This window comes from Syngnathus leptorhynchus, chromosome 9 (assembly GCF_054491065.1).
Source record: "Syngnathus leptorhynchus isolate UIUO chromosome 9, UIUO_Slep, whole genome shotgun sequence".
Taxonomy (NCBI): domain Eukaryota; kingdom Metazoa; phylum Chordata; class Actinopteri; order Syngnathiformes; family Syngnathidae; genus Syngnathus; species Syngnathus leptorhynchus.
In genome coordinates this window covers 2,945,993-3,067,888 of record NC_141203.1, presented here as the reverse complement: position 1 = coordinate 3,067,888, position 121,896 = coordinate 2,945,993, and the positions used below count along the sequence as shown (strand labels likewise).

General features: G+C 41.5%; 4 protein-coding genes across 7 annotated transcripts in view; 1 reads left to right on the top strand and 3 right to left on the bottom strand.

Annotated features, from left to right (window-relative positions):
- Window positions 1–2,422: 2,422 nt before the first annotated feature.
- On the top strand, window positions 2,423–34,676 carry tmtops2b (teleost multiple tissue opsin 2b). Its single transcript, XM_085920171.1, has 4 exons — window positions 2,423–3,028; window positions 21,005–21,330; window positions 27,233–27,466; window positions 34,464–34,676. Exons 1-4 carry the CDS (start codon window positions 2,656–2,658, stop codon window positions 34,674–34,676), a joined length of 1,146 nt encoding a protein of 381 aa, XP_085776297.1. The 5' UTR covers window positions 2,423–2,655.
- Window positions 30,137–77,551, bottom strand: st6gal2a (ST6 beta-galactosamide alpha-2,6-sialyltranferase 2a). The gene is made up of 6 exons (XM_085920170.1): window positions 77,339–77,551; window positions 53,275–54,346; window positions 48,540–48,637; window positions 47,593–47,694; window positions 41,633–41,807; window positions 30,137–31,815 (listed from the first exon to the last, which is right to left on the bottom strand). The coding sequence occupies exons 2-6, from the start codon at window positions 54,266–54,268 to the stop codon at window positions 31,568–31,570; spliced, it is 1,617 nt and encodes a 538-aa protein (XP_085776296.1). The 5' UTR covers window positions 54,269–54,346; window positions 77,339–77,551; the 3' UTR covers window positions 30,137–31,567.
- Window positions 77,552–109,581: 32,030 nt separating this feature from the next.
- Window positions 109,582–114,506, bottom strand: jam2b (junctional adhesion molecule 2b). 4 transcript variants are annotated; one of them, XM_085920466.1, is made up of 10 exons: window positions 114,369–114,506; window positions 112,696–112,761; window positions 112,224–112,334; window positions 111,988–112,137; window positions 111,395–111,576; window positions 111,156–111,264; window positions 110,962–111,069; window positions 110,297–110,315; window positions 110,185–110,236; window positions 109,582–110,089 (listed from the first exon to the last, which is right to left on the bottom strand). In XM_085920466.1, exons 1-10 carry the CDS (start codon window positions 114,412–114,414, stop codon window positions 110,051–110,053), a joined length of 882 nt encoding a protein of 293 aa, XP_085776592.1. In that variant the 5' UTR covers window positions 114,415–114,506; the 3' UTR covers window positions 109,582–110,050. The 4 variants fall into 4 exon arrangements, with proteins under 4 accessions (XP_085776592.1, XP_085776594.1, XP_085776593.1 ...); XM_085920468.1 differs by having other exon boundaries at window positions 110,185–110,224; XM_085920467.1 differs by having other exon boundaries at window positions 110,297–110,312.
- Window positions 114,507–120,616: 6,110 nt separating this feature from the next.
- Window positions 120,617–121,896, bottom strand: part of grk1a (G protein-coupled receptor kinase 1 a) — a 6,988-nt gene continuing 5,708 nt past the window's right edge. The window contains exon 7 of the mRNA XM_085920168.1: window positions 120,617–121,271. Within this exon, the coding sequence (XP_085776294.1) occupies window positions 120,982–121,271 (290 nt within the window). The 3' untranslated portion in view covers window positions 120,617–120,981. The remainder of the gene's footprint in view (window positions 121,272–121,896) is intronic.

Here is a 121,896-nt window from a genome sequence, read left to right as displayed (position 1 = left end):
TGGACTGGATGGATAGACAGAAAAATCCCAGTGGGTTTAGCTGGATATTGAAACACAGAGGCACAATATTTGCAGCTTTAAGGGAAGACATGATGGGGAATGCAGGACCTGTGGTTACTAAGCATACACTACTGCAGGGGTGGCCAACCGGCGGCTCGCGAGTCGCATGCGGCTCTTTGCCTGGTTTCATGCGGCTCTTTTAAGTTCATATCAACATTTGTGTTTGTGGGTTTTTTTGTGCGTGTTACTTCGCTTGAGTTCAATATGGTATTTCCGTCAATTGTGATGCGCATGAAGTGAAATCCCGCAAAGGAGGAGGGGCAAACCCATTCAAGGAAACAAATAGTGTCAATTTCGCTCTCAAAATGGCAGGGAGAAAATACACAGCTAAACGAAAATGTGAAGATGAACACAGGACGTTTTTAACAGAGTGGGAAAGTTTATAGTTTTTTGTTGAACGCAATGCGAAGCCATTCTGCCTGATATGTCAGACGTCATTAGTGCATTTTAAAGCTTCAAATCTTCAATACCACTTCAGCTCACTTTCTGCTAATATCGATAAGGACTTTCCATAAGGGACTGAATTTCGCAAGCGCAAGTTGGACACTTTGAAAAGTCAGGCAGAAAAACAAGTACAGTTTTTGCAAAAAGTTACAAAGCACTCAGAGACTGTCACGCTTGCATCGCATCAACTGGCTTGGAACATTGCACGGGCTAAAAAGCCATACAATTGCGTGTCCCAAGAACAAGAACCAAGCAAGGAGAAGCAGCATTCAGTTATTATGCTCCTCACCTGTGGAACAAACTTCCCATAGATCTGAGGTCTGCTCAAACTGTTAGCTCCTTTTAAATCAGGGCTAAAAACGTTACTGTTTACCGTAGCGTATTTTTAAATTAAAATCCATCCATCCATCCATTTTCTGAAACCGCTTTGTCCCCACGGGGGTCGCGGGCGTGCTGGAACCTATCCCAGCCATCATCGGGCAGCAGGCGGGGGACACCCTGAACCGGTTGCCAGCCATTCGCAGGGCACACAGAGACGAACAACAATCCGCACTCGCACTCATACCTAGAAACAATCTAGAGTCTTCCGTCGGCCTACCAAACATGTTTTTGGGATGTGGGAGGAAACCGGAGTTCCCGGAGAAAACTCACTCCACACAGGGAGGGCCGGAGGTGGAATCGGACCCGCATCCTCCTAACTGTGAGGCGAACGTGCTATCCAGTGCGCCACCGAGCCGCCTTAAATTAAAATCCTCTCTTTTAATTATTTTTTATGCTCTATGTTCTTTGTTTTTTTAATCCATTTTATGTAAAGCGCATTGAGTTGCCTTGTGTGTGAAATGCGCTATATAAATAAATCTGCCTTGCCTTGCCTACAATGAAGGGGATTTCGTAAAAAAATGCCTCATTGACGGTGTTGAAATCTTGTCTCCTGAAAACGACAAACTAAAACGAATGGTATCAGATATCCGATAAAAAGAATTGCTTCGAGTAGCAACAACGGAATACAAGCCAGATTTGATTGTTCAAGGCAAGGAATAAACTAAGCAACATGCATAGTAAGTGAAAAAACGTGATTGTAAATTATTGTGTTTTTGTTTGTGGACTTTGTTGAACTGAGAGTTTGTGAGTGTGAGACAATGCACACAATGTTCATTGTTGAAAATGACTGGTGACTTACTTAGTACTGTAGGAGTCAATTTCTGTCATTATCATGTTGGCGCATGACATATGATAATGTCACACAATAAAACCGACCAAAAACTTCCCCTCCGATACCCTGACAAAGTCTCTGTTGTGCCAATGCTGAGCACTACATCAAGCAGACGGCGCACAATACCAAACCACCTTCCAAGTAATTATTGTACTAGTAATATATCTATTAAGGCTATAAGACTAAAATATGCAGTACACATTGCAATACGTCACAAACGTACTGTATGTATAATAGCTGTAGAAACTGGGATGTTTTGTGTGATAAATAAAAACTCATCTTTATTCATAAGGAAGAAGAAATACAATGGAGTAATTTGGAATGTTGTAAGCGGCGGTGTGAGCTTAGCACAGTAATACAATGTGGAAAAAGTGAATTGTTGCAAATATGTGCCCGATTTTTTGTTGCTTATCTATGGTGTTTTTTGGTGTTAATTTGGCTATTGAGGGACAGAAATAGTCATGACGATGTCTCCGTCTTGCTGACAGTATGAGTAATCGACATTACTGAAAATAGATTTTTTTTTACAGCACCTCCTCATGAAGGATGAAGGGAGGAGTAAAGAACTTAAGTAAAAATGAGGGACTCGTTAAAAGAAGGTCGCCCCTACTCCGCCCACCCCTTTCTTGCAGCTCACGACGCGCAGATGACGTCAAAGGCGCCTTTAAAAAAGATACTGGACCTCGCGGTGAGGCGCACTTTCACGCAAAACCGCACGCGTGGATTACATTGCAGCGCGGAGGAAATGGGGAAAAAACGAGATCGTGGGCACAAGCAGTAAGTGCTAGCGGTCCTTTCAGATACAAATGGAGGAGCTGGATGGGAAGTAACAGGTGGGACTGTGGGGCATCACCCTCATCATCACGAGCAGTGGAATTTTAAAGGAATGCGCGCAAAGATCTTGTAAACTCACGAAAAGTGCAGCCAAGCTCTCATGCATGGACGCCAGAATGTTCTCCGGCCAGGTGGCTCTCAACTTGAGCGGCTCCAACCTGAGCGACGACCCGGAGCTGGCGGAGCCGTCAGTCGAGGTCGAGGCGCGCCTGTCTCCCACCGGCTTCGCGGTGCTCTCCGTGGTGCTGGGCTTCATCATGATTTTCGGTTTCCTCAACAACCTGGTGGTGCTCCTGCTCTTCTGTAAGTTCAAGAAGCTCCGCACGCCCGTCAACATGCTGCTGCTCAACATCAGCGTGAGCGACATGCTGGTGTGCGTGTTCGGCACCACGCTCAGCTTCGTCTCCAGCATCCACGGACGCTGGCTACTCGGCTCCAGCGGCTGCAGCTGGTACGGCTTCATCAATTCCTGCTTCGGTAAGTTTTCAGTCACGGTCTGTGGACACTTCATTACACCTCGCTCCGTCCAAAGTCTTTTTTTATGTTCAGAGAAGGTTGTCCCTATATTTGATCCTCTTAAACAAACAAACAAACAAATAAACAAACAAACAAACAAACAAACAAACGAATAAATGAATGAAAACTAAACAAATATTCAAATAAATATTTAAATAAATATTTAGATATATGTATATATATTTGAATAACTAAATATTTAAATCCATATTTAAATAAATATTTAAGTAAATATTTAAATAAACGGCCTATAGCGAGCGGTCAAACTCACATTTTGAAAGTCTGTCTTTTGGGCTCGACTAATAAGGCTTGTCTTTGTCTCAGAATTTTGTCAATTTAAAATACTAATTGAAAATGTTAGTTAGTTAGTTAGTTAGTTAGTTAGTTAGTTAGTTAGTTAGTTAGTTCCTCCCATTCCTATTGGAACATTGGGTGACAAGTTTTCTCCATTTGCAGAGGCACCTTTGTATAGCCTACCTATTATAATGACATGATGATTTATTTATTTTCTCATATGTATATTGGCCCCAGGGCGGCTTGGTGGGGCAGTGGGTAGCACGGCCGCCTCACAGTTAGGAGGGTGCGGGTTCGATTCCACCTCCGGCCCTCCCTGTGTGGAGTTTGCATGTTCTCCCCGGGCCCGCGTGGGTTTTCTCCGGGCACTCCGGTTTCCTCCCACATCCCAAAAACATGCTTGATAGGCCGATTGACCACTCCAAATTGTCCCTAGGTGTGAGTGCGAGTGCGAATGGTTGTTCGTCTCTGTGTGCCCTGCGATTGGTTGGCAACCAGTTCAGGGTGTCCCCCGCCTACTGCCCGATGACGGCTGGGATAGGCTCCAGCACGCCCGTGACCCCCGTGGTTCAGAAAATGAATGAATGAATGAATGAATATATTGGCCCCTTGAGGGAAACTACTGCATAACCGTTATGTGAGTTTGCTACCCTAATCATTGAACATAGGGTTGAATCTGAATTTTAGGAGTTCTCAGTACCCTATCAGAATATAAATAATGACACCTTGACAACTATATATTATCAAAATAATAAAACAACACAACAAACACTGATGGTGAAGTGCAAAGATGAGCAAAGTGTGGCCCAATCCATTCTTTGATCCCACCCTTCTTGCATTTACTTGATCAGGAGTCCTGTAAAATTTTGTGCATTGATTTGGCATTATTTTTTACCCCTAAAAAAGGTTGCGTAAAATGTCTCATAATTTTAAACATTTGTCAAAGAATTGGTTTCTTTATTATTATTATTTTTTATTTATTTATAATACACTGGCATCTTTTTGATTAATTTCATTAAGTCATTGGTTAATTACCATATTGGCCCGAAAATAAGACAACCCGATTATAAGATGACCCCCTCTTTTTCAAGACTCAAGTTTGAAAAAAGACTTTTTGAACACCAAAATTTAATTTCTATACAGAAAATGATTACATCTGAAACAAATGATGATAATATATTCAAGAGAAAAAACATGTTATTTTGCCTCATTCAAATCATGCAAAAACTGTCTATCACATCTTAATATTTGAACCTTTAAATATGTAAACTAAAGTGCAATCACATTTGTAAATGAATGGCTTCTGGTTTTTGAAATATAAATAAACCAATCTACTGTGATAAAACAAAAAAAATGCAATAACTGCATTAACCATCAAAGTGAAGTGTAACTGTAACTAGTCTTGAAACAAATCTGAATAAGGAAAACCATAGCAATAAAATAATGCAAACTGCTACCACTATTGTTGGGGAGCCTGAGAACTGTATTGGGGGTTGGCTCGGATGGTTATGGTGTTTTCGCCCCTGGTGTTGGTCAGAACACAGGAGGGAAGACGTGGTTGAGTTTTGATTGCCTTACTGAATTATTGGCAAAAAAGTAAAAGGCACTGTGGCTCACAGGGGCTAACATAGGCACACGTTTGGTCGTAAGGATGTGAGAGCAGGTGTGTGTAGTGTTCATGGGTGAGTCTTTGGGTGTGTGAATATGAATCTTGTGTGTGATTATTGTATGAAGCGTGTGTGTGTGTGTGTGTGTGTGTGTGTGTGTGTGTGTGTGTGTGTGTGTGTGTGTGTGTGTGTGTGTGTGTGTGTGTGTGTGTGTGTGTGTGTGTGTGTGTGTGTGTGTGTGTGTGTGTGTGTGTGTGTGTGTGCGGTTCTGCAACAGACAAATACAGCACGTAAGTCAACGCTCAACCTCTGACGTCACACAACAGTAGACGGCACACATTACATAACTAACTGCGCGTAACGGTTCCGCGATACTAAATAACCAGAAAAGAAATACTCTCGGCAACACACCAAACATAAGTCATCGAGACAACAAAATACATTTGCTGGAGACTATTAGTCGCCGTGCCGCTGCGTAACGGCTACTCGTACGATGCGAGGCAAACTTAAAGGAGCGCGCCGAAGCTATCAATCAAACGATGCACACACGAAACAAACCGCGATCAGACAAACGGCACAACAGTAGACAGTAGTAGTAAGAATGAAACGTATATACTATGTATTGCGCACAAGTCAATGGACATTGTCACGTCTCGTCCCCAGCCGTTCCACTATGAGTCTGTTGTCATGGTTTCTGTCTGTGTGCTCGTTAGTTTGATTATTCTCACCTGCCTCTTGTTACCTGTCGTGTATATAAGTCCTGTCTGCCCCTCACGTCGGATTATTGTTGTCGAAATGTCTTGTTGTCTTCATATCTTTTTGGTTCCTGTCGTTTTCAAGTCTGTTTCAGTTAGTCAGTCATGTTATCGTTTTGTCAAGTCATGTCAGTTTGCCGAGTCTGTTTTGAGTTCCTCAAATAAACCCTGGTCCAAGCTGCACTTGGTCGCCCTGCTCCATTCCAATCGTGACAGAATGATCCGACCACTTCAGCGACCAGCACATGGACCAACCTCCTCCACCAGCTCCCGTCAGCGACGCCCGATCCACGTCCGTCATCCGAGCTTGTTCCAGCGCGATCGGCTCTGCTGTCGCCGTCGGACTTCGCTCCAGCGACACCAGTTCCGCGGCCGCCATCGGAGTTCCTTCCGGCCGCCATCGGGCATCGGCACCACGGCATCAGCTCTACGGCCGCTGTCGGACCTCGTTCTAGCGACGCCGGAGCCGCGGCCGTCGCCGGAGCTCCTCCTAGCGGCGCCACACCCGTCGCCACCATCGGGCTCCACTGCGGCTGTCGCTGGACCTGCGACCGTCACCGGACTTAGAGCTAGCTGCGCCGGAGTCGCGATCGTCACTGGCCCCACTCCCACAGCTGGGGCGCGTGATGGCTCTTGCGGCTGCGCACATTCTCCCCTTCCGAATGCCGCTGATCGCGGTATGGACTTCCAGAGTTGCCGCCGATTGGCGTACGGACTTCCAGAGTTGCCGCCGATTGCGGTTCATTCCCCAGAGTTGCCGCCGATTGTAGATCATGCCCCAGAGTTTCCGCCGAGCGCGGTCCATGTCCCAGAGTTGCCGCCGAGCGCGGTCCATGTCCCAGAGTTGCCGCCGAGCGCGGTCCATGTCCCCGAGTTTCCGCCGAGCGCGGTCCATGTCCCCGAGTTGCCGCCGAGCGCGGTTCATGTCCCCGAGTTGCCGCCGATTGCGGTTCAGGTCTCCAAAGTTGCTGCGATTGCGGTCATGGCTCCCTGAATGCCGCCGATTGTGGTCCTGACTCCCTTGAACACTGCCGATGGCGGTTCATGTCCCCGAGTTGCGGCCGATTGCAGTTCAGGTCACCAGAGTTGCTGCGATTGTGGTCCTGGCTCCCTGAATGCCGCCGATTGCGGTCCTGGCTCCCTGAATGCCGCTGATTGCGGTCCTGACTCCCCTGAACGCCGCCCATTGCGGTTCATGTCCCCGAGTTGCCGCCATTTGTGATTCAGGTCCCCAGAGTTGCCACGATTGTGGTCCTGGCTCATTGAATGCCACCAGTGCGGTCCTGACTCCCCTGAACGCCTCCGATTGTGGTTCATGTCCCTGAGTTGCCGCCATTAGCGGTTAGTTCCCCAGAGTTGCCGTGATTGTGGTCCTGGCTCACTGAACGCCGCTGATTGCTGTCCTGACTCCCCTGAACTGCGCTGATTGCGGTTCATGTCCCAGAGTTGCTGCCGATTGTGGTTCATGCCCCCCCGAGTAGCCGCCAACTGCGGTTCATGTCCCCTGAGAAGCCGCCGATTGCGGTGTATACTCCCCGAATATCGCTGATTGCGTTTTAGACTCTCCAAATGCCGCCGATTGCTGTGTAGACTCCCCTGAATGTCGCCGATTGTGGTTTACTCCCCTGAATGCCGCAGAGTGCGGTTAGGACTTTGCCATGGCCAGTGAGGTCATCTGGATTGGTGCGCTTCCTCCCCGCCCCCCGCTCGCCACGTGGGGGTTTTGGGGTTTTTTGGGGACGTCGGGAGCTGTCCCTTGTGGGGGGAGGGGTGTGCTGTCACGTCTCGTCCCCAGCCATTCCACTATGTGTCTGTTGTCATGGTTTCTGTCTGTGTGCTCACCCCTCCTGTCCTGTGTGCCCATGAGTAGTTTGATTATTCTCACCTGCCTATTGTTACCTGTCATGTATATGTCCTGTCTGCCCCCCCGTCGGAACATTGTTGTCAAAATGTCTTGTTGTCTTCATGTCTGTGTCGGTCAGTTAGTCAGTCATGTTATCGTTATGTTACGTCATGTCAGTTTGCCGAATCCGTCTTTCGAGTTCGTCCAATAAACCTTGGTCCAAGCTGCACTTGGTCGCCCTGCTCCATTCCAACCGTGACAGGGCATAATGTCTAGACCCCGAATGTAAGACGACCCCCACTTTTTCAGTCATGTTTCAATGCAAAAAACGTCGTCTTTTATTTGGGCCAATATGGTACTGAAATATATGTAAAATGGAATTCTGAATTATTATAAAGTCAAGACAACTATTTTAAGTTTTTTTTATAAACCTTGTCTACAAATAACCTTGATCATTTATCCATTTTAGAAATGAAAACTTGCTTTGAAATATAAGTTTGTCCATGGTTGTTTGAGTGTTACAAGTGCCACTTCAGTTGCCACTCAATGACATGAATGGTTGTTTGTCTCTCAAAAAAATGTGGTTGCGAGGAAACCATTCACGGGTGTTGCTGAACTTTTGGCCAAAGTCAGCCAGCGTAGGCTCCATCCCCATCATCCGGAACAGCATAGATATAATAGAAAATGGATGGCTGAAAAACATTAACCTGAGATTACAGGATATTTACATGTTCATAAACAGAGCAAACTGTTCTGCCTGTAAATATATCACACCTCAGCTTGATGATATGCACAATGCAGTATTAGGACTATTGCAGTATTATAGTCGGCCTATCGTATTGTTGAAAAATAAATTGCACACTTTCTTGTTGCCACAAGTTGCTTATTTATGAGCGGTTGCACTCGTGTTTTGAATGGGCACCCTGTGTGAGTTGGAAATGCTAAAAAATATTTTTTGTGATCTGGTTCACTATGAGGTGTTCAACACGATATACAGTTAAATGATTACAAGTTGTCATCCACTGCTGATTCTGCTGGTATGTTGATCATAAATTTATGTCACGTTTCATCACTTCATCTGTCGGCTTTGCCCAAAAGCTTTTTTGACTTCAATGGTTTTCAGGCATATATTGGAGGGATCATAATCTTGAGCGCGTTAGCAACAGAATTGTAGTGATGTGCTATCATCGTTGTCATGCTGAAAGACCCAGCCACATTTCATCTTCAATGCCCTTGCTGATGGAAGTTGGTTTTCACTCAAAAATCTCACAATACATGGCCCCATTCATTCTTTCCTTTAGACGGATCAGTCGTCCTGGTCCCCTTGCAGTAAAACAGCCCCAAAGCATGATGTTTTCACCCCCATGCTTCACAGTTGGTATGGTGTTCTCTGGATGCAACTCTGCATTTTTTCTCCTCCAAACTCGAGTGGAGTTGTTACCAAAGAGTTCTATTTTGGTTTCATCAGACCATATGACATTCTTCCAATCCTCTTCTGGATCATCCAAATGCTGTCTAGCAAACTTCAGACGGGCCTGGACATGTACTGGCTTAAGCAGGTGGACACACGTCTGGCACTGCAGGATTTGAGTCCCTGGCGGCGTGATGTGTTACTTTGGTCCCAGCTCTCTGCACGTCATTCACGAGGTCTCCCCGTGTGGTTCTGGGATTTTTGTTCACCGTTCTTGTGATCATTTTGACCCCACAGGGTGAGATATTGCATGGAGCGCCAGATCGAGGGAGATAATTAGTGGTCTTGTATGTCTTCCATTTTCTAATAATTGCTCCCACAGTTGATTTCTTCACACTAAGCTGCTGACCTATTGCAGATTCAGTCTTCCCACCCTGGTGCAGGTCTACAATTTTGTTTCTGGTGTCCTTTGACAGCGCTTTGGTCTTGGCCGTAGTGGCCCAGCGAATGGGTCAAAATACCAGCAACGCTGTGTGAAATCCTTGTGAAGACTTACAGGAAACATTTGACCTCTGTCATTGCCAACAAAGAGTATATAACAAAGTATTAATATGAACCTTTGTTATTATTGACCAAATACTTGTTTTCCGCCATAATTCACAAATAAATTCCTTAAAAATCAGACAATGTGATTTTCCGGATTTTGCTTCTTTTGTCTCTCATGGTTGAAGTGTACCTATGATGAAAATTACAGGCATCTCTCATCATGTAAGTGGGAGAACTTGCACAATCGGTGGCTGACTAGATACTTTTTTGCCCCACTTTGTGGCCCACTTGCCAATTCACAGTTCCCCAGTGTGCCATTTTACATCCAATGGATATGCTGAGCTCATTCACAGAAATTTGAAATATTTATTTGCCGAACTAATCCTTCACCTTTTCCTTGAGGGAGAGAGAAATGAGGAGCTTTAACAACCTTACAACAAAAAAACAACACAAATGCTTTTTGTCAAAAAATTTACTGATTTCACACTCCTAGAAGCACAAGAAGCATTTCAATAGATGAAAAAAGTGTTTGCACATTAAGTCGAAGCCTGGAATGTATTGCACAAATAGAAGTGAAGGACATCTCTAGATTGGATGTGGATTCATGCATTAAGAAAAAAACACATTTTATCTGCTTGTGTTGATGTTCTGAATTCCCATTCTTGTATCTTGACATGGTGTTCATATAAGATTCACCAATCACACTCAACAATGATTTCTTGGAACTGTCTGAAGACAATTGACATTAACATCTCTGATGTAAGTTACCGTTGTGTCCCGTGTGAAAACAAGAGTCGCTGGAGCCTATCCCAGCTCCCTTTGGGCAGATTGCATACTGGACTGGTCACCAGTCAATTAAAGGGTATATAAGAAGACAGATAACTGTTCACACTAACATTCAAAAAAGCATTGAAGTGGGAATAGAACCCACAATGTCTGCATAGAGGCAATCATGTGAACCACTACATCAGTGATTTACCTTTTTTTGTATCTCTCTGAATGTGTTTCTCAGGGGAAAATAGATTAACAACTGTTAGAAGTCCACCAAATATTGAATTTTGACACAGCACCATTAAAAAAAAGTCACCTGGAAGAGAGCAAACCCAATTTCCATTTTATTCCTGGGTAATGAAAGACATGATGATGGTTTTTCCTTGCCATCAATCATTCTCAGCCACTCCCGTGCAGTAGAGCTGATCACCTGCATCCCGCTTGTTAAACAGCCTACTTAAACTTCGGACTCCCGTTTACACACTGTCAGTCCGTCCTCTTGTCCTCCCCTGTGATGCCACTCGTGTGCTCACTGTGCGCCGCCCGACTGATACCCGTTGCCGACCTTGCCCGTGGACTGACCCGACTTGCCTTGCTCGCCGCCCGTCCTGACCACTTGCCTGTCTTTGACCACGTCGTGATCACCGCCCGTCCTGACCTCCCGCTTGACCCTGACCACGTGCTGCCCTCCGCTGCCCTGCGTGCTCTCTCCGTCAGGTTGGTTCATGTTCCCTGCCAGGTTTCCTCTCCACGGTCAGTAACCAGCTTCTGCTTCAAGTCTGTCCTCCGCTGGTCCCTTTCAGCCGCCCTGCAACACCAGCCAAGCCAGCAATCCAGCTTTCCACTTCCCCTTTCCCCTAATTTAATAAAGCCAATGCAGCACATGGTCGTTCTGTCTCTGCTTGTGGCAAAAGGATACTTAATTGGCGGTGTGTTCAGATAAAATTCAAATTGCTTTGAGGCCAGATGGAATTCTGATAACCTTGAGGCTCTGAAGCTAAGAGCACAGAATTTGTTTTAAGATAAGATATTCCATTATTTGTTCCACACAGGGAAATTGCAGTATGCAGCGGTCATACTTATTATGACTATTATATTCAGAATTATTAAATGAAAATTTGAAAAAAAGTGGAAGTTTAGAAGATGTAAATATTAAAAAATAGAATACATGTACATGAGTCTTGTGAGTCATCTCTAAGATTGTCAGATTGATGAATCTCATTTACAGTTATGTGCTGGTAGTCATTTGACTAGTTGAATACAGAGAAATACGATTTAAAAATACAATTTTGCAATCCTTGTTTCTTGGTAGGTTATTTGGAATGCTCTAAGCCTGGGGTGTCAGACTCCGGCCCGCGGGCCAGATTTACATCTTTTTAAAGAAATGAAGTTTTACCTTGTCTCTGATTTTAAAACTACTTTGTCATCAGTTTGTTGTGCAGCCCATTCTGTATATAATATGAGACATACATTTATTTGGGTCGACAGTCACAATGACCCTCTGAAAGAAACTTTGACTACGACAAAAATGAGTTTGACAACCCTGCGTGGTTATGCATGAGTGTGCAATGCCCTGCAGGAACCAGCAGTTGGCATGAAAAATGCATACTATATTTTATGGACTGTTGTTAAACTGTTACTTTTTTATCACACACTCACACAAATATATATATATATATATATATATATATATATATATATATATATATATATATATATATATATATATATATATATATATGTATATATATATATATATATATATATATATATATATATATATATATATATATATATATATTTGCAATATGAAAATGCAATTTTTTCTTATCAAATTAAATAAAATGTAGAAAAAAAAAGCCATTTTTTTTAATCAAATGAAATAAAATGTAGAGCTACAATGACACATTCCTAAAGGACTAGAAATCTGGACTGCATTGAGTGGTGAACATCAAAATACGTTGTCCCCCCTCCCATTGACATTATTGCCATGGCACAACATATGGTACACAATCTGAAAAGCGACAGTGGTGGGCTTGCTGGCTCTCCTATGGTGCTAATTAAGAAGGCTTTTCACTGATTATTGAAGCCTTGCTTGTGTGTGTTCTGTCTGTATAAAACGTGTGTCCATAGAAAAAAATACAGAAACTGCAAACCAATTTACTAGGGTGAGAAAAAAAAGCATGTAGACCGACAAGATTAGGAGGCCGTGTAAAGAATGTCAATATACTACGAAAGTCAGTAACACACAGGAATGTAATTTCCCCCCACAGTAATTGATATAAAATTGTATATATATATATATATATATATATATATATATATATATATATATATATATATATATATATATATATATATATATATATATATATATATATATATATATATATAATGTTAGTTAGGTATAATCGTGTTAGTCCATTGTACTACAATGCATTGGACATACTTTACAATGCATTGTACACACTTTACAATGCGCATTAAGACCACACTTTCATCCATCTCAGAGACTGATTGGGCTTCACTGCTGCTATTTGGCTCTCAAAAGAGATCAAATCTCATTATCTTTTTGTCTGGAACAATAGCAATGAACTGATGATACCTTGCTATTCATGTTTACTTTTGATGCTGATTCATTTTTTCGATGGAGGAATTTCAGACCTGCATCTGGTGTACCCTGCCTGTCGTCAGCTGTGGTTAGGCCCAGGTAAACTCGTGATCCTAATGAAGATAAGCAGTATGGAAAAAAGATGGATGAATTTTACAGACCTGCTCTTTCATACAACCAAATGGTGCAGCTCGGACACATCCTCGGTAAAGAACCCAGGATCTTTGGGTGTTTCATCAGTCACTGTCACCCGGGCGAACCAACCGTGGATGATCGGTCCCCGACTTGTGTCCGAACAGCGCAACACCATGGATCTGCCCTTAGATCCACAGCCACATTGAGGCTTTCTCTGCCGTCTCACTCATGCTTTGGGTAGCTTTTCTCCCTTGCCACCCTCTGATCCCAAGGAGCCTGAGTTCTAGGCAGCAGGTACTTCCCCGCGAACCCCCTACAGCCCACCTCAAAAGGCTCACACAAGGCCTCCCAGCCATTCGCCCTGAAGGCCTTTAGCAACCCCAGGTACTGGGCCTTCTTACGTTCGTAGGCCTCACACATCCGGTCTTCCCAGGGGACTCTAAGTGACGTCTCGGCGATGTTCACTGGAAACTCCAGCTTTGTCCCCAGGTCCACCTTGAATTGCAAAGTAAAGTAGCCCAGTTGATGACTGTAACACTAAGTCATTCAAGGCATACAGCTGTAAAATTGGATTGCCCTTGGAACTCATCAATGTATAGATTTTACGAGTTCCCAATCGTCATGAAAACTTTAGACATTTTTATCACAAGTTTTTTTTTTTTTTTAAATGCGCGCAAGGGTTTCAGTGGGTTTTGGCAGTGTTGTGTGTTTGTGTGGTAGCCCTAAATGAAGAACAGAATTCTTAAAAAGAAAACTTGGAGTTCCACTTTTCAAATGATTGAAGTTCCAGGCTCCAAAACATCATAGAAAGCATTTTACTAGTTTTAGTCAAATTACTGGTGTACAGCATAGTCATGATATTTTGCTAACCCTTACAAAATTATCATGATAAAGCCCTTTTTGTCATTTATATCTCCCCCAAATAGTTTCCTAATTCACTTTACTGTGATATTTTGTCACTGGCATCAAATAGCATTTGAGTGGCAATCGCTATTCAGTGATTAAAAAGAACTGAGATTAAGTGAAGAAGGTAAACTTCAACCACTAACTGTCATTTTCTGGCTCTCAAACCACAGTCAAGTAAACACAAGAACAAAGCGACCACGATTTTTAATCAGTTTTAAGTTGAATGAGTCAATACAAGTTTGTGCAACTCATCCTTGAAAGTACTACAACTCATCCTTGAAAGTCCACTTCTTCCTCTGACTTTTTCATTTACTTTTAAGAGATTTGGCAGTCAGTGCAGAGAAGCAGAGGCAATGATAAGAAGTTGGATGTGATTCATCAAACAAAAGTTCATCTCAGTGGGTATCTCACCACAGTCTGAATCTTATTATTTATGCCCATTTCTCATTTGAGGTGAAGGGGGTATCTTTTATATTTTAATTAATAACAATTTGTTTCATCCAATGCCAGTCTCTCACAAGCCTCAATATTAAGGTCAATTTGGTGTGGGGCAGTGGGGATTAAATGTGAGGCACCAACCACTGAGGCAGGCCCCCTTCCAAGAAAATGACTCTCGAATAGTCTAATGTGCTTTTTTCCCCCACTTGTAACTTTGCTTCCACCATCAGAGTTGTAAATCACACAAAGAACACAAACCATTCACAACAATTTTAGAGCGGCGTAGATCATTGCGTGATTCAGTTGCCTTTTCACGTGAGACCAAGGGACATGTTGCTAGGCGGAATGCACGGGGGTTCAATAATAACTGTCCCATAAACCAAGGGGGAAAATATAATATTCAAAGTTTTCTCCCAGAGGCTGATTGACAACCAAGGAGCTGAAATAAACAGGCACACTGAAATTTCATTCGTGAAGTATGAATACAGTCATAGATGGTTCATGGTCTGTGTTTCATTTGCATTTGTGAAGAATTTGTGACATTCCATAATGAATATTATAAATACTTTGTGTGATTATGCTTTTATCACAAAAAACATCTTAGAACTAAAACAGTGACACATGGTAGGCCATTACCACCCCAACGTGACTATATATATATATATATATATATATATATATATATATATATATATATATATATATATATATATATATATATATATATATATATATATACACACGTTTTCTTTTGCGAAGGGTATCTAGAATAACTACAAGAGTTGAACAATGTCTAAAGGTTTTCTCTGTGGGCTTTGCTTGTGTTCCTGGGGTTCCTGTAACTGCTTCTGATTGTTTGCTCCTGCTGTTTTGTTCTGCTCGCCCCCATCCTGAAGAGACACATCGCTATCCAACCCGACGGGTGATTGCGGACACCGTCTGGCTTTACTTTTTGTGCTGTTTACTTGAATGTTTTGTTTGTTCGTGGACCAATATAATATAATATGATATATATAATTTGTCTTGTCACTGTGGGATAGTAGGAAACGAAATTTCGATCTCTTTGTGTGTCTTGAAATTGACAATAAAGCAAACTTTGACTTTTGACTTTGACTTTTTAATCGAAACGACCAATTTGGGATTCCGACCATCACAGTTAGTTGTTTGGAGCATTCACTGAGCCCACACAATTTCAACACCACTTTTTTTTTTTTGGCACCAATGAAAGTTTGCTTTAAATTACTCTCTGAAGAGAACGCATTGTTTATTTATAATTTTATCTTGAAAGGATGCTAAAGCACATGGCCTGTGGCAGTGGCTCCATCACGCAATGAGACAACAGCTGGCTTTGGTGTATTTCTTGGCATCATGTCACACGGCTGCATGTAAAGTCACTAAATCTTAAAAAGTAGTGAAGAAGAAAATGTCACATGAAAACAATCAATGTATGTTGATGTTCATTAGGGGGTAAGGTTTGTTATGCCAAAGCTACTTATTGTGTTTCCGTAATGATTAATACACTGAATTGAAGAAGCTCTTTAACCCAGTTGATGTTTGTCATAAAAAATATCAACATTGTTGTGATCCAGGAATTTTCAAATAAATTGTTTGTCCCCGCCCTCCCAAAATGTTGCTGAATTTGAGAAGTTTGCATCACAGAACTTGATGATGTTGAATATCCCTTCTCGTTTTTAAGGCAGGATTTTAGAAACTGAATCAGGCAACTTGTTGTTTGGCATGGCGCAGGTGTGCTCTGTTTACTTGGTTTATACAGTCCGTCTGTTGTTGTTTTTTTATGCTCACCAACTATGATGCTTTGTGAATGCCACAGAAAATGTGATCGTTTGACATCCGATCAACCCTTCCTGTGTCATGATTGCAAGTGTTTATTATACCCTGATAGTATGAAATTGGAGAACACAGACTTAGCCAACAGCTACATTTAATATACAATAAAGCAGCAGCAGCAAAAAAAAAAACCACACAAAAAACAAACCCAGAGCCTTGGCACTTTGATTCAGATGAGGTGATATGTTCAGGGCACATTCATTCAAACTGTGTGGTCATGGAATGAGAAAACAACCATTCGCAGACGTTGAACATAAGGTCAAACAAGAGCGCAGTCAAACAAAGGGCAAATTGTACAGGTCGTTTCCTCCTTGACGTCATCAAACTCCATTACATTAATGACGTAGGAGGATCACTGGTAACATTTGTTGTTCCTTTTCAGATGTTACTAAGAGAACAATAAGTTTAATGAAAAATTCAATTTCACGCTTCCGACATTGTGCATTCTTAAATTATTTAGGTTGTGAATGTATGTTATTGTACCGTAGGCTACCTATTTGGGGGGGGGATAAGTGCAGTCAAGTAAGCCCTTAGTAATATACTCGAAGTAAAATGCATTTTAATCTTGTGATGATCCGATTTTAATTTTTTGTGATCTGTATAAAACGCTTCCCTTTTGGATTTGGATTACAGCAGGAGTGCAGCTTGGTTGAATGTCACTCAAACATAAGCCTTGGCATTAGTGTTACTCTTATTTTTAATTTAAGACCAGAACAAATCAGTGACGATGTTTTATTTTAATGTGTGGCTGCAAAAAAAGTAAATTTTTGATTTTGTATAAAAGGTTTACTCCAGAAAACATAAAATAAAAAAGTAGACGACTAAAGACTTGGAGGATCATGATTAATTTATTATGATTCCTTTTGGCATTCGTGAGTTGGCCAGTATATAAAACAGTCATGAAGACAATAATGAAAAAGACTTCCAAGGCAACGTTTAGTGAAGCGTTTCTACGAGAAAATGTACATGCATATGCTATGCTAATGCAAGAGTGTGTGGAATTCTATTGTGTATACATAACAGGCGGCATGCATATAATCTCTCTACTCTCCCATCTGTGTTCGACGTCAGCGATCTGCACTGTGAAAACCTAAATGGGGACGAGAAAAAAAAAAAAATTGGACAGATGAAGTTGAGTTACTACAAAGTAAACAAAACCTAAAATGAAATAGGGTGCGAGTCTTGCCAAACAAAATATGATGATCATTGAACAATACCCGGCTCCTGCACATCACGAACCACAGCTTTTAAACATCAGCTAATGAATGTCCTCGCTGCTCCTTTTCAAGGCAAGGCTCAATAGCCACAGAAGTGAAAGGCTTCTGAATTTTTTTTTTGTGTGTGGCCCCAGTGCAGGCATAGAAACGAAGATTGTAGATATATTGGAGAAGTCTGAGAGGAGCAACAGTGCGCGGCTGGACGCAATTGCAGAGGCCCAATTTAGATTGAGCACATCTTGATCTCCTTGTGAGACACTTGTGCCAACCTCAAGGAAACCATGATGAATCTTTCCAGCGCAACACAGCACCAGCATATTCACTTTCAACCCCACTGACCTTGGCACGAGAACATTCAAACACATCCAGCCACACTACCTTTCACCCATTATGTGTATGACTGTTTTGCAAGTTTGCCCTGAAGTAAAAAATAATTGGAGAGTCCATACTTTGGTTCGTGTTGCACTTCATTATTCATTGCCTTTTTTTTTTTAACACATCAGAGTACAAATGTTGACATTAACAAAGGTACAATGTAATAGCTAAAAATGAACTGATATAAATTATGCCATGCTGCATGTGAGCAAGCAGTCGGTGAATTGATTCATGCATAGTGAAAGTATGGCAAAATGTAAAATGTCCTTGCAGGTGTAGGATTCCACTCCACCTTGATGTGAGTACTGTACCTGCAAGAATATTTTTTTCTTTGTCATGCTTTCACTGTGAATTCCTGTCACATTATATGGCCTTCTGTTCGACATATTAATCAACAGAGTCATTCACAGTAATTATGTCGGATAAAGAAAGCATAAATGACATTTGGTAGATCTGTGAGATTTACTATGTCCATGGGCTGAAAGCTTGGCCTTGAGCCATTCAAAGGAACATTCAATAACCATACGGGCCCTAAACAAGCAAGATCCAAAGTACTCCTCTGATGGGTTAGAGCAGGGGTGTCAAACCCATTTTTTGGTGAGGGCCACATCGTAGTTATGGTTTCCCTTGTGGGGCCATTAATGACTATTTTACATTATCACACACAACAGAATCCAACATAAAAGAAAGTTTAACAATTGTTTAATTTATTCTCAAAGTGGGGTTTAAAAACAAAGTTGCATTGGAACATAATTTACAATTTTGGTATTTTAACAAGAAACACTGAGTTGACACACGAGTTGCCTTTGGGAGCCACATAAAATGATGTGGCGGGCCTTGAGTTTGACAACTATGGGTTAGAGCCTCCATTAGAGAATATCTTTATGTGGTAAGGGAGTAGGAAGCTGTGTGATTTTGATATAAATCCCATCTATTCCTCCAAACGTCAGTGCAGTCAGTTATCCTTCAGGATTCCGGAAACGACCTGTACAGCTTCTGGTGCAGTAAATGCCAACTGGATGTGACAAGCCAAAGGCGTTTGCGATTTTCCTGAGTCGTCCCTCGTTGCTTAGATAATACAAGGTGCGGGGCTACCTTTTTCAGAATTCACTCCAACAGCTTTGCTTGCATGTTTGTTGTTGAACCTTCAATATAAGGTTAAAGTCTTAAAAAAGTATTAAAGTCTTGCAAATGTTATCATGCCAAGCGCTGTGTTCCGCTACTCCTTCAAAAACCTTGTCCCACCAGTGACTGGTTCTACCAGGTCTTATCCAAACCTGCCAGGCTTACCTCCTCTTTTGATTTGTTGCATCCAAAATCCCATGGAGGTAGTTGCATACTGTTCAGTAATCCATAGTTGATGAACAGAGTCTATAAAAATGTAGGAAGGACTCCTTGATTACAAAACCAGGCAGAGCAGCTTGAGTCGGCCGAACGTAGACACGTATTTGTTTCCGTCTGTGCACCATCACATGTATGAGATGTAAATTCGTTGACGTCAGCAGATCAGCAGAATTTTGAGTTTTGCGTCCTGTCTGAGAACGCAATGACGGAGCGTATTTAAATTTTGCACTCTGTAGGGTAGTTTCACATTTATTCAAGCTTCTTTAATATAAAACGAAAGGCACTTCTGATGAAATATTGTGGTATCCTCTCTTTTGGATTCTTTTTTCCCGCATAGAATAAAGAATATATACAACACCTGATAAGTTTTAAAATGCAATAACATCGTTGACCTTTCAATGGGAGACATCACTTTGCAATACTTCAACCTGTTCATTTCCATAACTAAAGTAGAATTTACAAATGTTATAAGCCACGGTTGATTTTGTGGCTTAAGTTAGGGGACCGTTTTTAAACAGAGTCGAAGGAGGTACTGCACAGACCTAACCGGGATGTTAATATTTTGTAAATAAGTCACTCACAGTTTCATGTTATGCACGCCAGAGACTCAACTACATACATTTATTATATGGGCCCTTTAGAAATTGTGAAATTAAGAAACTCAATGACTTACAGTAACAACATTAACTTGGTGCAAGAGTGGAATTTCATATGGTTGAAGGCTTCCGGTGGCCTTGCTACGGAACAGCAGGTAATGAATGAAACAATTTATTCTGTTGCGAGAAAAGATCCATGTGGGTAGATGAGTCAATAAATGTTGACGCTTAATTTATTTCCTGTGGTCCAAGGTTGTTTTTTTTTTTTTTTTAAAATAGGAGCATTTGCTTCCCTCCAAATGTTTTCTTTCCTCTTTAGCTCTTTAATCTTTGAAGACTGTGTTTGTTAGCTAACAACACGACACAAAATGACAAATTATATAACTGTGGAGCCAAATGCCAATTAGCATAATCCCGCAATTAGTTGCCAGAGGCATCGGGAACCCAACTGTAAATAGTTGACTATTTTTAAAGAACAACATTAAATGTGATTATTGTTTTTATTTTTCCTTCTATACTGTGGCAGGAGGTCAAATGTGCTCAACTAATATCTAATGTCAGAATGATAGTATTTGCTAATATGTACACTGCATGCACCACAAGGATCTGCTGGACAAATTGAAAGTAATTTGGCACCTTGGTAATGAAGTTCTGCTTTGCCGAGCATAAGTACAATTCATTCTTATATTGTCTTAAAAGTGGATCACCTTTTATTTTAAAAGACAAGATGAAGTGTTCTTAAGACATATTGTGAACTGAGCTCAAAACAAGAATAATAAAACTGCTTTGTGTGTGCACCTTTTGCACAAGTGGTTGCTTGCTAACAAGTAGCTGAATGGCTACATTTGCAAGCGGAGTTTGGTCCATGAATCTTGAAATACATTTTCTGCTTAATTCATATTTAGTATATAAACAGTCCTCTTCATCATGCTATGCACATTGTGATATAATGAGACTGAGAAAACATTTTCACAGACGTACCACACCATTGCAAGGATTCAAACCGGATGATTTTAGAGGCTGCTGAGTTCACAGTGTCTCAGTTTCATCATCAGGTTGCAACAGATATTATGAGTCACGCAATGGTATCGAAGCGGATTTCCACGGAAACGTATTGATCGATTCTGGGATCAAACAGTTTGACCAAGGACGTCAAAATCACTGGCAAATGAGCACATATTGCACTTGTTAACGCTTGAGCACATTCTACTTTCTAACGTGTCCTTCTGTGCATTTCCAGGTATCGTGTCGCTGATTTCTCTGGTGATCCTCTCTTACGACCGCTACAGCACTCTGACTGTGTACAACAAGCGGGGGCCCAACTACCGCAAGCCCCTGTTGGCCGTCGGAGGCTCATGGCTCTACTCTTTGTTCTGGACGGTGCCGCCGCTGTTGGGCTGGAGCAGCTACGGCGTGGAGGGAGCCGGAACCAGCTGCTCAGTGTCCTGGACAGTCCAGACAACCCAGTCGCACGCCTACGTCATCTGTCTCTTCATCTTCTGCCTAGGGCTGCCTGTGCTGGTCATGATCTACTGCTATGGCAGGCTGCTCTGGGCTGTCAAACAGGTAGACATTTTGTGCATGTCGTCTAACTGGCTGTTCGTCTCGACAATTCAGGGTGTAGTCTACCTTTCGCCCCATGTCAGCTTGGATAGGCTCCAGCACCCCTTGCGACCCTGAACAGGATAAGCAGTGTTGAAAATGGATGGATTATTTGTCATAATGATAAGGCTATGAACATGATTGCTGCCAAATGAGTGCTCAGTCAGGATTTAACAAAGATGAAACCTGGTTTGACATATTTTGATCCTTACAAAACATGCACAACTTTTGTTCCAGTCAGATTTTTTCACAACGAATCAGTCAAAACATGGAAATTAGAAGTAACAACAGCAACCATAATATCTTGATTTGGTCATTTAAAACGTTTGAAGTACTTCTGTATCACGCCCTATTCAGTTAGGGACACTTCCTATTAAAATCAGGGCACTTCTGGACACCTTCCGGTTCATTTTGGGGTACTTCTGGTCAACTTGTTCATTTTAGGGAACTTCCTGTTTGGTTTGGGGCATTTCCACATCACTTCCAGTCAGTGATGTGCGGTGAGGTTCATGACTGACATCACCTCCCGGTAGAATTTGTCCGACACCTAACCGTGTCACAAAAAAGGTTGGGGAACTCTGCTCGAGAGTATCTTATTCATTATTTAATTTAAACTATTAAAAATTAAATTCCCATATCAGCAGTCTTCACACATAAAAATAGTCAATAAAGCACATGGGATCAAAAACTTGTTTTCGATCATGCGTACCAACCACTCCGTTTGAAAAGACATGCTCCGAAGTCCCGTTGTCCGAATCAAACCTTTTAACTCTGGAGATGGTCTTCCTTTACTGATGACCTCCTGCTTCGACCGAAAATTCATAATTGAAAATCGTTTGAGTTTGCATATGTAATCCTCCATTGTAAAACGAAATGTAAAAAAAAAAAAAAAAAAAAACGAATGTAAAATGAAATAAATGGACGACTGCTCCTCAGTTGTTCATTGTAAATTTGAACTGGAGATCACTTATTCTGCATGAAGCATCCCAGGATCACTAGCGGTCCCTGTCATAAGACTGGAGAACTTTTTTTCGTTGCCTCCGTTGGGTCTCTTTTCAAACCCGTTTAAATCATCTAAAAAAACACGACGTTACAGACAGGTGACAAAAAACACTAGCTATTGTATACATCAGCTTAACTACGGAAATGTGTTAATATAGCCACAGTGTTTGAACACTTATACGGCGACATAGAGACAGACAGCAGTTCAGTCTAACTGCATAGCCTGTCAGCATAGGCAGCCGTGTGATTACGCAATCCTCAGAGGAGGCAAGGCAGGAAGTTGCCTCCTACGAGCGACTCGTCTTTTAACATACTGTATTTTCCGGACTATAAGGCGCACCTAAAAACCTAAAAAAAAATTCAAAAGCCGACAGTGCGCCTTATAGTCCGGTGCACCTTATATATAGATCAATTTATGAATTTGTTGATCCATACTGGTTGTACACAGTGCTCTGCCAAAATGTTTCAGTACGTTTTAGTACGACTAAATTACAGAGTCGCATCGCTTCCCAGCATTACGGCAACCGTGGTCAGGGGGCGTCACTGAATAGCTGTTGTACCTGTGAGGCTATTTCATTTCAAAATAGGCTGCTCCGTTAATGTTTCAAGTAAATTTACGGATCGATATGGAAGGGAAACATAGGTAAGCAGTACCAATGTGTTAGGTCGAACTTTAGTCACTTCCAATCATTTTATAGGTGCTCGTTTGAGAAACGCGATTGTTTACAGAGGGCTCATTGGTTACTGGCTAGTGGATGCATACCGCAACCCTAGTCAACCTCAGTTTGTTGCAGTATAGCTTCTATTTTATGCGTCTGCTATATGGACACATTTTTAAAATGGGCCATTCATTGAAGGTGCGCCTTATAATCCGGTGCACTTTTTAGTTAGAAAAATACGGTAACTATAAAAATTCTGCAATTTTGGTTCAAAATGATACGAAACTACTGAAATTTAAAGGAAAATGACTTTATAATAAAAACAATTGAATTTGTTTTTGTCATGTCTCGTCCCCAGCTGTTCCACGATGTGTCTGTTGTCATGGTTTCTGTCTGTATGCTCGCCCCTCCCCTCCTGTGTGCCCATGATTAGTTTGATTATTCTCACCTGCCTCTTGTTACCTGTTGTGTATATAAGTCCTGTCCCGTCGGATCATTGTTGTCTTGATGTTTGCTTGAAAATGAATTGCAATTATCTAACATTTCAATGACCATCAAAGAACTGATTCTAACTTCTAATGGAAATCAGGCTAATAAAGGAAAAACAAATGCGTAGAGGCACAAACAGGAAGTTATATTGGCTTCACCTGGATTGTTAAGTTGGTTCCGTTTTTAACCCATATTGGGTTGTTTTTAACCCAGTGAACACTTGAACACATTTCTTAAGGGTATAGGTTCAAGTAATGGGCAAATGTCTCACTGCCAAGAAACACTCGCCCTAGTGAGCTGTACATCCATCTTCCAAATGTCACCGACAGCTCCAGCTCCATTTGTCAGCCGCTAACAAATGAGATAACGTGATAGCGTAATATCAATGTAATATCCACCGCTGACTACATTGATTGACAGTCCATAAATCAAGTGGCAATCAAGTGGAATGCCCTGTGATCATCCTTTGTATTCCAAATACCAGTTTATTGCTGGCTTCCCTTCTAACACTGTGACATCACCGTGACGTAGGTTATAGTCAGATAAATCCCAATTTAAGGCTTGTGTACCAAATGCACAGCTTGCCCCCTGGGTGGAGAGGTGTCGTTTTCCGAGGTTGTAATCAATCTTATTCTATTCCTGGAATGATTCACTGTGCATAAGCCGCTCTTAATGCAAGAAGAATCAGCCTTCACTTACTATAATTACTCAGGGTGTATTCAGACCTGACTGTTTGGACCACTTAACTTAAACGGACCAGGGTTCAATTGTAACGCTGATCCGGACCTTTTGTGCAGGTGTGAATACACGCAAACAAATCCTGATGCGAATGAAAGAAATGGACCGAGACCCACTTTTTAAAGCGTGGGTGTGTTTACAAAATATACTTCGCTTGCAAAATGTACAGTCTGAATAGAAACCGCACCAAACGAAAGAAATTCAGTACGCTTTTAGTCCGGACTTTTCTGGTCTAAATACACTCTTAGTGTCATTTCTTTAATGCCATGCAGTTGAACCTTAAGGCCATTCAGTTGTGCGAAAGCAATTACTAGTTGCTGAGAATGCGTTCTGCAGATTTGTCCCTCCTGAATGGCTTGAAAGTGTTATTTGTAAGCCCAATTGAAACTTCTCATGTCCTTTCAAAACATGTCATTCTGCCATTAGAATTTGGCCAGATGTGATTCTGATCCCAAACATGAAGGTGTCAAGCCCCTCACAAAACAAATATGATTGACTTGATTACGTTCAATACTTACGTAACAATAGTCTCAAAGCAGAGCTATTCTTTTACTAACTCTAACCTGCAGTGAAATTTAGTTGATTAAGTGCACAGTGATGAGAGTTTTGTAAACCGGTAATAAAATCCTTGTTATCATATAATTTCACTAGATATTAACAATGTTATTAAGCCCAAAAGTACACAATCAATACGTGCCCTTACCCTTCAGCACATGAATAATATTGGTTTAAAATCTCACTTTTTCATCTTAACAGCCTATGCAAAGAACACTTTTCAAGGTGAAGTCAAGTCAAAATAAATATTTGCAATATGGTCTGTGTCCGGGATGGACAACTAATTTAAAAAATATATATCATAAATAATACAATAAACGTCAATCACTTTGAATGTCTCACATATGTGTGGACCAGTGTCCTGTAAAACCAAAAAACATAAAAAATAAATAAATGTAAAGGTCAACATGAACAATAAGATGATTCATTATATGCAAGTGCATGCTTCAAAGACATTTCCTGCTTCACGGTCCAATCCCTTTTAAACCGTGAGAGTATTACGCAGGATTTATTCACCTGAGTGCCCACTAGGCCGCTTAAGATCATTATCAGATGTATTTGTGTTATAAAAGTCCTAAATCTTGACTACTTTATATGTTTGTCTTTGTTTCAAAAAGATGCCTCTGCATGAAGTGTTTTCCAGAGTAAGATTATCCTGGTTTAAGCTCTAATTTTGACATTCATGCGCGATGTTTGCCTGTTCATCCAAGTAATTTCATTTTGATGGTTGTAGTTTTTAATGGCAAAGAACTTGACTGTATCATACTGAAAGGCAAGCGACAACCTGTAATCTGTAATCTACAACCTGTGTATTTTCCGTAACCAATCAAAAATAAATATGATCATTTCGGCATATTGATTGATGTTAAGATCCTGTATTTATATGTGGTTAAGGGTCCGTGAAGCTTCCTTTCAGTAGCTGGAAAGTCAAAGTCAATTTGAGTTTATGAGAGATGGTGCCTTGCTAGCAGTCAAATAAAAGGCGTTCTGCCCTCATTGCCACTGACTCATTGGACGTAGAAACATTTCATGACCTCTATACTGCATGGAATAGTACCAATACCAAATCGTGACGTTTGCCTAAGTTGGCGTTCCAGCCTGAAGTTTGAAGCAGAAAGAAGCAAGGCTCACGCCAGGAGTGCCAAAGACAGAAAGAGTGGGCAGCAGGACAAACACAGCCTATCGGACTTTTCGGCCACCAGAGGGCTTGTAGAAAATAAACTTTGGCCTTCCGACTATCCTCGCAAGCAAGGAGACTGCCAGAATACATTTGTGGCACCAAGTAAAAAATAAAGGTTGGAAAGTGGTCCCAGACCTAGTGAGGTTTTTTTTTTTCCAATAGTGAATGACACTAATTAAACTAGCTAATTTGCAGACATTATATCATAAAAATGAAATGGGTTCATTGTCCATTTCAACACTAACTTTTCCGCCAGAAAAAACAAAATGTTGTAAGTGGTTATTACCTGACTATTTGTCGTAGTATTATGTGTGACACTGCAGTTTACGGTGGAGGTGCAGCCGTATTCAGCAGGATAAAAATGCTAAACGTTCCATAGTACATATCCCATTTTGATCAATAAAATTTATTTTGATAATTGATGCGATCTGGGTTGTCTGTTCCGGTTGTGCCTTCTAATCTTAAACTCAACAAAATTCAACTTTCTTTTGTGTTATGTTGTAATTAATGCTGTAATCCTGATAGAGTGAATGTTCCTTCTGTTCCAGCAATTTCTATTGAACAGAAACAGAATTAACTTTCATAAACAATCAACCCTATTGCCTATTATAAAGTAATACTGTGTGAGTTGATATGAGTCATGAGCAGGTATTTGTGTGTCTTTGAATGTGGACAACAATTACAGTTTGAGACAAACGCATTAAGAGGAGGAAAATATGTAATTTAGGCTTTTGTCCACTGAAACACAATCAAAAAGGGTCTTGCCCTCTTAGGCAAAATGTCCCGAGAGTCAGCTATGGTTTATGGCTGTTACTCTTATCTGATTCTCCAGATGTTGAAAATTCACTTCTTCCAAGGAAAAAGGAGGGTGTACTTCTTCCAGCTCGTTTGGGGGGAGCCTTTTGGTTCACAAGGACAAATAGGGAAAAACAATGTTTATAGCATGACCAGGTCCGTGTTGACTTTTCGTAAACCTAACATGGAAATAATCTGTTACGTAGGGTCTGGTGCTGGCATCATGCTACACATATATTCTTTATCCTCTGTGAAGAATGACATTTACCAGAAAGAGGAGCCATCGATTTCCCATTGAACTGAATCAAAAACATTCTATTTAATCATGCCGTCAGTAGTAATGACAAGACCCACAAATCTAATGAGAATAAACGGGGTAATCAATGGAATTAGAGAGGGTAAGAAACAGTACAAAATGAATTCATCCTTGAACTATTTTTTGCCGCAGGTGGGTAAGATCCGCAAGACAGCAGCTCGAAGACGAGAGTACCACATTCTGTTCATGGTCCTGACTACGGCTGCGTGCTACCTGCTGTGCTGGATGCCGTATGGCGTGGTGGCCATGATGGCGACGTTCGGCCCACCTGACATCATCAGCCCCGTGGCCAGCGTGGTGCCGTCCTTGCTTGCCAAGAGCAGCACTGTCATCAATCCACTTATCTACATCCTCATGAACAAGCAGGTCAGTCAACATTTTGACATGAAGAATGTTTATTTACATTGTTAGAAAAGGAACCGTTTAAATCATACAAATTGCAAATATTGATTCAAGTGTAATAAGAAGAAAATGTGCAAACCAGTCAACAAGAACACCCTGTAAGGCTGTCAGGGGTGAAAGTGGTGTTGCTTCATTTCTTCTGCATCAAAAAAGATGTTGTCACAGGCAGTGAGGTGCACAGTCCCTCAAATTTTACCACAGGTCATATAAATCGTTAACTCGCTGAGATGTGATTTGAAAAAACAAGAAGAAATTGGCACAATCGTAAGAGCTTTGGATGAAATACTTGCGTTTGATGAGTGCTACCAGGGACTTATTCCGAGCTACCCTGCAGCCAGGCTAAATTGGCCTCTCCACGAGCATGCAAATAGACCCCTCCGAAGCGGAAGATCCAGATAATACATCTCATAGCCTCTCACGACATGTATGACATTAGTGGTTTCTATTTGGAGCACAGTACACAGCACATAGTTTTAAGACTTTTAGTCCCTCATCCTGGTTTGCATGCCGTGCGCTTCTATGGAAACGTATGTACAGTATACTCAATGGTTGTTGCACCTTCAGTGTCACAGACACAAGAAATCCCCTGCAGCAGCAATAGCAGCGGCACTTATTTCACCTTTACTAATTTACCTGGAAAAAAATCTCAATTTTAAGAAGATATTACAAAACACTTACGTTCTGATTTAAAATAAAATAAAAAAAAGTTTGAGCTTTTATTTCCGCTCTTTCTTACATGACTTTTTTTAATTGGTTGCTTAGGAGTCTAAAGAGTCTCAGATAGGTTACATACAGGAAAGTAGTTATTTCTATATATTTTGTTGTTGTTATCAAAGTGGTTACATCACCCCAAGGGCACTCATTTCCTTATTACAACCACAAGTCTCTATATGAATTAAATTTCCGGTCCAGAATTCAAGGCCTATGTAGAATATTACTTTGGCCTTCTTTAGACAGTAATTAGCATGTAATCAATCAAAAACCAAATTAGAACCACAAATTAATCCATTCATCAGTTATTATGCCCATCCCTTGACAGAATGGCCTAAATCCAAGAAAAGATTCACTTTTGTGTGTTGTAGTACCTGATTCAAGTATCCATAAAACAGGTCCCTAAAAGTAATATCGCACTATACAGTACCACAGCACAAGATTTGATCCACACAGAGCAGCAGTACTGTAAAGTAGTCAAAAGAACAGCCATCAAATATTTTACTATTTTTACGGAGCTCATACTTTATTTTCTCATATAGTGGCCTGGGGATGTGTACACGTGGCAATATATGATAATATTCAATCTCTATTTGGAATGATCCATGCATCCATCCATTTTCTGAGCCGCTTATCTTCACTAAAGACGCAGGTGTGCTGACTGGCAAGACCAAGCAAGATTTCATAAATAAATAAATAAATAATACGACAGAAATTATTTTTGCTCGCGAACAAAAGGAGTATTCTAGAAAACAAACTGAGAAACAAGGCAGGTTGGGTGGCGCTTGCTCTCCAGGACAAAATCATAGATGCACACAACATCGAAGTGAGAGCAAAAGTGCAACGATAATCGTGAGGCGTCGCTAAAACCAACTCACCCTGAAAATTGTTTACAGCAACTGAGTGACATCAAGCGAGAAACATTTCCATTTGTCAAATTCAAATATATTAATCTGAGAAACTGCAAATGTACTGCTGTTTTGGTTAGCAATAAACAACTGAAATTATTACAGTAGCCAGGCCACTATTTGAGGAAATAGAGTATTTTATACAGCCAGCAGTGAGAAACTCCGGATTTATTTATTTCCAGAGCCATCATCTTCCATTTAATATAAAACTCACTTTACTTTTTATACCAAACAATTGACAAACAACCGGTTCAGGAACATTTCAGAACAACATGATCCGTCTTAAAAAAATCTTATTGTGAAATGTAATATTGCCCAATGGAAACCTAACCGGTAGAAAACCATAATGAATCAAATCTGCTCAGGTAAAGACGGGAGCAAAGCTTCTGATTTTATCAGGTAACATTCCTCGCTGATGATAGCTCGACCTAACCAATAATAGAAGATTTGTGTGCGCAGAAATAAAGGAGCTTGCTATAGCTCAATGGCAGCGGAATATAAGACCCCGACCCCCATTGCTTGTGAGCTGCATTGTGTGTTTCAATGTGAAAACACGGTGAAAACACGCGTCCATCAAAGGTTACATTCACTTATGAGAGAAAGCCGACCTGGATCCCAAGTTACTGAAGTCAGAATTTAGTGTCAGTCAAGATCATCTTTTGGACGCATTCAGATCAATTCAGAAGAGATTGAGGGAATATTGCTCAAATTTGGTCTGATTGTCAGTATGTGTGTGTATTTCACCTTACCATCCTTACATGTTCACAGATTTCTTGATTTTACCACCCTACTTCTCTAATCTATCTATCTATCTATCTATCTATCTATCTATCTATCTATCTATCTATCTATCTATCTATCTATCTATCTATCTATCTATCTATCTATCTATCTATCTATCTATCTATCTATCTATCTATCTATCTATCTATCTATCTATCTATCTATCTATCTATCTATCTATCTATCTATCTATCTATCTATCTATCTATCTATCTATCTATCTATCTATCTATCTATCTATCTATCTATCTATCTATCTATCTATCTATCTATCTATCTATCTATCTATCTATCTATCTTTCTGTCTGTCTGTCTGTCTGTCTGTCTGTCTGTCTGTCTGTCTGTCTGTCTGTCTGTCTGTCTGTCTGTCTGTCTGTCTGTCTGTCTGTTGATCTATCTATCTATCTATCTAATCTATCTGTCCTAATCTAGGATAAGATTAACAATGATTTGATATTTTTGTTTAACAGATTAATAATCATTCAGGGACAGCAGTACAGTGATTCCTCGCCACTTCGCACTTCACCTTTCGTGAATGCGCTACTTTCCAGATTTATAAGTGACGGGAGAACAGCGTTGTTCAAGTGCAGGTACATTGGTATTGAAATTTCAAAATAATGCATTTTCTACTTTGCGGATTTTCGTTTTTGCGGGTGGTTCTGGAACGCATCTCCTGTGATAAACGAGGGATAACTGTACATACAGTTACTTTTCCAAGTTTACTTCCCAGAGCTTTTCATATGTCCGAGACACATTACCTTCACTAAACATGGAATATGCGGACTCCCACTCTTCTTGCGTCCCAGCTGATTCCGTTTCACTTTGTCCACCTCCAATTCAAACAGGTTTTATGCCCCCGACCTATTCAGCAGTCAATAGTTATCATGAAACAAGTGTAAGACATACATTTACATAATAAGAATGCACGAATGTATCCATAATCGACTATATTTTCCTACCCACTAACCTACAACAATTCTTTTGCTTTTCGTCACTACTTTGACACCTATCCACCACATCAACAAAACCTGGGAGGCACCTGCACGTTCTGGATGTACTGTAAGTGTAGGTAAGCTAGTGGGGGAAACCTGCAAGGCTTTTAACATTGTGCATTCAGTTGCTTCATCAGGCAAATGGAGCATTGAAGGGGAGTGAACATTTCCCCAAAGCCAAATAACAACAATGGCATCTCGAATGATTTCAGATGAGTAGAAAACATGTTGGACCACTCTCATCAGAGCGTTTAAGTGGATAACCACACGGACATATTAAAAATGGAGTTTTTACACCAATGAAAACATTGTTGAAAATTCCCTAAAAACTCTTTAAAATCTGTGGCTACGCTAAATCAGCTCCACAGCGAACGTGGCTCAGCTAAAGCAGAAAGATATGTCTTTTTCAGAGCGGTCACAAGGTTCCCCGGCAGCGTATATTCTCAAAGAAGATCTTGATGAAAACAAGCTCTCCTCAAATCCTCTGTTGATCCCATACCAGCCTGAAAGGCTATGGCTTTTGTTTTTCGTCAATCTAATCCAAAACTGTAAATTCTAGGTCTCCAGCGCAGCCTCCTTGTCTCCAGAGGCTTTATTGCACCTCACCCAAAGTGGGCCCAGAAAAGATCAAAGTTACATAACATGGGCTCAGTGAGTCAGCTCGCATATGTTCAGATGTCACAGTCAAAGGTACGAAAGCCGGGGAGTGTGACCCGTCCCTTTCTGCGAAGGTCACCCGCTGTACCCATGTTGATACGCAGGATGAGACTCTTCTCGAACAAGAGGGGGTGGTAGGCGCCTAGAGTGCAGGCCGTGTCGAACTGTCGCTCGTAGTAATGACACAGGTCGGTCTTTCTCATGGAAGGGATGTACTCATACACGTGCACCTGCTCACACAGCGCCATCATCACGAGGATCCCTGCAGGAAAAGAATTCAGGATTCAAATTCGCACAGCTTTGGTTCATGTCAAAGAAAATAAATGCATTGTTAAGTTGACACTGGAGAGAAAAGCGTTGTGAAAATACAGTTGAAAAATCTATCAATTTCTCGCCTCTCAAATGCTATGGATGTGTCCTCTGAATATGCTAAAACCATGAGCCGCTCCACTGTAAAATGTCAATCAAATACCACACATATTTCATATAGGCCTACACATTCCAACATTTAAGATTCACAAAAAGATTTCCGCTTAAAGATGACGTTGGAAAATATTCCAAAAGGTTGTCTCAAGAATTTCCATATGACATATGACGGCGCTGACTAACAGCTAACTTGCTAGATGCTAAAATAATAATGTGTTCAATGATTTGGTTTCTACAGTGATTCAGAGGGATTGACACACTTCTGAATAAAATACGACATCCAACCACACAAGTCCATGGAGCTCAGGATCAAAACTCAAATCAGACAATTGTGTTGCGTTACATCACCCCCACCACAACGTAGACCTGCTTTTAGCTGGTCTAATCTTTTTTTTGTTTTGTTTAAATTAGGTACGTCTATGGTGTATGATCGGCGCAAATCGGTCTGCCAAATTCCCAACCACGGTAAATTAAACCTGGCACCGTTTTTATGCCGAGCCTGTCTGTGAAATTAGGGCCCTATGACTGACTTCTTTCTCTTTATAACAAAAATGTATTGTGATAATAAAAATCCTTAGTTTGTTGGTAAAGCGATAAGAGATGGTTTGTTGACAAGAAGTCATGCACATTTAAAATCATTATCGATTGCTGGGCAAGCTCCAAATGAGAGCAACAGGGTGTGCACGGATTTTCAATCTGATTAGCAGATCATGAAATCAAAGCTGACAAAGGCAATTCTGGTGCAACTGCATTTGCTACATGGTGTTTGACCTATTCCAAGTCTAGTTTTTCTATTTTCTTGCCCCAAGAAACATGTTGTCCCCAGTGTATTTATGGGATCTCCTTATGGATAGATACTCTCAGTCACAACAGAAATCTGATTAGAGAACACATCAAAACCTTCCATTTGGATGTGCAGCAGATGCAGCTTTGTCGATGGTGGTCCGCAGTTAAAACAGGGGCCTTTACAGATACAAATGTGTTTTGCGTGAGATTTGGAGGGGAGGACGGGTGGGCCAAAATAGTGTGCATAGTTAACAAAGCCTTCTTTGAGTGACAGAATACATAAAACATGAAGCCCAGGCGGCCTCGGCATGTTACTGTCCATGCTGTGTTATCTGCCTAACACAAACACCGCCAGCTGAATCTGACGCTCATTTCTTTCTCGCAAGATGACTCATAGGATGAAGGGCCACGCCATTATGTTGAATGTGATGATGTGGAAGCTCATCGACTAATCGGGTCTGCCAAAATGCAAAATTGTTGCATGTTTTGTGCATTGTGTGAGGAATGGATGCATTTAGTGTAGCATGCAGTGGATTTATCGGTCTTTAAATAGCGTACCTGAAAGAAAGGTGAAAACAGCACAACATGAGTGGCGACAGGGACAACTTTTCCGCTCGTGTTAAACACATTTGAGATACTCAACTCAGTCCTTTCCACAATTTTGGAGCTTCTGAATGGACTGACTTAGAACAAGTCACAAGGACGAGTCCTGCCATATCAACAATGACAATACTTCCTCAATTCTGCATTCATCCGCTAGGTCATTTCAAAGCAGTTTTTCAGGTGTGCGTTGCCAAGTATTTAACACAAAGTTACCCAGGATTGGCACTGTGGATACATCCAGTTGCAACACACTAGTGGTGCGCAAAATCAGACAAACGATGGCTTTTATGCGTTACTGATTCCCAAGGATTTTTTAGTGATCTGTTTGCAGTATGTTTGTAATATGTTTGTTTGTGTCCTGTAGTAACACTTTTAATATCTTAAACCAAATGTTATTTTGTGCTTGCCGGGCTTTCCCAAATGTTCCATGGTATGAATCATCAAAGCTACCTAAAGCGAAGTATCGTCTTTTAAATACGGGCGTTCTCCACCACTTTTACACCCGATACTAACATCAGTAGCCTCCAAACCTTGGTCCCAGGGCAATAAAATATTTCAAATATACATTTATTTTCTGTAATTTCATACCTCTAATCACTGGAGCTAAAGTCAAATGCTAAACATCAGAACTGCAAGGTGCCGACCAATGTTTCAACCGGAGACAATTTTCTATGTAATCCTCATTGCATATGCCCTCCATTTAGTTTATGCCACCACGACTGGTGTGAAACAAGATCATAAAAGTAACATATGTAGTGGTGGGTTTTGCACAGTACTGTACCTGCACTTGTGTCAAATGGGATAAGCCATAATTGGCTTTATGTGCAGGAATAAACGCTGCTCGTTGGTATCCAGGAAACCCTCTGCAAGACCTCTCAGATGTTCCCAAATCAGGCATTGGAGCAAACCACTCAGACTGACTGAGGCCACTCCATGACATGCAACAGGTCATTAGGAGACCATTTTCCCTACTCCCACTGCAATGAAAGCGCTTTAAGCAATGATTTATGCTCCATTAACCCACAGCTCCTGCTTGTGAGAACAGGGTCACTATACTTACACTGACATTAACCCACATCCCATCTGCCCTCTTAGTTCTACAGATGCTTCCTGATCCTGTTCCACTGCGACCACTGGTCGGCAAAGAGCGGCAACACCTCCATGCCGTCCAAGACCACCGTCATTCAGCTCCACCGACGGATCTCCAGCAACACTGTGGCCTGCGCTGCCCACGTCTCCAGCGAAACGCTCAAAACCAGCGCTGCGCCGGCAGTCAAGTTGACCACGCCCCCCGAGGTTGTGACCTGAAATCGACAGGCTCGAAGAAGCGCAAGCAGACATGACGAGAAGAGAGAATGCTTCAGCTGGTTGCGCTTATCTGAAACAAGTGGACTCCAGAGGAATGTGGACGAACGGGCATTGGAGGGTTATTGTAGTTTACATGTGATTTTTATGTATGTACAGAAAAAAAATCACTTAGTGTTTCATGACTTATGCATTTTTCCAATTGTGCTTAATGTGTTAAATGATAAATATTCACAATATGATCTGATGCTCAGTATGTGGACACTGGAGTGTTATTCCCAAAGAGACACATTACCTTCAGTGAGAAAAAAAACACAAACCCATCATCAACAACAGTATCCTGTGTCAGTACTTAAGGAGTCACACTTTCTCCAAGAAGAGACTGAGGGTCATGGCAGCAAAGTGGAAACTGTGGAGTATAGTACTAAGGCGTCCAGAGGCTACAGTGACATCGGCCTCGGTGGGCCACGTGGTGCTGGTGTCGGCCGAGCGCTACGTGGCCATCTGCCGCCCGCTGCGGTACAACCTCACAGTGACGGTCAAGTGAATTCAACTTTGTGTTTGTGTGTGCTGGTTCTGCTCTCTTCTGGTGAGCGGCGTGTTAATGAGGGAGGACCTGGCGCTAACATTAGCATGTGCATGATTTGTTTGAAAGATTAATCAGTTTGACCAATGAGAGACCAGACGTCACTGTATGTACTGTGTTGGATTCTATTACCTTGCCTGAAAATCTTCTACTCGTTAATATCTGTATGGATGTCATGTACTAAACATTAGTCTCGAATCCCCTTAAGTTCAATTCACTGAGTTGTCTTGCTACAAATAAAAAAGTCACAAAATAAATCCTAATTTTCAGAAACAAGACTATCACAACAGGTCAGAGGTACTGCAATTGCCATCATATCATGACTTGACTAAAAAAGCCCATTTCTGTGACATCAAGCCACTACTCTGTCTTATTGTAAGAAATATGCAATCTTGCGCAAACCTTACCGAGCTCACTTGCCAGATACACTTCAAACCAGAATGGTCTAAAAAAGTAGTTAATTGAATGAAATGGTCTCCCAGGATTCTGCATCTACTAGAATGACCATAGCAGTCACTGCTCCAATATTATTTGTATAAAATTTTAATTTTTATGAAAAAGATATAAGAATAAATTGGTGGAGTAGGTAAAAACGCACCAGGCCAGCAAATGAAAACTATAATTATGTTAATTATTTATTTAATTGGTGCAACCTAACTCTTCCGCAAATACAAATACAGTGTTGCAAACTTGAACTGCAAACATTTTATCTGTGTAAAATACAAAAAAACAAATGTAGTATCTCACATTTAATAAAGATTTGTATTGGACCTTGACAATGAAATATATTAAATTATATGAACATTCCAAAATGCGGTGATGGCTGAGAGCCAGCCCAAGACACTGCTCTTATAACGCCAATCTGTTTTGCGTATGGTTCACAGTCACCTTAGGTAACCTGCACCTTTCACATGCATCTCCAATATCTCAGGACCGAAGCATTTATGGCAGCCAGGTCAAGAATATTATAAAAGATGCATGCCAATGGCATAAAGCACATCTACTCCAAATTTGATTCTGTTGAAATATGAAACGGTCTCCGGTTTAGCCTTGTGATCACTTCTGATGTTGACGGTGTGTGGACAGTGCTTAAAATGGAGATTAACTTGGCTTGCCTTGATAGACAATAAGGTTTACACTGCCACGCCACCAACCAGGCTGTTTTTTGGGGCCGTTTGTGCTCAAGGGAAGTTCAAGGGAAGTAAAGACGTTATCAATGGTGATATTTCTCCCCTTCCTAACAAAAAGTAGAAACAATTTCAACACCATACCTAGTTGCTGTCCTGACCTCCGCATCTCATCATTGCCTAGGTATGGCTCAGGATTTACCATGTATTTAGTATCAACACCAGCAGCAAGTTGTCCTATATGCTGCATACCTTGAAAATTATCTGATGGATAGTTGGAAAGTGTGCAATTTGATGCTTCTACTGGTATTTTTTTCAAACGGGCACTTCTGATATCATTTTTGAACCATTTTCAAAGCTTCACGTCGGTGAGTTAAACAGCCAAGACTCTCTGAAGATGCTCCTCCATAAGATTTTTCCTCTTCAAGTCTCAGAAGTAAGGCTAAATCCTCCCTAGCTGTCATTTTTGCCATCCCAAAGTATAAAAAACAAACAAACAATAGAGTAGGTGAAAAAAAATGAAATTATAGCAAATTAAAGGGAAAGTGAATTATGATACCACCTGTAAAAAGCATGCAGTCAATTTGATCGCAATGGTCATTCAAGGTACAAACACTCAGATATCTTTTGTATTTTTAAATTTTAATTATGGAACAATCTTAGAATAAAATATACACACATCTAGGAAAAGTCAGGGTCCTATTGGTTCATGGGTTGATTTTTAAACAAGTTATGATGTTGTGAAATTTGAAGACGGTCAAAATGACTGCCATGGTAGTTCTAGTGGGAAATGACCGATGACTCGGCCAGGTTGTTGTTGTCTTTCAAAAGATGTCAGCTGGAATAGGCACAAGCCTGAACAGGACAAGCAGTATAGCAAATGGAAGGATGGTACCTTTATTGTACATTGAGAATACCGTATTGGCCTGAATATAAGATGACCCTGATTATAAGACGACCCCCTCTTTTTCAAGACTCAAGTTTAAAAAAAGACTTTTTGAACACAAAATTAATTTTTTAATTATCATCTGAAACAAATGATTATAACAATATATTTGAGAGAAAAAGCATGTTATTTTGCCTCATTCAAATCATGCAAAAACTGTCTATCACATCTTAATATCTGAACATTTAAATATGTAAACTAAAGTGCAATCACATTTGTAAATGAATGGCTTTTGGTTTTTCCGTTTTCTGTTATCTTATTTTCTTCTCTTTTCTTTCTTACCGGTATTTTTTATTGTTCTTCTTCGTGCAGAAAGACCCACTACACTGTTTTTATATTTCTTCTTCGTGACAGGGGTTCTCTTTGGCCTGGGAAGTTAAGTTCAGCATTCACTTTAAAGATATCTGGCGCCATCTAGTGTTGTGAATGGGTATAATGTCTAGACCCCGAATGTAAGACGACCCCCACATTTTCAGTCTTATTTCAATGCAAAAAACACCATCTTATATTCGGGCCAATACAGTAACAACTACAAAAAAGACTATTAGAATTGTCAACTGATTCTACAAAATGATTTTTTGCTAACCATCAAATATCAACTTTAAATTAACATTTAACAATTGTTAGGTGTCGTGGTCTCATGATGTCTCATGATCTCAAAGTTTGGACAGCACAAAGAAGTGCTTAAATTACATTTGAAACAGGACTTTAATTTTCTTGTCCCTACGTCAGCGTTAGTCAGTGAAGTTTTATAGCTGTCTCAGTGCTTTCAATGCGTGCTACGATTTGCTAGAACCTTAAGATATGAACAGTATGGACAACATTTTCTTGATATTCATGCCAGATACCTCAATGTTAATATGATACGCCTGTGTTTTTTTTACTACATATTTTTCTGAAAAATAAAAACATCATAGTGTAAAAGGATGTGGTATGTGCAGGTTTATTGATAAGACCTCATCGTCAATCATCAACATTAACCTTAATGGGCCAATTGGTCGTTATGATTGTCTGGAAGGGGTCACTTAAACCCATGTAACCACATACTATACAAGTGTCATTATGGTATGACGAAAATCACAGTTCGGTACATAGCTTGGTTTTAAGTTTATGGTTGGTTCAGCCTTGGTACAATAAGCAGCAGATGCGTAGGTGGTGGAGGAGCTCAGAGAGGTAAGCTGAGTCACACAAGCAACAAACGAGCAACAAGCAAGCTCATCATAATTTTAACGAACATGCGGGTCGCTACACAAAACACGAACTGAGGCAACAACAAAACGATGCGCAGTCAGTAAAACAGAGGGCTACTATTAGTACACTACATGGAAACAAACAACAGCCAACATGAATGATCAAAAAACGTAAAACTATTTGCAATTGCCGCAAGGAATAGTGGGAAGTCAGCATCAATGGATAAATTCAATTTTGCTAACTGCAACCTCCTCAATTCTACCTCCTTTGTTTCCATGTTTAGACCTCCCACCAGAGATCTCATTGAGGAGACAAAGACAAATGCATGTCTTTGAAAAAGATGAGACAAACAAGTAGGGTGTCACCATATGGAGACAGCAATGAAATTTATCTTTGTCTCGTTTTTCACATCACAAAAACCTAGCATTTGAACAAGACATTTTATATACACTGTAGGTCACATTGATTAGATTCTTCCACCTTTGCTCTAAAACACCTGCTCTAAAAATCATTTAAATGTAACATAACTCCTTGTCGTGTGAACTTGACCCAGTAGTTGCAAATATGACAAGGATTTGGCCTATGTCGGATTTCATGGAATTGTTTAACCGGTTAGTGTACATTACTCTCAATCATACAGAATACACGACTGTCGTGATGCTGAAAACTATCTTGTTGCTGGATATCTAAAGTGCATATAATATTAATTCTCGTGAAAAATTGATGAAAGCGGTAAACGTCTCATTCAGTGCCTCCCATCACCATCTCCCTCCATTTCCTTGTCAGGAACAACAAATTTGACATGTTTATTCCTATTACTGGATTGAGATGTAAACGCAAAACAATGTCACAATGAGAGAAATAAACTGAAAGTACCTGTCAAACCAACGGGAACAAGAACAAAAACACGACTTGTTTTCGTGTGTGGTGTCACCAAATAAAACACTGTTATAGTTTAAGTCTTAAACATGATTTTTTTTCAATCAAATTACTTACTGTTACTTTTTTTTTCAAACCGATGAGTCAGTTATTCTTAAGTAATGCATTAAGAGCTTCCATCTATTTATTTAATCCACTCTAACGTTTGAAAAGAGCAGCGTGGATGTTGATGAATGCTCAATTTAAGGATAGCATTAATTAAGTAAAAGCTAAATCAAATGCAAATGACGCTAAACAGACAACAAAGAGGCACTCGCGGCTACAAGCGTGACAGTTATCACAATCGATGGCTTGGTTCTCTGAGAATTACGATAATCATGCAAACAAGCTGGTTTAAAAGCACACATTTAATTGGAATGTAGCACTGATTTGGATATTTTAGTCAAACAACAGAAAAAATGCGGTCTTTTCGTGAACCTTGTCAGTTACAAAATGTTAGAGTGGTGCTCACTCTAACTGTGTCTGCCCCCCACCCCCCAAAAATAATTCTGGGCTCTAACTGGTATTATTACAGTTCCTTGATTACTCACAAGAGGACATTCGAACTGCAGTGACGTCATATGTAATTGCAGCTTCATTCGCATCCTGTTTGATCATTGCAAAGATTGGTGTGAAATCTGAACCAGAAAACACAGCCATTCAGCATCGATAATGTACTTACGACTATAACAAACATCACATCGCCGCTCTGTAGGTGTGAATGCTAGCTATTAGGCTATCGCAGAGAGTGAGCAACACTGTTCAGAAAATCACAGGCTGCCCTCTTTCCTCTGTGGAAGACATCGCCAACACCCACTACCTCAGCAGAACAGCACACCCCGGACATTTTTCTTTGAAATACTGCCTTCATTACAACGCTATAGAGCTCACAAAACCCGCACAAACAGACTCGAGGACAGCTTTTTCCCCAGAGTCATAAGCGCGCTGAACAACAGCAAAAAACAAATAAACCGAAAATAATCACTGCCGACACACCTGTTACCATCCATTCTGCACTTTATTAAACCTTGTACACCAAACTTGCTAAAAGCCACTTATTCCATATGCACTACTTAATATATATATATATATATATATATATATATATATATATATATATATATATATATATATATATATATATATATATATATATATATATATATATATACACACACACACCATGTAGCCCTATATGAAATGTTAATAACATGTACAATAGAATATTCAATGAGCATAACACTGAATATGTACAATATCTTGAATATGTATAATACGTTGAGCAATTTCAAATACAAAGTCAGTCTCCCGCCTGTTGCTGCTACTACTGGGAATACAACCTTGTGTGGTCGACTCCAGATGCAAAGCAACTCACCAAATACTCCAATCCTGCACCAGCGGATAAAGTTACATTCTATACTGTCCCCCTTATATGTATATGCCTATTCTCTATTCTATATACTATGCCACTCTATGTTTGACACGCCCATTCCTTCCTACGAAACACCAGCAGAGCAGCACTCCCAATTTCATTGTATACCTGCTGTACAATATTATTGACAATAAAGGCAATAATAATAAATATCTAATAACAATAATAATGACAATAAAATATTCTATTCTATTCTATTTCATTGAGAAATATAACACCAGTATGGGGCAATCTCGAATTATTAATTGGATTATAATCCTCGTAAAAAAAAACAAAAAAAAGTTTTTTTGCAATATAAGGCGAGGAGTGAGATGGAAGATGTCTAATTGCTACGATGTGGGAGTGCTTGTGAGATTAGTCCACAGTCCAACTGGGCTCAGATGTTAGATTGAACACAGAGTGGTCACATTACACACACGCACATATATAGTATGTGCGTGTGTGTGTCTGTTTTATGGAAATTGAAAGATAAGAAAACAGAGGACTCAACAATATGAAACATTTGCAGCTGGAGACATAAACACCACACAATCTGGCAAATGCGGGTGACGTGTTGCACAGCTCCTTCTATTTGACAGAAAAAATGAGATGAATCTCAATTCATTTTGTATTCCTATCTTGTAATAAATAGTTGAATTGTTTATCTGTTGCTGTGGCTCCCCTTTACCCCATGTGAAGTCATTAAATAAAGTATTCTGTTTGAAAGACCGTGCGGAGTCTGCATGTGCTTATTAGTGTCCAGTGATGAGATGTGCTCACCCAGGAAGCCTGATGAGGGAGGGTTGGGCTGAATGTTTGCCTGACTGTTGCCTTGAATCACATCCCAGAGGCCCCAAATATATCTGGGATGGAGGATGTAGAAGGGCAGGTCGGGGTGCAACTTGCGGTGTTCCACATACGGTCCAAACAGGTCATAGTCTGGACTGGCGTACCACTGACAAAAAAGTGGGGAGTAAAAACATTGCATCAGACCACAGAAAGGTACACATTACAATGCTTAAATCTAAAATATTTTTGGACAACTCAAAAAAAGAAAAATGTTCCACACTGTCTTGGCTTTTAGCACAATACATAAGCAATATGAACACCATTACATACATATCACTCCAAATTTGTGTCACATGCACTTGGGATACAACAATCACGATCAATATATACTATTATGTTAGCTTCAAGTTAATTCTCTGAACACTGTGGGTTTTTCTTTCAATAACATAGGGGTACTTACAATTTTATATTTATCCACGTCTGTACAATTTTCATGGTGGAAAGGCAATTTTGTCCATGATTTGAGATGTACGTGCAGAAGTGCATGAATGGTATTGTTCACAGATAGTCCATTGTATTGCTGAAGCAGCCTCTAAGGAATTAAACGTGCCTCGAAATCAGTCAAAAATGTTCATTGTGGTGTCTCTGGCAATAATTAATAACAACTGCCAACGACTGACAAGGTTCCACGACACCTCCTCTATTTTGTGCAAATGAAAAATGTCGTTGAGGAAGTATGCCTTGGACAAATGGATTCTTCCCACACACATGTATTGAAGGAAGTCAAGGTCATTTTTAGAGAGTATTATAATTATCATTATTATAAGTGTTATCTTATACTGTAGCGCAGTGGTGTCCAAACTATGGGCCGTGGGCCAATTGTGACCCACAGTCCATTTTTAATTGGCCCACAAGAAATTTTAGAATAAAATATGGCCCGCACTTCAACTTTTGCCTGATTGTATTGCATTTGCAGCTGATACGCACCAGAATAATTTACTAAAATGATAAATACTTCCTTTAGTAAATCCAATTCAGTCTGTTAATGTTATAACCATTTTAAACAAACATTAATAGGTGTGATGCTAAACCTAATAACTTAAATAACAAGCTTGAAATTTATCCGTCCCATTTTCCCCTTTTTTTTGGACAGTAAGTCTTATGTCTAAAATGAAATCTGAGGCTACTGTTCTGAGAATGAGCTACCAAAGCTTTTTATGAATAAAACAATCAACATCCATTTATGGAACACTGTGGTGAATGCAGTGTTGTCTTTATTCAACAATATAACATACATATTTGACCACTTTTAATTGTTTTTTTTTCTTCTAATTTTAATACACTGAAATTAAGGTCATATATCTATGGATGAATGAATTGAGCAAGTGCCCCCCCATCCTATATGTTTATGTATGTAGCCCTTATTGAAAAACATTTGGATAACCCTGCTGTACCCATTCAATTTCCCCCTTTCTACTCAATTAGTATATATAGTAAATTCTGTACGGGCATTGAGAATGACGTGACGTAATCCAAAGTCTCTGATATACTGACGGTTTGCATTTTAATTAATGTTAATTGTTAAAGCTGTCCAACTAACTGGGTGCAACTGGGATTGTTCTGCAAAACACGCTAAATTGCTGTGCAATTCGTTTTATGCATTCTAGAAGAGACATATTTAACGAGATGAATTAAGTAAGCATACATAATGTGATTTGTCAAACTGGAGAAAAAATAATTAAATGGCTGAATTTGCATTTTTAAATAGATATACAGTATGCTTTATGCTATTTAAAGAGAAAGTGCTCCTTCTACTTAACATTATAACATAGACCTGGATAGGAAAGAAAGATCTGATATTTGCTAAAATATCATGTTGAAATATAATTGCATGACAATGTCAATATAGTGGAGCCTCGGTTTTCGAACGTCCCGGTTCTCGAACAAATCAGTATCCATCCATCCATTTGCTGAACCGCTTTGTCCCCACGGGGGTCGCAGGCGTGCTGGAGCCTATCCCAGCCGTCATCGGACAGCAGGCGGGGGACACCCTGAACTGGTTGCCAGCCAATCGCAGGGCACACAGAGACGAACAACCATCAGCACTCGCACTCACTCCTAGGGGCAATTTGGAGTGCTCAATCGGCCTACCAAGCATGTTTTTGGGATGTGGGAGGAAACCGGAGTGCCCGGAGAAAACCCACGTGGGCTCGGGGAGAACATGCAAACTCCACACAGGGAGGGCCGGAGGTGGAATCGAACCTGCACCCTCCTAACTGTGAGGCGGACGTGCTACCCAGGGCGCCACCGAGCCGCCCTGAACAAATCAGTATTTGAACAAAAAATTCGAGATTTTTTTGCTTCGAATGTCACATGAAATTCGGTTGTCGAACCTCGCGAGGTGAGCCGAGAGGACCCGCATGCCAACTGACTCCGTTCATTATTACATTCCCGTTACTCTGAGGATTGCATCAACTCTAATCATGACTCCAAAGGAAGCAGGTGGGAGCACTAAAGCCATCCTAAAACACAAAGATGTTCCTAAAGCAATGCGACAGTGAGCGCCCGGTGCGCTGCGGTTGCGCGACCGGACCAAATTAAGCTCCCCGCGCACTGAGGTTCATTTAATATTTGCAAAGTACATCAGGACTTTAAAAATATTTTCTAAATTTTAGCGACCGCTTGGTCACAGTAATGCAACCAGCGCGGTGCAGTTGCACGGTCGGCGGCGTGCTACGGTTGCTCGGATCGGACAAAAATGCGCAAATGAGAAAATGCTTAAAAAAGGCAGGGTTTTTTTTGCTTGGAACGGATTACATTTTTTCCAGTATTTGTAATGGGAAAACATGATTCGGAATTCGAACGATTCACTTCTCAAACAGCCTTCTGGAACGGATTGTGGTCTAAAACCGAGGCTCCACTGTCTTACAAAAATGTATCTCTACAAATAGGCCTTAATGCCTTCACATCTCTTCTACACTAAATCTATATTTCTCCTCTTCCTCGACACTCTGCCTGATATTGTACTCTCCAGAGATGGGTACTTTGCATTTTGCCAATTTGCGGGGCTTGTTGGAGTTGATTTTTTTTTTAAATCTCATAAATTGGATTTCGGAAAATCACTTCACTTCGCTTGAATCTTCTTTTGCCACTTCTTGCATGAAGAAACAAGCTTTTTTTTCTTTTTAACATTTGGTTGCTTTCAGTGTGAACATAAAGATAACATGCAAGAGAAAACAGAAACAACTTTTTTTGTAGATTTCTGTCACACACATGCACACGAATAAACAGATGCAAACGAATAAAGTTAAAAAAAAAAAAAAAGCACGTACACACATGGAGAGATAAAAACAAAACAATGTGGGACAACAACTTTGCGGTTTGTGGGATGGCATCGAGAGCCACTTAACACAGTCAGATTTCTTAATTGTTTACAAATGCTTTGACCAAGATAGCATTCAGCTCCCAACACAACCACCATCGATCACCAGATTGATTGGCGATGTGTAAACATTTGGCGAAGTACTCCTTTGCAGAGTGAAGTCACTCCCTCCAGCATACAAATACCGAGAACACGCTTGAGACAAGCAGTTGAGTCCTGTGATATTTCATTTTTGGTCTATATTGGCGGATTACATACACAAAACAGGCTGGGCGTGTTTCTGTCACTCTGTACTTGACCCGGTTCGGGACATTTACAGGAACAAACGTAATCCCACCTCCGCCTTTGCTTAGTCCGTCAATTTTTAAAAACTTCTAATCCTTCTTCCTCTGTCCGCAAAATGGGTGTTCGTTCGGGATGGACGGACCGTTACATCCCAGGGAAGAAATGGCCAGTCACAACTGGAAGATGATAAAAATTATCTAGCCGGTCTCCTCTTTGAGGGGAGACCTCTAGATCTGTCATTGGCCAGGCCAAACAGTTAACAAAGCCAAAACTAAACAAATTTAATGCAATTTAAATTGACGATTTTAAAAAAAGCAATATAAAAACCGGGACCACAACAGGTTTTGAGGCTCCTCATACAATTTAACGTACTCTCCTTTTTTTTAATTCCCATGCCACAATTTTTTATCTTTTTTATTATACTTTTTATAATACTTGTCAATCTTTGATGTTCGTTTATGGAGTTTGCCAGATTATTTGGTTTGAAAACGAGCAGGATGCCCTGTAACAAGCAATTTTTGTTGGTCAGAAATGCTGTGATTTTCAATGTTTTCAATTACTGGCTCTTTTACTTGTTTCAAAAGGGTCCTCAAACTAGTGAGCCTAGTGGTGGGCTGAGACTTGAATTTATATGTTAACTGCTGCTACTCAGCACAAATTATGGTGTCGTAAAATCAGACTGTCGGTCGAAAATGCCCATTTCAGTCTCTTGGAAGCAAATGTATTCACCGCCTAACAAGTAAAAAATGATGAGCACAGAAAAATTAAAGCAGCAAGGCGGCCATTTTGTGGCCCATTAAACGTGATATTGTGAGAGAAGAACAACGATAGTCTTTTAGGAGAGAAGGTTGGGTATATAGTGAGGAAGAAGGCAGTGGTTATCAAAATGCCATCTGTCGTTTTTATATTAATATTATTAGACTTTCATTAAACTTGGGAGGACGTAGCTGCGTCCAAACAACAATAATGCCATGCTTGTCTGAGTTTGTTATTGTCTAATTAGCTTTCAGTACTTCTGGCACATGGTGTTGTTGGATGATACAACTGGAGCTGTCTAAATAATAATGATAAATCATACACAAGGATTTTCAACAAAAAGTAAACATACAAAAAAGCCATCCTCCTATTATCTAGTATTGAAATGGATCTAAAAGTTGAAAATGTTTTTGTCACAATTTCTCTTTCAATTATGCTGTTTATTGTAGTGCGACACCTTGGCCACCTGGGGACAGCCATATGGACATATTGTATTGCAGGCTCAGCTCTTCTTTCAGGCTTCTCAGTTCGGCAATAGTATTGAAACAGGACAAAAATATAATGCACTGTAGGTATTGTTACATGGTCTGTCTACAGGTGCTGCAGCAGAGTTTGTGTTGTAATGTCCGTCGTTTAAGTGGTAACAACACTGGCTGTAGCAGAGTTTGTGCCTGCGCTGCATGTACTTCCGGCAAAGAAGGGGTGGCAGTGGCAGGTATGTGGAATTTTATAAGAACCTGAATCTTGTAGGCTCGAAAACACATGGAAGATGTGGAACTTGACGAGAACCTGAATCTTGTAGGCTTCAAAAGACGTACGCAAATGGACTCTCGCCTGTAACGTCAAATGGAAAAGAATCCCAGTGGTACGGATGCAGATGATGTATACATTGATCCCTCGTTTATCACGGGAGATGCATTCCAGAATCACCCGCGAAAATCCGCAAAATAGAAACAGTATATGTATTCTTGAGTAATTTAAACACCATTGCATCCAACATGTAGTAATTCTAGTTGGCCGCTAGGGGGCTTTGGCGTAATGGTAGTCAATTAGAAAAGTGGTTGTGGAATGTAAACCTTCCCCCCGCAGAAATCGCACAACACGCTAACCCGGGGAGGGACATTGCGCATGGCGAAACCAAAGTGAGTCATGGTTGCTCATGAATCTCCTGTTGCATTGTGGTCCAGGACACAATATGAAAGCTATTTAAACCCTTCCAATACTTGTACGCTACATAAACATTTCCCATTCCCTTAATAACCATTCCCACACTGTTCTGTGCATGTATTGTCCCTTTACAGTAGATAAAAGAATAAACACTTGACATTGTCATGTGTCCCAACTCCTTCTGCACCGGTTAGTGCTTCTTCCCTCGCGCTTGAACTAACATCTGGAGTGATGCACATTGCTCAGAGGCACCCCTCACGCCATCAGGGTGTATTTAAACACCGTTCTCCCATCATTTATGAACCCGCATTTGCAAAAGGTAAAACGTGATGTGGCGAGGGCTCACTATAGGCCAACCAACCTTGCTCAAGTTGAGACTGTAAGGCGCGGGGTCCCAGGCCAGCAAGGTTACATTTTTGTAAAGAGAACTGGTCTGGAAGCGAAACCTTGGACTTGCCATAACCTGTAGAAGACAGAACACGGATACTTGATAATGCCATTATGCTTTTCCATTGTGATGAACATGTTTTATTCTAACCAAATATGCTTCACTCAAATATAACACTTTTTAGAGCAACAATTTGTCCTTACGGACATTTTTAACACCCAACTGCTTGTTTTTGTTCCTAATTATCGTCAAGATATTTTGAGACTTGCACCACTTGTTCCTTAACTGTCTTGTCACATATCTCATTCTAAGACACTGTAAAATAAACTCAGAGATTTGCTTTGAAATACATCATTACAGCATACATTACATCATACAGCAAAGATTGAGTTACACCTTTGTTCGCAGCTATCAGGCGCAATTGCAATCTGCATTTAGCGAGCTAGCTGTTAGAAAAATCACATATAAGTCGCTCCTGAGTATAAGTCGCTCCCCCACCCAAACTATGACAAAAACCGCGATTTATAGTCCGAAAATTACGGTATACTAAATAACACAAATAGCATCATTTCACAAGAGCACCCCCACAACCCTCGTCAGAATGAAACATTTTGTAAGATGAATGAATAGATGAAACATTAACACAAAAGGGTGAAAACCTTTAAGATCGTAATGTTGGAAGTTGATGATCTTGTCATATAGAATGAAATGTGTTGTGTTATTTTCACTGATCAGCTGCCTGCCTAGCTGGCTTTGGTAGCAGATGTAAATGTTTCCTGTATCTGGAGGCAAGGCCATATTTTTGCAACCAAATTGTGTCTATTTATGGGAATAATTCATTATGTGTTCCACCACAGGATATCAACGTCTTCTAGTATGTTAGCACCTGTCAACTTCATTATTATCATTTGTGTTCTCACCATTGAGTTGATGATGCGTATGGTGGTCTTGCTGCCCACGTCTTTCTCGTAGCCCTCGGTGGGGGCCGCGTTGAACCTAATCACAGCATCATGAGCATCTGAAATCATACACATCATGACGTTAAGTGACATACTGCTACTTTTTGTCACTATTATGTCTGGAAGTTTCACAGAAGCCAGAGATGATAAACACTTTTGCCATGTCGCAGACAAAATTATCATTCATTCACACAGCCACACAAATGCTATGTAGTTTTACAAAACCACTCACTGTGGATTTAGAACAAATAGTCAAGGTTGGGTTTATTGTTTTCGGCCCAGTAGATTGCCTAATATCGGATTTAGGTGGGCTGAGGACATGGTTACCATTTGAGAGTTTGGTTGTGTGCTGAAGTTGAAGTACATTAAATGTAACATTTTGAAAAAAAAAGGTGGATAGGCTTTAAGATGTCAATTCCCAGCCGCTGCCTGTCCCAAGCCTAGATAAAAATGAGTGGGGTGGTTGGGTCATCATAAAAACTCAAAGCAGGGTTTGCTGCAATAAATCACATTCACATTTACATCAGATAAAGTGGAAAAACATCATGACACTTTGCAGAGGCAAATGTGACAATCATGCCACACAATTGCCCTCTAACGGTCAGTCTTGGTAACTGAGGTAGGTATTATTGATTACACTTGAATTACCGGCAGATGCCCAAAAGATGACACTATAGAGGAAAAAGAACCTTTCTTTTCTTGTCCGACAAGCTTCAACTAACTTTGCGTTAATTTGCAAGACCAACAAGAAAATATAGTTAAACATTACCATCTTGTTTAGTGCAAGTACAACACAAATTTTATTATTTGTACATATAAATAAAGGTGCAAATTTTGCATATTATGTATGAAAGCTTATTTCACTGTGTACAGTGTATAGAAACTTCAGCTTAAAAGCTCATTTAAAGGCCTTCCCAAAAAACATAAATATGTATGCACATAAATGTCAGAATGTAAAATACATAATAATAATAACAATGACAATAATAATAATAATAAATACTAATAGTGATAATAAATATTATACTAATGTAAAATATACAGCCATAAAAACTAAAAAATAACGTCTTCCAAAAGTATTTGCGTATTTAAATTGCTTGTATCTAAAGCTGCAGTTCACAGTAGTAACCAGACAGTGGCAGTAATGCATTGCGCAATGCATCATGAATGTTCAGATGAACAAATTGATCATCCCCACAAGTAACGCAACGAAGTATTTTAACGTTTACATTTCAAGACTAAATATTTTTTTCAATACGAGTCCACACCATTGCAAACAACAAGCATATAATGATAAGCACATTGGCAAATGAAAAAGTCTCTGACAAGGGTCATGCTTGGTAGGCTGTTTGAGCACTCCAAATTGCGAGGTGTGAGTGCGAGTGCGGATGGTTGTTTGTTTCTGTGTGCACTGCGATTGGCTGACAACCAGTTCAGGGTGTGCCCCGCCTTCTGCCCGATGACGGGTGAGATAGGCTCCAGCACGCCCGCGACCCCCGTGGGGACAAAGCGGTTCAGAAAATGGATGGATTATTCTAATAGATAGCTAGTTGAAGTGCAATGTTTAATTCTTCAAGTGGACAATGCACAGAGGAATTAATCGGGGTGTGGCATGTTTCAGAGTTTGCGCCATATAAGGAATTAATCGGGGTGCGGCTTGTTTCAGAGTTTGCAGTATCTATTCAGAACAATTAGACAGATTGTGTCATAACCAACTGTGAATGCATGCTGTATTTCACATCACACAACTGTCGCCTCTTTCAAGGACTTTTTTCTATCCACAGCTGCCACAATGAATATCAGGCAGAGGGCATGCTGAAGATATTAACAGAAACGTTTTATGCATTCAGGAATCAAATTTAAAGATGCTCAACGTGATGTAAAGACACCTGATGGATGCCAGAAGAGGGTCTGTTGAGGGTGGGATAACACACACAAACCTTTTATTTCCCTAGTGAGCCATCTGTCAGGGATTTCACACTCTCCACTTTTTCTCCAGCCTGCCAAGCTCCTCCATCTACCAACTAGTGTGCACATAGATTGGAAAGGTGTGCAAACTGCTAACTGCAGGCCTTGCTTGACATATCAGTCACTGCACTGCTGATGGAAAGGAACATGTGATCATACATATTCAACATATAAGGTTATTTGGTGGAACATCTGCAGCCTGTATTTTATTTCTAAATGTATGTATTCCTGGGCGGCACGGTGTGCACTGGTTAGCACATCGATCTCACAGTTCAGAGCTGCAGGTTTCGATCCCGGCTCCGGCCTTCCTCTGTGGAGTTTGCATGTTTTCCCACCGCCGCCCCGGGTACTTCACTTTACTTCCACATTCCAAAAACACGCTTGCTCGGCCAGATTACCAATCCAAATAGTCCAAACATGTATGCTAGGCTGCTTGGCCACTCCAAATTGCCCGTGGGTGTGAGTGCGTGTGGATGGTTGTTCCTCTCTGTGTGCCCTGCGATTGGCTGGCAACCAATTCAGGGTGTCCCCCGCCTACCCAAAGACTATTGGGATAGGCTCCAGCACGCCCACGACCCTCATGAAGAAAAGCAGTTCAGAAGATGGATGGATGAATGTATTTCTTTCAATATATATTGAAAGAAACACAAATATATATTTTTTAAATGTATTAATCGCATAGTGAGTGAGTGAGTGAGTGAGTGAGTGAGTGAGTGAGTGAGTGAGTGAGTGAGTGAGTGAGTGAGTGAGTGAGTGTAGGGAGGGAGGGAGGGAGGGAGGGAGGGAGGGAGGGGAGGGAAAGAAGGAAGGAAATAGGTAGGTAGGTAGGTAGGTAGGTAGGTAGGTAGGTAGGTAGGTAGGTAGGTAGGTAGGTAGGTAGGTAGGTAGGTAGGTAGGTAGGTAGGTAGAATTGCATGAATGGCATGCTTTGTCCTTCTTCCTAAATTTTAATTGTGTACATTCTATGGCGTCTACATGCTTGGTGTTTTGCTGATTATAGTTTGTCTGTGCAGTTATAGATCACAAGAAAAAATACAGTCAGTGGTGCCCTGGGATTCGAGTTTGATTTGTTCCATGACAACACTTGTAGCTCCGAACACTCGCATCGCAAATCATCTTTCCCCATTGAAATGCCATTAATGCCCCCTAAAGAAAAATTCTGGTAAATCCATCAACTCATGGATAGTGGCTATTTTCAGGAGCGCTCAGTTCCCATCCTCTGCAAATAGCAGGGCAATTCACTGCATTTCAATACTGCAGTTTGTGCATCTGCATCATACCGAGAGCTTCTTATAATTTTTCTAAATCATGTAGCTGACTTTGGTACCCAAAATATTCATCCGTGCTTACTTTCACAAATGTGTCAGCAAATCTCCATCACTTCCTGTTAGTGAGCGACCGCAGCCACAGACACAACGACAGCTTTGGTTTCCTCTACTGTATACATCCTCATCTTACATTTTCTCACACCATTTGGACAACAATCTATGCATGCACCAGGTTTTGCACCAGGTTTTGTTGATCTATTAACCGCTATTTACCACTTGCGATTAGTATGTGTGTGTGTGTGTGTGTGTGTGTGTGTGTGTGTGTGTGTGTGTGTGTGTGTGTGTGTGAATACATATATGTATATATATATATATAATAATATAATATATATAATATTATAATAATATAATATGAAAAATAGACTTGCACCTTTCAGAAGTGTTGACGTGTTCATATGTGGAGGACTTAATTAATAGCATATTTAATTCCTCACAACTGAATTGAATTGAATTATAGCTTGAAAATCAAAATGAACCAAATGGTCAATACAGAACCTAAAAAGTATATTTTTGGAGCACTGATAGTACTGTCAACATTTGTGCCAGTATGTGAGTGTATTTGCACAAAGGTTATTTGTGTTTACCTCACCACCAAAGAAGGGATGCTGAACTTTTTTATTTACATTTACGTTTAATGAACGTAAATGTAATGTTCGCAATGGAATATACATCCACATGGATGTTGTCAATCATTATTACAAACTTTTATTTAAGTAACTTTAAATTTATTATATATATATATATATATATATATATATATATATATATATATATATATATATATATATATATATATATATATATATATATATATATATATATATATATATAGGGGGGAGAGAGGGAGGGAGAGAGAGAGAGAGTATATAGATATAGATATGTGCTGTATATAGATAGATATACTGTATATATATGATTGACCAATCGTATGCACTGTTTGTGGGAATTTGTTGAGCTTTTTTTTTTAGCATACATGGACATAGGAGGTTTAGGCCCAATGCCAGTGAATCTCCAATGAGATATTTGGTCTATTTTCAAATTTAAGGAATTATTCAGGAAATGAATCCCTCACGTTTACAATCAACTTAAAATTCTATGTACTGAATCTGAAATCAGGACAATTCTACAATTTCTACAAGAGGTGCAGTTGAAATTATTCTTCCCTGAAGGCATGCCTAATTTAATTCATCCACTCCCATTGACTTCTATAGACATCAAAGCTCCAATTTAACTGGGCTTGCAGTGAAAGAGGTAAAGAGCCTGCTTATTTAACTATGAAGTGAATGTATGAAGTGACACCAATAGACTATGAGCATTCAAATCCGATAATATTTTTTGATCATATTCAAGCAATGATTCAGGAAGTGAGTTCAAATGAAAGCAACGACAAGACCACTCACCAATTTCTTTGCCCAGTCCCGATCGTAAAATGGCACCAGCAGAGGCGACCACGGCACATGTCCCGATGGGACTCCCGCCTTGAGACATGCGCATCTGTTCCAGCTGGAGGGCCGGCACTAGATGGGCCCATCCCAGTGAGGAGAAAGGCTTCTCTGATCCGTCTACTGCGCTCAGCCGGGCCTTGGCCTTCAGCTGACACAGCAGCTCCTTGGCACTTTGAGAGGGTCGGCGGAGCCCCTTGTAGGCCACGTGGTGTTTGTTGCTCTTCACGTATTCATTACGGGCTCGCTGTAGCCTCGGCTCCAGCATCTCAATGGACAAGCGCCCTTGCCACAGGCGCTTCAACAGTGACACTGACTTGGAGTTCTCCTCCAGGTTAGAGAAGGCATCAGCAGTTGTCTTGACACGTTCAGTCCTTATTCTGTTTGTCTTTATTTCATCTGCATTTTCTCTCTCATATTCATCCTCCTCGTCTTCCTCTCCTCCATGAGGTTGGACTCTGTTCACGTGGTTTTGATATTCCGTAGTTTGGGAAGTAATTTCATGACTTTGAAACGCCGGGTCTGAGTGAGAGCCTACATTCTCTGTGCCAAAGGAAGACCAGGCCGCGAGAGTCTGGGGGTCCATGTAGTTTTGGTTACTGAGCTCCTGGCTGCCATTGTTGGCATAGGGCGCGCTGTTGCTGGAGGTCACAGAGTTGTTGTGAGGCTCAGGCTCCAGCACATCTCCCGGTATGGTTGGCGTCGAGCTGGAGACTGCAACGGTGTTCTGATGGGAGGCCTGGATGGAGGCCAGGCGACGGGTGTCGGGGTGCTGGGAGAGGAGGGAGCCAGCAGAGGCCGGCAACTTCTTAACTCGTGCGTCCAGGAAGTATGAGAAAAGGGCGAGAAAGATGAGCATCCAGGCCAGCATTCCCACCAAAACAAGCCGTCTCCACTGCCTCATGCTGGACTTTATTACCAAAGGGAGCTCACCAACAACAAACAAAGCCATGCAGCTGGAGCAGGAGGGGAGTGTGGGCGAGAGGGGCTGGGGGGAGGACGGGGGTCAGCCAAGACGTTACTGCGGGGCCTGGAGGAGAAATAAAGATCATAAGGGTCTGAGCTGGTATGTCCAAATTGTGACTTAAATTAAAAGACAACAAACCTATCCTTAGTTCCTAATAAAAGTAAAATAAAAAATTGAGTATGTCCCGATGTTATGAGTGCAAAACAGGTAATACACCATTTTGTGTGACCAAATTTTCAAAGTTTTTCATTGGTCAATCAAGTTGATAAATTACAAACGACATCATTATTTTCATAGAAAGATCGAAGTCAAGGTCAAAGTCAGCTTTATTGTCAATTTCTTCACATGTTAAGACACACAAAGAGATCGAAATTACGTTTCCCACCGTCCCACGGTGACTAGACACATTCCACAACACATACAATCAAATTCAGTCAGCTTTATTGTCAATTTCTTCACATGTTAAGACACACAAAGAGATCGAAATTACGTTTCCCACCGTCCCACGGTGACTAGACACAGTACACAACACTCACAATCAAATAGCACAAAGAGTAAAAACCAACAGACAAGAGCAACGAATAAGTAATAAGCAAATAACCCAAATAAATAAACAATAAATAAATAAATAGACAAATAAGAGCAGCAAAATGGAGCAAGCGTGCTAATAGCAGACACCCAGATCATAGTGCAAAAGAACAGGACGTCATGCAGCAGAGGGTGGAGGGGGGAGGGAATTCAGGATCCGGACAGCTTGGAGTACGAAGCTGTTTCTGAGTCTGGTGGTGCGGGAGCGCAGGCATCTGTAAAATCAGATGTACTGAAAAAAACTAAAATACCAGTCAACACATTTACTGTTTTTTTTTTGCTGTGGTTCACAAAAGGAGCAAGGCGCCAGCCGGTCCGAAACTCAATCAGACATTTACATTTTTTAGTTCTTCATGCTTCTTGGGTGGGTGACTCCCTGAGCATGGTAACCGAAAAATAATCACCTCTTCGACCGATCGAGAAGCGGGGCGCCCGCACGGAGCTCCGGCTTCGTCATTAGCCCACGCATGGCGCTGTGTAATTTCCTGAGCTGTGTAACCTAAAAATAAGCAGTGCGACCAGGCCACTTTGGCAAAGGCGCGAGCCTCACGCTCGGAGCTGTGTCATTTGCCCACCAAAGATGCTGGGGAGAATCCCTCAGCTGGGTGACCGAATAATAAGCATAGAGAATACCCGCCTCCAGCCTCACCACCGGCAGGCCTCACACCAGCCTCCAGGTGGGCGCTTTTCCGGGCCGCGGTTAGCTCTCAAGAGCCGGGTATGCACCATTCATTGAATTTAAATGCCCTTTAACTGTCCTTAATCCCCCACAAAATCTGTGTTTTTTAGTTGAAAAAAAAACTAACACTATATAATAAAATTTATTAGCTTTTTATTCAAAATAATTCAGCACTACTTATCTCAAGGCAAACTGTATTATTTTGAAGAATCCCTGGAGCACTACTTGTATCTCAAGGCAAACTGTATTATTTTGAAAAGTTCCTGGAGAGGAAATATAGAAATTATGACTATATGGTGTTTTTTTAGTAAAAATATCAATTAGCTTTTTATTCAAAATAATTCAGCACTACTTATATCTCAAGGCAAAATCCCTGGAGAGGAAATATAGAATTTATGACTGTGCCATTTTTACTGTAGAACGATTTATTCCGATGTGATTTGTTTCTAATTGTAAAAAATGTTTTAAATTGTGTTTGTATTAGAGGCTCTACTGTACACAGTAAAGAAAGAAAGTGAGTGAGTGAGTGAGTGAGTGAGTGAGTGAGTGAGTGAGTGAGTGAGTGAGTGAGTGAGTGAGTGAGTGAGTGAGTGAGTGAGTGAGTGAGTGAGTGAGTGAGGCTTTGAATAGACATCACGGCACCACAACCTCCTTAGCCAATCTTAATTAGAAAAAGATGGTCTCTTAATGTGAGACAGGCTTTTCTCAGGGGACAAATGGGGGTCTTGTCAGACGGAAACCTCTCGTCGTAATTACAGCTTCCTGTCGGTCATGCCAGGACTTGCAGAGTGCGGCAGAAAAGCTCCCAGGCACCGCTCACATAAACCGACCCCCTTTAACCCTTTACATCCACATCAGTGCACACACACCCTCCAGCCCTCGGCCACACAGGAGGCCAAAGCTCAAGCGTTGACCTCAAAACAGCAAGGAGCAACTAGGCCAAAGAATATTGCAACTGCATGGAGACACACATACCGAAAGTGACATGCTTTGTGAAAGCCTCGGGGCTATGTCAGGTGGGAGCCGTGATTCATATGCTGCGAGTGCAGCAGTTCCAACACGTCTACAAGAGGTCAAACGTTTCCCAATGGAGAAATATGACTTTCTAACACTGACTCAGTTTTACAAATAAAACAAGCACGCAGCTGGCCAAATGTTTTCAACAAACCAAATGACATATCAAATGTGTATGTAGTTTCCCTAACCAGGCAGAATTCAGGTTGAGTCAGTGAGCGTGAAACAACACAAGCGTACTGCTGGAGAAGCAAGAGCAGAGGACGATGGCAACAGATGGCAATGAAAGTCCCAAAATGATGAGTTAGCCTCCTTGGGAAGATGAACTATTTACTGCATTTGACTTTTAATTCATAAGTCATACTAATGCTCGATGAATGGATGGATGGATGGATGGATGGATGGATGGATGGATGGATGGATGGATGGATGGATGGATGGATGGATGGATGGATGGATGGATGGATGGATGGATGGACGGACGGACGGACAGACGGATGGATGGACAGACGGATGGATGAATGGACAGACAGATGACTTCCTTGAATGTTGAACCACAAACAGATGATTAACTGATGAATAGTCTCACTTTAGCACAGTTGAGCTGACCTTGCAACAAATAATGTTTTCCTTGTGACTACTTGCATATATAGAGTATCAATTTATTGGTCTCTTTGGAGGCATAACAGTGTCTAAAGTTTCAGAACATTTACTGAAAGATTTTTCCTAAAAGGATTTCTGAGTGAGTTAGTGAGCTGGTCTGCCACCTCATCTCTTGTGCGCAACATGTTACTCTGTTTAGTCTGGCAGTGAGGTCATATGTCAATTACCCCTATGTGGTGTTTAAATTTATCTTGTCTTTTTTTAACGACAAATGTTTTCCCCTTCTACAATTCTAAGCGCTCTTAAAGAACCTTTAGATGGAAAGTGTGCGCAAATGCTGCTGTGACGCTTTGTTCATTCCGACACAATTTTTCCAGCATCACAATGATCCCACACTGATATATTCTATTCAGACACAGTTAAGGGAATCCTGAGAGTTGTTTCAAAACACATTGTGCATGTTTGAAGAAGAATACTGAGAACTATGTGGGACACAATCGTGGAGAGCGTTATTGTCTGTCCGTCCATCATCTAGCTATTCATTTCTCTGTTCGTCCGTCTGTCACCTTGCTATCCATCTATCCATCCATGCATTAATTTTCTTCACTGCGTATCCCATGCAGAGCTACCATGGCAACTGAGCCTCTCCCATGCAGTTACACCCTGGACAGATCATCAGTCAATCGCAGAGGCAACTTTACAGCCTAACATGCATGTTGGGAGGATGTTGGACTTCCCAGAAGGAAATTCAGGATTGAAACGTGGAAAGAAGCCATTCCATCACAGTTCTTGATCTCTCAATACAAGGCAGGATCCCTAAGGAAGTGGTCTTTGCTGATGGACTTTCCATGCATGCTCATGAATAGACAGGCAGGTCTCAGAGCAGAGGCAAACCACAAAAAAAAAAACGTCTTCTTTGCAGAGGAAACTTTTCCATTACTTGTTCCGGCAATTTTCTGTGTAATCATCCCTCCCAATACGCAGACATTGACGTCAGAACAGACCGTCTTGTCTGTCCCTACCACCAGATGATTGCAGGCTTGCATAATCATCAAAATGGCACTTACACCTGTAAGACTGTAAAAATGTTACAGGCGTATTTTTGCCGATGGCCTTAAGCACAGGCTTTAACCTGCACTACAGTGCTGCGGACCACATCAGAATGGAGAGAGGGAATGTGAACAAAAACATTTCTATTATTCGTCAGAATTCGGAAGAAGTTTTATTTTCAAAATTTGTTAGCTAGCTGTCACATTTAACGCATGATTTGGACCCAGAAGCAGACAATAAACATGAGTGGGGAACCAAAAAAGTCTTTATGTACAACATTTGAAAGTAACAACAGAGAGCAGAACCGGATGCAGAAGGCATAGAAGACAAAACGTTCTGACAAAGTGTAACTGAGTAACTCTAGTACCGTATTTTTTGGACTAAAAGTCGCTCCGGAGTACAAGTCGCACCAGCCATAAAATGCACAATAAAGTGAAAAAAAACCACATATAAGTCGCTCCGGAGTATGAGTCGCACTTTTGGGGCAAATTTATTTGTCAAAATCCAACACCAAGAACAGACGTGAACCAGCAACAACAGGCTAAACGATACGGTATGCTAACGTGACCTATACACAAACGAGGAGCTGAGAACGGGCCTGAAAAAAAAATTCTAAGCATGGTCATTCTAAACGGAAAAGTTTATTGACAACACTGTAGATATGCTGTGGGAGTCCTTTAAATTATAAATAAGCCAGAAGAAGTTTAAAAAAACAAATTCTGCATTGACTGTTTTAGCTTTAAGTGAACAAAGTCCTCATCAAGTGATCAGAAGCCTCATTGAAATCAACATGTATTTGATCGCTGCAGCAAACTACAGCAATGCCGTAAGCATGGATGAATATTTAAGTAAAAATGAGACTAGCGCAGTTCACTTGTAAAAAATTAAAATCTATCCTCGAGTAGAACAAGCTGGAGTCACTTGTGCTTGCTGTGCACTTTGAATGCCAATCTGAAAAGGCTAACGCTAGCTCCTGAAATCACACATCAGTATATTTACACTCTTGTATCAGAAACAGACAATATGTGATAGCATCTGTTTATACAATCAGAGAGATTAGCACAAGTGAAAATGGATATAATGTCTAGACCCCGAATCTAAGACAACCCCCACTTTTTTATTTCAATGCAAAAAACATCGTCTTATATTTGGGCCAAAACGGTAATTCTATGTGCTTCTACAAAGGGAACGTACTGTACTTTTTGCAGACTGCAGAACCACATAAGTGCGTACACATTCAGTTGACTAAAACACTGACCGATGGCCTTGTTCTTCATTAAATATTGAAGACTCAAAGTGGAGCTTTTTGCCCACATCTCCGAAAAGAATATTCGCCTCTGAGCAGTTGCACCGGGCGACAAACAAGCAAGTACAGTGGAGCCTCGGTTTTCGAATTTCTTGTACGAATACCGAATTGTTCGAGAACCGGGACGTTCAAAAACCGCACATGCTTCATCACTTCACATGCGAAGACACACAAAGAGATCGAAATTGCGTTACCCACTATCCCACGGTGACATATAACAAAACATCTAAAACAACAACACAAAAAGTAAAATCAAGAAGGCACATACAATGAATAAACAAGAGCGACAAATAAATATAAATAAATAAACAAATAAGAGGAGCAAAAACGGAGCAAGTGTGCATACAGCAGACAGTTAGAATACAGCGCAAGAGTAGTGCAAGGCAGCCAACACGGCCCAAAAGGTCAGGACGTTGTGCAGCCAAGGGCGGAGGGGGGAGAGAATTCAGGATCCTAACAGCCTGGAGTATGAAGCTGTTGGTGAGTCTGGTGGTCCGGGAGCGCAGTCTCCTGTACCTCTTCCCAGAGGGCAGCAGATCAAACAAAGCGTGAGCGGGGTGACTCACATCACACACAATCGTGGTCGCCTTGCGGGTGAGACGGGAGGTGTAAATGTTCTTCAGGGAGGGGAGTGAAGCACCGATAATCCTACCAAGTCAAGATCGTGTTGCACTTTAGACATCAAACTTGTTGAGCATGAACAGAACCAGAGCCGCAACCAAGTACCGTATTTCCGGACTATAAGGCGCAAACTTCAGTCAGTTCTGATCATTTTATAGGATAGTTTGAGAAACGCGATTGTTTATAGAGGGCTCATTGGTTATTGGCTAGTGGATGCATACCGCAATTTAGTTTATTGCAGTATAGCATCTATTTTATGCGCCTTATAATCCGGTGCGCCTTATATATGGACAAAATTTTAAAATGGGCCATTCATTGAAGGTGCCCCTTATAATCTGGTGCGCCTTTTAGTCCGGAAAATACGGTCGTGAATCAATCATCAATTCTACACAATTGAATCGAAGCTAGCAATACCAAATATCTCTGCTCTTGAGTAATGTAAGAAAGTTGCACTTAGTATTCTTACAGAAGCTATTGAAAAGGTCGGTCAGAAAAGGTGATCAAATTCTCTGTCACACTTAGGGCAAATGGTGAGATGATGATAACCCTGTTTGCATTTGCTATTGTAACTTGCCTCGATTTTCGCACCTTGCTTCTCATTTCACTCATCACTGCACAAATTTCTGCAAAGTCAAGGAAGGCTCTTGAACAGAATGTCATCTTGATTAATGGTGGGAAACATAATGCGACAATGCAATTTATGACACTAAATATTATTGTTGCTTAATGTTTTGGAGCCTTTTTTGATGGCCCTGTGGACTGTAGAGACTGTATATTCCCTTATCTCGCTTCTTCCACACCTCCATTGATCCAAACTACCGTAATTTTCGGACTATGAGTCGCTTCGGAGTATAAGTCGCACCAGCCATAAAATGCACAATAAAGTGAAAAAAAACATATACTAGTCGCACCGGAGTATAAGTCGCACTTTTGGGGCAAATTTATTTGTCAAAATCCAACACCAAAAACCGACATGAACCAGCAACAACAGGCTAAACGATACGGTATGCTACAAGACATATACACAAACGAGGAGCTGAGAACGGGCCTGACGTAACATTCAGTTATTCAAGTAAGTATTACATAAATAACACGTTTATCAAACCATCTGTGTCACTCCAATTCATTAAATCCATCGATCGTGCTTTATGTAAACAATGCCGCATATGCACCGCATATGCTGACGTCGGACCCGTTGTAAGTTGCATTTCTGATTATTCCACAGACCCTTATAACGATATATAAAGTATATTTCAAATAACTATCATATTACAACAATATTATCAAACCATCTGTGTCACTCCAGATCGTTAAATTCATCGATCAAATTCCTCGTTCTTTGTGTCAACAACGCCGCGCGTGCGCTGCAGAGATCTAGTATATAAATATATTGTAGCGTTAACAAAGTACCAAGAAAGACGTGGGTTTGGTAAACGGCTCTTTATTTAACAAAACAAGAGTTCAACGAGCCAAAGACTACTGAACTTCCAGCCACGGAGGTGTAAGAGAGCTCCATAAATAGGACCGGGCGTGCGTAAAAGCCATGTCCGAGCCCCATCCACCGTTCCCCGACAGCCACCCGGCCGAGCGCCGGCACCCGACTTCCATCCACGGAGGTGGAAGAGAGCTCCATAAATAGGACCGGGCGTACGTAAAAGCCATGTCCGAGCCCCATCCACCGTCCCTGGACAGACACTCGGCCGAGCGCCGGCCCCCGACTTCCATCCACGGAGGTGAAAGAGAGCTCCCGTCGAGAAGGACCGGGCGTGCGTAAAAGCTATAATAGTTTTTCAAACCTTCTCTGTCACTCCAAATCATTAAATCCTTCAAACTCTTCGTCCTCAGTGTCACTTACAAACAAAGCCGCTAATGATGCCGGTAGTACGCGGGGCCCTTCGTCATCCCGTGATCGAATCCTTTGCCCTTTATGTAAATAACCGCCGCGCGGCACGGGTGACGTCACTTGCAGTTCAAATGACGGTAATCCCTTGCTACATCGCGGTTCGTTTATCGCGGTTTCACTACATCGTGGATTTTTTAATTTTGAAAATTTGTGAAAAAAAATCACATATAAGTCGCTCCTGAGTATAAGTGTCCCCCCCACCCAAACTATGACAAAAACCGCGATTTATAGTCCGAAAATTACGGTACTCATCCCAAATGTGCTGATGAGTAAAAAAAAAAAAAAAAGAAAGATCTATTTTCTTTGAACTGTGGAAGGATTAAACACGTAATACACGGTCTACCAAGGTCAGACCGGGGAGCACTAACTCTATTACAAAGTGATCCCTCTGAGGCAGATTAAGCCCGCTTTCCTCCTACAGCACCGATTACACCAACAATGCTATGCAAAAATACATTTCTGCAAACACGTGCCATGAAACCAATTAATCCCACTCTTAAGAGGCCAACTACACCCATTAACGACCTGGAGCGGCGGAGTGTTGCAGGGGAGGCAAGAATTTGCAGAATTCCCATCTGGTCCCAGAAGTATTTGAACAAATTATGTTTTTGAGGTCACAATGGGATTCAGCTTTGATTTAGTGCAGCCTTTTTACTTAAGTGTACCTTCATTTGAAAAGGCTCAGCAGTAACAATAAAAATTTTATTGGTCAGTGGCAGTCCATTCAAATGGTTTCTCTACTGTGGGATAAATAAAGTTCTATCTAATCTAATCGCTCATAACAGAACATGATTGATAACATTTAACAACAGGAAGACCAGTATTATGCATGAATACACATTTTTCTTAGAAGTTGCAGTTTGCGTTTCTACCATTGTAGTTACTCGAGAATCCTAGACTAACAATTGACAAATTATTTTTCAATGATCCAAATACTAGACAAGATACGATATAATTGAAGAAAACGACCGACTATACTTTGATATTTGTAGTCATGTTCATTTAGAGTATAAATATGAGATTACACTCATATTTTTAATGTATCTTCAGATAAATACTATAATTCCACATAAAGTGTCCCAACCGATCGGTGTTTTGTTCATTTAATAAGTGTTTGTCCGGCAGTTTGTCAGGCAGGTTCTGCTCGACATCGGCAAATGCGAGTTTTGCTGCGTTCTGAACTTTGATATGGTGACATTAAAGACACTGGGACTACTCCGGCCTGAATCAACGCCGGACTCGTCTGCTACTCCTTCCACGGATAGACAGCGTCGGAAGCGGTGTGCGATGAGGCAGAAGAGGGGCAAGCGCGGAGGCGTCCGGGCCAGGCTAGCGGCAAACCCAACTCGCCAGGCCGTGCCTTCCATTCTTCTGTCGAACGTTCGGTTGCTGGACAACAAACTGGATTACATTCGACTGCTGAGATCCACGAACCGGACAGTGAGTAACTGTTGTCTGCTCGTGTTCACTGAGACTTGGCTGAATGTCAACATTCCGGACTCAGCTGTGCAACTGGAGCGGCTAGCGTGCTATCGAGCGGACCGGGCCATTGAAAAAGGGGGAAAATCACATGGAGGAGGTATCTGTGTCTACATCCGTGACGAATGGTGCCGGGACTCTGTAGTTGTACGCAGACACTGCTCGCCACTGGCGGAGTTTGTGATCATTAAGTGCCGTCCTTTCTACCTGCCAAGGGAATTTACTGCGATTCTGCTTGTCTTTGTCTACATCCCGCCTTCCAACGTTGGGAGTGACAGGTTCACGGCCCTTAGTGAACTGTATCAGGCTGTCAGTGACGGTTTCACCATCTTCGCTGGTGATTTTAATCATGCTGACCTGAAGTCTGTCTTTCCAAAGTTTCACCATGTTAATTTTCCAACACGTGGTGACAGCTTCCTGGACCTGGTCTACACTGCACATAAAGGAGCTTTCAAGGCCACCCCACTCCCCCACATTGGACTTTCTGACCACGTCACCGTTCTGCTTACGCCCGCGTACAGACAAAGAGTGAGGGCTTCCAGGCCGGTTCGCAAGCGGGTGAGAGTGTGGCCTGAGGGGGCCTCTGATGAATTCGAGCCTGCTTTGGCACTACAGACTGGGAAATGTTTAAGCAGGCAGCCACTTGCAACAATCAGACGGACACTGAGGAGTATACTGACTCTGTGACCTCTTACATCGCAAAGTGCATTGATAATGTGACCCTCACAAAATACATCGTCACTCGGGCTAGCCATGGCTGACAGGGGCTGTCCTCGGGCTGCTGAGGGCCAGAGACAAAGCCTACAGGGCTGGGGATGAAGCGGGCGTGAGATCGGCTAGGGCGAACCTGTCCCGGGGCATCAAGGATGCGAAAAAGGCATTCTCTTCCAAGCTTACTGCCCACGTCAAAGACAGCAGGGATGCTCGGGGCCCGTGGCAAGGCATTCAGACCATCACGGACTACAAGCCCGCTCCGCAGAGCTGTGAAGGCGACGTCCCTCTGCTTAACAAACTGAACCGCTTCTTTGCTCGGTTCAATGCTCAAAACAGCACTTGCCCGCTGAAGACCCCTTCCCCTCCGAACGAGCACCCCCTGTGCCTCTCTCCCGTTAGCGTGAGGAGGACGCTTGCCGCTATCAACACCCGTAAGGCGGCGGGCCCGGACAACATCCCGGGGCGAGCGCTGAAGGACTGCGCTGAGGAGCTGATGGATGTCTTCACGGGCATCTTTAACATTTCCCTGCAGCAGGCCGTCGTCCCGTCATGTTTCAAGGCTGCCACCATCATACCTGTGCCGAAAAATCCTGCTCCTTCCTGCTTCAATGACTACCGCCCTGTGGCACTGACGCCCATCGTCATTAAGTGCTTTGAGTGGCTTGTCATGGCGCACGTCAGATCTGTTCTTCCCCCCACGATAGACCCCTTCCAGTTTGCCTTCCGAGCCAATCAGTCCTCTGAGGATGCCATCTGCTCTGCCCTCCACTCTGCCCTCACCCACCTGGAGAACAGAGACTCGTATGTGAGATTGCTGTTTGTGGACTTCAGTTCTGCATTCAACACCATTGTTCCACAGCCTCTCATCTGCAAACTCAACAAGCTGGGCCTGAGTACCTGCCTTTGCAACTGGCTACTGGACTTCCTCTGTCAGCGGCCTCAGGTAGTACGTGTTGGCGACAATGTCTCCGGCAGCATCACGCTGAGCACGGGCGCCCCTCAAGGCTGCGTGCTCAGTCCGCTGGTCTTCACCCTGCTGACGCATGACTGCACCGCAACCTACAGCAGCAACCGCATGCTGAAATATGCCGACGACACGACTGTGGTGGGTCTCATCACCGGGGGCGACAAGACCCAATACAGGTCGGAGGTCGACCTTCTGGCCACGTGATGCAGGGACAACAACCTCCTGCTGAACGTCAGCAAGACCAAGGAGATTGTTGTTGACTTCCGGAAGGGTCATGCCCAACACCTGCCGCTGACCATCGACGGTGCTGTGGTGGAGAGAGTGAGCAGCACCAGATTCCTGGGGGTGCACATCAGTGAGGACTTCTCCTGGACCACCAACGCTGCGTCGCTGGCGAAGAAAGCTCAGCGCCGCCTGTACTTTCTGCACAAACTCAGGTGAGCAAGTGCTCCTCCTGCCATCATGACCACATTCTACCGTGGCAACATTGAGAGCATCCTCTCCAGTTGTATCGCTGTGTGGGGTGGTGGCTGCACTGAATACAACATCTGCAGCGCATAGTGAACACTGCTAGTATGATCATTGGGGCTCCACTCCCCTCTCTGAAGGACATTTACTCCTCCCGTCTCACCCGCAAGGCGACCGCGATTGTGTGTGATGTGAGTCACCCCGCTCACTCTTTGTTTGATCTTCTGCCCTCTGAGAAGAGGTACAGATGCCTGCGCTCCCGCACCACCAGACTCGCCAACAGCTTCGTACTCCAAGCTGTCAGGATCCTGAATTCTCTCCCCCCTCCACCCTCGGCTGCATGACATCCTGTTCTTTTGCGCTATATTCTGGCTGTCTGCTGTATGCACGCTTGCTCCATTTTGCTCCTCTTATTTATCTATTTATTTATTTATTGTTTATTTATTTGGGTTATTTGCTTATTACTTATTCATTGCGCTTGTCTATTTGTTTTTACTCTTTGTGCTATTTGGTTGTATGTGTTGTGTAAATGTGTCTAGTCACCGTGGGAAGGTGGGAAACGTAATTTCGAGCTCTTTGTGTGTCTTGACGTGAAGAAATTGACAATAAAGCTGACTTTGATTTTGACTTTGACTTTGAAGTGTTTAAACAACTGCATTTCACGGGGGCAATCTTTCACTACGTAATACTTAACTTTGTTACAGGTGTACTGTATTAGTCTAAAATATTGGTGAATACGATTAAGCCAACAATGTGTAACTCAGGGGTCTCTAAACCTTTTGCAAAGTGGGTCAGATTTGGTTAGATGAAAATGTATAGGGGCCGACCATTCACACCGACATTCTTAGAACCATTACCATTGTAAATGAATATGTAAATTTCGGACGTAATTTTCGGAATATAAGTCGTGGTTTTTGTCATAGTTTGGGTGTGGGGGGGGCGATTTATACTCTTGAGCGACTTATATGTGATTTTTTTTCACAAATTTTCAAAATTAAAAAATCTGCGATGTAGTGAAACCGCGCTAAACGAACCGCGATGTAGCAAGGGATTACTGTCATTTGAACTGCAAGTGACGTCCCCTGTGCCGCGCAGCGGTTGTTTACATGAAGGGCAAAGGATTCGATCACGGGATGACGAAGATGATGAAGGGCCCCACGTACTACCGGCATCATTAGCAGCTTTGATTGTAAGTGACACGGAGGACGAAGAGTTTGAAGAATTTAATGATTTGGAGTGACACAGAAGGTTTGAAAAACTATTATGGCTTTTACGCACGCCCGGTCCTTCTCGACGGGAGCTCTCTTTCACCTCCGTGGATGGAAGTTGGGGGCCGGCGCTCGGCCGGGTGGCTGTCCAGGGACGGTGGATGGGGCTCGGACATGGCTTTTACGCACGCCCGGTCATACTCTACGGAGCTTTCTTTCACCTCCGTGGATGGAAGTTTAGTAGTTGTTGGCTCGTTGAACTCTTGTTTTGTTAAATAAAGAGCCGTTTACCAAACCCACGTCTTTCCTGGTACTTTGTTAACGCTACAATATAGTTATATACTTGATCTCTGCAGCGCACGCGCGGCGTTGTTGACATATAGAACGGATGAATGAATTGGAGTGACACAGATGGTTTGATAAGTGTGTTATTTATGTAATACTTACTTGAATAACTCTGAATGTTACGTCAGGCCCGTTCTCAGCTCCTCGTTTGTGTATATGTCACGTGAGCATATTGTATTGTTTAGCCTGTTGTTGCTGGTTCATGTCTGTTTTTGGTGCTGGATTTTGACAAATTTGCCCCAAAAGTGCGACTTATACTGCGGTGCGACTTATATGTTTTTTTTTTCACTTTATTGTGCATTTTATGTCTGGTGCGACTTATACTCCGTAGCAATTTATAGTCCGAAAATTACGGTATATCCTTTGATGTCTGCAGATAGGTTGATATTGCAAATGAGAATCTGTTGTCAATTGCACTACCAGAAAAGTTAAAGATTAAAATAATAATGAATTAAATACAAATGAACAATTTTATGAAAGTACAATTAATTTTTATTAGATGTATTAAATTTGTTTTATTATTGTTATTGTTGTATTAATAAGAAGGGTGATATTGGTGTTTGTGACTGCAGTACACAGGCCAGGTTGCATCATGCCAGATTTTTCATCTAAATTAGAGCATTCTCCAATTTATCATTTTTATTTCAACTTCATTCGTAACAAATTACTTCATAATCACAAAATAATAATCCATAGTCTTTTTGTTACTTGCGCGTAGTAGATTGTAGAGTTAGTACAAAGTAGACAACCTCTCACCAGTAGTCCGTGTTTTTGCCTTTTCCTGTGCAGCGTCACTTGCAATGTCTATGATTTTAGCGTCGCCTTAGTCCTTGGTGTGTGGACATTTGAATGAGGAAGTGTCTTTGTTACTGATTATCTTCCAAACGGACACTTGTGTGCGCGTGAACTGAGAAGGGATGGATACACGCTCGCAACCAATCATGAGCACAGGCTCATGTGCGAGCACGTTCACGTTAGGACGAGTTTCATTGGCTCGCTCAGGGGCACGCAGGTGTACTTACTTTTGTTGCCAGCATTTTACACATTCATTGTTGCATTTTGAGTTACTTTGAAGTCACAATAAACTTACTTTGCTATCCAAGCTCTGCAGTGACTACTTAACACTGGATCAAAGTGTCATTTCTTCAGTGTTGTCCCATGACAAGATATAAATAAAACATTGCAGAAATGAGAGGAGTGTACTCACTTTTGTGAGATATTGTATTGTGTAATGTGCTCTGCAATTGGCTAGTGTATCCTGCCTCCTCAAACCCTTGACCTTCACGAGGAAAAGCACGATAGACAATGAAAAGATTGGATTTGCTGTGTGCAAACCCACATGGTGACATGTGGCAATCTAATCTCAAGGTCACCATGTTAATGAATTGAAACCAAAGAATATTTACCTGCTGTTTATGTACCCACAATAACAGGGAGTGCCAACTTGCACTCTGGGAGGACTTTCTTGCTCACATCAAACACCACCCCGCTGAGAACGTTCCTGTTGCCTTGATGGGATTTATAGGCCACAACGTGATAACGTGAAGCGGAGCACAGATGCACAGCTTGTCTTCTTGGCCAAACTCCTGCCTTGTCTTCTGGGTACAGCGCCTCTTGTGGCTATTAAATAGGTCAATTAACTCTGTCCCTTAACAACGATGTATACATGTGGAAGAAAAGATAAGTGCCTCTGTTTTCAGTATGGTTTTACCCCAAAATAACTTACCTGACAAATTATAACCTATTTAACATTTTAACGAGGGATGTCTCAATCCGATATTCTGCATAGGTATCAGAAATACCTTGCTTGAAGAAATCGCATCAGCTACCATAGCAATATATTATCGAAGCTAGTCGGGCACAATACAACTGCTGCGTAGTACCACTGCGCCAAGAAAATGTCTGTTGTTAGGAGCCAGTGTTCCAGGATACACTCTGCAAAGCCGGCATGATTCGTCTACTACTTGCCTCCTAACTAGAGCTCGTACGAGGGAGCACATAACACAGTACTTTTCAAATCATTAAATAGCCTCTTTTGGCTTTCAACCCAGCAATATCAGGATTTTGTTAATATAATTACTACTACTGTGTATTGATGTCTATTTCAATTTACTGTTTTCACTGTCTTTGTGGTTATAGCATTATATGTAAAGTGCTTTGTTACTGCTGCACCTGGTGTGAAATGTGCTATTTAAATAAAGTTGTATTGTATACTATTGGATTGTAAGTGGTGGCTCGTGGCGCACTGGGTAGCACGTCCGCTTCACAGTTAGGAGGGTGCCGGTTCAATTCCACCTCCGGCCCTCCCGTGTGGAGTTTGCGTGTTCTCCCCGTGTCTGCGTGGGTTTTCTCCGGGCACTCCGGTTTCCTCCCACATCCCAAAAACATGCTTGGTAGGCTGATTGAGCACTCCAAATTGTCCCTCGGTGTGAGTGCAAGTGCGAATGGTTGTTCGTCTCTGTGTGCCCTGCAATTGGCTGGCAACCAGTTCAGGGTGTCCCCCGCCTACTGCCCGATGACGGCTGGGATAGGCTCCAGCGCGCCCGCGACCCCCGTGGGGACTAAGCGGTTCAGAAAATGGATGGATGGATTGTAAGTCTTCTTGTGTCTTGTTACCTGATATTCTCTTTTTAAAAGGATATGTTGAATCAGTGTTGCACTTCTTCTCCTGCTCGATCACTGCACATGGATGGATAAATTGTGTCTGCCGTTTGAAGAAGTGTCTTCTCTCGAGAAGTGAACAAAGCACGCCCTCTGCTCTTGTAATTGCGTTGACTTCATGAGGGGTGCTAAATGGTGGCGCGGTGACCTTGCTGTATTTGTAGGTGCCGCTGTTTCCCAAAAAAATAAAGCCAGTTGCGCAATCTGATGAGCATTGCATCGAAAAAAACATTTATGCAAACATTAAAATACTCAATTTTGATTGACACCCTCAAATGTTAGTTTGGGGAGGAAACTGTTTTTCAAAAAAATTACATTTGTCTAAAAAAATTATCATCCCTCCCTGGCCTCATCTTGTACATCGTATTTGATTTTTAAGAAACTACTAAGCCTGAGGTGACCGTCCAAGTGGGTGCCTCGTGCTGCTTGAGCTTAAGGAGTATTGCTAAAACCGTGGCGGAATATCCACATCTGCTAAGCAACAAAAGTCACAAAGAAGGAAGTGGATACCAAACAAAATAAAGGTGAATATTTAAGTGGCCTTTAAGAAGGGCAGCGGCCACAAACAGCTGAGAGACTTCTGAGAGACCCTAACCCTAACCACTTACATGGGTAAAATTTTGTTCCCGATCATAACTTTAATAAAATATTGCATAACTACCATGTGCACATGTAAATGTTTTTTGTATAGAAAGAAACTTAAGTGAATTGAACTAAATTCAAGATTTAGACAACATGATTATCTAACATGCTGTGCTTCCAATCGTAATATCTCTACACAGGGCTTCCAGAGAGGTGCCAGTATAAAAAAAGCAAAGTTAATGTTTGTTACCAACTTTATTTCGGTGAATATATTCAGAGACTTGCAGTATGAAAGACTGTCTCATGCTAGAGGAGACAGCGTCTTTAAGATCAAGCACTGTTCCAGTAGACACTGACATGTAACAGCACCACAATGTGGAAGCTAGGCAACCAGAGTATGAATGTGTACATGAATGGATGAATGTGAGGCTTTGTAAAGCACTTTGAGCACCATATGATGAACATAAAGCACTATATAAGTGCACGCCATTTACCATTTAACTTTTATGTATATCTTGCTTTTTTGCTTCCTTGCTCCATAAGAGTCCTTTTTATATTTTGTAATACTCTATAAAGTATAAATACTTAAAATGACTGTTTTTGTCAACACCTACAAGTGTGTTTAGCACTCTGGCTATTGTATTTGGAGGAAAAAATAACTGACACAACAAGACTACTAAAAAGGTAAAGCTCTGCATTTGTTTTCAGACATCTTAACCTCTATAATCGACGTGAACCACTGACGCCAAACATGGACTCGTATTAGCAAGCTATTAGGGACTTACTGGACTACTATGATATACAATAAGCTGCTTGTACCAGACCATGTCCCCTGTTTAAGAAGCTCATATGTAAGCAACAGACACAAAAACACTCACTAGCCACAACTTTATGTATAAAGTATCATGAAAATGAACACGAGAAAAGCATTAAAAATAAATTCAGTGTTGAATTAAATTCTCATTCTCAGAATCCTCCTCTAGATACATGCAATATTATATAATACTACATTATTTTTGTAAATGTATTTACTCAAATTTAAAGTTGAGAACATGTGTTGTCATTGTATCAGTAGGTGCTGCTGTTTTGGTTAGCAACTGGTTTTGGCAATGAAACTCAATGTCTGTAAATGAACTGATATATAATGGGCATCCAATCTGGGAAAGGTGTTGACGACGTAGAGTCGCTTTTATTAGTTTTGGGAGTTTAAACCACATCTTCTCCGACGTTACTGTTAGATTTAGTCCCAGCTCTTTATCTTTAATGCTCGCTATGCTAACAGTAATTACCTAGAGGCAGCCTTCACAGTTTAACTATTTAATGTATGCCAGAAAGATCGATACACAGCTGTGGAGCCTTCTCTGCGAGATGCAGAAGAAGGTCTAACTCCCACCACTAAGGTTCCTGCTCTTATACTACTCTGGGCCGCCCTCCTGCAAGGAGGCGACTCTGCCTAGCCTGTGTAATAATGTGTGATCTTGTAGTCTTAACAGAGAGCGACTTCTACATATGTGCGAAGAGTGTCATAGAGAAGAGAAAGCCAATAAAGCAAGAGAAGGGATACAGCGATATAACGGCATAGCTCAAGCTACTTAGCTAATCACATGTGCCAAAGAGGCCTAACATTACTGTGTGTACCTTCTCTGATGGCCATAAAAACGGGCGTAATATGTTCACTGTATTTAAGGAAATACAGGATTACTTATCAAACCGGCAGTTTATCACAATAGACAAGACCATACAATAAAGTTCTAGTTTTCATAGAGTGGGAGCTATTGTAAAATCTGTTGAAATGTGCAGGCCTACCTATGTTTTGGAATTATAAATTAACTGTAAGAAATTCTGACAGTTTATGGTGCTCGTAAAAGGAATCTAATTGGCCTGGAAGTCACCAGCTTTCACGTGGCAAACTCAGATCCCACGGCTGTCCGGGAGTGAGATGCACATCTGGTCCTGATGATTGCGGCGTTGCTGCGGCCACTGCTGCTGCCGCTTTTGAAGATCACATAATTGCTGCTCTGGTCAGTTAGAGAGCATCTGAAATTACACCTCCACCTTCCCACAGAGCCCTGCCCACTCGTCTCTGATGCTTCCGCACGGATGAGGCCTGGAAGTGATGAGAGGAGAAACTTCTCCTGTGGCTACGACTAGCAGTCAAATTACATACCAGCGTTTTTAGGATCCGAATGCTCAGTGGAGCTTTTTCATGTGGACACGCTAACCCGCTGGCATGTTTAACATCCAAAATGTTTGGTGACACCACCACAGAAACGGCTAAAAGTTCACATTCACATTCACTCATTTCCATTCACACTAATGGGCAATTTCATAGCCCGAACTTGTATGTTTTTGGAACCCAAACATTTTTTGATTAAATATCAACTGTATACTTATTCATAAGTAGTTGTTGAGGGGACAATCCAAGTTGGTTTCCATCGTGATGCAGTGGTTGTCATGAACTGTATTTGGACTTTTTATGTCATCCCTTGTGTCTACCAATCAGTCTTGTCCAGGTGTTCTTTGCTGTCTCCTCAGTTTGTTTTTATTTAATTCCCTTTATCCTCTCAGTCTGTGTTGGATCATTACTTTTGATGTACCTGTCGAGCTTTTATTTCTAGTTTGCTACACTATGACTTAGTTTTGGGATTTCTATTTGTTTGATTCTACATTCCTTGTTGCCTTTTTGTTGCATTTTTGCCTTGCCTTCCTGCTTGCCTGCTCTTTGATCCTCAACCCTCACAAATCCTAATTTCTTTACAACTTGGATGTGAACCGCCATAACTGACTTGCACTGGAAAATTCCCTAACCCGAATGCCCTAACTTTTTATGACTTTCAATTTTGGTGATCGTATCCCCACAAAGTAGTTGGAACAGGAAATATTTTTTGTCAGACGATTTTCTAAAACATGCTAATGATTTTAGATATACCCTACAAAAAAGCAAGTTGAGGCATAAATAATAATAATTATTATTATTATCATTATTATTATTATTATTATAATGGATGAAAATAAAAACATTTCTGCCATTGTTGTTCTGGAATCAAATATCCAAGAATCATTTCTGGGCTAAAATAAACAAGCTATTAGGTTTGAGTTTGTCTCATGCAAGAATGACACCATCAGACATGTTTGTGTGAATGATGGTCATCTTTCATTGCATACATGAGTAGACTCCTCCCGGGCTTTCTGTGAGCCACCACAAATGAGGCCGCTCAATCTGTGTTATCAGGTCATCGCGAGTGCAATTATATATTTCATTAGTTACTACTACGCCTTTGTGGCAGCCAGTCAGGCTTCAAAACGTGTTTTTTCAGCCTCTTATTTACAGTGGTAAATGTTTATAGCAGCATTGAATCATTGTATTGTTTTCATCCACAAGACTGGAGGAGAATGACCCAGTTTCAAATTTGAGTAATAAAAAATTCCACTCCAAGATGACAGTTGTATTTTTCAAACTGAATCAAAATTGCCAAACACATGAAGTAGAATGAATTTGGAATCAGATTCAGGAAAGATCACAGTTATTCACACAAGGGAATGGTGAACTCAAAGTTACAATGATAAGGCATGAAAGTCATTTTTCTCATCGTGCACTTTGCCATTAAAGTTGGGTATTGTTGTTTTTGTCACAATCAGCCAAACTTGGTGTTGATCAAACGTAAGAACTTGTGGAGAGAAAAACAGCTTCAACACAATTTACAATTGAGAGCCACAATCATTCTTTACACAGTCCACATAACAGTGTATTATATTTATTTATGCTATTTATGTTGTCAACAGCAAATTATACGTATTCATTGAAATTTCCACACATAATGCTCAACAACTTTACTCAATACCCATCGTTAGTGATACTTTTTTGCCACATCTTTATCAACTTGCTCTCACACTGATTACGAGTCTTAAAGCAAATTGCATTCACTCAGCATTGCACAACACAACAAATTGACTCTGTTACTATGTTAACAAAATAAATCCAACAATACAACCTTTACTCATGACTTGCATCATAAATTCAACCTTAAGGTCATACAGATCATCACGCATTACTTCAACTTTCCGGGTTATTCCTACTGCGCAAGGCTGCAGTTATTAATGTGGCAGTTTCAGAGATTGCATCATAATTATAACAACATGCCTAAGCTACGTATATATACATGTGCTTTCTGTATGCGTGTGCAACCATTCTCAGACTCACCTCTTCAACTGTGCTAGGAAGTGAGCTACAAAAGCTGGGGTACGGCACGGAGGAATCACACAAGCCAAATGAACAAGACTTCAGGGGCCCTATTTTTGTTCTGGGTGCAAGTCTAGCACTAACTGTGCACATCGGTGGTGTTTTCTTTCCTTTGGTATTTTGCTAGATCTTGCACTGGTAAAATTTGGCGTAACAGGGCGTTTGCACCTTTGTGTGACGTTAAGGGATGGAAGTAGACCTTTCCCAGCTAATCCGTGCCGTGCCCCTCATTTGCAATAAAATCAGGGCAGTTGAAGCGCAAAATCAGAAATTATGGAAACAAAAGCATCACTCAACTTTGGGGTCATACCTGTGGTCCCGGCGGCCTCGGCATGGAAGCCAAATGTCCGGGCCGCTGTCCCACCTCATTTCCTTATAACCCCCAATGAAAGGTACAACTGAGGCTGGCATGATTGGCATCTGCTAAATATTTTCATATTCTGAACTTTTTTAAAGCGAGACATAGATGCTTCTAACTTGCCTTTTTATGCTCTCTAATGCAAGACATCTCTATACAAATTGTGCTTGCATAAGCTTGGTGTGGTTGAACATCTCTCAGGGACGAGTTATGATACAAATTCAAATCAGGTTTAGAAATGGACAACAAGAGAAAGAGTCTAAATGTACTGCAATAAAGCAGTACATGCTTCCTCAACAACAAGACCGTTTGATCTGGAGATATGTTTTGACAGAGCAGTGATAAACACGCAGTTTCCTGTAGGTGACAGACGAGCAGGCACTTCAAAGCAAATTCGTACACCTAAAAAAAAAAAAAAAAAAAAGACGCTGTTCACACCAGTGCGTTTAACCTCCCCCAATGCATCAAGAAAATACAGGAAGTAAGATCAGAGTCGGAAAATTGACTTTTGCTTATCGATAAAAGCAGGTCTAATCCTTATTGGTGCTAAGCAGGTACTAGTTGGTATGAACAATATATATAATTTGGGTTCAAAACAGATATGAAATGGTTGCACATGCATGGGTAGAAGTGACAACAAAATTCATGAAAAATGCTAACCACAAACTGCACATTGGCTACGTTGTTGCCTTTAGCCTCCCATTAGCGAAGGTTGTACTAAATACAAGAGACCCCTGTGAAATAGGGAAATTCTGAGTAGTTTCAAATGGATGTAGATGTCGAATTGGAAAAAAGGCATCAATATATTTGGAAAGAATTACAACAGGCAAAGGACACTGATTTTGTGGAATGGCCCACAAAAATAATACCTTGAAATCTGACAATTCACCCATTTCAACAAAAACAGGAGCCTGTAAACAGCTTCAGATTAATTCATGCTGAGTCTTCTTGTAGGGAGCAAAATATGTCACCCCTTTTCATGATCAATTTCTAAACTTTGGCTTACATTCCAGGAATAAATTGCATCATTATTTCTTTAGTGGTACCTCGACATGGTACATTTTAGGCACATACGACATGTACCCCTTTGACCCTATAGAAAAGGTACAAACAACTACCACAAATGTAGTTTGCAATGAAATAACTGAGGGTTTTTTTTTTCTCTGAAAAAAGTGTGGCAAATAATGCATAATAGCAGAGAGGAAAAAACCCAATTTCCTCTAAGAGGTTGCCCCAACTCTATTTGTAGCTATGCCTCAAGGTACAGTGACGTCTTGGACAAATAAACGCTTCTCCCTAAACAGATGCCTTCATTACCGCAGTTAATAAACAGACATTAAACAAAATTGACCACTGAGCCAATTTGAATTCTGGTGCTTACTAAAACAGCAGTGCATTCCATAGCACTTAACCAGCCACTCAGATTAATTGAATGGATGTTGGGTTAGTACAGCTGTACAGGGAAAATAAATTGAATTTGGTGGCAAATGTTGGCCTTTCATTGCAGTATCTCATTAAACAAGTGTCTCCTCACCAAAATGATAGAGGACAGACACTCCCATTATCGTCGTTCACAGGAACATTTAAGTTGATCTCATATGAACTTTGTCGCTAAACAAAACAGCAGTACATTCCAAAGCACACATACCTGAGTTTTACCCGAGTGGCCGCAATTTACAAATAACTGTACACAAAAAGTAAAGCATCCAGATTGATCACCATACGTTATACGGTATAGTTTATTTCTTTAACAAATCACACAGTTTGCCCTTTGATCAAATTTTACGAAACCATATTCATTTCTTTACTGTAAACAAGGTCGTATGTTGTGCCCAAGTTGTGTACAGCAAGGTGTACACACAGGACGCCCACACGACACGGCTCACACGAGGAGGAATCCTTCGTTTCAAAGGTGGTACTGGTGCAGGGGGGGCAGCTTTTTCTAATGATCCAATACGCTGGAATTGACCCACCTTGCACGCTTGCGTGGTGGCATGCACGCGCCCCTCGCGTAGGAATGCAGTTTGGGGCGCGCGACCGGGACAAAGACCTCGTGCACAACGTCCAATTCATTCAATATCAGTTGATGATGTGCGTTGTGTGTGTGCGCGCGCGCGTGCGTACGTGAGTGCGTGTGTGTGTGCGTGTGATTGATGTATATGTGAGTATGCGTACAGCCAGATGCTCTTCACACACGCGCATGCAGCCAATTGAATGGGAAGAAGAGCCGACGGATGTCAGAACATAAATCACACAAAAAAATGCTTACCTAAAAAGCGCTGCGGGGGATGCTGCCACGGTCGTCCGGCGGGAGGTGGTGCTCGTGCTGCTGGTGATCCGGTTCTGCTGACGCGGATACCTGCGAGCAGAACCAAGGGTCAGCGTTGTCTGTCTGTCACATAGTTGCTGTTGGTAATGCTGTGGATCCCTTTTCTTTTCTCTCTTTTCTCTCTCTTTTTTGGAGGGGGAAAGCACATCTGAGTGAAAGGGGCGGAGCCGCCAAGGAGCTTCACAAAGCTACACACGAGGGTGGGGGTAGGGGGGAGTGCTTCGTAATGGTGGGTGTTAAATAAAATATACGAGTTGGAAATTAATATCGTAAAAATTACATTATTAAAAATTCCTTCGAGTGATTTGGAGCAGAAATACAATGACTGGAAAGAATGTGCATGCCACAGACCTCTAGTTGGCAGTGTCACTAAGTAACTATAAGCTGTTTTTGCTCTATAAAAAAAAAGCAAAAACTGTTGCTAGCTGATACTGTATAATTGTATTTTAATTAATTGTTAAATTAATGGCGCACTGGGTAGCACGTCCGCCTCACAGTTAGGAGGGTGCGGGTTCGATTCCACCTCCGACCCTCCCTGTGTGGAGTTTGCATGTTCTCCCCGAGCCCGCGTGGGTTTTCTCCGGGCACTTCGGTTTCCTCCCACATCCCAAAAACATGTTTGGTAGGCCGATTGAGCACTCCAAATTGCCCCTAGGTGTGAGTGCGAGTGCGGATGTTTTTTCGTCTCTGTGTGCCCTGCGATTGGCTGGCAACCGGTTCAGGGTGTCCCCCGCCTGCTGCCCGATGACGACTGGGATAGGCTCCAGCACGCCCGCGACCTCCGTGGGGACTGAGCGGTTCAGAAGATGGATGGATGGATGGATGTTAAATAATACTAATCGCTCACCTTGACCTTGGGTCAATTATCATGATACTCTCTACCAGTTACGCTGCTAGGCATAAAGCTCAAGTGGGCCCCAAGCGACCCAGCCACACCACTGTACTCTTACTAAAACTACTAATTGAGATCTTAATGGATGAATATGTTTATTTTAACAATTAAGAATACTTAAGTACAACCCCTTAAGAATACTTGAGCAAAAAGTCAAATACTCAACATATTCAGTTTTCGACGTAAAATGTCAGAAAATCTTTGCCTCAGTTCTTGGACAAACATACGGAAACCGATGTTAGCTGGCATGCCGCACCCCATCCATCCATCCGTCCATCCATCCATCCATCCATCCATCCATCCATCCATCCATCCATCCATCTTCCGCTTATCCAAGGTCAGGTCGCGGGGGCAGCAGCTTAAGGAGGGACTCCCAGACTTCCTTCTCCCCAGCCACTTCATCCAGGTCATCCCGGGGGATCCCAAGGCGTTCCCAGGCCAGCTGAGAGACATAGTCTCTCCAGCGCATCCTGGGTCATCCCCGGGGTCTCCTACCGGTGGGACATGCCCGGAACACCTCCCCAGGGAGGCGTCCAGGAGGCATCCTGATGAGATGCCCGAGCCACCTCATCTGGCTCCTCTCAAGGTGGAGGAGCAGCAGCTCTACTCCGAGTCTCTCCCAGATGACCGAACTCCTCACCCTATCTCTAACGGAGACCCCGGACACCCTGCGGAGGAAACTCATTTCGGCCGCTTGTATCCTGGATCTCGTTCTTTTGGTCACGACCCATAGCTCGTGAGCATAGGTGAGCGTAGGAGCGTAGATCGACCGGTAAATCGAGAGCTTTGCCTTTTGGTTCATCTCTCTCTTCCCCACGACGGACCGGTACAGGGTCCGCATTACTGCCGACGCTGCACCGATCCGCCTGTCGATCTCGCGCTCCATCCTGCCCTCACTCGTGAACAAGACCCCAAGATATTTGGACTCCTCCACTTTGGGCAGGATCTCATCCCCGATCCGAAGAGAGCATTCCACCCTTTTCCGACCGAGGACCATGGACTTGGATTTGGAGGTGTTGACCCTCATCAAGACCGTTTCACACTCGGCTGCGAACCGCTCCAGTGAGAGCTGGAGATCACGGCCTGAAGAAGCCAACAGCACCACGTCATCTGCAAAAAGCAGAGACGCGATGCTGAGGTCCCCAAACCGGACACCCTCAACACCTCGGCTGCGCCTAGAAATTCTGTTCATAAAAATTATGAACAGAATTGGTGACAAAGGGCAGCCTTGGCGGAGTCCAACCCTCACTGGGAACGAATCCGACTTACTACCGGAAATGCGGACCAAACTCTGGCATCGGTGATACAGGGACCGAACTGCCCTTATCAGTTGGCTCGGCACCCCGTACTCCCAAAGCACCCTCCACAGAACCTCCCAAGGGACACGGTCGAACGCCTTCTCCAAGTCCACAAAACACATGTGGACTGGTTGGGCAAACTCCCATGCACCCTCAAGGATCCTGCCGAGGGTGTAGAGCTGGTTCACTGTTCTACGGCCAGGACGAAAGCCACACTGCTCCTCCTGAATCCGAGGTTCGACCTCCCGACGGACCCTCCTGTCCAGCACCCCTGAATAGACCTTACCAGGGAGGCTGAGGAGTGTGATTCCCCTGTAATTGGAACACACAGGCCTCGACGACCTTACGGCCACAGCTCCGGTCGGCTGCCTCAACAATGGAGGCGCGGAACAAGGTCCACTCGGACTCAATGTCCCCCGCCTCCCCCGGGATGTGGGAAAAGCTCTGCCGGAGGTGGGAGTTGAAGCTCTTCCTGACAGGGGATTCTGCCAGACGTTCCCAGCAGACCCTCACAGAGCGTTTGGGTCTGCCCAGTCGGACCGGCATCTTCCCCCACCATCGGAGCCAACCCACCACCAGGTGGTGATCAGTTGACAGCTCCGCCCCTCTCTTTACCCGAGTGTCGAAAACATGCGGCCGCAAATTCGATGACACGACTACAAGGTCGATCAACGAACTGCGGCCTAGGGTGTCCTGGTGCCAAGTGCACACATGGACACCCTTATGCTTGAACATGGTGTTCATTATAGAAAATCCGTGTCGAGCACAGAAGTCCAATAATAGAAAACCGCTCGGGTTCAGATCAGGGGGCCCGTTCCTCCCAATCACGCCCTTCCAGGTCTCACTGTCATTGCCCACCTGAGCACTGAAGTCACCCAGTAGAACGATGGAGTCCCCAAAAGGAGCGCTCTCCAGCACCTCCTCCAGGGACTCCAAGAAGGGTGGGTACTCTGAGCTGCCGTTCGGTGCATAGACACGAACAACAGTCAGGACCCGTCCCCCCACCCGAAGGCGGAGGGAGGCTACCCTCTTGCTCACCGGGGTGAACCCCAATGTGCAGGCGCCCAGCCGGGGGGCAATAAGTATGCCCACACCTGCTCGACGCCTCTCACCGTGGGCAACTCCAGAGTGGAAGAGAGTCCAGCCCCTCTCGAGAGGGCTTGTATCAGAGCCCAAACTATGTGTGGAGGCAAGTTCAACTATGTTTAGTCTGAACTTTTCTGCCTCACACACCAGCTCGGGCTCATTTCCAGCCAGAGAGGTGACATTCCATGTCCCTAGAGCCAGCCTCTGCAGCCGGGGATCGGACCACCAAGGTTCTTCCCGCCTTTGGCAGCCGCCCAGCTCACTTTGCACCCGACCCCTTTGGCCCCTCCTACAGGTGGTGAGCCCATGTAAAGGGGGACCCACGTTTTCTGTTCAGGCTATGCCCAGCCGGGCCCCATGGGCGAAGGCCCGGCCACCAGGCGCTCGCCTTCGAGCCCCACCTCCAGGCCTGGCTCCAGAGGGGGGCCCCGGTGACCCACGTCCGGGCGAGGGAAAACTAGGTTCATTTGTCTTTTTCGTCATGAGGGGTCTTCTGAGACCTGTATTGGGACCTGTAGACCAAAAGCAAGGACAAGATGTAAAGTAGGTCCTTGGTCGTGACTCGGGCCCGACACTCACTGCACTAAATTAAATGAGTCGATATGCCTTAAGAAGCCGTTGGTTTTTTGGGGCAGCACACATAAATATTAAAATTGCTCATAAATAGGATGTGAGGATATTACTGCATGATTCCGACAAGAAGATTTGAAAAGATGGTCAATGACAGCGCAGAACACAGGTGTATTTATTTGTGTCATCATCATAAAAACTTTATTAACTGTACAGGTAAATATTGAATGAACCGTTTAACATTTTTAAAATACAATAAAAAAAATTCGAGCCATCTATCTGTTCATCCATTTGTCCGCCCGCCCGCCCATACATCATCCATCCATTATCCATCCATCATCCATCCATCATCCATCCATCATCCATCCATCCATCCATCCATCCATCCATCCATCCATCATCCATCCATCAGCAGTAAGATGTTTTTCTAAGTCGCAATACTTTCCTGATCTATGGTCTTCACATTTCATCTGCCATTGTTGCTTCCCTGGTGGCATCACAAAACTACTCACGCACACACGTGCACATGAATAAACACACTAAAATAAACTAGTCGATGTGAAAAAGCCCATTATGTCAACTCGGACCATTTTGAAATAAGCCACGAGTGTGCAATCAGGACAAACAGATGGCACGCAATGGCCAAGATAAGGCCAGAAAGCGCTCGTGCGCATCGGCATCACCGTGGAGACCGTCACACTCTCGAGGGTTACTAATAGCCGTCATTAGCTGAGAGACACAACAAAGCGGCCCCAGTGTGAGAAATAGGCAGATGTTCAGATACGGTTTTGTCTGCGTCAGACGTTAGAACATTTTGACGGTGCTGTCACGCGCCTGGAATGATTACGCAGGTAGACATAATGAAAGCTGGGCTGCTGCTTGAGTGCGATACCAGTGCACAGTGTAATACATGAACCTCTCTGTAGACGAGACATAGACGAGGACAAATTTGGAGTGAGGACAATTTGGAGTGGCATTCATGTACCTGGAGAGAAGGCACAGGGAGAAGGCACCCCACACAGGATGGCCGAAGCCATTGTAGGTACCATATCTACTCGGTTGCTCAGATCCATTCGGGTTCCAATCACTTTTGGTGATGTCACGATTTTTACGAAGAAAACTTCTACAAACAATCGTAGAAAATTTCATATGTTGTGTACGGTCTGGGATTCCTTATTTATTGGACTAAGTTAGTTCATTATGTTTGAAAATCTTTTACCATCCACTCAAAACGTCTGACACTGCCAGCTGTGGTTACAAAGTTGACATTTTCCTTTTAAAATGTCGAAAGCATCAATAAATCAAATAACAACAAACTGTACATTGTTTTTAAAAGTTTTCTTTGCAAATATCACCCATGTATGAACTACTATCTCATTTCCACAAAACAGACCAACCACAATCTTAAACGTCACCGTACTGCCCTTCCAGTCAATCATGTACCGTGACATCGTCAAAAATGTCAGGAAGCGTTAGGACCCCGAACGGATTTGAACACATGTGGTACCTACTGAATGTTACATCACTGAACTGTGAGGCGTCATGCTAACCAGTGCAATACCGTGCCACGGAGGTACAACAGATAAACCCAAATTACGAACTTAATTAAATAAACATAAACAAGCACCAAAGTAAATGTTTGCATTCAAACTATAAAGTACATTCGAAAAAAGAAATACCCTGAAACAACCATTCAATAATTTCATTCTCTGGTCCATTTCTAAGTGACGGTAGGTGCCAAGTCTTTCAGCCTTGCAGTCAGCTTTTTGCAACCGAGTGGTGGTTGTAGCGATATTCACCACACTCTCCAATAAAAGATAATTGGATGCAATAAGATTCTAGGACTGGATTTCAAAGTGTCATAAATAGATTTGGTTCAATGGAGCGGGATCCAGATTGTATTCGGAATGAATTTTCATTTATGAATGATTTTGGGAATACTATAAATGTGAAATGTTTCCTTCAAAAATTTATTTTAGTGATTAAATACATCTCTCAATTTATTTTCAAGTAGTATGATTCGATTCAGGCTGATTTGATGCACCGGCCAAAACCAATTTTCCGTTTCAAATCAGCCTATTGACACATTTCCCAAAAGGGTTAGCAGACCTTGTATTCTTTTATATCACATTTTACATTCAATTAGATGAACAAAAATCGCAGCTTGATGAAACTCTGCATGTCTGATTAAATGTGGAAAATAAGTGAGTAGTAAAAGCACATCAATTCGCATAATTCCTCTATAATGATGACCTTTGTGATGAACTTCTCACAGCTGGTAGCTTCTCTGCATTTTTTGGCACTACAAAGATTGCGACGTAATGAAAAGTACTTGAGTGACAAGCAGCTGGAGAGAGATGATGAGTGCCCAAGTCAGGTGTTTAACAAAGGCTTGAGGGAGCGAGGTTTTGGAGGGTGTTAGCTTTAGATGACTTAACATCATGACCAGATGATTTATTGTTGCAAAACAGAAGAGGCCATGTTTTGTTCGTGTGTTACCAATTTGCAATCAAGTTTATTTGGGGTTTTTTGTTTGTCGTTAGGGCCTGAAGCAACACTAAAGCAAAACATCACAAAAGTCACAATAAAGCACAAGATTGATACTCATTGCAAACTCAAGTGCAAGTTGACTTGCCACATTAGTCTTACGGTTCACAAGTGACGGCTTAAATCTCTTTTGTGAGACGATTTATTGTTGATGGGCGCGCGCGGCCGTGCGGCAGTAATTGCGGCGTGCAGCAGCCCGTGCCTGATGGAGCGCAAACGACGGTATAAATTGAGATAGCGCACTCATTTGAACGTTTGACATTTACTGATGAGGAAATAAAGGGGAGAGAATCAAAAACATACTGACTCCAACTGCAAAGCCCAAGTGGCGGTGGCGGTCCCCTCTCGCTCTCATGCTAAACGGGCGCTCTTGGGTCATGTCCTCAAGGACAGGTGAGAAATTTTAATTGGTTTACACACACATAGTCACAGAAACAAGACGGAACCCTTGCTATCATTTTCCTATTAACTCAATTAAGTTGGTTGCATGCTCTTACATTGCGGTTTTTCATCATATTCCACCTGGGATCTTCCTATTGTTAATGATCTTCAATAGGCTATTGTATACCAGGGTCATCAATCTTTCTGAAAATGAAAGCTATATCTTGGGCGATTATTGCAAAAGGTTATCAGTTTGATATACACTTCTGAAATTAAAAAAGTGTGATCGTAGTATATCTAATAATATTCTCATAGAAAGACACACCTATGGTAACGATTCTTTAATTTACCGTAATTTTCTGACTATACATCGCGGTTTTGTCATGGTTTGATTTATACTCAGGAGCAAGGGATTACTGTCATTTGAACTGCAAGTGATGTCACCCATGCCGCGCGGCGGTTGTTTACATAAAGGACAAAGGATTCGATCACGGGATGACAAAGATGACGAAGGGCCCCACGTACTACCGGCATCATTAGCAGCTTTGTTTGTAAGTGACACGGAGGACGAAGAGTTTGAAGGATTTAATGATTTGGAGTGACATAGAAGGTTTGAAAAACGATTATGGCTTTTACGCACGGCCGGTCCTTCTCGACGGGAGCTCTCTTTCACCTCCGTGGATGGAAGTCGGGGGCCGGCGCTCGGCCGGGTGGCTGTCCAGGGACGGGAATAAAAAATGTACAAAATCAAAATCATTATTTTAGACAGGAAATGAATTATAAAATGGGGTAAATTATACCTAGACCACCTAATACGAGTATCAGAAACAAATATTACTCAGAAATATTGTGTAAAATATACTTACCGTTTGAAAAAAAAAAGTTGCATCCATGAATTGAGTCTACCTCACATTTCTGTTTACATTTGCATTATAAAAATTCCATTTACTTTTGGGTCAAGGCACAGGTGAGCTGGAACCTATTCCAAGGTAAGAGGTGGCGTAATGGAGTAATTGCCAGCCAATCATAAGGCGTTCGTTATGTATCGTATATTATACCGAATAGAAGTCAATCATCAAGGCCATCTTAAATGACACACCATACACTGTATTTGAATGTCTATTCAAACAAATACCATAACAAAATTGACAAGCTCCAATGTCAAATACTGTATTACAATACAATATTGCCAATGTGATGGTAATTTGGGATGATGAAAATAATTAGCCTGTAGTTTGCAATCAGATGCTTCAGTTAAATTCATCCCAGCTTGAAGTAAAAACTGTGCTTGATCATGAGTTGCATGAATCCAATTTGCATATTTTTGGATAATTAATGCCTGCTTTAAAGCCAAATGTCAAATGACGGTGAACATCGGAGCACAAGAAGCCACTACCTGGTTTCATGCGTTAATGGTCAAGGTCAAGCAGTTGACATTTGCTTTGCAACACTTAATTATAGCCCCTACATCTGTGGCATCACTTCATTTGTAACATCAATTAAGCCTGTATTCTCAACAGCTACTGTAGTCACTGTCCCATCATTGTCTTCCTCTAAATATTCTTCAATTGGTGAAGTTCAATGTAAGATAAATTAGGCTTATACATCAAATCCAAACTGGTTTTTAGGTAGTTTTCACAAAGTAATTTTTTTCATACTTCCTTCCACTTTATGTACAGTACACGTACTATGTATCAACTGAAAGTTTGCATTGCAGTTTAAAGTAAAATTAAGAACCTAAATTGTGGAAGAAGGGGAAAGTGGAAGTGAGTGAAAAAAAGAGATGAGCAAAAGTTTTGTGGTGACAAGTGAGTCGTGAGAAAGCAAACAAGAGGCGGTGGGTGGAATGGGGGTGGGGTTTGATGGTTTGGGGATACTTCTTGTGTACGACCCGACTGAAGTGAAGTCAATTCAGAGTTCAATCATGTCTTCCATCTTGTGTGCTGCCAAGTTCTGTTGAGGAAAAGAGGCCAGGACATTTGGGGACTGCTATACATTCATGGCCAGACCTTGTCAGAGCTTACGGACAACAAAACAACCTTCTTTTGACCCACTTAAATAAATAGAATATTCAGGGAAATAAAACACAACACTGTTTTAAATGAAACTGGGGAACACACAATCTTTTAGGGATGTGATGTCACTGCAAAAACCAAACTGCAATAAAAGAATGCGACAAATCAAGAAGAAAACACAAAGAATGGAGGCGAACACTCAGCTAATCGGTATTTAACACTTCATTGTCAACTCTTTTTATCTGAGAGGAGACTGAGGACAGCGAGAAAATGGGCTGTTGCAGGAAAGTGGGGAGTGTGAAGTACAACGCTACAGCTTCCCAGCAAGTAGGTAAGTGATTGTTAGCATGTGTCCTTGATTTATGGCTTGTCTAGTTGTGCATTGTCAAATGTTAGCAAATTGCAATGTGAACAACCAGCAGTGGTTGACGTCACCCACATGGTATTGATCGGCGCACACAGAACGATGGCTGGTCATGTGCAAAATATTGGATTGTGGCAGAAGGGAGGAAGACGTCCTTATTCCATGACTGTATGCCAACAACTATGGATAGAGACAAGTCATCACAGCAGAGTCCATATCTAAGGACGAGGTAAGCTAACATTACCGCACCGGTCCCAATGACCCACAATCGTCCAGAATGTCAGACTTATCTGTGGCAGATGCAGGGTTCCTGAGCTGGCAGCAACAAAGTCTGTGAGTTCGAAGCGCACCCAGTGGTATATGGGAAGACGTAACCGCGCGTACCAGTCATTTGGCCCAACCAGTCCACATGTGTTTTGTGGACTTGGAGAAGGCGTTCGACCGTATCCCTCGGGAGATTCTGTGGAGGGTGCTTTGGGAGTACGGCATGCCGAGCCAACTGATAAGGGCGGTTCGGTCCCTATATCACCGATGCCAGAGTCTCGTCCGCATTTCTGGCAGTAAGTCGGATTCGTTCCCAGTGAGGGTTGGACTCCGCCAAGACTGCCCTTTGTCACCCATTCTGTTCATAATTTTTATAGACAGAATTTCTAGGTGCAGCCGAGGCATTGAGGGGGTCCGGTTTGGGGACCTCAGCATCGCGTCTCTGCTTTTTGCAGATGACGTGGTGCTGTTGGCTTCTTCAGTCCGTGATCTCCAGCTCTGACTGGAGCGGTTCGCAGCCGAGTGTGAAGCGGTCGGGATGAGGGTCAGCACCTCCAAATCCGAGTCCATGGTCCTCGGTCGGAAAAGGGTGGAATGCCCTCTCCGGATCGGGGATGAGATCCTGCCCCAAGTGGAGGAGTTCAAATATCTTGGGGTCTTGTTCACGAGTGAGGGCAGGATGGAGCGTGAGATCGACAGGCGGATCGGTGCAGCGTCGGCAGTAATGCGGACTCTGTACCGGTCCGTCGTGGTGAAGAGAGAGCTGAGCCAAATGGCAAAGCTCTCGATTTACCGGTCAATCTACGCTCCTACCCTCACCTATGCTCACGAGCTATGGGTCGTGACCGAAAGAACGAGGTCCAGGATACAAGCGGCTGAAATGAGTTTCCTCCACAGGGTGTCCGGGGTCTCCCTTAGAAATAGGGTGAGTAGTTCGGTCATCCGGAAGAGACTCGGAGTAGAGCCGCTGCTCCTCCACGTTGAGAGGAGCCAGATGAGGTGGCTTGAGCATCTCATCAGGATGCCTCCTGGACGCCTCCCTCGAGAGGTGTTCCGGGCATGTCCCACCGGTAGGAGACCCCAGGGACAACCCAGGACACACTGGAGAGACTATATCTCTCGGCTGGCCTGGGAACGCCTTGGGATCCCCCGGGATGAGCTGGATGAAGTGGCTGGGGAGAGGGAAGTCTGGGAGTCCCTCCTAAGACTGCTGCTCCTGCGACCTGACCCCGGATAAGCGGAAGAAGATGGATGGATGGATGGATGGATGGATGGATGGATGGATGGATGGATGGATGGATGGATGGATGGATGGATGGATGGATGGATGGATGGATGGATGGATGGTCCCAAATTTGAAAGTGCTCTTTGATGTTGTGATTTCCTCTGCTGCTGATCACTACTACTCGAGAATCGCAGCCGTGTGATTTTTAACCCTCTCAATGCTCATCGGCTGTCTAATGCCTTTGATCAGCTTTGTATTTCATCCTTCCATTTTCAAACACAGAGGATCTTAGCTTATGATTCCACTTACCTTGTCATAATATATTTGATTCTGTGGCTCCAGTAAAATAGTGTGGTACAAAGTAAGACCTGAACCAAGGTTTAATGTGAGAACTAGCGCAGCTAAACAAGAATGCTGCAAAGGCCGGTGGAAAAAAAGACAAGCTACAAGTCAAGACTGCTGGCGTTGTTACCAAAGTAAAGTTAAAGAGGCTAAGACAGAACATCTCATTTAGACAAATGGGCATAATCCACATGTTCTATTCAAAACAATTTATTCAGCTCTTAAAACCCCAATAGCCTATTTGCAATGACTCTTCCCCTGAAATGTGCAAACAGATTTCTGCAGTTTTTCATTGACAAGGTCGCGACAGGGAGGGCTCTTGTTTCTAAGCTGTTTGCAAGATCAATGAATGGATGGATGAATGTATTGCATCATATTATTTACTTTGAGAAAAGTTGGTAGCAATCTGCAGTACAGAGCTACCAATTTAAAAACAAATATTTATGTTTTTGGTAGTTGTGTGGACAATTTGACCATCTAACTCATTAAAATGCTCAACGGGATCACGGTTGAGCTCATAAGAGCTTGGAAACAATATACAAGATTATAGGAATTTAATAAAGCTGTAACGTTTGACTCGCTCTACATTTCGTCTGCTCCTCCAGCCTGCGACTGGATGGAACCATCCCAGGACGCACAAGCTTAATAGTGTACGTGGATTACATCACTATCCCAAAACACTTTATGAGCATTTTAGTGTGCAGTTTGGTGAGCTGCTGATGCCGATGTTTTTTTGTTTGTTTACCAATGATTCAGTTTTTCTTTCCAAATGAAATTATGAAACTATGTACTTAAGAGTCTAATATGTGGACTCGTAATAACAAAAGTCCAAGTTGAAATACATATCTAATTAGTTCTAATCAGACCAAATTAGCCAATGTCCAACTCAAATGACTGCCCCCAAGAGATTCAGCTGATTGTGGTTTGCCTTAACTCATAGATGTCAAACTCAAGGTCCAGGGGCCAGATACGGCCCGACACATATGTGGACGGAAAAGACAAATTTTGCATCGACTTTGTGTCATTACTAAAATTACAAATTATTTTCACTGTTTAAAAATAGAGATATTGCTAGTAATTTTTATTCATCTTTTTAAACTATTTTAATTTTTTACTAGTCTTTGATTTCAAAACTAGTTATTCATCAGTTTGTTGTGTTGCCTATACTGTAAATAATATGGCCTTATAAGGAAACTATGACTTCAATGCGGCCCGTGACAAAAATGAGTTTGACACCCCTGCCTTAACTGAATCACAGTACAATATTGCATATTTTCTGAATTCAAACAAAATATACTTGAAAATGACGCCTAATAATGCACACAAACTTGTGTGCTCATTATTTGTCAGCATCATAGGATTAAGTCAGGCCTTTTTCTTCAGGCTTTCGGTGGATTTTTGCCAACCTTGTTCCAAAAAGACGGACCTCTGACATGCAAGACGCCTTTATGGTTCATTCATTCCTCTGAGACTTCCCCCGTCATTTTATGGCACCAACTGACTTATTTGTTTTGCTTATAATCTTCTTTTTGTCCACCTAGTAAAATCTGAGAATGATGTCGTGCGATAAGCTTCCTTTTCTAGTTCTGCTCATACAACCTCAGCAGTGACTGGTGTGTATTGCAACATGATGTGTGTCAGTCGGCTTTGCACTTTTGCTCGTTTCCTTGTGTCACCCCCCCCCCCCCCCCTCAACTGGAAAAGACAACAGTCTGCGTGCCAGCCCTTTAAGAACATTGCCTCGCCGGGCAGACGAGGCTCCGTCTGGTCCTCCATTATATCACCGCATCTGCCATGCGCCAGCTTGGAAACGGGTTGTTTCCATGGTGACCACATATTTGATGGACAGGTCGGTAAATAACGGCCAGGATGGCTAGTGTGTATGCACACTATGGAAAAAATGACTACGCGCTCATGTTGACTAATCAATCGGCTGTGAAAAGAACATTTATTTACGTTTATGACTCAAAGTGACCTGATTGTGTGCTATGTGTGTCTTAGTCTTTTGACATCCACCTCTATTTTATTTACAGACATGTTTCCCTCCGACATGAACTGTTAAAGACAAGTGAAATATCTCATTTCATAATGAGTGGTAGTAATGCTGGTATATTTCAAAAAGGTTTTAAGGATAATTTATTCTTGACATGGAAAAGAAACCCTAGATTCTTCACTGGCCCTAAGATGGGATATGTTTTGATGATATTTTCTTTTACTAATTTACATTGATTTGATGTCTCTAATGATAAGTTATTTGAGATATTACGCATAATAATTACAATACTGTGATTATGCTATCATTAACATATAATGAACATGCACTGTTTTTTTTCCTCAGGAACCTATCCTCAGCTATTACAGAAATGTCTTAAGTATTTTTGAGCTCCATATTGCTAATATGCCACAGCATGACAATAATAGTCTGACCGACTATTGTTTATTAAAACAAAATGATGAGAATCTTTGTCTCATTACTCTTTGTCAAAATGGCAGTGGCAGATCAGCAAAACCTTTGAAACAAGATTTGTTTGTTGTGTTGACAACACTGGTGGAGCGAGAATATTTTTTTTCCCCTTGGGGAGGGATGCACGGGAAGCGCCAAGGATATCTCGGAGGTCCGCGAACCAAAAAAAAATGTTGATAAAGACTCAATACATAGTTCCTACAGGCTGTTATAAAGTTGGAAAAAAAATTCCTGGAAAAATCGAAAAGTACCTAGAAGTCAATTATATTTCAGGGGGGGCACTACCAGTGATTGACAATTTTTTGTGAACAGTCGTGAAATGCAAATGTTGTTTAGATAGATGTGCGCGTTTGTATGGCATGAGTTGCTGTACAGCGTTTCAGTTGGACAAGTTACGTCCCATGTCTGTCTACACTGCAGTCACATTGACTACAATCCAGTTCATACCTCATTTTGAAAGCATGCCTAAAATGTACTGCTAAGTACATTTGAGAAAAAAATCATAATTGTGTCACTTGAATCATGCAGTGTAAATCAATTCTACATGTGCAGCTGTACCAATTGGGCACGAGACGGTAACAGTATCAATCTGTGTAGTGATGTGCATCAATATTGAACTGTGAGAGCTATTTATACTTTCCAACGGGACATAGATACACCTTATCTGGTCAATTCCTATGTTTCTGTTGTATGTACATTGAAGAAATTTGGGTTTTAGATCAAAAGATGAACTGCAGACAAAGATCACAAGTCCAGCTTTTATTTCATGGTATTTACTGATGTGTTAAACAACTATCATTTTCATCTTTTGCTCTTAAACCCAAATGTCTTCAATATACAATAAACAAAGTTCTACAGTTATTTTTAAAGGGGATCATAATTACTTGAGAAAAGGTTGTGTTTTCTTTGTCAGATTAAAAATGCCCTTACCCTCCTGTTCATGTTGCCAAACACTCAAGGTTTGTGATGGCATAACAAGCAAGCGGATGCAAGTCCCAAGGTTGTGCAGGGCTGTGGCTATGACCTTATAATCATGAGGTTGGAGCAAACTTAGTAATAAATCAGAGCAATATATACAGAATAGTGCCTTAAGAATTTATCTTTTTCTAATGAAATTCTGAAAAATGATAATTAGTTCCAGCAAATACAAAAATACGAAAATGTATGATTTTTTTCAAACTATTAGCTATGTATAATCTAATTTTAACACAGGAATGTAGAGGATTAAATAGTTTTGACATCATGTTTGCTTCAATATAGCTCCATAATTGACATTCATGGCTACTTCTGGTATGTATGCCTTAGTGAGTATTCAATAATTCATCAAACTTTGTAGAGAATAAAGAATCTGAGTATTGTGATGTTGTCTGTTTACATGTGCTGCCACACTATTTGTGTTCAAACACCAGGGCCTTAAAAGGTTATCTCACACCTAAACTTGTGCTATTCGCTAGCCCATTCATGGTGTTTTTCAACATGTGTTAGCTCTGGGCTAGCAGACTTGTGTTTGTTTTGCAAACCTCACACTTAATTTTCTTTGGTCTGATTGTAAACTTAAACTGGGAGTGACCAAATGACTGCTTGTTGTAAAGTGAATTACTGTACCAAAATGTATAATGAGTAGATTGGAAAAAAATAATTGAACATTTAATGCAGTGATGTTTTACATATCACACTTTGAGAATCACTCATTTTGGTCAACCAGATAAGCCTGATGGGGAATTTTGCACCATGTGGTAGAAAATGAATGCAAACACATTTCAATTTGCTCTGCTCCAGCCTCGGTGCCAGTTATTTTCCAAAGGGATGCATCAGTTCAGCATTGAGGCACCATTGACTCCTTTTAAGGATTTTTCTCCCTCATTTGTCACACAACGCAGAAAAACCACAGTAACTAAACAACCTCCAAAGAAACAGGGTGTAATTATCCGGCACGGCTGCTCGTGGCAGCGCGTGTCCTCTCGTCAGTTGCCCTGCATGCCTGACACTCCACATACACCTGCAGGTTTCACAACCGCCATATGTTCTGCTGTCGCTTTCACACCCACTCGCAAGGCTTTCCTTTAAAATGATGACACTGGCCAATGTGCATGTCGACAAAAAGGTAACTTTTCTCACACACACAAATTCACACACACAAATTCACACACACACACACACACACACACACACACACACACACACACACACACACACACACACACACACACACACACACACACACACACACACGCACTCACCAAAGAATTAAATATTGTGATGTTATTCATGATGCCCTTTAATGAGCAGGATTAGGATATGAAACCAAAAGCTACAAACTACATAAGACTACACTAGAAACTAAACAACTACACAAGACTACACTATAAACTACACAAGGTAGAAATACAAAACACAAAATCATGCAGCTCACACAAAGTAGAAAAACAGTACCAAACAGAGCGGCAATTTTCTGGCAAGGAAAGGATGAAATATAAATAATGGTTACAGTGATGACAAGCAATCTGGTGCAATAACTGAGCAGCTTCCTTCCGCTGTGACTGAGTTTAAATCCTGGATGGCAATAATTGCCAACAGGTGCAATTGGGAAGCTCCGCCCGCTAGCACTTCCAAGTTCCAAGGGTAACTAGAGACATGAGAAAAGAGAGCAGAAGACAAGAAAACTGTCCCGTAAAAAGACACGCACAAGCACATACGTCCATACGGGAAAAACCTTGCAGGTTCAAATTTATTTTTTATTTTTTTGCAATTAATTAATTTATTATTATTATTATTATTATTATTATTATTATTATTATTATATAATACCCCAAACACACCTCCAAGACGACCACTGTCTTCTTAAAGAAGCTGAGGGTGAAGGTGATGGACTGGCCAAGCATGTCCCCAGACCTAAACCCTATTGAACATCTGTGGGGCGTGCTCAAACGGAAGGTGGAGGAGCACAAGGTCTCCAACATCCACCAGCTCTGTGATGTCATCATGGAAGAGTGGAAGAGGATTCCAGCGGCAACCTGTGAAGCTCTTGTGTCACTCCAAATCATTAAATCCTTCAAACGTGGGGCCCTTCGTCATCTTCGTCATCCCGTGATCAAATCCTTTGTTCTTATGTAAACAACCGCCGCGCTGATAACGTCACTTGCAGTTCAAATGACAGTAATCCCTTGCTACATCGTGGTTAGTTTATCGCGGGTTCACTACATCGCGGATTTTTGAACTTTGAAAATTTGTGAAAGAATTCACATATAAGTCGCCCCCCCACCCAAACTATGAAAAAAAACGCGATTTATAGTCCGAAAATTACGGTATGTATGTATGTATGTATGTATGTATGTATGTATGTCTGTCTGTCTGTCTGTCTGTCTGTATGTATGTATGTATGTATGTATGTATGGATGGATGGATGGATGGATGGATGGATGGATGGATGGATGGATGGATGGATGGATGGATGGATGGATGGATGGATGGATGGATTTATGGATTTATTGATTTATTTTTTATTTTGGTGCATGGCTAGGATTAGGGTTAGCGTTGATAGCTATTTTGGTGTCACGCTCAGAAAAATTGGACGTAATCCCACGTTTGACCACTAGACGACGGCACACTTAACTCGTTTGAGATGTCCATCCATCCATCCATTTTCTGAACCGCTTAGTCCCCACGGGGGTCGCGAGCGTGCTGGAGCCTATCCCAGCCTGTCATCGGGCAGTAGGCGGGGGACACCCTGAACTGGTTGCCAGCCAATCGCAGGGCACACAGAGACGAACAACCATTCGCACTCGCACTCACACCTAGGGACAATTTGGAGTGCTCAATCGGCCTATCAAGCATGTTTTTGGGATGTGGGAGGAAACCGGAGTGCCCGGAGAAAACCCACGCGCACACGGGGAGAACATGCAAACTCCACACAGGGAGGGCCGGCTACCCGGTGCGCCACCGAGCCGCCCTCGTTTGAGATGTGCAAGGAAATACTAATAAAATTGTGTCTTTTAGCACAGCCTACTTTTTGTTGGCCATAGGTTCATTTTAAAATGCAGACATGTATGTTGTGAGATGATATTGATTTTTACAGTTTGGAAACACGTGATTTTTTTTTACTATGAACACAGTAAAGATGGTACACTGTTATACTATTTGTACAATATTTTTTATCCATTGCTTTTGTTCTCTGTCACAATGTGTGTTTAAATGCATTTGTATGATTTCAATAGGATGTTTAAAGACCCTTTTGAAAAAAAATAAATGCAGCAAATGCGATAAGAACATGCATTTTGAGTCTTTAAATAGTCTAATTCTATATTGTGGCTTTCACATGTTGCAGGGGATGGGTCGATTACTGTATTAACCGGTTACCAGATATGTTTGCTTGCCCAAGAAAGACAGATGTAAATTCAATAAATGTACTCTGTGTATGTTTTTGTTCGATACAGCATGAGTGAGCAAGGGTCAAGGCAAAGTGTTTTCAACAACAGGATGGAGAATGAGGAAAGGTGCAATGCGAGAGCTCCTTTGGGTTTGGGTTTTTCTGCTTTTCCTCGTTGCGTCTGCCTTCACTCGACCTGAACACTTTGCACCATTTTATATCTGCATTGACCTTGACGAAAATACAGAAGGCTTAGGGGAGAAGTTGAGTCGCATGAAAGAGCAGCTGGATGAAGAGAACATTCCCAGAGGGTGCGCCTGATACACCTCCATACGCAGCCGCCACAGGGAGGAGGCCGAATAAGCATTCTTGCGTGGATAAAAAAAAACAAAAAAAAAACGCTGCAACAACTGCCTTCCCTCTAGGTCGTGTTTTTACCCCAATGTGCATGCACGTATGTACTCTATTTGTTACGCTTCAGTTTCAGATCATGCCAGACGGCTTTGAAAAAAAAAGGCCCCTTTTTATCTCCATAGTGGAATGTTTTTTCACAGCAAAATACCCTAAACTTCCGTTCAGACAGGACACTGATCAGCACAAAGTTTGCACAACTCATCAAAAACCTGCTCTGTGCGTGTGTCGCATGCGGGATGTCAGAAGACAAATTGTGTTTTGGAGGGTTAGTATTAATTGTATCCTGCCCAAGGAAACCTGTAATTCAAGGATATGAACGTTGGAAAATGATGAGGATGTTTTTTTTCATCATATGAATCTTTATATTGTTATTGTTTTGTAGGATTGAAGAGTTGTAAATGTTCAATATGTGAAAAGAGATGAAACAGTAAGAAAAAAAAATACTTCTCAAAGAATGAAGTTGTATATTATAGAATATATTACAATAAAGTTCTACAAGAAGAATGAAATAGTATTAAGAGTACGTGGATTTTATGATGTGTAATATAACCAGAAAAAACAAGTACAGTAGAGCCTCGGTTTTCGAAGACAATCCGTTCCAGAAGGCTGTTCGAGAAGTGAATCATTCGAATTTCTGAAACATGTTTTCCCATTACAAAAATTGGAAAAAAAAAATTTAATTCGTTCCAAGCAAAAAAAAAACGTCATTTTTTCATTTGCACATTTTTGTCCGATCGCGCAGTTGCAGCGCACCGCCGAACAGCAACCATAGCGTGTCGCCGACCACGCAACTGCACCGCGCTGGTCGCATTACTGTGACAGAGCGGCCGCTGAAATTTAGAAAATATTTTTAAAGTCCTGATGTACTTTCCAAAATTTCAGTGGACCTCAGTGCGCAGGTAGCTTGATTTTGTCCGATCGCCCAACCGCAGCGCACCGCCGAACGCGCAACCGTAGCGCGCCGCCGACCGCGCAACTCCACCGCGCTGGTCGCATTATTGTGACAGAGCGGTTGCTAGAATTTAGAAAATATCTTTAAAGTCCTAATGGACTTTCCAAAATATAAGTGGACCTCAGTGCGCAGGGAGCTTAATTTAGTCCGATCGCGCAACCGCAGCGCGCTCACTGTTGCTTTAGGAGCGTCTTTGTGTTTTAGGATGGCTTTACTACTCCCACTTGCTACATTTGGAGGCATGATTAGAGTTGATGCAATGCTCAGAGTAATAACGAACGGAGTCAGTTGGCATGCGGGTCCTCTCGGCTCATCTCGCGAGGTTCGACAACCGAATTTCGTCCGACATCCGAAGCAAAAAAATCTCGAATTTTTTGTTCGAATACCGAATTGTTGGAGAACCGGGACGTTCAAAAACCGAGGCTCCATGGTAGTCATAATGAAGTCCAGCCATCCATCCATTTTCTATACCGCTTATCCCCACGGGGGTCACGGGCGTGCTGTAGTCTATCCCAGCAGTAGGCGGGGGACACCCTGAATCGGTTGCCAGCCAATTGCAGGGCACACAGATACGAACAACCATCCTCACTCGCACTCACACCTAGGGGCAATTTGGAGTGCTCTATCAGCCTAACATGCATGTTTTTGGGATGTGGGGGAAATGGGAGTGTCTGGAGAAAGCCCATGCGGGCATGGGGAGAACATGCAAACTCCACTGGAATCGAACCCACACCCTCTGAACTGTGAGTCGGATATGCTAAGCAGTGCGCCATAATAATGAAGTAATGTTCTGAAAATAAAGTCATACTATTATGAAATGGGGAACACATGTTGCTGCTTTTTTTCTTTTTGGAAGAGTTTACTAGATCTAATTTTATTATATCATTGAAATATTAGTATTACAATACTAACAAAATTGTGAAAAACGCAGTTATAATATGATTCCATCCATCCATCCATCCATCCATCCATGCATCCATTCCATCCATCCATCCATCCATCCATCCATCCATCCATCCATCCATCCATCCATCCTCTATATTAGGCTTTGATTTGCTATCATTGTATTGTGCCGGTGTTATTAATGCTGTGGCCAGTGGGCATCCGCATCAAGTCACACTGACATGATGATAATGATCCTTTTCGAGGAGAATGGGACAGATAAGCAAACAGGTCCACGGGGAAAGGAGCAAAAGAAAAATCTTCCTTCCACCGTAAATGCATGGCAATTATCATCCAGTTATCAAGCATTGTCTTTTTTTTCCTTCCTCTTGGCTGCCACATCGATCATCTGCCACCATCATCACCTGCTGTCACGTTTTCTACACACTGTATTGTACTCTGACTATTTCCAGTGTGTCTACTTTTCATCTTTGTCCATATATCATAAATTAAATAAGCATCTTTGGTAAGTTGGAAGACATCGACAAATAACATCACCTATTTCCAAATAGACTGCATTGTCATTTTCTTTTTGTAATCCAAGCTAAATCATTTGTAGATTACAAAGAAATTCAAAGTTCAGGCCAAAATACACAATGCTGAAGATTGTGATGTTAAGTTCCGGAGGAATCCTTCACCCGGTTTCTTTATTTTTTGTTGAAGTAATTGTGTATAGGTTATCCCATATTTACTCAATATTATTATCGTGTGATGTGCTAGATAGCGTGACAAGAAAAGTCTAGTTGCATTGTTCCACAGGATAACAGCGCTCAGCGGATCGAGATGACTAATCAACCGCAGCCGTCAATCAGTCAGGAAGAACAAAACAAGAACCGTACCCTGACTATCGGAGTGACAGCTGTCACCAAATGACTGCAATTTTTCAGTTGAATCATTCAAAGCCCCACGGGGAAATGTTTCAGTTTTCGTTGATGATGACGGCACCAAATGGACAAACGTGGTACTGTTTTGCCTGAAGTCGACCACATTTCCCCTGAGTGGCGACGCACATTGTCGAGAATTGTTGTCTCTTGCTCGCCGGCAGTCGGACTGAAATTACTTTTCTGTTCCCAGTGGCTGTGTGAAGGGTGAAAGGCAATGTGATGAATGTAATTGTGTTCAAACACCATCATATAATGATATTGAGAATAAATGTTTAACTTTGGTTTCGTACAGTAACCCTCTGCTGAAAAGCCATTGCTGCTAAACAGAAGTGGGTATTATGTCTCAGACGAACCGTTTTGAGGATGAAGGACAAGGAAAGATTAAAAAAAGGACGGACTGAGTACAGCCCAAATAGTTTTTTTTCCGGGTTATCGTCCAAGTGCCATCTAACAACGTTTATTTATTTATTTATTTATTTATTTATTTATTTATTTATTTATTTTATTTATTTTGGGGGGCACTTACCTATTTCATTTTCATCAAGATATTTCATGTTTGGATTATTTAATTATTTTATAAGTATTTATTAATAAAGGGGAGGGAAAAGTTTGAAATGTTTATTATTGTGAAAACAGGAGAGAGAAAAAAAAGAGGTTTGCCCTAGAGAGAACAGCTTTTAGTATGCTTACCGGAGGATATTTTATACGACACCACAATAACTGACTTGGATTTGATTCTACCCTGGGCTACAAAGCAGAGTCGGATCCTGGTAAATAAGTCCTTTGAAACTTTTTCGCATTGTTGCAGGTATTGTGACTGCTCTTTACTGAGTATCAAGAGGAGGAAGAAGGAATACGGAAGCACGGGTGAAAGTGACAGAAACAGTATGATACTGGACAGTGACCGCTAAATCCCCATTTAGCGTTAGTGCCATGCAATGCTGGAGAAATCCAAGTACAAATTCTGTGGAATTGAAAGTGTACATGGTGGCGAGAGCGATTGCCACGAAGGTACTGCTTCAATTCTGTGCGTTACAGGTTCAAATCCCGCTCTCAGAAAAAAGTATTTGGAAATAGGTGATGTTATCTGTCGGCTTTTGAGAAAATTTCAGGTTTTTAGGTGCGCATTATAGTCTGGAAAATACAGTATTTGTGATTGGCTGGCAACCAGTTCAGGGTGTCATCCCTCGCCTACTGCATGAAGTCAGCTGGAATAGTTCCAGCACACCCACAACCCTCGTGAGGAAAAGCAGTTCAGAAAATGGATAAATGGATATTTAACTTTTTTAAATGTGTTGATTTATGTCGATAGATTGATGGATATTTAACTTATTTAAATATGTTGATTTAGTTAAGGTTTAAAAAGGCTAACGTAAAGTTGATTACATAGCAATAATAACCTATAAAGGTTACAGTATATATATTCATGAAATATATTTATTAATAGTGGTTTTCAGCTATGTTAAATTTGGGAAATAAGTGGACAAACTATTTTTAATAAGGTCAGTTAACTACTAATAAAAGTTGTTCACTAATGTAAATGAGTGTAATGTAGCGTTGCTTGTGGCCGTGACAATTATTTTTTATCTTTTAATGGCATGGTTGCCAATGGCTTTTCAGCAATACTATTAATTATACTGTTTAATTTAATACCCCGGTGGCTCGGTGGCGCATTGGTTAATACGTCCACCTCAGAGGATGTGGGTTCGATTCCACCTCTGGCCTTCCCTGTGTGGAGTTTGCATGTTCTCCCCGTTTCCTCCCACATCCCAAAAACATGCTTGGTACGCCGATTGAGCACTCCAAATTGCCCCTAAGTGTGACTGCGAGTGTGGATGGTTGTTCGTCTCTGTGTGCCCTGCAATTGGCTGGCAACCAGTTCAGGGTGTCCCCCTCCTACTGCCCGATGACAGTTGGGATAGGCTCCAGCACGCCCGCGACTCCTGTGGGGACAAGCGGTACAGATAATGAATACCCTTCTGAGCATATCTATTCCAAATCCTTTTCTTTTATTTTTTTTTATTTTTTCTCTGCACCTGTACCGATCTCATTAGATTATGCAAGGGCACCGAATGAAAAGAAAGCGCATGATGCAAAAGCCGTTATACGGATTGTTAATTCTTTATCTTCTTCGTGGTTGACATTTTTATTTTTATTTTATTCTCAATAATGGAAAAAAGGAAATTGTAGTTCATCGCACTGTGGTTCAAGGAATTAAGAGTGGGAGCAAAAATAGGCAGGCAAGTGATTCCCTGGAGGGTTGTTGGCACTTGTGTGGTTGCCAGGCAACCAGGAAGGACTCAGCCAAGATATAATCCTGGACTTGTAAAAAGCAAGAACCAATCGTGCTGTGTTGACTTATTTCTGACTTCTCAGAGATGCCCCATGAACCTGCTCAAATTTAAGACTTTGCATTCTTGATGTTGAATGCTCTCTTAAGAGGAGTAGACACAGAACCTATAATTAGTCTGAAGGTGAGAATTTTATCTCCCTTTCTGATCAAAGTAAAAAAAGCTGTGAGTGCAAATAAATTGTTTTTTTCCAGTCACACCTTCTGTCTCCAATTGGTTGTTTTTCTTTGGCCACAGTGGTGATTTTTAAAAAATTTAATTAGAGATACAAGATGGACCAGAGAGGACTGTTTTTTTTCCTTCAGCCATACAATCAGTTTTAACGAGCGTAACAAAAAGTTATCTAATTGTTTAATTGCAAATCTTCAAAATAATGTACAACTATTTTTTCCCCAACCAACCTTGTGAGCCACCAACCTGACTGTTACATTTTTGAAACAGAGCACTTTTGTACAGCAGCTTTAAAGGCACCTCATTTGCTGCACACACTTTTTTCTCTCCATTGCATGCTCTTGTATTATTTATTCCCTCAGACACTGTGTGTGGCTGTTTTTTTCTTCTTCAATCAAATATGGAGTCAGTTGCCTTTCATCTTGCTCACCATGCAAAAATGATCACTGAGATGCCGGGGATGCACTGTCCTATTGCTTCTTCTGGGATGACTCGGGTGCAGAGTAATTTGCCCGGGCTGACATTCATTCTCACATTTTCTTCTGTGTCTACACAATGCTGTGCTCCAATATTGTCCTTGCTTGGATGAATTCTTGCAGATGCGTTATAAGTGTGCAAGTGCAGTCAAAAAGGAGAGGCAGGTGAGACGAGTGAGTGAGGCACCAGTGATCTGGCTGAGGCCGTCGCCATATGCGGGCCAGCTATTTGTTCTATATACTGTGCAGTACACACACGCTCAGAGAGTTTCGAGCTGCAAACTGTCTAGAAGCCATATAGACTGCAGACAGAAAATATAGACAGTGTTGTATTTTTATTTTGTACAGCTGTGCTCAGAATGAAGCAGCATGTCAAAAATATCCTTATTTGCTGTGTTCCAAATTATCACACATGTACAGTTTGAATGTTCTCTTATCGTAAGCCATGTTTGAATGTTTGGCGAAAACAAGAATTTCAGTGTGAAGGTTTTTTTTTATAGACACTGTAACCGTCAGGTAAATATAAAATATTTGGGCGATTATGCTATGAGGCTGACTCGATGTCATTCTTGTGTCTGTTCAGACTCAGCTTGTCAAAACTCATTTTCCTCGAGGGTCACATGTAGTCCATTATGACAGTGAAAAAATATATACGTTTGCAATCACTTAATTATTACGAAATGTATTTAACAACAGCCTTGATTTGAAATCAGATGTCACAGCGAATCATGACAAGCAAATATTTAATTAAATACTGGTAAACGTTGTCCATCTGATGCCAAAAAAAGAATTAATAAGGGGTGTCAAATCCAGGTCCAGAAAGTAGAAACCTTGTTTGACTTGAGCCCCAGTTGCTTCTAATCAACCTGGCAGCAAGCTTGTTTACCCGCTGACTCTGGCATTGAGTTTGACACTTGTGCTTTGGACGGATATCCGGTTTGATAATTAGCTTCCCAGATGAGCCTCATTACGGATGTTGTGCCACACCATTAAGCAAATCACTTTTTTTAATGCATAAGTGTGAGTAAAATCCTGATGGAAATCCCTCGTGAAAAGGAATTAAAGTAATGGACATTTGGGGAAAATCATCCTGTTTAAAATCCTGTAGGGTTAATCCAGAAATGCGTTTTTAAAGACAAGATAATTGATGAAAATGTGCACTGAGGGCTTCAAGCTGGCATGGCCACTTTAGAATGCCTTGTTGCTTGTTTTGCCTTTTTAAATATCTTTCTTAAATGAGCATTACTATCTTTTCAAAGCTATAATATTTCATACAGCTCTTTTATTAGATCCCAAATCTACCTAATGATGTAGCCTGATCAGAGTGTGGCTCCGGTTCTGTTCTTCTGCCAAGGTCTTTCTCTCAACGGGGAGGGGACACAGTGCAAGAGAGGTCGTAATCACTCAGGAAACAAGCTAGAATCATTCAGACCTTGAAGGAAAGAAAATACATTGACAAGTGTGGCAAGAGAAAGGAAAATATTCTCAACCCTTTAATCAGATGTGCTGGAGGACGCAAAGCCATATTTGGTGGATACAAGCCATAAAAAGAAAAGAAAAAACAGGTGGGGAGTGTTTTTGATTTCATAGACTGAGTGAAGAAAGACCAAAACATGTATCAAAGGAGATCTGCTATGTACACCATACGGAAATGAAGCCAAATTGAAGAAAACTCTCCTTCTGCTTCACCGCATCACAGACTCTTCCTGGAGGGCTTTAATAGGTCTGCAGGTTGTTAAGCTCCGGTCCTGTCATCATGTGATTCGCTGCTCTGAGCAAGGTTTTTGCAAAATGCACCAGATGAGTTGCGTATGTGGGAAGGTGAAAGGTGGATTCACAGAAGAATGTGTGTTTCTGTCTTCGTGCATGTTGTTATTGTCTATCTATCTTTGTGTGGCAAAATATTGGATGTCCCACCTTTATCGTGGCTACTTTGTCTTTGAGAGGACATTCTGGCTGGTCTGCCTAGCAAAGATCCACTTCAGAAGTGTGTGCGTGTGTGCGTGTGTGCGTGAGTGCGTGTGTGCGTGTGTGCGTGTGTGCGTGTGTGTGTGTGTGTGAGAATCGGAGACTTCACAATCACATCTCATCAGCAAAAGAAAAAAACGAGACTACTCGCAGGATGACTATTATTACTACTACCTTGACTATTTGTAAAAAATGATATGCGGGTCCCACCGAATTGTGATTTGAACATCGTCGCTCACCTCATCAATGACTTTGCACTGCAATAAAATGAATATTTATCAAAGCTATATAAAGGCACAGGAAACAATTTATTCATCACACCTAACACGATGAGAGCCTCACATCTTATGGCCACATTTGCAAAAACTAGGACAGTAGAGCACAAACCTCCCAAGGCCAAACAAAAACTTGCCTTGTTTTTTGGTTTATTTTTAGAAGATTTGGACAATGTTGATTTTGGATATCCACCTAACCATTTTCAACACTGCTGTTCAGCCGAGTTCAAGTCAGGTGAGTGTACCCCCTACTGTTAGTTCTGGATACTGGATACACACACACACACACAGTCCAGCAATTGGCGGGACAGTGCAGCACAATGTTCTGTCCTCCTTTTTTTCTCTGGTTTTTTTCCCCTTCTCTATGCCTTCCCATCTCAGGGGGGGAAGCGTTAAAGGCGTAATGCTGGGAGCACTTGAGCATGGAGGACTCCTCTTGAATGCTAAGCAGTGTTCAAGCAGCGCACTGAAGCACACAACTTATGTGCAGTGGCGTATTTAGTTGGAATCTGCACTCAAATGGCCGAAACTAAAAACCGGAAATAAGGAAACCAAGGCCAAAAACCGAAACACTGAAAGAAATGATAAGAAAAAAAATCAATTAAAAAATCCTTGGCTTCTTCATTTTTACTTATTTGAAGCGCAAACTTTCCAGGTCCTTCAGAGCGCAGAGCACATTTTCACGGCCACAGTATAAACAGCCCTCGGCCAAGTGGCCTTCTCGCCCTGAGCCAATTAAATGTTACAGGGAGTTTAATTGGCCTGGGATTAATTTCCCCCTATAGATTTAAAAACATATACCTCCACATTACAGACCACCTTCTGCAATTATTTAGCTTAGGTGTATAATGTGTTTATTTTTGTTGCTTGATAGGGTGTATCCAATCAAAGTGTTAAAGCTACACTTGCATTGGCACATATTTGATACATATTAGATTTTTGTCCAGATTTGCAGAGGCTTAATTTTGATCATATTTTTTTTATTTTTTGAAACATTACGCTGGCATGACGCACATCTCAAATTGCGCCATTTTGAAAATCGTTATTGTGTCACCTGAACCATTCTGAGTAAATGCAGTCTTATTACACGGAGCTGAATTTATTTTTATGCTTGTCTGTCAGTTCTGAATGTTAAAAAAATATTATAGCAATATCATAGCAATAAAGTGACAGATTGAACCACAAACAAAATAATTCACCTATCAGGATTTGACAGCAAAAATGTTAAGAGTTAATCCACAACACGTTTGAGAGCCGCATCACAAATTCTGATGCGAAGGGAATAAAAAGATATTGCAATACATTGTATTCATCGACACTTTTACTACAGATGTTAGAATCTAAGCCAAAAGTTACTTTCATCTTTGATTTACAAAAGTGTGACAAATCTGCTTGGTTTTCATGCCTCAGATACGTTGAAATACTTCCCAAAATCCCAGCCATGGAACCCACACATACGCAGACAAATACAACATTTCATCTGGATGCCACGCTGCCTACACAGATCCTATTTGAGCTCGAGTAGGAAGGATGTGAGGAGGATGTCCATGGAGTGCGCATTTTCAACCCCACTTAGTTACTGGTGCTATTTCCGACACTCTTTCGACATGACCTTTCTGCACAACCTGAAGAAATATCCACTTTTTAGACAAAGGTAATATAAGAATGTTGCACAGTCTAACATCAGTTACTGTACATTACGTACATTAAGATGGGAGCTGTTGCACTCAGGTCACAAAACATCAACGACTCTACTTGACATTAACAACCCGGTTTCCGTCACGCCAGTTGGATCGCTAATATCATTTGAATCAATCAAAAGGTAAAATAGCTTCATCCACAGTACAGTACAACATCTTTACTCAAGTAGGAGCACTAGAACATGATTTAAAAAAAGTTACCTTACCTTAATATCTCTTTGAGCCACAATCAGCAACAACAACTGAAATCAAGCATTTTCTTAAAGTGTTTTTCACATCTCCCTGGAAATATTCTGGACGACTCTTCATACAATAATTGCTTTTGTGCAGCAACACTCAATAATTTTCCAGCATGATTGGCTTTTTAAAGGTTCTGTCACAGCATTTCATTCAGATTCAAGTCTGGACTTTGATTAGGTCAGTTTAAAACTTTTTTTTAGCCATTTAGAAGCTCATTGGTCTGTTTTGTTTCATTGCACTGCTGCATAACCAAAGTACGCTTCCTTTTGAGGTCAAGAACTAAAGGCATTTTATGTTAAAAAAAAAAAAAAAAGCTGATTTTATCTTCCCTTGTTATTGAACCAGGCAGGGTGAAATTTACTCAAATTTAGCAGGTTGGTTTTACTATAATATAGAGCAAAACAAAAAAGACAACCTTCAATGTATGTTTGCATCCAACAAAGTACTGCCAGGAAAGTCACTGACCTCTGTTGTGCTCTTTCATTGAACTTGTTGCGTTTCGGTGGGGGGTTGATGGTTGGCCCTGTGAATGGTAACTTGGTGGGGGTTGATTTTGACCGTTTTTACTGTATAGAAGAGACTTGAGTGTGAAAGTTGTTCTAAAAGCACTCATACTGACTTCCAACCATCACTCAGCAGGCCTCTTGGCATTGTGACAGCACGCCGGCATAAAGATTTCATGGAGCAGTAGGGGATGCCGTCTGCAAGCTTTTAAATGTTTAAACGTTGCTATTTCTTCCTGCTATGGCGGGAAGTAAGCGTTTTCCTGCCCTGATCCCTGCCGTGTCACTGGTCCACTTCCTGTTGGTACTCACCGCAACAATCTCCTACAGGCATCCACACACTGATGATCGTGTGATGTAAGATTTGCAGAAAGGTTGCTCATGTTCTCTGCTCGCAGTGGCTGAGAACCCCAAACTGGAATGGCATTTCAATTCTGGTCACTTCCGTCAGGGATTTCCGAAACACTTTGTAGTGGAGCTATTTCTTGTGCTTCTGAATAATAATAACAATAATGATAAGAATAACCCAAGCATATATTTCATAATAATAGATTACAATGACCTTTTGTTCTAATATAATTCCAATAGTGCTGTTATGAGAGATGTTTTATTCACGTTGGATCAAAAGCAACTTTTTCATTTGTTTGTTGATGGGGTTTTTTGCTGGGGGGTTTTGACAAATAATTAGAGTTGTTTTGTAAAAAAGGAAAAAAGGGGGGAGGGGTTAAAGTTGGGGACATTTTCGGGGTAGAAAAGTTGGTTTGGATTGAGTAGTGGATCAGTGTTTTTTTTACCCAAATTGTGTTGTTTGTTTATGGAGCCATTTTTAGGGTGATTATTATTATATTGATGAATGTCTCATCATGATTTTCTAATGTATTAGAATAACAATTTCAAAATAAAATGTGAAATGATGTATTTCGCAAGGCAAAGGCTGATAATCCGCCGTGCCGCTAAAGTAACACTACATGTGACAGATTCATTCAGAGTTCATTTTCCACATACAATTGGTCATTTGTACCAATTTTTAACTGATTTTCTTAGTATGAAGGAGGTGAAACTGTTCACATGTCAAAATAATAAATACATTTTTCTCTTTTCAATATGACACAATGGACTAGATAGACCACAACATTCAACAATTGCGAACAACTATCATTGAACTATCATTATTTACGTAGCAAGAAGGTTTAATTTATGCATATACACTTTGACCAGGTTTTGGACACATAGATTTTCACCTCTCATGTCAACCTTCTAGACCATATTTTGAGAGAAGCAGCCGTGTATGAGTTCTCACCTCAGACTGTTGTGATAAAGAATAAGAATCTATTTTGGGACTATAAAGTGTAAGTAGTAAGATTTACCAACAATATCTAATTCTGCAAGTTGCTTAGTGATTCCCATTCTTTCTATCCAGTATACGCAGGAACTCACGCATAATGGTTGCGCCAACTGACCAAAGATAGAGGCTGCGCAAACTTTCATCTTTTCATGTTAGTGGCTTAATAAAACAGCAGCACTGACAGAGATTTCATTTGACAGCAATCGCCCACTCGCACACACTCTCTGTCGTTTTCTCACACTTCTTTTCACACTTCTCGGCCCCTTTCTGACAGACCACTTTCCACGCGCGTGAGCGACCAGACACACACGCGTACGCATACGCCGAATTTAAAATGGGATGATCATGTAAGAGGCCCCATTAAATGTAAGTCAAGGAGAACTTCCAACATGAGGACCTGTCAGCGCAAAACTCACTCACTCACTCACTCACTCACTCACTCACTCACTCACTCACTCACTCACTCACTCACTCACTCACTCACTCACTTTAGGAGTCCAGTCCACATACAAAGACTCCAAGTGGTGCTCAAACACTTGCCCTGGATGACCAAAGTTCCCCTTTCTGCTCAAAATGCTACCTTTTGATTTAAAAGTTGCCATACATAATGAATCTATTTTCTACAAATGAAGAGAGAGGGACAATCATTTTTATGTAAAAGCAAAAAGAAAAAAAATCTATCTTAAGTCTTACCTTAAAGCTCATCTTAAACATTTTGCAGTAGATTGTCAAGTGGCTCTCAATCAAGAGCTGGAGAGGGTAGTGACGAATATACAATACTTAATAATTGCAGGATACTGTCTACATTTTCTACCAGAGCGAGCTTCCAGGAAGGAGCTTCTGTGAAGTAGCCCAACCAAACAGAACAAAACGAATAGTTAATTTAAATATATGGTACTGTTTTTCTTACTTTTATAAAAACTTTGGCAATGGGTGCTTTTTTTTAATTACCAAAATTGTGAGGGTTTGTATGTGACAGGGAAACAAGAGGCCATTGCATGTCAAAACGTTTAATAGACTAGGTAGTAAAACAATGAAAAGGATAATAACGATAAAAGGGGGGAAGCTAAATCAAATACAATATTAACTCAACTATTGTTACATTCAGTTCATGCAAAGTGAAAATAAAATCACCTTCAGTTTATCAAGACACCAACATTCAGTGCAGTGTCTCCCTCTCGTGGCTATGTAACAGTAGTACAACATTCATCTCTGCTGCACTGAGATTTACACTCAAAAATTCGTTGTTAGTAAGATGGCGTTAAATATACAAAATATTGATGTCAATATAGACTTTGCACATAAAGGTCATCTTAGATTGGTGTGAATGACGTTTAATATTGTATATTGCACACAATGTGCTCAGACATTAATGGGAAAATGTGGATTTATTTCGTTTAATTATATTTTCTTAAAAGTAAATGAATAGTGTGAAGTTGGTTGTTACTGTGAATGAAAATTTGGGGGGTGGAAATGTGATTTATTCACGCAGTTCTGTTATGTTAAATTAACCAGTAATGGATGTTTCAGGGGTTTTTCATGCAACTATGTTGACTTTTTTAAACAAAACTTTATTAATTATTAAATTAAAGCACTTTTAAATAGAAATTGTGTTCATGTAATAATATCCATGTAATATACATTTGATTCATTCATGTTTTTAATACAAACCTTTAAAAAGACTAACAAGTCATTTTAAAATATGAGGCTTGACTTGAAGAAAATGCACAACTTTTTTCTGCTGAGGATGTGCAATTTTTTAAAACAAAAATGTTAGGATTCAGACAAAGATCGTTTGTGAAGATTCATACGGTCTTCTTTTTTCCGTTTACTATTTTAAATGGTTCTTTTGGTCAGACAGAAAAAAGTTTTACCTTTGCTGTACATTTTTCGGCTACTTCCTGTACTTTTTCTCAGAAGCGTCACAAGATGGAAAAGTGACGTATCTTTTTGGTTTCTTGGCCAGACAGCAGGGGGAGTTTGCGCCCACTACTGTCTGGCGTCTTCGTAAAGATGGCATCCCATGTATGAGCTTGGGTGTAGGCCCCCTCGTTTCGGTTCAGACTTCTGGGACCTCACTTATGGATTTCGATGACCTCTCTGATCCAGCGGTGGTGTTGATTGCTTTCAGCTTTCAGACAAAGATCCTTCAGTGTTTCCAGACACCTGTTCATTTGTTTCTTAATTCACACGCAAACAAAAGTGAAAGAGAGTATACAGCACATTTACATGCAAACACATAGAGTTTAGTAAAACAGCATCAGAGAAATAAAAGTTTTGTGTGTGAAAAAAATACTGTAGATCAAATGTAATGGGACTCTGAGTTCATCAAAATAAACGAGAGTGTAATACTGGCACCGTTTGTGAGAGATACATTTCTTCACTCCAGATAGAAACAACAAATAATCAACCCTTCTTAAAAAAAAAGAAAAAAAAAGAGCCCAGTGTTAGACATGACAGAAACTGCTCTTCAGTCACAATTGTGGGGTCCAGCAAAGATCATGACAAAAGTCTGCTTTAGGTTTTGGTCTTGAGAAAATACCAGCGTGGGCTAACAACTCCCGTGCATTGAATAATAAATGTTGAATTCTGGATTACTTTGGTATCATCGCACAATTCAGATTATGAAAGACTGGGTTGGTTTGTAGGTCTTGATCTGTGGGGAACACACAGACAAACATTCCATTCTTTATATTAACCAGGTTGGTTATCAGCGACACATGAATGACAACACAAACAAACATGACTCACGTTATGAATAGCTGGAGGAGGAGGGTTGTACGACTTGGCACTGTAAGACAAACTGTACAAGTTGCTTAAATGTCCAAAAGTGTTTGAATAAAACAAAAGACTCACAACTCACCTCTTTGTTTTCTTCTCTTCTGGTTGGAAAGAGAAAGATGGGAGATGGTCAGAACAACATTTGTGAGTGTAGGCAAATTGCCACTCACACTATGGATGTTCCCTGCTGTATTTTTATGAATGTAAAACTCTTCCAAATAAAAATATTTTTGTTCATGAAATGGAATGAAAACAACAATGATTTTTGAAAAATGAAAATGAACAGAAACGTTTGTGTGAAAATGTCTTTGATTTTGATCGATGTCTTAATATCTCACATTCACTTTCTGGGTTAATTTTAAGAGTATTTAAGAGGAAGGTCTGCTGTTTAATAATTGTAGTTTTTTTTATCTTGAAATCCACTCATTTTTTGTCACGGGCTGCATCATAGTCATAGTTAACTTCGGAGGGCCATTATGACTGTCAACTCAAATACTAAAGTTGTGCAATCAAGTTAAAGTTGTTTATTTTTACTTCCTCCTTCAATTGGTGTTGCTTTTTTTAAACACTGCAGTTGTGCAGGTTGAAGATGTAGACATGGTGTATGAACAAAGTTTATGCTACTCTTGTTTGGCCTTGCCTGCCTGATACAGTTTGATTAATTATGCTCTACCTCAAACATGGCTCCAAAATATTATTGTGTTTCGTGCATGTTTCTCATGCTTGGTTTGTAAACTTCCAACTTACTCTTGCAAAATCCTTGATGTCGACATACGCATACTCCGATGAAACAGAGAAGCGTGAGAATCACAAAACTTGAGGCGCCAGCAATCAAAATGGAGACGTCCAACGGATCTGTGCCCCAAAAAAATCTCTTGTAAATGACTTGTAAACACATGTAAATTATAGAAGAGTTAGGGCAGGGGCGCAACTCAACTTACAGTCAATAACTTTCAGTTGCTGTGCCACGCAGCTCTTGGGTGCCCCCACACTGTTGGACGATTCACAGCGATACATCCCAGAATCCACTTTGGAAACACTTGTAAACTTCTGCTTGGAGTGATGAGTGGAAGAGAGAAAGAGCAACAGCTGCACACGTGTTCCTTCACGGGTCTATACGAGTGCACAAGTGTGTGCTTTGTGCTTCGCGCCATGTGTCACACAACGGCCGCGTACTCACCAACGTGCCTCTGCGAGTGTCCATGCTGTACGGCATGTCAGACGAGACTTTCAGGGCCCTGTTGTCTTTGTACCAACTGTACGTCGCCGGGGGCACGCTCTGCTTGTCTTTGCACAGAAGCTCCAGGTCAGAACCCACAAACACAGAGTGGGGCACCTCGCAAGATGGGATGTGGGGCGGCACTGAGGATACAAACAACAGCAATTGCACGATATTCCGCCATTTGCATCTAACATCTAAAAACAACAGTTGATTCAAATTAATTTTTGATGTAATTCTAGGAAAACACTGCGCCCGAGGAAAAAAAAAAAATCAGAGACAAAAGATTCAAGATTCAAGAGTTAAAGATGTAACAAGTATTACCTTGGCCTTTGGGAGCTATGCTGAAACTATGGGCAGAATATACACCTCCAGAAAACAAATTGAAAAAATGCCTATTCCTCTTTTGCCAACAAGTGGACATAGATCTAGCAAACAGAATAACAGCAAAGGGGGACTCAGGCAGCAACTGTTGTCACTCTGGGACCTGCTGCAAGGTTGAAACCCACTTTAATGGACGTTAACATCTAATATTCTAGCTCACAGATGTATACCGTGTACGTCAAGAGTGACCGTGGCCTCTCCGAAGCTGACGTGGTCATCGCCGGCGGTCACTTCACAGCGATACTCCCCCGAATCTTTCTGTGTTACCGAGTGGATGGTCAGAGTGGCTCCTTCCATCTTGGCCCGGCCAGCGTATGAGCCTGCGGTGGTGGGAAATCAGCCAAGAAAGAAATTGCCATGTCCAATGCCAGAAAACTGTGAGAAAGAGTGAGTGGTCGTCACCCACCAGTAAATTTGTTGTTAAAGTAGACAAAGGTCACAGCTTTTCCTTTCTTCTTCCACTCGATTCGAGGGTTCTGGTCCTTCTCGGTGCGGAAGTCGCAGGACAAAACAGCATCTGGATAGGATAGGACAAACATCGTAATGACGTCATGTCCAATATGGCATAGCTCAGTTTGTTATTGATATGTGATGCGCAGTGGTGCCTTAAGCTTACATTTGTGATTTGTGCTGTTTGTTCCATTTGTGCCAATTCAAATTACTGACCCAACCAGGAAAGAAATAATAATTAATGTATGATTATGCAATTTATGCACCCTCTATTTGACTTTTTTATCTTGCACAGTCAGACAACTATTTTGTACCTGACACCAGACACTGGCACAAATAAAATCACACAAAGTTGCTGTGTGAAGGCTACTTTGCTTGTTTAAAGGAAGGTTTTAAAAATATAAAAGTCAGAAGGAAGGTGCTCTTACCTGTGTGTTCATGGACCTCCACTTTGGTTTTAGAAGAACTCACTGTCACTGACATACTGACAGGACCTGCAAGAAGCAAAATTAAAGACCAGCTTCACATCACCAGTTGCTTTCAATCATTCATTGATCACTGGAGTACTTTATGAAAGCAGACTGCTTATCTTTTGTTTTTAATCCAAATAAGACATTTGTAAACATCTGCTTTTAATTTGAGGAAAAAAACTACCAAACCAGTAAATAAACAACATCAATCCCTCATGTGATATTGCATTATTGTTGCTTGATTGTTGCTGTTTTTTATCACTAAACAATCCCAAACAAACAACAATAATCGATTAATAAACAGTATTTGGGTAAATGGTTTTAATGCAAAATAATATTGTATCCTATGATTAATCGATAGAATATTCAATACGTATGTAAATATGAGAGGCTTAAAAGTCTGATTGACTGAAAGACTGACAGAACTGGGTTATTTTTTAACATTTATAAACAATTAGTGAGGTAATTGCCAATGTGTGTTTGTGTGTGTGTGTGTGTGTGTGTGTGTGTGTGTGTGTGCGTGCGTGCGTGCGTGCGTGCGTGCGTGCGTGCGTGCGTGTGTGTGTGTGTGTGTGTGTGTGTGTGTGTGTGTGTGTGTGTGTGTGTGTGTGTGTGTGTGTGTGTGTGTGTGTGTGTGTGTGTGGTGGTACCAGGAGCGCTGCTGTTTTGGAATGTAAAAGTGATGGACGACTTTCAGAAGGGGCGGATTCAAGACGATACTGATAACGTACTTCTCAAGCGCTAGCTCACACAGATGAAGCCAAAACAGAATGAAGAATAAGATGAAGCCAAAACAGAATGAAGAATAACTGAAAGTGATTAAATTCTTAGTATTTTCATATAAAACGACTGCACCACACAAAGACCTGCATGCACCCTTATGTATGAACTTATATATCTTAATGGATATTCAAGGGTTAAATCCCAGGAAAAGCAATCACTTTAAACCGACCCAACTTCAAAAGTTTAGTGCTGATAAATGGCCGTCACAACTGGGGTTATCTGTACCATAAAGACCACGTGACCGTCTCTCATCAGCCTGACACATCTCGGCTTCAAAAAGCATCAGTGACCCGGTTCAGTGTAAACAACCGCTCTCTGGCTGCCTCTCTCTCTCAAGACCTTTCAAGTAACCAGTATCACAAACGAAAAATTTGGATTTTATGGGGGTCATGTCAACGCATTGTCTGCGAATGTCAACTGCAGTTATGTAAACTAAAGATGACTTCAGAAGAAATGTTACAAAAAGTTCGAAAGCATTTTTTGCCAAGCATAAAAATGAAGTTTTTCTTTTCCATACGTTTGGTACGTGTAGTAGCGGAATTTTAAATACACGATTGGTTAAAAAAAATGTAGTAGCGGCATTTTAAATACACGATTTAGATACACGACAAAACAATCAGGAAAAAGGTACATTTCATTTTGCCTGAAGTTTTCATGACATTCTTTATATTCTATAAAATATAACAAAAAAATACATTATACGCCCATTTCAAAGTTATCAAAACAAACAGTGCAGGCTGAACTGCATGTGCTGGTTTTGCACATACAACAGATCAGCAAACTATTGCACAGGATTTTAAGAGAGAACAACATGCAAAGAAGTGCCAAGTTGTTTTTTAAACACTCACAGTGTATGCAGAGTAGAAGTAAGAGCAAGAACATCATTGTTGTCATTGTCGTCTTCTCATCCGCCTTCACGCGTGGGTTTGCTCGTACGTGTTCTTATGTGTGGAAGTGTGTGGACCTTCTTAAATTTCACAGACACCACACACACCACGCACACACTACGGGGAGAAAAAAGGCGCGAGCAAGGGTTGTGGAGTAGATGACGACACGTGATCATGACGACGCTTTGTTTTGCTTCATCATCACAAGCAGCAGGAGTGACTCAATTGTGACTCAATTCAAGACGTTGCTTGAGTCCATTATTTATTACGGATTATTTTCTATCATTCTCAGTAGTAGTAGTATATTATACAAAACGTAATTGGGGAGACAATAGTTTGAAATATAATAATAATAATAATAATAATAATAATAATAATAGTAACAACAACAATAATAATAATAATAATAAACATTATCATATTATTATTATTATTATTGTTATTATTATTAATAATAATAATATTAATAGTATTTTTCTTCTTGGCCGGTGAGCAGTTCAGTGTCTAGTCTGCCTTTCGCCCTAATGTCTGCTGGGATATACGCTTCAGCATCAGCACCCCTTAACCCACCATGGCCCCTAATTTGAAAAGTAATAAGAATAAGAATAATGAGAAGAATAATGCTTTCTTATTCTTACTGTTTTGTAGCATTTTATCCCTCTAAAATTCGATTGAAAACTGCCAGAATGTAAATAAATAGTGTCTGATTACTGAAGATATTAATTAATCATGTTTTCAGCAGCTGAGCATTACAATAAGAACAACAGACATTGTAAAATGTAGTTAAGAATGACCATTCTGGACAAAATTTGTTCGTTTTGTTTTGTTTTGTTTTGTTTTGTTTTGTTTTGGCCAAACAGAAGCAAAATATTAATTGAAGTTAGGAAAAATAATATAATAAAGAGGGAGGAATATGTGATGTAATGGTAATGATATGCCATCATGTTAAGACTGGAAACATTTCCACAGAGTTGTAATTTCACACTAAAAGTCATGATATGCTTGAATTTTACCCCCCAAAAAAGTCTTAATATCATGACAGTCAAGTTGCAAACTCATGGAAATCAATCTGTAATTTTACAGATCACAGTTGCTGATGGTTTTGGGGTACGTTCGCGTGACTTGAGTGCGGACAGAAATGGATCAGTTCCCGCTCAGTTGGATATTACTGACTTGTCTCCACATGTGCCCTGCGACTGGCTGGCGAACAGTTCAGGGTGTAGTCTGCCTTCCACCTGATTCAAGTCAAGTCAAGTTTATTTGTATAGCCCTAAATCAAAAGCAGTCTCAAAGGGCTTCACATAGACAAACAATTGACAATTCTCAAAGCATCCCCTGATCTTGAGCTCCCAAAGGGGCAAGGAAAAACTCAAAAAAAACCTACCAGGGGAAAAATGAGAAACCTTGAGAAGGGACCACAGATGGAAGGATCCCCCTTTCAGGATCACTAGGCTGCAATGGAGGCACATAAAATATATAATATGGAAATCAAAAAGCGGATGTCCAGGCCAAAGCGAAGCGCTGTCGGAGGTGCCCTCGATTGTCCTGGCAGTGTCTTCGAGGAGGGTGATCCGCTGCAGTTCCCTCATCCTGAATTGGTCCACGAGAATCTAGATAGCTGCTGTCAGCTTGGGTGTCACCTAACCACCTCCCCACCTGATGTCAGCTGGGATAGGCTCCAGGAACCCCGCACACCTGAATAGGATAAGTGGTCTTGAAAATGGATGTTTTATGACAGGCATGGTGAAACACTGGTTAGGGTTATAGGGTTAGGACGGGCGGACGGACGTTTACATACATACATACATACATACATACATACATACATACATACATACATACATACATACATACATACATACATACATACATACATACATACATACATACATACATACATACAAACATACATACAAACATACATACATACATAATAGGTAAAGCCTGTGTAGTAATTGTTGCATGTGACAATTAAATGGAAGATTGGTCAGTTGATCGTGGTGAGGCTTTCTGGTGTCATCGCCATGATTTGGTGCAGCAGAAGAACCAGAGAAGAAGAAGCAGCTGCAGCTTGAGCTCCAACCGTGTCCTTACGTATTGGGTTTCCCACCCGCGTGGTCCACACAAGCGGCCATTGTCACCCATGCCACTCGCCTGTGCCACATGCTTGCATTTGGCTTGCGTGTACACTCACACACACACACACACACACACACACACACACACACGCACAAACACACACGCGCACACACACACACACACACACACACACACACACACACACACACACACACACACATACACAAAGACAGGGATACCAATACACTAAATCTTTGTCGCTGCACCTGTTCACTCTGTCAGCTGTCGCCCTGTGACACCAACGCACACACACACACACACACACACACACACACACACACACACACACACACACACACACACACTCACACACACACTCACACACACACGCCACACACACACACACACACAAGCACACGCTTATAACATGATACTTTGCACAGGCGTGTTATCCACCCTCACATAATAAATCCCCCTGTAAGCGAATCATCTGGCCACACATTAGGTACAGTTGCACAATTGAATGACGTCCCATCCAAAAGTGGCCAAGTGATCCTAAAGTTTTGTTTGCCTTATTTAGCCTTATGAGAAAGGGGTCAAAAGTATCATGCAATAAAAGTACAAGCGTATGTATGCACCGTATGCTGTATGCGTCAGTGGTGGGGGTCAGGACTAGCAAGGTCTTTGCTACTGGCCTACATTTTCAACCTAAATTCTGATACAGTGGTGCCACAGTGAGTACCGTAATTTTCGGACTATAAGTCGCTCCGGAGTATAAGTCGCACCAGCCAGAAAATACACAATAAAGTGAAAAAAAACATATATAAGTCGCACCGGAGTATAAGTCGCACTTTTGGGGCAAATTTATTTGTCAAAATCCAACACCAAAACCAGACATGAACCAGCAACAACAGGCTAAACAATACGGTATGCTAACGTGACATATACACAAACGAGGAGCTGAAAACGGGCCTGACGTAACATTCAGTTATTCAAGTATTACATAAATAACACGTTTATCAAACCATCTGTGTCACTCCAATTCATTAAATCCATCGATCGTGCTTTATGTAAACAATGCCGCGTATGCGCCGCATATGCTCACGTCGGACCCGTTGTAAGTTGCATTTCTAATTATTCTATATTAATAACTATCATATTACAACATTATTATGAAACCATCTGTGTCACTCCAAATCATTAAATCCATCGATCAAATTCCTCGTTCTTTATGTCAACAACGCCGCGCGTGCGCTGCAAAGAGCTAGTATATAACTATGTTGTAGCGTTAACAAAGTACCAGGAAAGACGTGGGTTTATATAACAACAATATTATCAAACCATCGGTGTCACTCCAAATCATTAAATCCATCGATCAAAATCCGCGTTTTTTTATGTCAACAACGCCGCGCGTGCGCTGCAGAGATCAAGTATATAACTATATTGTAGCGTTAACAAAGTACCAAGAAAGACGTGGGTTTGGTAAACAGCTCTTTATTTAATAAAACAAGAGTTCAACGAGCCAACAACTACTGAACCTCCAGCCACGGAGGTGGAAGAGAGCTCCATAAATAGGACCGGGCGTGCGTAAAAGCCATGTCCGAGCCCCATCCACCGTCCCCGGACAGCCACCCGGCCGAGCGCTGGCCCCCGACTTCCATCCACGGAGGTGAAAGAGAGCTCCGGTCGAGAAGGACCGCGCGTGCGTAAAAGCCAGAATACTTTTTCAAACCTTCTGTGTCACTCCAAATCATTAAATCCTTCAAACTCTTTGTCCTCCGTGTCACTTACAAACAAAGCCGCTAATGATGCCGGTAGTACGTGGGGCCCTTCGTCATCTTCGTCATCCCGTGACCGAATCCTTTGCCTTTTATGTAAACAACCGCCGCGCGGCACGAGTGTCGTCACTTGCAGTTCAAATGATGGTAATCCCTTGCTACATCGCGGTTCGTTTATCGCGGTTTCTACATCGCGGATTTTGGAATTTTGAAAATTTGTGAAAACAATTACATATAAGTTGCTCCTGAGTATAAGTCGCCCCCCCACCCAAACTATGACAAAAACGCGACTTATAGTCCGAAAATTACGGTATATGAAATGTGCTCTTTAAATAAAGCTGACTTGTCATGCCTTACAGTTTTTATAGATTGCTTTGACCTGTTTGAAGAAACCTCCTAGTCTTCATCATCACCATACCAGCAGAGCAGAAGACACCTCATGCAAATGTGTTAAACCATTCTCATTGGATTGACACAGTTTTCCCAGCCTTTTGCAAAACAGTTAACACATTCAAGAAGTCCAAATTTCATTGTCCATTATAGGCCTACTATATAGATTTTTGTTCTTTACTGTAAAAGACCGTTCTTTTTTTCATTTTCCTAATTTCTCACACAGTAATGGATTTGATTTTTATTTCCATGTATTCTCTGTGTGAATATTTCATTAGTCAGCCACAGTCTGAAAAAAAGAATGCGATCAATAACATTTGCATTAAAGCATATATGATTCTGGATGCATTTTTTGCAAGAGGACAAATTTGACTACAAACGGCACTGGCATGTAAACTACGTAGTCATAGACTGCAATGACAAGCAATGGTGCTCTGATTCAAACGAGTGCCCTATTCTGTATTTTGTTGCCCATTGTGTAATGATTGATTGAGGTGCTCATACACTGGTCAAAGTTGAGTTGTTTGAAGGCAAAATTTGCTTTTGTTCCATATTTTAAATGTTTTGGCACAGGTAGAGCCTTTTGCAAACAAAATGTGTCATCTTGACCACTGTGGCACCGTTTAGGGCTCCGTTAACTGTTTTGGAAATGTGGATTTTGAGTTGACGACTGCATCAAAACAATCAATAAAAACTGTCAAGTAAAAAAAAGATATCGTAAGTAATAAGATGTAATGTTATATGTAATGTAATTAAGTCAGAATATTTGGAATAACACTGAAGTATGTAGTAAAGGAGAATTCAGTCAGAATATCATTCCAAAAATGAGGTGGCTGTGTGGCGGATCTTAGGATCACTTACAACATTTACATTATTTAGGCCAGCTCACCAGCTGACCTGCAGTTAGTTTTTTCCTTGATGTATTCTCTGTTGCTTTGCCTTTGATGACTTGTAGCTTGTCGCACTTTTTTTATTTTTTTTTGTGGCGCCATTGTGAGTGGCAGCCTTTTCTAGAAGTCTATTATGTTTGTGCTCATGTCATATGTATGTCTTTTATATACCTACCCTGCGGTATGAATGCTGCTGGAAAACCTAATTCCCCCCCCCCGGGATCAATAAAGTATCTGTCCGTCTCTCACACTCTCTCTATGCAAACAAAACAAAAAACAGCAACAATATAACTAAAACAAGGTTGGAATCTTTTTGGTACATTAGATAGGGAGCCAAAAGTAATCCTGAGCAACGAAAATAGGTTTGCAATATGAAATAAAAACAACGCCAATTTTAAGATTGGGAAAAAGTCACATAGGGCGCTGGTTAGCACGTCCACCTCACAGTTGGGAGGGTGGGGGTTCGATTCCACCTCCGGCCCACCCTGTGTGGAGTTTGCATGTTCTCCCCGTGCCTGCGTGGATTTTCTGCGGGCACTCCGGTTTCCTCCCACATCCCAAAAACATGCTTAGTAGGCCGATTGAGCACTCCAAATTGCCCCTAGATGTGAGTATGGATGGTTGTTCATCTCCGTGTGCCCTGCAATTTGCTGGCAACCAGTTCAGGGTGTCCCCCGCCTACTGCCCGATGACGGCTGGGATAGGCTCCACCACGCCCGCGACCCCCGTGGGGACAAGCGGTACAGATATAATGGATGGAAAAAGTCATATATTCCTAAAAATATAAAAAAATCAGTTAGTTAGTTCCTCACATTCCTATTGGAACATTGGGCTTCCTTGGCTGTTTGTCTTCACGTCTCTCTTCCTCTTTCCCCCTTCTGGCATCCAGTCCACTGCCACACTTGCCGGTCTCTCTCTTGGCAGTCGGAATACATGCCCAGCCTTTCTCCTTCTAGCTGAAATACTTTGACCGCATAAAGTTCAGATTTGATTTTCCATTCCCGAAGAAAAAAATCAAGTTCCACACTTCAATTCCTAGTTTTATTTAACAGTTTAGAATATGCTACATGACTTCATTTTGTTTTTAAACCTGCCCCAAACATTTTACCTACATAAATATTTGCCTTAAAATGCACCCCATAAATGAAATGATCAACCTAACAATATTACTCATCCGGTCCCTCATCTTGGTATTGTCCATCATCAGCATTTAATTGAGCAGAATACGATTACTTAGATACCAACACAGTACTTCTAAGATTAGGGGAGCACAAGAAGCAGAGACAAATAACGATAACTTGTTAGCATATCACATTGACTGGTATTCCCGATTGGCGATCCGCCTCACTATTGCTCCAGTAGTCTGCTGGTCACGCAAAAGAAAAATCAGGCAGAAGGCAGTCCTGAGAATTTCAGTGCTCACTGCTGAGTGACCCGCTAGGATACGCAGCATGTAGACGACTTGGGCTGCTCTAGTATGGACTCTCTGCGCAGATCGTTGGGGACGCTTCCCTCTGGGCCCCACACGTTGAGCTCGCCGTAAATGCCCATGTCGATCATCTCCTCCTGCCAGGGGATCGGGATGTTGCCTGAGGAGAATTCGTCAAAAATGCTCCTGTCTGAGTCCTCCAGCGCGACACCCTTGACAGAAGAGAAGGCGCCAACGTCGTCCAGACTTTTGGCATACACCACCCTGGGGTCCGGAATGAACGGGGGTGGCACGATGCCTGCAAAGGGAATTTGATTGGTTTCATTTTAGAACTAGTTATGCATGCACCCTCTGTAGACTCTCTCAATTCAACTCGGAATGATGTGAAGGTGTCCAAAGGAGCAACCATACTTAGAGGTTCAAGATTTGAGCCATTATTGATATAAAATACAATATCATATATACACTACAAAATCTAAATTGAAAGAAAGAGCACATTAATAATTATGATACTGTTAAGTAAGAAATGTTTGAATTCATAGATTATAAATGTAATTTTTTAAAATGTTTATAACAATAGATGAGTGTGATCCTTATGCCACTGAAATCATAACACACGTAACACTTTATTATTAGATTATTATTATCATTACGACTGCATCATATCTAGTATTATTTCCAGTTTTATTTATAAGAAACATTTTTTGCCACGGGGGTCGCGGGCGTGCTGGAGCCTATCCCAGCCGTCATTGGGCAGCAGGCGGGGGACACCCTGAACCGGTTGCCAGCCAATCGCAGGGCACACAGAGACGAACAACCATCCGCACTCGCACTCATACCTAGGGACAATTTAGAGTCTTCAATCGGCCTACCAAGCATGTTTTTGTGATGTGGGAGGAAACCGGAGTGCCCGGAGAAAACCC

Coding starts and splice junctions, on each gene's coding strand:
- tmtops2b (XM_085920171.1), top strand. CDS start 2,656: ATGGACGCCAGAATGTTCTCCGGCCAGGTGGCTCTCAACTTGAGCGGC. Junction 3,029..21,004: donor CTTCATCAATTCCTGCTTCG/GTAAGTTTTCAG, acceptor GTGCATTTCCAG/GTATCGTGTCGCTGATTTCT. Junction 27,467..34,463: donor ACATCCTCATGAACAAGCAG/GTCAGTCAACAT, acceptor CTGCCCTCTTAG/TTCTACAGATGCTTCCTGAT.
- st6gal2a (XM_085920170.1), bottom strand. CDS start 54,268: ATGGCTTTGTTTGTTGTTGGTGAGCTCCCTTTGGTAATAAAGTCCAGC. Junction 41,808..47,592: donor ACAGTCTCAACTTGAGCAAG/GTTGGTTGGCCT, acceptor CTTTTTTGTCAG/TGGTACGCCAGTCCAGACTA. Junction 31,816..41,632: donor TCCCTCATCAGGCTTCCTGG/GTGAGCACATCT, acceptor CTTTTCCTGCAG/GGATCCTCGTGATGATGGCG.
- jam2b (XM_085920466.1), bottom strand. CDS start 114,414: ATGACAACAATGATGTTCTTGCTCTTACTTCTACTCTGCATACACT. Junction 112,762..114,368: donor ACTTCTACTCTGCATACACT/GTGAGTGTTTAA, acceptor TGCTTCTTGCAG/GTCCTGTCAGTATGTCAGTG. Junction 111,265..111,394: donor ACACTCGCAGAGGCACGTTG/GTGAGTACGCGG, acceptor CACTCCAAGCAG/AAGTTTACAAGTGTTTCCAA.